The 144,179-nt window shown below is 45.4% G+C and overlaps 1 protein-coding gene across 1 annotated transcript; it reads left to right on the plus strand.

Annotated features, from left to right (window-relative positions):
• The first annotated feature begins 6,641 nt into the window (after positions 1 to 6,641).
• LOC144807260 (carbonic anhydrase 4-like) lies at positions 6,642 to 70,148 on the plus strand. The gene is made up of 7 exons (XM_078673107.1): positions 6,642 to 6,678; positions 7,662 to 7,826; positions 19,558 to 19,706; positions 25,348 to 25,437; positions 25,976 to 26,039; positions 40,821 to 40,984; positions 68,546 to 70,148. Exons 1-7 carry the CDS (start codon positions 6,642 to 6,644, stop codon positions 68,777 to 68,779), a joined length of 903 nt encoding a protein of 300 aa, XP_078529233.1. The 3' UTR covers positions 68,780 to 70,148.
• Positions 70,149 to 144,179: the final 74,031 nt, after the last annotated feature.

Consider the following 144,179-nt stretch of genomic DNA (forward strand, 5'->3'; position numbering starts at 1 on the left):
ACAAGGTTGCAGGATTAAATGTTGTACATCCCGTCACAGTCACATTTTCAGCTTCCAATATCCCTCTTTCATTTCTAGTCAAACGACTACTTGTTAAGTGTTTATCCTTGTCAATGGAATCTCAACAGAATGTAGCACATATACTCTCACTGGATGCCCCATCACAATTGATTCACTCTGCTCCAGACTCACACAAGTAGCAGCCACCACTTTCAAACAACCTGGCAACTCTGTAGCCACTGAGTCCAAGGTAGCAGAAAAATATGCAACTAAACGATGCACCCATTCCATGTGTCTATGTTAAAACTGAAAGTGCACATCCATCTTTCTCACAACAGAATAATGCAAAGTCTTTGCAATAATCTGGCATTCCCAATGCAGGTGCTCGACAAAGACTGTCTCGCAATTTTACAAAAGCCTTCATGCTTTCTTCATCCAATTTGATTGGATCGACTACATCTTTGTGAGACAATCTATGTAATGGCTTGGCTATCAGTGAGAAACCACTGATCCACACATCAGTCATCACGGTTTCTCTCAACTCAACAGGCAAATCCTTCATTGTAAAAAAGGATATAAATCATTCACTTCTGTCCCTTGCCATGCCAACATCACTTTGAACGCAACATCCTCATCTGGCGTTTGAAAAGCAATGCCATGTAGTATAGAAGAGATGGTGCAATTCATCTTACATAACAAGTCTCTACCTAAAAGGTTTACCGGACTTGTGTCACACACCACAAACCGATGCAAATCTCTAAACTCTCCAATGTGTACCTCCATTGGTTTTGTGACTGGAGTTTTAATAAGCTGATTTGAAACTCCTATACCTTGGATAGTATCTCCAGAGAGGGGAAGATTTAGAATGTCTGCTGTTCTCACAGTATAACCGGTAGCACCTGTGTCCACAAGGATTGTAATATCATTACCTTCAACTTTCCCATCCACAAAAGGACCACATTAATCTACCTCTAGAGATGCGCCAAGCACGCATTCTTCCTCCTCCCCTCTGGCACCGTCATTGATATGTATCTGAATCACTCTCAGGACACTGTAGCCAGTACTGTGAAACCATTTGTACATTTTGATTCATACCAATTTGTTCACCCATATGAAATACAGCATTCACACTGTATCTTTGTACTTAAGCATTCAGATTATTAGGCATAGGAGCTTGTGGTATTTGTACCTTTGTACCTGCTGTACCTAAGGTTAAAGTACCTGTTGCTGCTGCAGCTGTTGATTCACAACCACTTCATTCTGCATTTATGGATTGAAATTTTGGACCATTCCATTATTTTCTAATTAGGTCTTACACTCGTTCTTCCAATGTCCCAACTTTCCACACGCATGGCAAGGAAATCTCTTTTTCATATCTTCTTTATTTCCTTTACCTCTACCCTTTCCCTGAATCTGCACTTGAACACCACAATTTGTCATCATGCCCTTAATGTTAGAAATCTGACCATTTTGGAAATTCTGATTCTGTCCTTTTTACTTGGAAACCAGCTTGAGAATAATCAACAAAATTCCCACTTTTCTGTGCTGCCTTCACCTGTTCCCACATAATTTTCTTTTTCAATTTCTTATGTCTTGATTCAATATCATCACTACAAAATTTTGCATACCTCAGAATTTCAACCACTGTCTTATTTTGCCAGCAAATCAGATGCTGTTGAATCATATTGCTAATCTCTGGTTTCAATCCAAACACAAACGTACATACAAATTTTCCATATCTTTGTCAGTTATGTTCTCAAAACTACTATACTGTTTAAACACATGTAAAAGTCTTTCATAATAAGCATGCACTGATTCCTTTGACTCCTGTGTCGTTCCATACACGTTAACCCAATCTGTTTCTTTTGGGGAAATTTTACTCTTCAAGTAAGTCATTTTACACTCAGTCCATAAATCAGCTGGAACCACAATATCAAACAAACCATCCAAATCGTTCAAAAAAACCTTTGAAACTTTTACAAACCTCTACAACTCTTTGTACCATTCGACAGGCTTTTCTCTCAATCTGGGAAATTCTTTTGTAAAAGACAATATATCCTGTCTTGACCAAGGAATGTGGACATATCCACCACCTGGAACTTCTCTCATTGGATATATAATTTCAGCTATCACTGTCTCCGTCTCCCTCAACAGAAGCAAAGGAGGTGCAGTCGCACCTTTATTCACAAGCATTTCTTCTTTATTTTTCGCCCATTTGCCTTTCCCAACATTCCAATTCACGCCATCTCTTCAGGGTATTAATGAACTCTTTTAATTGCAGACGTTTACCTGAAGCATTTAAACTCTCTACATCCTTGCCACTAAAATCCAACCTATATGTCTTTTGTAAAGCCTTTGATTTTTCAATATCAACTCTATATGCCTGTGCAGCTTTTGCAAAATTCTCATGCAAATTCTTCACTTTCACTGTAACATTCTTACACAAAAATAACAACTCTTCTTCCTGATATTTACCCAATCTCTCTGGACTAATTGTACCTAGAATCATTTCTTCCGGATCAGCTTTTAGTCTACTCACATCCACATTTGATTTCATCTTACTAGATGCCATCCCTCTGATCCAATTAGCTAACTCCTCTGGTGATGGTCATACTGATCACTCTGATACAGAAGTTATTTCTTTCACATTCTGCATTAATCTCCTAGGGTCTACTTGCACACTTCTCTTTGCGGCTTCCATTAGTCTTTCTGTCATATCAATTAATGTTTCCATTTCATTTACTCCAGAATTATTACTACTCCTAGCATTATTCATTGGATCTGTCAATGCATGGACTCGTGAAACATGCTGGCCCTCGCTATACAATGGGACTATAGGTCCAAATGTCACTGGAACTGGCAATGCTTCTACATTCAAACTCATCTGATTAATTATCTGTATCAATTCTTCTTTTGCTTTAATAAGTACATCCACCTCTCTCTCTTGTGAAACATTTGCAGCCGATTGTGAAACTAACGGAACTTGTGAAGCTTGTGAAATCTGCGGAACTTCTATTTCAGTTAATTGTGCATTTGGAGTAATCCTTTCCTGATCTTCATGATATGGTGGAGGTCTATTCAATAACATCTCATCCAATAATTCTTCACCAATCTCATTTGGATCAAGTTCTGTACTCTCTACATTATTCTTTTTCTCTTTGCATTTTCCTCCCATCTGATCTTCGGCAACAATCACTGGATATAATCCCTCTGAGATTACATCTCTCTTCCATCTCTTCATGTGGACATCCCATTTCACCACTGAATACCTACTCATTGTATTTCTATATTGTGTTGCATTCCTGTTTCTCTCTCTCCTATGCGCCTCATGTTCCCATTCCTCAAGAGCCTCCTACTGCATGGATCTAGGATTTGGTCTCAACAGATTCATCTGATTCCTCAAATTCTCTAATATTCTCACATTAAAAATACCATTCTGTGAGAAAGCTAAACACCCTTTTCCTTCCGTATATTTCACCCAATTCTCCAACCATGTACACGTATGATATCCACACTCTAGTGTCCTAAAAGAAGCAGGTGAAACAGCAAGTGGTATAGGAACTCCATATCTAATAGGTTTAGGCCTATCTTTTCTAAGCAAAGTCTGCAACATCTTTAATAACTTCATTTTAACCCTCTCTTTGTTATTTTACACTCCGAAACCAAGGAAATACTTCCGTAATTCCACTCACGCTATTTGTGCACACTGTCCAATATCAGCACGACTCGCACAAACCAACCAATAACAGCACAATACTGTCTGATTATGCTCCCGCTATCTGACCAATGTCAGCACATCTCTCAGTGACGTTAGTGTAACTCCTTCAACTGACCTTCCCTTTACAAAATAATACACCAATGAACTACAAAGACTTTTTCAAAATAAAATGATTAGAACCGACACAAAACACTGCTACTTTGTCTGTTCTACTAACAAAGAGATAGTTCGATCACCCGTAGAAATCCTTTTGCATCTAGTGGAATATCGACCAACATCACTTCACTCTCATTCAAGTGAAAGAACTTTTGGTACTTCTTTAGGTGCGCTTTCTAAAATTTCCCAATAATCTATCATTTTACTAATTTCAGACTAGGGCCCTTACGTAATATTAACAGCCTCTTTTGTTGTTCAATATCACAACAACAGACAAAGCATTTTAGTGTGTTACTTTGCCACACTCTTCCTCTGCCCCTGAGGCTAAAGACATCCTGGGATCTTAGGCAACTACGTACCCGTTACTTCCAGACTACATAAAAAAACCGCTAATACCACATATTAGTAACCAAAATACTTCATTCAACCATTAATTTGCCAAAATAATTCATTAAAACCATTAAGCTGCTACCAAAACTGATCCAGCGATCTGGGACTAACAAAATTTCATTTCCAGGGCCCAATTCATTACCCAACAAGCCCCTTCACGCTGGATGGGTGACAATTTCTAAACCTACCAACATCCAATTACCATGCGATCTTTGCATGAGATTTGTGGCAATGTAATCTTTATTTATGTAATCAGGGTTTGGCAAATCAATACTTGGATCTAAAAATACTTTCTTAAGCCAAAGATTAACACCACTAATAGAGACAAAGTCATTTGTGTATTTATTTATTTTGTGTACATTTTTTAACTGATTTTTTTTAACATGTTCGATACAGTTAAACATCGGCAATGGCTTTAATCTTGAGATACATTAAAGGCATACAAAGGTATTATAGGCTAGTCCCATGTACATTTATAGCTGGAGTCTCTGGCATTTGTGTTAACGAGTCAATGGAGTTCCTACATAGTGCATGGGTGATAAAGTGAGGCTGGGGTGTGCTGGGTATTCCTAGCCTGCTGAGACGAAGTGATGGGGCTTAGTCTATTCTCTGTCACCATGAGTATTATGAACTTACTTTGCTAGTGTGTGGCCATGTTCTCGGTCCCTCTCATCATTTGTGTATTTATAATGCTTTATATAGATAATGTGTGAAAATGCTCATCAATGCCAATACAGTACGAATCATAGATCTTCATGGGAAACAAATAAATGAGATATATCAATCATACATCTCAATAACAATGCATGAGAGAGTGGATAGGCGTAGAGACAAAAGGTTCAGAAATAAAATGCATTTGTAAATGATAATGCAAAATTCAGTGTTCTTTCTATACTAACCCAATCAGAAATAGGAAAACTGATCTCAACATGAGAGTGGTAAGACCTCACAAGAAGATTTGAAGAGGCAAAGATTAAGTCACAAATCAGCAGACAGAAACAGCCAGCTCAAGAATAGGAGACAGCAACACGGGACGCTCCTCACGCTAGTTAGAAATTATGCAAACCCTAACCCCTCCCCCGGGAACCTTAATTATACCCTAAAACCCAAAAAGACCAATCCACATTTGTGTCAGAACAGACAATTTCTCCTCATTCTGTTGGTTAAGGAAAGGGGGTGTACTGTCACACAACTCTCGCAATGTCACTTTATTCAGAGACTTCATTTTTTGTTTATTCATCTTATCAACTTCCATCCCAGGAAATACAAATTCGAGCCGCTGTCATAGTGCACATTTACTCCATCCCTGTCATGTAACAACTATTGTGCCTTGATTGTTCATTTACGCCGCTCTCTAAGGAAGTGTTCTTCTTCCGATGATTATTTTGTTTCTCCATGCAAACTTTGGCAGGCACATAGGTCCCCTGAAGGACGAACTGTCTTCCACCTACCCCTTCTCACTCAGAATTAACCCGCATTTATTTCTAAAGTGTATTTCAGGCTTTTTCTGCAGAGCATGAAAACCATACTTATACGGAAAACAAACAGTCATTATTAATCAATTATAATGGTATACCACAACACACCCACCCTGTGTGCTGCATTTACCCATCCGCATTCTAGATTCATATTATTTTCCTGTATGTATGAGTAAAGTGCAGTAAGGCAGCATTAGTCCTTTTATGTTTACATTAGCCATAAGCATTTGCGGCCTCCTCCAACATTTTAATTTGCACTTGCGCAGTAGCATTTTCCCTTATGTTAGCCCTTTTCCCACATAAGTTTGCACGCCACACAATTAGTATTAATCACTAGGGGTTCAATTCGAGCAGGTTTCATTTTGCGTAAACCCTGCTCCATCACTATGTTGGTGGAAAACTAAAGGTTGCAGCAGAGAGCAAAGGCCATCCAAATTTCAATGCACAGACAGTTGTATGACAACATACCATCTTTGAAAATATTGTGGTGGAAAATGTAGTGTCATAATGCTAGCAACATAAGTGTCACCTTTACAAATATATGTATTGTATTGTAATATTTAAATAGTGCTTACTACCCCTATGTGGTGTGATGAAATGCTTGCCGACATTGGTAGCATGCTACAGTGTGTATGTAGGGTGTGTGGTTGGAAAGGGATTGTCTTTTTTTTAATCCTATATGAGAAGTGTGTCCGTGTTGCATGTGATGACCACCAGAGGCTATTATCGTGGTATACGACATAGCCCTTTGCAGTATCATGGATAAAGAAGTATGAGAGACTGGTGCGCAGTTTATGATTTTCAATAAGTTGTCAGCTTTGAACATTTCTGCAGGTCTCTTGGTTGGTTAACAGTACTCTGTAGACCTCTTCACTTATTCCATGCCTGTCCAGTTGGCGATGGGTGCTTTATTTCTGCGGACTGATGCAGTGCTCAGTAATGGACATGGCTCATGGGGATTCTGTCTTAAGTTAGAGTAAGAGAGTCAAACAGTTTAAGAGAATTATTATGCAGCCTGTTTGAACTACAGTCAGAGGCCCAACCTCTAAGTGTTAGTTGCAACCCATGATGCTGGTTCATTATAGGATTTTCTTCTTTGAACAGCTGGTGGCAAGAGACACAAAGGGGCAGGGTATCAAAGGTTTTGCTTCGCCCTTGGACCATGGAAGGGGAAACAGGGCGATGCAAACCCTAGAGTGAGATTTGTCAAGCCACACAAGAACACCTTGCATGGCTTGGAAAACTTGGAGTAGAGTAAAGCAACACAAGTCAGCTGCCTTGTATTACTCTAAACCAGAGAGGCGATCCACTGGTGAAGCATGGGTGTTTCCACGTATCCACCCATGGATTTTGGCACATTCCCAGAAGTACTATGAGCTGTAGACTTAGGAATGCGTCAAAATGCTGCACTTTCCCAGTGGAGTCGTTATGGGGAGAAATATGTTTATTTCTCCTTGTTTTTGTTCTCTTTCAACGTGTGCTGCATCCTGAAGTACATGTAGAAAGGGGAAAAAAACTGAGGATAGTTTTTGTGCAGGAAGGTGTCCCTCTCCCTGTCAAGCAGCACAGCAAGGTGTCTTGTTGCGCTGTGTTGCGTGATAGTTTGATAAATCTGGTCCAAAGTACTCCACTATTACCAAACACTTCAACTAACAAAAAATAGACCTATTTGCTTACATTTTGCCTTGCCTACGGTAATGAAATGACCTCAAAAGCAAATATTATAAATGTTTTTGGTGGAGAAAACATTATGCTCCACTCTTGACAAGAAACCACAATAGCAAATGTGTCATGAGTATCTAAATTATTCAAGTAAGGGTGGCCATGATATTCCAGTTCTTGGGGTCCGAGCGCCCTTAAACTTCCTTGCTTGACAAATTCATAAATATTGTTACGTTTGTGTCTATCTCTTCCCACAGGTCCACTTACCTGGAGCACATTGGGCAGCTGCAATGGGAGCCGTCAATCCCCTGTAAACATTACTGATGAACTTGCTGTCTACAACTCCACCCTCACTCCCTTCACGTTCACTGGATATGAAAATGCAAGCAAACTGCTCTCACTTACCAACCTGGGACACACAGGTGAGAGACCCCGCACTGTTCAATCTGGGGCAGGCAACAGATAGAGGACTCTCTGCTCACCCGGGAACACACATGTGTGAGAGGCCTCAACGTCAAAGCTGGTACACACAGGCTACAGACATGTCCGTGTGCAAGAAGGCCCCAAATGTGAGCGATGCCTCACTGTCTAATCTGGGGCAGACAGGTGAGACAGGTTTCACTGACCAACCTTGGGCACATCAAGTCAAGTCATAAGCTTTTATTCGATTTGAGAAATACAAATCATACAAGCAAAAACATCTAAAAACAATTCATTGCATATATAATAATTCTAAAAATGACTCAAAATATACTCAGAAGTAATAAGAAATGTAAAACATAGCTGAAAAGCTAAAAAGAGGTCATGTATGTACAGACAGGAATAAATATATTTATCACACCAAGTGCTTTCCTGGCAGCTGTACATTTTAAAACAAAAATTCAAATATGGCTGGGGCAAACACGGGAATAACAATTTGATATATGTAAAAAGGACCATACGTTTACATACTGTGGGCATAAAACAGCATAAACAAGGACATTAATGTACAGACAGGAATATATAAAGTTATTGCAGCACTATGCTCTTCCTGGCAGCTGTACAATTTAAAACAAAAATTCAAATATGGCTCGGGCAAACACGGGAATAATAATTTAATATATGTAAAAAGGACCATGCGTTTACATACTGTGGGCATAAAACAGCATAAACAAGGACATTAATGTACAGACAGGTATATGTAAAGTTATAGCAGCACTATGCTCTTCCTGGCAGCTGTACATTTTAAAACAAAAATTCAAATATGGCTCGGGCAAACACGGGAATAATAATTTGATATATGTAAAAAGGACCATACGTATACATACTGTGGGCATAAAACAGCATAAACAAGGACATTAATGTACAGACAGGAATATATAAAGTTATAGCAGCACTATGCTCTTCCTGACAGCTGTACATTTTAAAATAAAAGTAGCAGCAAAGAAACAAATATCCACGTTCTCTAGGGAAGATAATAGTACTAGAGCGCTCTTTGAAGATCGGATATTATATTTTAAAAAGATGGGTTTTAAATACTTTACCCCTAAAAAGTGATAAAATTTACAAAAAAGTAGAAAATGACAGCAGCTCTGTCGTGAAATGTTGTCACACGGGCAGGGAGTTTCGGATCTTATTTTCTGGTTTGGGAATGCCACAAGGTGGTGTACAATACCCAATCTAACTCGAGTTAGCACAAATTGATGGGAGGGACGGGACACGTTCGCAAGGTAGGTTTGAAGCCCCGGGGTTAAATTCAGTTCCTTGTAGAACTTCACGGTGGCTAACTCGCCATGCACCTTATCTCGCTCATTCTTTTTAAAGTTTAAAAATGTTTGTTTAATTTCTTTTTTGGGGATTGCAACTGCCAATTCGGGGTCAAGGAGAACATCAATTTCAAATAAGGTTTTGTACCAGAAATGATTGTATTTCAACCACTGTATGCGTAATGAATAATCCAATCCTATACAATCAAGGATAATCTCTTGAGTGAATCGAGTCTCTGGCTTAGCCCAAATAGAGCGCCACAATAAGAGTGGCCGAACGGCTGCTAAGTCAGAGATAAACTCGATCCCTACCTCATCGTGAATTAGTTGTACAGAGGCAGAAGGAGGGACACATAACAGTCTCTTTAAAAACTTGTTTTCGTCTTTTTGGAGCGAAGGGCCTTCAGTATGACCCCACACGCCCGCCCCATACAATGCAGAAGAAACACAACGGATGTTATATATATTGATCATATCTGGGATACTTCTCGATCCAAGCTTGGATGCAAATCGAAATATACTACTGGTGGACCGCAACATTTTCAGTCTGATGTTGTCGAACTCAGATCTCCATGACCCGTCATTAGTGTAAGTAATTCCAAAATAACAAAAAGATTTAACGTGTGTCATCTTATTGCTATCTAAAAAAAAGTTATGCTTCAGTTTATTTACAGCCTGCCCGCACAACATTACATAGGTCTTGGATTTATTCACACGGAGCCTCCTGTTTTGAATAAACAGCATAAAACTATCAATTAGTCGCTGTAACCCAAGCTGAGTGCGGGATAAGAGAACAGCGTCATCCGCATATAATAAGATTGGGACAGGTTTACCTCCTATCAGGGGAGCATCTGCTGGGATATCGGCCAGGTTACGATCAATACAGTTAATAAAAAGGGAAAATAAAAGAGGGGCCAATACGCATCCCTGGCGAATTCCCCTTGAAACTTTGAGGAACGGTGTACATTCGCCTAGGGTACCATAACGAAGCTTACAGGAAAGTTTCTCGTAAAGCCTGGCCAGAAAATGGACAATTTCCTTGACTCTAACAAAACCTCCCAAAGAATGGCGTGATCAACTAAATCAAACGCGCTGCTCAGGTCAGCAAAACATAAAAAAAGATTGCCCTTTTTAGCTACAGTATATTTATTAAAAATGAGGTCCAAATTTACGCATTGCTCCAGGGTACCCATGCCTTTCCTGAAGCCATATTGCACTTTTGTTAAAATATTCGAGTCTGTAGCCCAGGTTTCTAGCCTTTTGAGCAGAATTCTGCTCATGACCTTTACTGAAGCGTCCAACAAAGAAATAGGACGATAATTGGAAGCCTCAGATTTGCTACCTTTTTTGAATAGGGGAATAATAACTGATTGGCCCCAGGAGGGAGGGATGTTACCTTCTGCCGCACAGTTAAAAGTCCTCACCAGAATAGGAGCCCACAAATTCGGTTCTGCTTTTAATAGATCAATGGGGACCCCATCTGGGCCCGGGGCCATTCCCCCCCTTGCTTTTGGAGAGCCCTTCATGACCCTCCTCCAGGGTTATTCCCAGGGGTAGAGGTATCCAGGATGAAGCCTCACTAGCTGATACAACTAGGGGTGTCCCCTCTGGATTAAAAATACTAGAAAAATGAGTGATCCAGTCATTGCATGCAACGTAGGAAGTTATTTCCGGGATACCATCAGTATTTAAAAAGGGGCTGTTGATTGTTTCCCAATAAAGTTTACAGTTTTTGGTCTCAGCTGCTTCCTTTAGCTTATCCCAAGCTTCACTTTGTAAAACCCTTTTCCTATTAAAAATTGCCATTTTGTAGTTGACCCTTAATTGTTTTATTCCATTACTGTCTCGGGGTTTAATGCATAGTACCTTCTTCAATTCCTTTAGGGCGATTGTGCAGGCTTTATCAAACCATCCCCGCTTTATAGCTCTATTAGATGGGGATGTCTTGGTAAAAATACCTTCTATAATGGTGTTAATATTAATAAATTGTGACAATAGGAAATCAGGGTTAATAACATTTTTTAAACAATAACTAATTTCCGTTTTACAACTAATTATGACCTCCCTCTGTTTGGCCGTAGAGTTTGTTCCAGACCATCTGATCCTCAGACCATTTGGTCTAATAGGTACTATATCAGTGGAACAAGTTTCTCCAGTCGCTAGTGTAGCACCTCGTCCCGGAAGGGTAACGCAGATGCTATTATGGTCACTTAGACTTTCCTCTCTGATACACAGGTTTATGAAATCTCCTGTGCTGGAGAACAGAATATGGTCTATGAATGTCCCGGCATCCCTCCCTGTAAAGGTAGGACAAATAACATTCAAACTGTTTTTGTTACAGCTTAACAAGTGTAGGTCAAATTTATTTAACAGTTTGTTTAAGATTGAACCATAATGGCAATGTGGGAAGTGAAGAAAATCCTCACACTCTCCCGCACTCCCCCGATGATTAACCATCACCATTCCAAGGCCGCAGGGATTCCCTTTTGATAGGTGGCATGGCTGGAGATTAAAATCCCCAGCCCATAGAACGTCTGCCCTTCTGTTGGAGGTGCCCAGAACCCTTAAAATTTCCTTTTCCAGGGGGAATAGAATGTTCCCTTTGGAGGCATCAAAGATGTTATTATAAAAATTTCCCTTACTACATTCAACCCTCACTACCTGGCTATGGGTTCCCACAATCGTGCTACTTCTGACTATACAGTTATGTAGCTTATTGGACAGAAGTAACAAAAGGCCCCCCTTGGCCCTGCCTGAACTAGATTTAGTGGCTTTAAGACAGTGGGATGAGTAACCTTCTATATTTATTTGCTCTTGGCACCAGGTTTCTTGGAGGAGGATTATATCAAATCCTTCCCCTATAAACTTAGACCAGAAGAGAGTGTCTAGTTTCCCTGCAATACCGGCAATATTCCAGGAAATGAGGGTAAGGCCGGTAGACTCGGTGGTACCATAGACAGCTTGCTCCGACTGGGTGGCGCGGGGTGTAGTTAAATTAACCTCCTTGGTACTCTCACCTAAGACAATTCTAGGGACAACAAGGGACACACATGCTTCAATACTGGTACATGAAACACCTTTCCATGGATACCCAACTGCAGGCCTACAGATAGGGGTTTGGATATTACTCGGGTTAGTTTTAAAAGGGAGAAGTTCTGCAAGGCTGCCGTCCTGTACAGAATCCTCCCATGTGACCACTTGTTCACTGCGGGGTACATAATCCAAAGAGGGGGCTGCTATAACACTTTCGTGGACAGGTTGCACGCATGCAACAGACCCTAACTGCCTGATGGCGGACTGGCTTGATGATGGTAGGGCAGAGAGTCAATCAACCATCTCAAGACAGTCGAATCTGTTGTTAGTGTGAATACCTTGCCACCCGTCACCCATGAAATTGCCTTTGTTAGGATACCAGGGACGAGGTACCCATTCCCTACTCCTGCTCTTTTGGGTCAGCCAAGGACCTCCATAGTTCCATAATTGTTCTGGAGGTAAAACCCAATTCGGTGGCGGTATTGGGGGGTGATAGTTATATACGGGGGGGTAGAAGAAGGAGAGTCGATGGGTATCGATTCCCCCTTTCTTCTCCAAATCAGGCCACGAGCAAATATGATTCACGGTGGATGCGTCTTCACAAGTAACAATGATGCAATCCCCCTGAATACTCTTGGGACTCGCCCCCACCCATGGTACTCTACGGACAGATGATATTCTACTGGTGTTAGAGGGCTGTAATGGCCTATTAATACTAAGCCATTGAAGGATTTTATTCAGGAGGGACCAGGATGGTTCATCTGTTCCTGCTGTTAGTTCGGGTACTCCCGTTAGAATTACCGTAAATGGGGAGACCTCAGGTGACAGATGAACTGGGCGTTTGGATCTAGGCCCCTCTTGCCCTCTGAAGAATTTGATTTTTGGGGCACTGGTGGTTTAATTTGGGATGGCTGCAAAGACCCCTTGGCCGCGGTGAGGTTGGCAACTGTAGGTGGAACTATAGGGGGAGGAAAAGAAGGATTTTGCTGATTTGATAAGGATGACTGAGATGTAGATTTGGCTGTTGACTTAGAATTAGCACAATTATTTGAAGCTTGTGGTAGGGGGGTTAATGGCTCTTTTGTTTTTGCCTGTACTATGGGCATAACAGGTGGTCTAACTGGGTTAGCTGGTGTGATCCCAGGATTGTCCACTACCGAGCCCCCCCGGGATTTACGATTCCCGCCCTGGTCTGGTTGGGTAATTTAGCAAGGAGTGTGGCAAGTTGCTTCTCAATTGCCATAATACTCCGTTCCAGGGGTTGAAGATGGTATTTTAATAATTCCCTGAATCTATCGAAGAGTTGTGGAGTATCGTAGTCAATCAGAATGGGGCCACCCTCTTGAACATTGTCCAGTGTGGGACATTGCAGATTAGATAAAGCAGGTGGTACAGAATTATTACTGGAATGAGCTTTATTGAGTGGTGGTACGATAGACCCTTTCTTTTTATTGGTGTTATGGTGGTGTTTGGTGTTGTTCCCCTTTTTATAGACTTCTGGCTGTTTTGGAACAGCACCTTCTCTACCCCCCTTGAGCTGGGTTTCTTGTTCGGGATCTTGTGCAGGTTCTTCAGACAGAATCCGCTCAAGGTCCGGGGTAATCTCAAGACTCCCAGTCGATTCCAATTCCAATGATAAGTTAGTAGCTGATAAATCAACAGCACTTGGGATGGAATGAACTTGGGCTGTTGTACCAGACTGTAATAGAAGTGGGATAGGAGAAGCTGATGGAAATGGGGTTAAGGCCGCTGCTATGGGGCCCATTGACGATCTCCGGGCGATCGCAAGGTCCTGGGACACCCTACGTTCTAACAGAGAAATGTTTTGATTAATAGCCTCAGTAGTTTTTTAGATGAACAGGTCAATGGGACCTGTGAACGAAGCAGCTTTTAGAGCAGTCTTACTTCTGGAACCCCTGGTCATTATTGTAAAGGTTAGAAGTCAGGTTCCCAAGTACTCAAGTGTCTACAGGCAGTACCTTTTTGAGATGATGGCAGCGTCTGATAAGTAGGAGCCAAGGGGGGTGGCCCAGCCCAGCCTGGAACTGTCTGGAACGGGCTGAAACGGGCCCGCCCTTGGCCCGGGCTTAGCCCGGCGCTGCCCCGCGCGCTCCCGCGAGGCGGGGGGTGACGCTTGCTCTTATGCGCCTCCTGGCGCGCTTCCCGTGTGAAGCACTTCCGGGAAGGCTGCTGGGTGATGTAGTTCCACCAGGCGCTCGCCCCCACTCGGCGGCCGCTGTGAAGTGTTGAAAGCGGCGGCGGGGGGTGAGCTGCGCAGCCGGTGGCAGGAGAAGGGCTCCGGTACTGAGTCAACAGGGCTCGCACAGGGTAAGGGTCCTCCGTTCAGTTTACTAAAATTGCATCAGGGTGTCCCACTCGCCCGGGAGTGACGCTTGCTCTTATGCGCCTCCTGGCGCGCTTCCCGTGTGAAGCACTTCCGGGAAGGCTGCTGGGTGATGTAGTTCCACCAGACGCTCGCCCCCACTCGGCGGCCGCTGTGAAGTGTTGAAAGCGGCGGCGGGGGGTGAGCTGCGCAGCCGGTGGCAGGAGAAGGGCTCCGGTACTGAGTCAACAGGGCTCGCACAGGGTAAGGGTCCTCCGTTCAGTTTACTAAAATTGCATCAGTGAGTCCAAACTTTGGGAATGCAGGTGAGAAGGGCCTCAGTGTCCAACCTGAGACAGACATGTAAGCGAGACCTCAAAGTCTAACATAGGACTCACAGATGAGAGAGGTCTAACTGTCCAAGCTAGGACACACAGGTGCATGAAATTGAGTCTCAAAATTGAGAGAAGACATGCAGTTCAACCAGAAACACACAAGTAGAAAGACTTAATGTGTACCAGGGCCCCACCATTGAGAAAGTTCACCCTATTCAACATGGGGCAGATGTGAGAAAGTGCTTGTCGTGCATACAGATAGAAAATCCTCAACAGTACAAACTAGACGAATCACTGACGGAATATTGACGTAAAAAATCGACGTCAAACATATTGGAGGCGAACTATCAATGTCAATAATATCGAAGTCCTATCTACATTATGGTAAGTACAAAAATATTGAGGTAAAAAATATCGTTAAAAATATTGTTTTTTTTAATGTTTAAAAATAATGTAAAATCAAGTAAATAACACATATATTTAAAATAAACATAGTTAAACATATGTTTAAAATTATAAGTATTACATATGTTAAAAAAATGTAAAATATACATATAAAATAAGATATATATACTTAATAAAATTTACAAATAATTATTCTAATAACATATAAATTGTTAAAAAACATTTTATACATTATTAAATACATACATACACATACAACAATATAAGTAAAAATATACAAAATATATATAACAAATGTAAAAAAAAACATTTTTTTAAATAAATTATACACTACATTTACTAAAACAGTAAATATTGGATAGCATAGGGGTAAGAATTACTATTCCCACTCCGGAGAGTGCAAAAGTAGGGAAATTGTTGGATAGCGTAGGGGTAAAAATTACCATTTCAACTCCAGAGAGTGCAACAGTAGGGAAAGTGTTGGATAGCGTAGGGGTAAAAATTACTATTCCCACTCCAGAGAGTGCAACAGTAGAAAAAGTGTTGGATAGCGTAGGGGTAAAAATTACTTTTCCGACTCCAGAGAGTGCAACAGTAGGGAAAGTGTTGGATAGCATTGGGATAAAAATTACTATTCCCACTCCAGAGAGTGCAACAGTAGGGAAAGTGTTGGATAGCGTAGGGGTAAAAATTACTATTCCAACTTCAAAGACTGCAACAGTAGGAAAAGTGTTGGATAGCGTAGGGGTAAACATTACTATTTCCACTCTAGAGAGTTCAACAGCAGAGAAAGTGTTGGATAGCGTAGGGGTAAAAATTACTATTCCAACTCCAGAGAGTGCAACAGTATGGAAAGTGTTGGATAGCATAGAGGTAAAAATTACTATTCCAATTCCAACCTTGTAAAGGTTAGAAGTCAGGTTCCCAAGTACTCAAGTGTCTACAGGCAGTACCTTTTTGAGATGATGGCAGCATCTGATAAGTAGGAGCCAAGGGGGGTGGCCCAGCCCAGCCTGGAACTGTCTGGAACGGGCTGAAACGGGCCCGCCCTTGGCCCGGGCTTAGCCCGGCGCTGCCCCGCGCGCTCCCGCGAGGCGGGGGGTGACGCTTGCTCTTATGCGCCTCCTGGCGCGCTTCCCGTGTGAAGCACTTCCGGGAAGGCTGCTGGGTGATGTAGTTCCACCAGGCGCTCGCCCCCACTCGGCGGCCGCTGTGAAGTGTTGAAAGCGGCGGCGGGGGGTGAGCTGCGCAGCCGGTGGCAGGAGAAGGGCTCCGGTACTGAGTCAACAGGGCTCGCACAGGGTAAGGGTCCTCCGTTCAGTTTACTAAAATTGCATCAGGGTGTCCCACTCGCCCGGGAGTGACGCTTGCTCTTATGCGGCTCCTGGCGCGCTTCCCGTGTGAAGCACTTCCGGGAAGGCTGCTGGGTGATGTAGTTCCACCAGGCGCTCGCCCCCACTCGGCGGCCGCTGTGAAGTGTTGAAAGCGGCGGCGGGGGGTGAGCTGCGCAGCCGGTGGCAGGAGAAGGGCTCCGGTACTGAGTCAACAGGGCTCACACAGGGTAAGGGTCCTCCGTTCAGTTTACTAAAATTGCATCAGTGAGTCCAAACTTTGGGAATGCAGGTGAGAAGGGCCTCAGTGTCCAACCTGAGACAGACATGTAAGCGAGACCTCAAAGTCTAACATAGGACTCACAGATGAGAGAGGTCCAACTGTCCAAGCTAGGACACACAGGTGCATGAAATTGAGTCTCAAAATTGAGAGAAGACATGCAGTTCAACCAGAAACACACTAGTAGAAAGACTTAATGTGTACCAGGGCCCCACCATTGAGAAAGTTCACCCTATTCAACATGGGGCAGATGTGAGAAAGTGCTTGTCGTGCATACAGATAGAAAATCCTCAACAGTACAAACTAGACGAATCACTGACGGAATATTGACGTAAAAAAATCGACGTCAAACATATTGGAGGCGAACTATCAATGTCAATAATATCGAAGTCCTATCTACATTATGGTAAGTACAAAAATATTGAGGTAAAAAATATCGTTAAAAATATTGTTTTTTTTAATGTTTAAAAATAATGTAAAATCAAGTAAATAACACATATATTTAAAATAAACATAGTTAAACATATGTTTAAAATTATAAGTATTACATATGTTAAAAAAATGTAAAATATACATATAAAATAAGATATATATACTTAATAAAATTTACAAATAATTATTCTAATAACATATAAATTGTTAAAAAACATTTTATACATTATTAAATACATACATACACATACAACAATATAAGTAAAAATATACAAAATATATATAACAAATGTAAAAAAAAAAAATTTTTAAAATAAATTATACACTACATTTACTAAAACAGTAAATATTGGATAGCATAGGGGTAAGAATTACTATTCCCACTCCGGAGAGTGCAAAAGTAGGGAAATTGTTGGATAGCGTAGGGGTAAAAATTACCATTTCAACTCCAGAGAGTGCAACAGTAGGGAAAGTGTTGGATAGCGTAGGGGTAAAAATTACTATTCCCACTCCAGAGAGTGCAACAGTAGAGAAAGTGTTGGATAGCGTAGGGGTAAAAATTACTTTTCCGACTCCAGAGAGTGCAACAGTAGGGAAAGTGTTGGATAGCATTGGGATAAAAATTACTATTCCCACTCCAGAGAGTGCAACAGTAGGGAAAGTGTTGGATAGCGTAGGGGTAAAAATTACTATTCCAACTTCAAAGACTGCAACAGTAGGAAAAGTGTTGGATAGCGTAGGGGTAAACATTACTATTTCCACTCTAGAGAGTTCAACAGCAGAGAAAGTGTTGGATAGCGTAGGGGTAAAAATTACTATTCCAACTCCAGAGAGTGCAACAGTATGGAAAGTGTTGGATAGCATAGAGGTAAAAATTACTATTCCAACTCCAGAGAGTGCAACAGTAGGGAAAGTGTTGGATAGCGTAAGGGTAAAAATAACACAAATAATTAATATAATTTGTTACAATACATAATGATTTAATTATTAAATAACAATAAATAATTAATGACAAATAATTACCAATTAATAATTAACAATTAAATTATTGATAAATACCAAAAAATAGTTATTTAAAATTGATTACTAAATAATAAATAAATGAATAATTAATTTTCAATACCAAAAAGCAATAATTATTAAAAAGTATTTAGCAATTATTAATTAATTAACAATGATTTATTGTTACATACCAATAAGTAATAATTAATAAAAAAGTAATTGCCAATTATTAATTCATGAACAATATATTAATTTTCAAAACAAAACACTATTATTTAAAATGTATTACAAATTAATTAACAATAAATTAATTATCAATAACCTACAATAAAATAAATAATTACTTAATTAGAATTAAATTACTTCCCACCCTATTCCCCTATAAACCCACAACACACTTCAATAATGAATTAATACACTTAATATAATTACCAATTAATCAATTAATAAGAATTAATGACCAATTAATAAAAATTAATTACCAATTAATAATTAGTTAACATGCCATTAATTCTCAATACCAATACATATTTACTTAGTTACAATTAAATTACTTTCCACCCTCTTCTCCGATAAACCCATAAACCCGCTACAGAACTAAAACGCAAAATGTACTTAAAAATAATGACTAATTCCTATTTTTTTTAAATTAATTTACTATAATTAAATTACTTCCCATCCTATTCCCCTATAAACCCACAACCCGCTGCGGAACTTAAACACATAATTTACTTAAAACATATTACTAACTTCTAAATATTGTATACATATATTCTAAAACTAGTACAATAATTAACAAAAAATATAAACACAAACATATAAATACATAATATAATACATAACACTAATATATATATCGATATTAGTAACCGATATTTTTGCTATCGATATTACTAACTTCAATATTAACAAAAACTATATTTATTACCTTCAGGTCGATATTCTGGTTGTCGATATTCTTGGTTTCGATATTCTGTCCCTACGATATTTACAACTCGATATTACTGTAGGTCGCAATGAAAAACTCGATATTTAGACTGTGCACCAATCTAGACCACACCAGTAGAAGAGAAATCTCTTTCTGACCCACATTTCCAGGTAAGTTGGAGCTGAATATTCACTCTCGGTAGCCCATCTCTCACTAACCAGTAGACACAGGTCTCCAGATAGTCAGGAACAACCCCATGTGCATGCTGTTAGTTATGGTCTCACTAGAGAATATGTAGTATCTCTCTGTCCCTCAGATCACATTATTTTAATCTTTCAGTGGAAGTGGAGCTGGACCAGGGACTCAGCATCACTGGAGGCGGGCTCCCGGCACAATATTCGGCTGTAGCCTTCCACTTTCACTGGGGGAACGGAAGCTCAACTCCTGGCTCAGAGCACAGAGTGGATGGAAAGCAGTTCCCCATGGAGGTGAGTGGAAGGAACGATGTGGTGACTCATAATGAATAAGTGAAAAAAATCAAATGTAAATCCGTATTTGTAAAGTGTGAACTAGTCACCCTTACGGGTCTCAAGGCGCTGGGGGCCGTCATGGAAATGATGCCCCCCATTAGGATGGTGGGCGGACTTTGCCTGTCCGAAATCCTCATGCAAAACGAACCGCCCACGAACTGAGCGTCAGTCCCACCATGGGCATTATGATGCGCCCGCCACATTGGCGGGCGCATCATGGATTCATAACATTGCGGCGGGCGGTGTTGACACCGGCACCCGCTGCAATGTTATGAATGCATGGTATGCATTTGCATACACAAAGCGGCAGGCACCGCGCGGTGTCTGCCGCATTGTGTATGCAAATGCAGGGGGGTACCACAGGTACCCCCCATGTGCACCCCCACCTCGCCTTCACCATGGGGGCCTGCAGGGGGCCCCCAAAGTAAAGACCGCCTGCCTTTCCGTGGCGGCATTGCCGCCACGGAAAGGCATCTCTCAAGGTCCATCCTAATATGGCTGGCGGAGTCTGATAGACACCGCCACCATATAAACCCTTTTCCGCCCCGGCCGCAAGGTGTCGGGCGGAAAAGCGGCAGACGGTGTTTCCGTCCACCGCATATTACTATGGCGGGGGGAATGGGTGGCAGGCGGACAAGGATGTCGGGCGGATCGCCACCACCCGCATGGCGGTGGCGATCCGCCCGACATCCTAATGGGCCCCTAAGTGAGCTATTGCCCAGAGTCACATGGTGCTGAGCTGAGTTGCCGCTGTAGCCGGGGATCAAACCGTGAACCCTGTGCTCCGAAGTCAGCCGCTCTGGCCGCTGCACCACACTTCACCACCTCTCTAAGTGAAGACATCTATTGCACAGGCCAAGGCATGGAATATAAGGTGCAGGAAATGAAAGATTCAGCAATAAACTAATAAGGGTGCAGTGGACAAGGCACCAGGGGATTGGTGTACAAAGAAACAGGTTGCAAATAGGGGGTCGCAATTTACGCACCAACATTTGTGACCTGTCTCTAAGTTTGTGATGCAATCTGTGTTCTAGTAGGCTGTGTCGCAAATTCTCCAGGGGGATGCAGAATTACTTGTGTATTGATTATTAATTTGGCAGGTTGCAGTCTATGATCCTGAGTTTAATTACTTTCACCTGAGGCCAGAAACCCAAATCAGCATTTATGCTTGATATTCTTCTGAAATCTTAACATCAGCACTATATTTGATTGAGCGCTAACTGGCCTCTCGAACTTATGCATTCATGGTAGCCCACCACTTTAGTGGTTCACAGGCATACATACGTAGTGTGGTATTGCCAGTGCTTGATTTGTAAACGAATTAGGGGCATATTTCAATCCCCTATTGCCACAAGAACCTCACTTTTAGTGACGTTCCTGTGGCGATACAGGCATTGCCTTATTTACAAGACAGAGTTAAGCCACTTAACATAGCTGAACGCGGCCTTGTAAATAAGGTATCCTTTCATGCTATACTAAGCGTGACAGTGGTGAGCAATGAGTGGTGTTATGGGCGATCCAGCACAACACCCGTTGATTTTTGCGCTTCCCCATATTTACACGGGTGGCGTAAATATGGGGCAGCGTCAAAATTAAGACCAGAGAAAACCTAATCTTACCTTAGTGAAATGAGGAGAAATGCTTTATTTCTCCTTGTTTTTGCTGTTTCTATGTTTGCTACGTTGTGCAGGACGCGAAACAGCAAAACACCATGTATTGTTTATGTGCAGAAAAGTGACCCTTCCTGCACATAAACAATAATTTTTTATAAAATGACGAGTTGCAACTTCTATGTGTGCTGCATAAAGCAGCACACATAGAAGTTACAAAACGCCATTTGTGATTGTTTATGTGCAGAAATGGAACACCTTCCTGCAGATAAACAATCCTTACCCTCAGCACAGGCACCCTTGGCACTAGGCAGCTAAATTTAGCGCCAGCGCAGGGAGCAATGCAGGGCTGCACCGTATTCTTGTAAACATGGCGCATTCCTGTGTTTCATAAGTGGCAGAGCGCGGCGTTAAGCCAACAAGCCCAACGCTGCACTCCGTCACTTCTTTTGTAAATATGCAACATAGTGTCTTGGCCCAAAGTTTTGCTTAGAAGCCACTGAAAGTTACCAGTTAAAGTTATCTCAAGTAACTATAACTTGTGCCCCAAAGTAACAATAGCTCATGCCCCTTGCCATGCACTGCTAATTACCTCACATATTACATTACTCATGAGCTGTTCTATGACATTAATGATAACAGCACTGTAACATCTGAAATAACATAATTGATGACTTACTTTAAGGCATGAGTTATAGTGTCTTGAGACAATTATAACTGGTGAATTTCAGTGATTTTGTTTGTTTAAAACAGCATGTTTTAACTGACATTTTCACCTAACTTAAGGGTACCTTTAACCTTTGTTTTTCAGTGAATCCATATATGTATGTGTGTACACAACTTTTAAAGGCGCTCTCATGGTAAATAACGTTTTTCTAAGGATTTTGGTTTGGTTGTCTGTTACTGCGTCATGTCCAACCACATTGTGGGAACTACATAGAGTGCATTATACATCGTGGGTAATTACATCGCCAAGGAGAATTTTTTCATTGCGATTTACTACTCCCTTTACCCCATTAAATTGAATGATTTGAATGAAGGAACTTGTACCGCCTACATCTACTCAAATTGTGTCCCGGTGCAAAAGTGCATACCGAATAAGGTAGTGACACTTAGGGGCCGGCGGTCGCAGATTTCCCGCCATCACCCTGAATATTCCCACCGCCAAATTAGGATGGCAGTGGGAATGGGACAGGTACCGAGGCAGATGGAAAGACCATCTGCCGTGGTCCCGCAAGGCGGTCCCTTTCCGCCACCCTTGCGGGACCCGGTACTATGGGGCTATTGAGGCGGTGCCGTGCAGGCACCGCCGTGGGCATTAGGATGCCTGTCTTTTGTGGCGGAGTTCCCGCCACAAAAGGACAGGCCGAAAATGCCTTCGGAGGCCCGTTGCTGGCCCCCAGGGGGGTGGGGTGCTGCACGTGGGGGCTACCTATGGTACCCCCCTACATTTGCATGTACAAGGTGGCAGCCACGTTGTACATGCAAATTTATTTTTACAGTGAGGCAGGTGCTGCCACCTGCCACAATGTAAACATACAGGATGCACCCGCCTGTGTGGTGGGCGCATCCTAATTTGTTTTGCGGGGCCGCTGCACCTGTGGAGGGCAGTCCCTTTTCCATCAGCGATGCCCGCCATCGTAATTGGCCCCTTAGTTTTCAGGTGTTTCGCAAAACATTCTCATTTGATGTATTTCTGAGGTGTACGGGTAAAAGGTTCCAGATAGACGTCACACACACAGAGATGGATGAGTCACTATGCCTAGATCTTTTTTAAATGTGGGACTGAGATCAATTGAGCTTTCGTTGATTGAAGGTCCCTACTGGGAGAGTAAAGTTAGATGATTCTGTGCAGATAATGTGGTCCAGGTCCGTGCAAGGCACAATGGGTGAGCAATAGAGATTTCATGGTGATTCTTCGATTCACAGGAAGCCAATTAAGTCTTTTTAAGAATGAAGTAGGAGTGCCCCGGGAAAGCTTGAATAAAAGATGTGCTGCTGTGTGCTGTACTACTTGCAGACATTAAATCAGGAAACCCAAGATATAAATATAGATATAGATAAAAATGGACGCTTGAACCGTTGTCCGGTATTCCCGGGGTAAAAAAGATAAACATTTCTTCAGAGCCTTCATTAGCACAAAACACACCTTTACTACTGAAGAGATTTGACCCTTAAAGTAGAAAGGGTCATCAAACACAACTCCCAGGTTTCTTGCTATGCCCGTAGATGCGAGCGGTAGTGCCACCCGTAGGCCAGCAACCAAACCAAACAGAAGAAGGACTGGGACCCTGGGAAATGGATTTACATCTTCTCCGGATTGCATTGTAAATGGTTTACTTTCAGCGGCTGAAAACCGTCCTCATACAAGCAGACAAGGATTCCTTAGTTGAGTCCAACATTCCCTCATAAGAGAAGAGAAGCTGGGTGTCATCAGCATAGGAAATTATCTTGATACCAAAAGATTCCACTATAAAAGCAAGCGAGGAGATGTAAACATTAAACAAAATAGGCCTTAATGCCGACCCCTGGGGTACTCTGCACGTGAGAGTTTTTGCATGGAATGATGATATGGTTTCATCCAGCTCGACTGTTCTCTACCAATCAAAAAGGAGCTCAGCCATTTCAAGGCGATCCCCCCAGTCCGATATCTGCCAGACGTTGAAGCAGTATAACATGGGAGACATTACGGACCACTACCAATAGTTCTAATACAATTTAGGCAGCGTTCCGGCCCTGATCCAGAGTCAACTTATTGGAATCCGTAATATCAAGCAGAGCCATCTCCATGCTATGACGTGCACAGAACCTAGAGTGAAATGGGAGAAAGAGGTTATGAGTTTCGATGAACTCCGAAAGTTGTTGGTTGACAATAGATTCTAAGATTTTTAAATCTGCAGGGAGAAGAGAAATCGATCTGAATTTGTAGAGAACCGTACTATCAGCCGCAGGCTTTTTTAGTAGAGGGATGATGATATTGGCCTTTTTCCACATATCAGGAACAATGCCGGGTTGTAAATAGGAGCTTAATAGACTCAGATAAGTTGCACAGATAATGTCTACAATCTTTGTCAATATGTGAGGGGGCAAGGATCGAAAGGAGAGCCTGATGTACATCTCAAAAAATGGCCCTCTCTGTCCGGGGTCATCCATTGTAGGAGCTTAAATTTGAGGGATGGAGCCATGGACAAAGATCGTAGGTCCACAGGAGCTGCCAAAGTAGAGGATGGTTGATTAAGCTGAATTTGGGTAATCTTTTCATCCAAGAAGTCAGTAAGCCTATGGCAAAGGTTGAAATTAGCGTCAGGAATCGTGAGAAACCTTTAGGGTCCATAAAATTAGAAACAATTCTCCTTAGGGCTGTTATGCGCCATACCTATATTTTGAGTGTAGAAGATACTACGTGCCGCTTTGATGTTATTATGGTATTTGCTTAGAGCCTCTTTATAAATTATTTAGTCAGAGTCGCGGTACTGTCGGCTCCAGATTCTTTCCACCATTGTCACTAGAACTAACTCGATTTCTGTTGTTGTTAATTCTGTCAATTCTCTACTGTAACGTCTTAAATATTATTTATGTAGTTCTTACTCATTGTGTAATAATTATACCTTCCTCAAACTTTAAGTTTTCTAATTTATTCTTATCCTGGTACTATTCTAATTCTAACCCTCAATCTAACCATTGGTTATTGTTACAATGTTTATTGTTTCCTATCCTAATCATAGTACTAACAATAATCTGTTAAAATATATATATTTTTAAACCTAATCCTTAAATAATTTAATGTTAATTAATCTTATTTATTTTTCTAACTCTTTCCCAACCCTGAATGGAGGGCCGACTGTTCTGTGTAGGGAAGGAGCGCTTTGTGCCTTGTTAGATCACTGTGGATAAGGGTAAATCTCCCTTCCACAGGGTTAGCTCAGACACTTTTCAGTTTGAGTATCCAAAACCCTCTGAACCAGGTGCTCTAATGTTCTCTCTTTCAGATGCACATCGTCCATACCAAACAAGGCCTGAATCTGACACAGGCCAAGAAGGATCCAACGGGCATCGCTGTTCTGGGCTTCTTCATCGATGTAAGTGAGCAAAGTGCCTGGGGCCAAAAGCAAACCTTGCTGTTTGGATATTGTTGAGCTAAGGGATATAGTAATTTAACTGGTGATACCTGCTGATAATTCTCCCTGCTGCTGATTGTCCCCTTAGAAATGACTGTGCCTGGTACCAGCTATTCTATTCTGAATTATTAGCAAGAGCTGCTGTAATGTTATTGAATCAATATCTGCTGGTGTTCATGTCCATCATTAGTGATATTTGCATGTGTTTCCCTCAGTTTCTGGAGATATCTGCTGGTGGGTTTCCCTCTGTTTCTGGGGACATCTGCTGGTTATCCTCCACCTATCTACTTGTTAAATCTGCTTGTCCTATGATTGTTCAGGGTGAAATCTTCTAGGGATTCTTTCAGTTTCTGATGACATCTGCACAATTTCTCATTAGCGTTTGTGTCTGATATCAGTAACCAGTGATAGCTGCTGGTTTTTGCTTCCAGTGGTGGGTCAGCGGCTGCTGGAGTACAATCAGCAGCACACTAACCATTCCCTCCCCGCTTTCTCTCAGGTGTCAGCTAATGCCTCAGGATTGCTGAATATTTCTAAGCTTCTGCCGAGCGTCGCTTCTAAAAGTAAGTATGTCTACATCTCATGCTCTGAGTATTGCAAATTCATGTGTTTGGTTGGTCATTCCATGCTTCCTCTCTAGCCATAGCAGGCTCTTAGATGGAAAGGGAAGTTTGTGGCTTGCAAGGTGTTCCAGACGTGTCTCACAATTCTTCCTGCCTCAACTAAAGTGCAGGGAGAAGTTTAACAGTGATTTAAAATACACAGAAGCAGTGGTGGCAGGTGACGTGAAAGTGATGAGCCGTAGCATTATTGTCGTAGTGCACTGCAGCGAGCGAGCGAGCTCGAACAACTTACAGGGGGTTTGAGGGGGTTCTCCCCCCAAGAAAATTTTGAAAAAAGAGTGGACAAACGGTGCATTTCCAAGCAAATTTGAAGAAGCAGGAAGGTTAATAAAGCAGATAGTGCTGGGCCTAATAAACATAGATCGTTCACTGCTCCTCCCCGCCCCATACTTCACACAGCTTTGCTCTTGCACTTTCACCCAGGTCAGGCTTAATAATCAAATACTGCAATTTAGTAAGGGTATAAACAAATAATATTTTCTAGGGATATTGAAATTAGGGTGAAGCAATGACTCCCCAAGCACTTAAATGCCTCACTGCTGTTATTGTTACACAAATCTTGGAAATATAAATAGGGTAGAGGCATTCACCAAGAAGGTGACATTTATGGAGGTCTGTGCTTGTCACTGTGTTAAATATGTGGATGTGTCTCTGTGTATGTAATTGTGCGCATGCGTGTGTCTTTATCACTTGGTTCTCTCTGTATGTTTGCCTTTCTGTGTGTCTGCATGTGTTTCTGTCACTGGCACATCTGCCTGGTTTGCTGCATGTGTGTCTGTGCATTGTTTTTCACTTTACGTGTTCTTCGTTATTTACTTGCGTCTACGCCTTTGTCAGTTTCTCTGTCTTAGTGAGTTGGTGTCTTGGGTAATCACAGGCTGTGTACGTTATGTTGCTTTGCCTAGACTGGAACCTGTCCAGGTGTACAGCATGTTTGGCCTGAAACATTTATTTGCTTTTGTTCGAAGTGGCAAGCGAGAGAACCTCTTGCAGGAATATGTACCTTCATGCCATGCGGACAGCCTGCAACGGTCAGGTTCGACACTCCAGTGCCCGCCACAAATGAGATGCGCAGCACAGTTATCCTTGCGACAAGATGTCTTTTGTTTCTTGCCCTAATTGTGCCAGGTATGCCCAGACGTGGGTCCTGGGCTCACTGTGCCACTGGAATCAAGCTATCCTGGCTGAAGAGGGGTTAGGATGCTAGGATGCAGGGAGGACCTGGCTTGGCAGTTCGGGCTGGACTGTTTCCATGAGGCACAGGATCAAGACTGATTTGCATATGGCCAGGTCTAAACCGGGGTGACATGGTGAGCAAAAGAATGATGGATTTAACCCAGATCTCTTGACTGGGGGTGAATGTTTTGATTTGTTCTGCATTTCCTCCATCAATTGTGTGCCTTTTGCTTTCTCAGGTTAAAGATTAGTCATGGTCAGCCAATAGCACGCGTATCTGCCTGAGAAATGTGTCTGCCGCCTCCTGTTCCCAAGTAGTGGCACTTGAGTCGCAGTCCCTACTTGAATCACTGCACTATCGCCACTTCATCACAAACCGGAGAGTTGAGGCTTTGAATATTGTTGTGACTCCCGGTGTGTCACCAAGCTACTTACCCGGTGATTTCAGCTTTTATCACCGATCCGCTATCTGCAGAGCCAGCGGTGCGCGGTTCACATTGTAATTATGGGAAGCCGATCTGCTCCAAGCCATAAAGCAGGCTGTACCATAGGCCTATAAAGGTGAAATAATGTCTCGTATGGTGTAATAACTGTATTTTGCTGCAGATTGGCACTTCTGACTGGGGTATTAGAGAACGGCAAAAAGCTGCGTTTTCTTTGACATCTCGCCAGCTGTGCTGTGCCTCTCTGCGCCAGGTTAACCTAGCAATTTACACCACCCCAACCATGCTTAACGCGCGTTCTATTGTTAGCTAGCCTTAGAGGGCCCGATTCACAGAACTAACTTAAGACAAAATCCTAAACTTACTACCATTTTGGTATTCACAGATGGCACTTACTCATTTCGGTATTCATAGAAGGCACTTACTCATTTCGGTATTCACAGAACTTGGGAGTCCTAACTTTAGGACTCCTAAATGCCTTCTAGGAATACCGAAAGTCTTAAAGTTAGGATTTTTCTCAGTTTAGGAGTCCTAAAGTTAGGAGTCCTAACTTTACCACTCCTAAACTGAGAAAAATCCTAACTTTAGGACTTTCGGTATTCACAGAAGGCATTTAGGAGTCCTAAAGTTAGGAGTCCTAACTTTACTACTCCTAAACTGAGCAAAATCCTAACTTTAGGACTTTCGGTATTCACAGAAGGCATTTAGGAGTCCTAAAGTTAGGAGTCCTAACTTTACTACTCCTAAATTGAGCAAAATCCTAACTTTAAGACTTTCGGTATTCACAGAAGGCATTTAGGAGTCCTAAAGTTAGGACTCCTAACTTCTGTGAATACCGAAATGAGTAAGTGCCATCTGTGAATACCAAAATGAGTAAGTGCCTTCTGTGAATACCAAAAGAGTAGTAAGTTAAGGATTTAGGGCTAGATGTAGGTAAGTAATATTTACCGACTCTTAAATACCGAATTTTACCGATTCGGTATTTAAGAGTCGGTAAATATGAAGGGGGGAGATGTAGGGAAATCCAGATGTTTTTTTACCGAATCGGTAAAATTCGGTATTTACCGAATCGGTAAATACCGACCGGTAATGCCCATTCATTCCTATGGGCTTTGAAGCCCATAGGAATGAATGGGCATTACCGATTCGGTATTTACCGAATCGGTAAATACTGAATTTCACAAGGGTGCAGGGGGTGTCACTTTGACACCCTCTAGCACCCCCAAAACAGGTTCGGGTACCATGTGGCAGGCATACCTGCCCTAAGGGCAGGTCTGCCTGTCATATGGCACAGGTGTGCATGCACACATGTGCATGCACACCGGAATCGGTATTTCACCATCAAATAGAATTTTATGGTAAAATACCGATTCGGAAAGGCTTGTGGGACTCAGAAGAGTCCCACCTACATCTCAAAATTACCAAATCGGTAAAAATACCGATTCGGTAATTTACAGAATCGGTAAATTTACCGATCGGTAAATTTACCGATTCTGCCCCCTACATCTCAAAATCCATTTACCGGTTGGTAACGGCCGAATTCGCCCGTTACCGACCGGTAAATGCCTACCTACATCTGGCCCTTCGTCTTAAGTTAGTTCTGTGAATCGGGCCGACAGTTAGTGGACCTCCCTGCGAACATACTTTTTCATTTATTCGTTGTTTTTACAAGTTTCAGCAGCAAAAAGCTCCTGGGGAAATTCAGCATCAAACAGTAGAATATCTAAGCCTACTCCCTTACTTCCTGGCGAGCGATTTGCTCTTATTTGTGCATTTTTGCGGGGCAGAGTAACAGCGTGTGTTGTATATCCGAGTGTGGTTGTAGGCTTCCAGTAGGCAGGCTGGTGACAGTAGTCGCTTCGAGAGCTTACATTGGACCATAAATCACAAAACACTCCTTGCGTTGCGCCTTACGTTTACTGGCTCATGGCTGCTGAAATGAGGTTTTGTGGACAGGACCTTATCTTTCCCTCTGTCTCTGGTCGGCGTCCAGTTAATGTAGTCTGGCTGCCTTTAACCTCACTCTAACCCTGTAAGCATGATTGTAGGAGAGGCTTGGGTAATAAGCACATTCAGCAAAAAACACTGCTATAAGATTACTGCAAGCCTTTTCTTTTGGAAGAAGAAAACCCAAGCCAGATGTTTAAGTAAAATACAAGCGATGGAATCATATTCATTGTACAGTGCTTTTATCGTCTGTTTATCAGATGCGGCCGACATGCTCGCGGGAGGGGAGGAGGCGCGGGTGGGGAATAAAAAAAATCTAAAGTTACTTACAGCTCCGCCTCCGCTCCGCTCCTAGCCACCTGGCCGGTGCAATTGTGCAAATGATCCCACCACGTGTTCCTACAGGAAGCAGCCAGCAGGCAGCCTCCCTACCCTACCCAAGCCAATCACAACACTACAATGGCAGCGTTGTGATTGGTGAGACGCAGCGGAGAGCGCTTCAGCCGAGCCATTTTCTCTATGTAGGCTGCATAGAGAAAGAAAGGGGGAGTGCACATGACTGGGTTGGTCAGCCCTAGGGTCGACCATACAGTCAGTACCCACACAGTGGGCAAAGCCACTCCCCCCTGCCCTCGAGCAGGACGGCCCACCCGCCTGCCCGCCCACAGCCAGGCACTTCTATTTTCTTGCAGTGCAAGAAGCGGAAACATAAAATTGTAGTTTTACCATTTTATGTTTCTGCCTTCTCGCACTGCGAAAAAGCAGTGGGGTGATGCCCCACACCCCCATGGAGGAGCGCCACTGCACAGAAGATAGCCAGTAAATCCATTTCCCTTGACATATTTTCAGAAAGAGCTGACTACAACTCCAAACCCAGTTCTATCAATGCTGGTCCTTAGTGGTGTCAACAGAAGGAATGCACAGATTGCCTGTAAAAGAAAAGCCATAAATAGATCCTAATATCAAAAGAATGAGCAGAAAAATGTCAGTCTTTCACGTGTACCATAAAACCTTGCAATGGCCCTGAGTCCTTGGAGAACACGATGATTAGGAGTTTTATTATTAAATGTCATGGATATTATGCAGTTCTTTGAGCATTCTGGTGTATTATATAGTGTGGTTGTGCGACCTGACCATGTAATACACTCACAAAAACTGTCATGGGTCCAGTCCGGCTCATTTGAAAACCTCTTGCCCAACCCTGGGTAGATGTGGATTCGAGCAGCAAGGCTTAAACAAAGGAACTTGTGTAATGCATTGAGAAGCACCAAACAAAAGAATAAGAAAGTCGTACAACAGGAAAGAAATCAGACACCAATTTATAAAAATAGATTATATTTTTATGAATTTTAGAGACCAAGATGAGAAAAATCTTCTGGAGGATTCCAGACATATAGATTTTAAGACAGTATAAATCTCAGGTTTTTAATCCGAAGCGCAAACAAGCATTTGTAACTGTAGAGTTTGTAAACTTTTTTAAAGTTTGGAAGAATTCTGTTTAGCTACCAACCCAGACTTGGCAACCAATTTCAACAGGGAGAAGGTCAGGGAGGCCAACAGGTAATATTTGGACATTTACCTAGTCACTAAAGCAGTCTCAAGTCCAGTTCCATACCTTACCTCAAAAACGCCGTAGACTTTAATTGAGTGGTCCTGATGCTGGGGATACAGGATGCTGAAAGATGCTCTGGCTGCTGCGCGGTCGACGGGGTGGACTCCTTCTGGTTATTCCGTGGTCCACGGGTAAGGTGGGGCAACTTTGGCGGCAGGGCTAGCCTACCGATCTGCAAACAGAGCAAGTCCAGCGTTGTCCTTTGGTGAGACCCAGTGGCTGTCCATCTTGGGCAATCAAACCTCACTCTGGCAACTCGCCTGGGTCCAGCAGAGCAGGGTTGGAACTTATGAGTCTGGGGTGAATATCTTCTTGGCTTCCCATCGCCGGTCAGTGGAGATTCCATGAAGATGGCTACTGACTAACCAAACGGGCTTATTCCAGCTTTTATGGCCTTATTGCTGGGAATTGGAGATCAGTGGACTGGCCCTTGGAGTTACTACTCAGTCTGTAGCTTTGGAGCAACTTTTCCACAAACCAGGCACAGTCCTATCTTTACTAGCCCCAGGAGCAGCAGGTGCTGCCCAGTGGTTGGTGCAACCTCTCCTGAAAGGTCCAGGGGTCAGCAGGGCAGTCCTTCATTTCTCTTTCCAGCCCAGATGTGATCTGAGGTTCAGTGTCCCAGAGATGTCAAATGGGCTACCAGGATCCCTCCTGCCCTGTGACCACTTCTGGCTATGTGTAGCGCTAGCAATCCCCAAGTGCACTATTCTTCCCAATGTCATGATGTATGAACCCATCCTCTGTTGTGAGGAGCTTGGTAGCCAACCCTAGAGGTGTGGCTACCTCTGGCATACACACCGATGGAAAAAACAGTTTGGCTGCTGGTTGTCCTCCTCTGATCCTGCCATCAGCCCATCTACCTGAGAAAAGGGAGGGGCCCTCCTGAGTGCGTTTGCCTTTTTCCTACCAAAGTCAGCTTCCCCTTTGAATCTTGCCATTTGCTCCAACACCCTGTGTGGCTTCCTGCAAGGGGAAGGTAACAGGTCCCTCTTTGGCAGACCTCTATTGTTCCTAAGCATGGAAATAATTGGCACATCTCTCCAGGAGCAAGCACAAGGAGATGATGGACGGAGCACTGAAACTTTTTAGACATTCACCGATCTGGGTTGAATCCTTCATCATTCTTTAGCTCACTTCGCCACCTCAGTTCAGACCCAGCTATGTGCAAATCAGTCTTGACCCTGTGCCTCATGGGAACAGTCCAGCCCGAACTGCCAAGCCAGATCTTCCCTGAACTGGAAACAAGCATTCTGGGACCGAATTTGGGGTAACACCCTTCATCAGCCAGGGTAGCTTTAATCCAGTGGCAAAGTGAGCAAGGGGTCCACGTCTGGGCATACCCTGCCAACTTAGGTCGAACAAAGCAAACACAAGGAGATTATGGACGGAGCGCTGAAACTTTTCAGACACTCACCCCCAGTCACAGATCTGGGTTGAATCCATCATCATTCTTTAGCTCACTTGCACCCCTCAGTTCAGACCCAGCTATATGCAAATCAGTCTTGACCCTGCGCCTCATGGGAACAGTCCAGTCTCTCCAGGAGGGCAGAAGGCTGTCTGGTGGCCAGCAACTGTGAAAGGCCACCAGATAAACTGGACAACAGAATGGCAACTTTCTAAAAGTAACCTTTCCTCACGTGACATTAAATTCAACTTGGTACAAAAGGGGGTGGTGATGGACGGAGCATCTGAACCAATCAAACACTCACACCCAGTCAACAGATCCCTTTTGTACCACATTAAATTCAACTTGGGCATCAAGTTGGGTTTAATTCCACGGTTAATTTGATACGTTGAAGTGCCAATTTCATTAGTCCCATTCAGAAGTTAGCAGGGCTGCAATGCCAACCTTTAACTCTTTACTAGCCAAAGGGACGACTGACCTTTCCACAGTAAAAACCACAATTTGGAAGCGGGCATGTGAAAATACATGTCCCACTTAATAATACACTGCTCCCTGCCTTAAGACACGATAGGCCTTCCTTATGGAAAACGTATATATATTGATAAGAGATGTGAGGGCTTTAGCATTGGTTTAAATTGCAAGGTCGAAATAGCAGTTTTGAACTGCCCTTCCAGGCAAGAGTGACAGGCTGAAATTAATTTTGTAATCTATCACACTCAGGGTGGCACACGCAGTTCTGCAGCACTGGGTGGACACTGCAACTTACATGCCCTGGGCTCCTTTGGTACAATGCACTAGGGACTTATAAGTAACAGTTGTCAGTTTATGTCAAGTGGGGATAGCCAATTTAACATACACTTTGTAAAGGGTTAGAACACTGGCACTAACGTCTGATTGGCAGGTTTCTGCGCACTCTCAACCTGCAGCATCAGTCCAAAACCTTGGGGGTGATAATGCAAAATGAGACATTTTCTTAAAGGTTCCAATGTATAAATATGGCATATGGAAAAGAGTGGCAAATGAATGACAGAAATTAAGGAGCAGTGGCCGTGGACCAGTATGCTTTGTGAGGAGAGCATACCAAGGCGAGTTAATTCAAAAACGCCTGGCAAGGGGAATATTACGCTGGGAGAATGTGGTGTTTACTTGCATGACTATAAGTGGCTAACTCGCAGGGATGACAAGCGAACTAGGAAAATGTGTTTAAGAGGTATTTGAGTTGCAGGGAACATTCTGGGCCCATGGTCCAATCTAACCTTGACCCCGAAGACTTATCTAATTACCGGCCCATTTCCCTTCTCCCGGCCATTAGTAAATTGGCGGAAAAATTTATCAACCAGCAACTGTCATCATTTTTAGAGACCTCCAACTCACTCCATTCCTCTCAAACAGGCTTCCGCCCGGGTCAAGGGACGGAGACGGCGCTACTCAAGGTGGTAGAAGAGTCCAGGAGGATATTGGACACGGGTGGCAACGTGGCCGTTATCCTCCTGGACCTCAGCGTCGCCTTCGATACGGTTAGCCACCGTGTCCTCTTAGCTCGCCTTAAAGAAATGGGAGTCTCGGGAAAGGCTCTTTCCTGGCTCGAATCGTTTCTCTGTGATAGATTTTTTAAAGTATTTGAAGGGGATTGCCACTCCTCATCCCTCCCCCTGCAGTGTGGGGTCCCACAGGGCTCCTCCCTTAGCCCCACACTTTTTAACGTTTACATGTCCCCCCTTGCTAAAATAGTGGCCCCTTATGGAATCGAACTAATCAGCTATGCTGATGATACCCAGCTTGTGGTGACTCTCAACCAGGCTGATTCGTCGCACCCAAGTTTGAGCAACTGCCTCGAAGAGGTATCTAAGTGGATGGGCCTCTCCCAGCTAAAACTGAACAATCAAAAAACTGAACTGATGCTACTGGGCAGAAAGGCCTTGTTCAATTCTCCAACGTTGTGGCCCCCGTCTATGGGCACCAGCCCGACTCCGAAAAAAGTGATCAAAAGCCTGGGTTTCTGGCTTGATGATAACCTTACATTCATAGTACAGGCCAGAAAAACCACGGCTACTTGTTTTGGTCTGCTTAAATCCACCCGCAAAATTCTCCCTCAACTCCCAGAGAGAGCCAAAAAAATCCTGATCCAGGCCCTGATTCTATCGAGGCTGGATTATGGTAATGCGCTCTACCTGGGAGCCCCGGTTTCTGTAATCCAGAAACTTCAGGTGGTGCAGAACTCAGCCGCTAGATTGCTGACAAACACTAATCACCGCTCCTCAGCTAAACCAGCTCTTAGAGCACTTCACTGGTTACCCATAAAAGAACGGGTACATTTCAAAGCCCTGTGCATTGCCCACAAAAATCTTCAGGGCAATGGCCCTCCCATCCTGACTAACCTGATCAAAACATACAAGGCCTCGAGAAACCTTCGTTCCAACGACCAGAACCTGGCACAAGTCAGCAGAATCAACAAAGCCCGCACGGGTGGTCGCCTCTTTTCTCATAATATCGCGAGGTTGTGGAACTCTCTGCCCCCCTCTCTCAGACAGGAGCCCAATCATCTCACTTTCCGGAAGAAAATAAAAACCTGTCTCTTCCCTACCAACTAATCCATCCTTTTCTGATTCTACCTTTTGTAGCTGCAAGCGCTGGGATGCCTCCGGGTAGCCATGCGCTATAAAAATGCCATTTTCATTTCATTTCATTTTCATGGTCTCAACCTGTCCAGTCAGACCACTCAGCTGTAAGCGTTACCCGTTAACATATTCTGATCAACAAGTTTAGATGTGGAGTATTTTTCCCAGTTTAGTGAGACACATATTCCAGTCAAATACCTCATGTGGATAGGAAACCATTGTCAACAAATATCAACATTGTCCTTGAAAAATATAATTTCTCTATTTACGGGTCTTTGCCATCCTGGTTACTTGCTAATGCTAGGTTGTGTCTCTGCCCTCTTGTGACAACTGGCTTCAACTTGCTGCCATCAGCTCACTTCTAAACACTTGCCCTTTGACCAGAGTTGGACTGCAAGCACAGTCTCTGTGTTGCTGGATAATTCCTTATATTTACCCCGCTGGCCCTACTGTCTCAGATCCCAGAACCTGTGGAGTACAATTCCAGTCCCACCAGGCCGGTTGAGTTGGGGTCCTGCTAAATTTTTGCAGACTTTTCCATGTTTTCCAACTGCTCTCCAGTTTCTGCAGCATTGCATGAGGGTGACCCTTCCTTCCTTTGGGGTGGGTTGGTGTGACTGACTTTCAGTAGCGCAAAGCAGGCCAAGGACAGCTGCCGCCCATGCACAACATTGCACCCTCTGTATTTGCCCCATTGTCTTTGATGATTGGCCCTATTATTGGCCACCAATCATGTTGCTGGAGAAGGACAGGCTGTTGACCCTTGGGACTCCTACACTTTCATGATGTTCTGCCCCTTTGCAAGAATTGTCTTGTGTCTGGCCTTGCCCTTAAGTCCTCTGCTATAGGGAAGATGGTGCTGGGTGGCATTTTCTGCCTGCCCCCTCTGTCCTTGAGTCTCCTGCCAGGCTATGGCTTTGGCATCCTTAAAGCATGCGCCTCATGCCGGGCCTTCGCACTAACTTGAGCAGTTAGGCCATTTTGCCAAATCCCTGCATTATCCTTCACATTCTGGTCAAGACGTTTAGATGGGGGGTATTCTGGCCACAGCTCATTGATTCATACATTCACGTCAAATACAGCATGCTGGTGGGAAATTACAATTAAAAAATGCCAACACCGTCCTTGCCAAATATCTTCTCTGCATGTGAATATCTTTGCAAACCTTCTTACTTGCTTTTGCCAGGGCCTGTTTGTGCCCATTTTTAGATTCCTGACTTCAGCTTGCTTCATAGTGACTGCGCCTTGGCCAACATTGTGTGGCAAGCTCTGAGTCTGCATTGCTGGGTTAACTCTTCTGTTTTTCCGCCGGCCTTGTGATCTGCCATCCGGGAGCCTGCATAGGACAATTCCCTCCTCTTTGGGTCGCTTGATCTCGGAGATCTTTTGAAATTTAATTGACTTTTCCACCACACTGCCAAGATGTTATTGCCCCTTCGTGGATCCCCTTTCTGATGGTCCTCATTTATTGGCACCCTTCCAGCTCCAAAGTACCCATAATGTTGCTCATAAAGAACTGCGTGCTCTCCCCTAAGAGGTGCACTCCATCCAGCTCCTTCAAATTAATCATGCCATGCCTTACAAACTTAAAGCCCATACTATTGCACATTTTGTGCATGCCAATATTACATTTTCCCTTGGACTGATCGATGGAACTGTGATATCGCACCCCTCCATTCCACGCAGGGGGGTGATCTTGGACCACGTGACCCTGGCTGATCCAGTTGGCTCTCAGGTAGCTTCTCCACTGCGCAGGCAAGCTGCTCCCGCCTTAAGCCAGGTATTCCTAGACTTGTGCTGGCAGCTAATGTCGTGCATGGTCTTGAAGTCTTGTCGTCCATCTGTGCACCTCTCACATGAGTGCGCCACAAGACACCCCATCATTTTCTTGTCATCACCGCCAACTGTAAAAAGATACAGACTATTGGTTGCTTCTCTCCAGTCCTCGTGCCATGCTGTCTCCTATATATTTATTTTATGCCTTTGCCTACCACCTGCCCACTTTTATTAGTCCTGCCAAGTCACAGCCAGTGGAGGTAAGCATGGTGGGGCGGGGAGCGGGGCGGGGAAGGGGAGAAGTCGACAGACAACGGAATAGGTTTTATTTATTTATTTAAGTTGACCTATTCCATCGTCTGTCGACTTCTGCCCCACCGCGTTTACCTATGCTGGCTGCTGCTGCTCCTGTCTAATTCATTTCCAGTCCAGACACCATTATTCCTGCCTCCATCCTTATTTGCCTGCCACTATTCTTGATGAGTGGGGCAAGCTTCCATACCATCGGAGCCCCAAACAACTCTAGTGAGAATGTTTCAAACGAAGCGTGACATACCAGGTCCAGCCCATTTAACATGGTTGCTAATTGGTCATAGTCAATCTGGAGTCTGGTAACTTTTACTGTTGGTCCGAATACCCTCAAACCCTTCCTAGATGATCTTAGTGTCTTTTTGTGAGGTCACAGCCATACTGAATCCTGCAATGATGCAACAGTGAAGAAAGATGGCTCTGTGCCCATGATATTGTATATCCTCTCATAAATCCCAGTCAATGAACCCCTACACTGCTGAATGTAAGCTGCTATCTTGTGTCAGGTCCACCTGTCCTGTTAACGTCTTAAAGGTTTTTATGCACTTATGGTACCTAAACTCTGCCTTCTGTCACAGTGAGCTGGGGTATAGAGTCATCTGTTGGTGCGCCTTTGATGCCACCTACTTGACTTTCCTCCACTGAAATTGAGAGAGAGCATCTGCGCTAGAATTAGTAGAGCCCTGTATCTGCCATGTTTTCAGTTCCATGTTTGACAATTGCACCTTTACTAAATTGCTCATTAGCTGTACTACCCATGGGCAGTTTGCTGTGCCGCCGTTTGTTTGGTGGCTATGCATAGGGCTACTAGAGCACCAGCTTCATGTCCTTGGGGTTCTGCTTCCAGATGCAGAGTGCTGCTACAACTGGGAATAGATCTAACACGTTTTTGTTTCTCGCTTGCCCTCTTGCCTTCCATGTTGTTGGCCACTCTTGCCCAGATCACAAAGAGCCCAGGATGAACCAAACTCCCTAGCTCCTTCAGCATCTGTGTAGAGTTCCAATCGGTGTGATGTTCGCCAGGGTCATCTCCATATCATGTACCATTAAATTTGCCCAATACTGTCTGCCATGTTTGCAAATCTTGCTGTATTCCTTGCCCTAGTCTTGTATGGTGATACTTCATTTTTAGCCCACTGGTTAGGCCAGCCAGGTGCCTAGTGAATATTCTCCCAGCCTGGATGGGCCTTATCACAAATTTAAGTTCCACAGTAATTCTTGGATTTCATCCAGGGTGGCTTACAGTTTCCTACATAAGTTCTCAGTACACATCACTGGAGCCCTGACTTTCTCCTCAGGTACCATTCATTCTCCATCGACTGAGTAATGTATTGCTAGGAATACCAATTTGGTTGTAGGCCATCTAATCGTGTGTTTTGCTAGGCGGACTCCCTGACTTTCAATCATTAGAATGTGGGCATTTAAAACACAATCGCATTGCTGGGCACCTAGTTTGCCTGCTAGTAAGAAATTCTTCATGTTTGCCAACAATGATCACTAATACAGCTTCCTGGTCATTCTTTGAGACTGAGATCCACAGCACATGCATTCACCAAACTCCTCACTCCACATGTGGGTCACCACTATTTAAAGGGGATGCCATTGCTTTTCGATTGTTGGGCCTCCCAACAAGTTGTGGCAAATCCTAGAATTTATAAGGACTCTCTTCTATTGTAAGCAAGGCTGGACTCTCCACACACATCAGAGGGCTATCAATCTCCAATCTACCTCTACTGTCGATGGGAGCACCTTCACCATGAAAATGGGTTGAAGTTTAAGAGTGCATGGCTGCGACAGTGTTAACTGTCCCATGCCACTGATTTACCATATCCTTTTTTAAATGTCTATCGGTCTCATTAAAATTCAAGACCCTGATACTTTGGATTCCTTATTTAGGTTCCTCGAGGGGAAGATGAATGGCCAGATCGAATCTCCTTTAAGGCACTGACTAAAAACCCTCCGCATGTGACCACAACAGAAGGTAACAAGACGGGGTTGGAAGAAACACTGAGAACGGAGTCCACGCTGCGCTTCTGGAGCCTTGCGGAGAAAGACAGATCCAACTGGAGGAGCTCTCGGTGGACCACTGTGTACTCTTCGCCTTTCCTGGCACTTTCGAGGGTAAAAAGCACCGATCAGTGAATACACCATGGTGACCACGTTTTACAAACTGGACAAGACACTCAGCAGGCTTGTGCTCTCGGTGTTAAGAGTAAGAAGAGTAGCATCTGAAGAGGAAGATATGTAGGTTGAAATGACATTGTTGGCCCAGGTATCCAGCCACCATCATTCACAGAGACGTACTTGAGTCCTGTTATTTAGAAAGGCCAAGAAGGCTCTGGCACACGAGGGTTTTGGAATTCCCAAATGGTATACATTTCAGACAATCTATTTCACTATTGACAGCTCGGTAGGCATCTCCCTATTGGAAGTCAGTGGGCCTTCTCTGGTCTTTCTTTTACCCACGACTCAATCTGGGTAATGGTCCATCCACCGTTTTCCGTCCCGTTACTTACAGCGATGCATCACGTCTGGATCTGAGGAGCTCTGTGCACCTGAATCTGCAAAACAGCAGGGTACATGTTTTCTAATTTGTTGCCTTAGACACTAGAAGGAATGGAGCTTCCACTGCCACATCACCTCTGAGCATGGGAGTTGCACAGACCATTATTCCTGCGTGTGACGCTGAACAGGTTCTCCTGCCACATATTGCTCAGGGCACTTCGACAAGAGACATGGCAGCCCCAAACCACTGCCACATCAAGGGTGTAGCTATCCTGCCCTTGAGATCTACAAAACAGCGACAAAGGCTACCCCTCGAACCTTTACATCACGCGGCAGATTAAGGTCGGGGGGCTCAGTTAGGGCAAGCTTCGGTGAAGCACGCCTTCCATTGGCTGTCTGATGGTGTGCAGGTTATTTTTTTAATACACCCAATATGAGGAGAATGTAGGCATGGCTTTCATTCAAGGCTGAGCTCACTGCCTGATAAGCCCTCAGACGTTACGGAAAACGGAAAACAGGGTAATGCATGGGTTGCTTGCCTGTTATCTGCATTACTGGTAAGTAATATGGTCAATCCATATCTCCTTTCCAAACTAGCTTTGTCCATAGGGATCCTCTTAAGTTTAGCCATATAAATCAAAAGCGGGAAGAAAAAAGTTGTGCAGTTTTTGTGTCAGGGTTGTCATGATATCAAGTGTTGTGCTGTGGCGATCAGTTACTTTCTGCCTTCAGGTAAAGGTGTTTTTGTGTTTCACCTATCTCTTGTCTCCCTACTTGTTCCTTGAGGGGTTCAATGTCTCTCAATCTTAGAGAGAAGAATGCCTGCAATGTGTATCTAATCTTGCCTTAGGATGATCACTTTTCTGCCTCTTGGCTGGTGGTGTAATGCATTTGTGTATCTTGCACTTACCCTCTTTCTCTCCACAGATCAAAGTGTGCTGTTAAATAGTACCCTTTCCATTAATTCATTACTTCAAGGCGTAAACCTCGCCTCCTACTACAGGTACCTGGGATCGCTTACCACTCCCACCTGTGATGAGGCAGTGATCTGGACCGTATTCAAGAACCCCATATTGGTTCCTTCTAGTGTGGTGAGTATGCCAGCAGTGTGCGACCATCTTTGTGATGATTATGCAATAGCTCTGCCACGCGCATGCCAGCATCTGGCGCACCCATCTGGTGTGTATGATGCCACCCTAACTGTGATGGATATGCTAGCCTTGGATGTGCTGTACTCTCTCTGTGCCACCCTCTATGTTGTGGGGACTTTGAGTCTCCAGGCTTGGTGTGGTGTTCTTATTTTTCAGCGACAGTGCCGGTTTGGTGACCGCTGTACTGGCAGCCAACATGCCACTTTGTCCCTGATTTGCTTCTTAATTTGGTTCTTTTACATTACTCAGCTCAAATATACTATCCAGTTTACCAGCTCCCAATACGGTCTTTCTCCAGTGTATGTCAGTTAAATGGTATGTGTATTTGTACAGCGCACTATCACTCGCGAGTGTATCCCGGCACTGAGTAGGTGTGTGCCTAGTAGTGCCTGTGGTAGCTTGGTTAATTGAAAAGCCAGGTCTTCAGCTTCTTGGGGAATTCAAGAAGAAAGGAGGAGGCTAAAATGTGGAGCGAGGGTTAACTATAGAAACAAGCCTGGGGTGACAGCACAGCTGTTTGCGAGACTTTTTTCACTACTCCTCTAAAAATGCGCTCATAAAGTTCTCAGCAGAGCACTATTACTCACTTACAAGTTACCATCTGTTGTATCATTCTGCCTCTTATTGAAATGTATGTTGCAATGATTACATCTTAAAAGTGCAGCCAAAAAGTTTTTGTTACATTCAATCCTTTAGATTTTTTTACCAATGAAAGCATTTTGGGGTGGATTAGTCAGAACTAGAGTGTGGCCATCACCCTAACTTTGCCACTCCATGGTGTGTTGCTCTTTCACGAACCATGATGGCTGGCCAAGGGCTTGGAAGATGAAAAACTAAAGGATCAAGATCACAAGGCTTTCGGCAGCCATCTCTAAATCAGGCTGCCCCAGTGGCAGAGACAAACCCCATCAGGATTCTCAACAAGAGAGAAGGAAAACACACCTGTGATCATTCGGACAATTAAACATGTGTGGTGCTGTCATATTCCAAAACTTTCTATGCAATATTACTGAGTTTTTTGCTCCAAAGTTAATGCTACCTCTATATTCTCACTCTAGCAGAGCACCTAAACATGTTAAAGCATCTAGGGCCCGATGTAGGTAATCCCAGATTACCGATTCTTAAATACCGAATCATACTGATTCGGTATTTAAGAACTGGCAATCGGGATTTAGGTATTTTTACCGATTCAATTACCGAATCGGTATTTACAGATTCGGTATTTACAGATTCGGTAATTGCCATTGATTCCTATGGGCCTTGAGGCCCATTGGAATCAATGGCAATTACCGAATCGGTAAATACCGATTCGGTAAAATTACCGAATTTACAAGGGGAACAGGGTGTCACTTTGACAACCTGTTGCACCCCAGATTCTGGCTTGTGTGCAATGTGACACACATACATGCCCCTAGGGCATGTATGTGTGCCACATGGCACTGGTGTACATGCACAGATGTGCATGTACACAGAAATTCATAATTTACCACCGAATATTATTTGGTGGTAAATTATGAATCTGTAATGGCCTGTGGCACTGTTTAAAGTGCCACCTATATCTTGATTTACCGATTTGGTAACTTTACCGATTCGGTATTTTACCGAATCCGTACAATTCAGGCCACCTACATGTCCAATCCCAAATACCGGTCGGTAACGGCCGAAATCGGCCGTTACCGACCGGTATTTGGCGACCTACATCGGGCCCATTGTCTTTGGTGAGGGTGCACAGGAACCTTCTCTCGGAAAGAAAAAAAACGCATATGCCACTGTCATCTTGCTCTGGGGACACGTTCCTAAAACTTTGTGGTGGTCAACTTGCTCTGGTCCCTTTAAAGACATTTTTAATGGGCGTGTTGTAGTAGGGAGGCAGGATAATATCTGTCATCATTGCTGTATATTCTTGAAAACAGAATATTTGCAAAATTAGAAGCAACCCTCTCTCTCACAAACGTGGTAATATCTAGTTGGTATACTACTGAGGCCACTGCAGTCTGGGAAGGGACAGGGACAGAGCCAAGATGGTGTCCTCGTAGGATGATTATATTTGAGGTTTTTTACTGCTCATGTGCAGTCTCTTGCCTTATTGATGCAGTGCAAATGTCTGGTGTCTGCATCTGTCCATCTTATTTTCTTGTTCAATATGGGGTCCACTTTGGCAGGGGTCGGTTTCAGTACTTAAGAGCTGGTGCAGCCAAATTCCCCAAGACCATTGTGTGCTGAGGACAATAAAGCACTGCCACTGCCAACCCAGTCACACCCCTGCAACCAGAGGGACCTCAGTTCAGTCAGTCAGTCAGTTCAACTTTATTTTGGCTAATATAGCCATAAAAGCAGGAGTACAGAGACAGAAGGGAAAAAAAAAACATTTACAGACTTAAGACATTTACGGACTATTATTAACAGTGCCTACATAAACAATTTATCGCATACATAAATGGCAATTTATAAGAATGAAACTAAGTAACAGTTAATTCAAATCAGGTAAATTCACAATACTACTTTAAAAATCAATAATTTAAGTAAAAAAGGTTATCTCCATGATTAAAAGCCAGACTAAAAACCAAGTTTAAAACCTTTAAAACCACTAAAACCGCACGTCTTGAAGGGATGAATTCAGTGCATTCTACATTTTCTAATACAAGGGGATAAGGGCTGTGGATGCCAGTATTACATTACAGCTTGCATCCAAGCCGTTTCCTGATGAGATACACATTGTACAGAAACCTACTTATGCAAAAGACGACCAATTGTGAGGTATTAGACTTGATGATGCGCTCTGCCTCTTTGTATTATCTGACACCCATGTTTTTACAAAGGGGTCTGACCCAGCGATATCTAGGTGATTTATATGCTGAACAAAAAAACAGTAAATGGACATCATCTTCCTTTGCCTTTAGCGAGCAAAGAGTACTGAGGCCGTTATCATTTTTACCCCCCCCAATTGCATGTTTTAGCATTTGTCTGTAATACCCCGTATCTAAATTGCAAATATAAGGTTTTTGCTAATGGTGGTCTTATTTCATCCATGAATGGTTCAAATGCAGCATTATCTTTTATAATCATGAATTTCTGGGTCAAGGTGCCAATAGATGAACTATGGAATAGCTCATCATTAACATTGGACCAATAAGTTGACTTTAGAAGCTTTTTACACACCGGTGTCATATTCTGGGGTTCGTCCCAAAAGTGGGACAGCCCTAACCTGGTACACCAAAGGGAAACATGTTTTAGCCAGGTGATTTTCTTATATTCATCAATCTGAATGATTTCTATCAGACCACTTTTATAGTTACACAACTCCGGGGTTGTCCATAGTCTTATCCAATACAGCAATGGTCTAAGAGCTGCTTGGTGATCTGTCCGTTTTAGATTTAAGTCCAAGAACATTGGAACTAAGGGGGTTCTAGTTGGTAATTTAAGTAATCTACGCAAAAAAAAATTCTCTTCCTTTTCAAAATTGCGTTTACAATGGTGTCCCCAAACCTGGGCACCATAAAGTGCCGCTGCTTGGGGCTTTGCCTTAAATACTTTGAGTGCCGGACTAATAGCTTTAGAATAACTAGCTCCGTGCACTTTTAGGATGGTCATCGAATTCTGCTTGAAAGATAACTTACTCTTTGCTAGATGTCCCTTCCATGAGAGATTACTATCCAACATAATGCCTAAATAATTAAAACTCCCCACATATTCCAATTTTTGGTTGTTTAGAACCAAATTCTTTCTAAAGGACTTTTGCGGATTTATGGATATATATTTTGTTTTAGATGAGTTTATTTCTAACCCCTTCTTTACACAGTAACCATAAAATGAGTTCACCAGGTTTTGAAGACCCCTCAGGGTCTGTGAGATGAGGATTGTATCATCGGCAAAGAGTAATGCCGTGATCACCTCATCTCCTAGCTTCGGGGAGTCATGATCACAATCCCTTAGGTAAACAGGTATATCATTAACATATAGTGAGGAGAGCGTAGGCGCCAGCACACAGCCTTGACGCACGCCACGACTCACCGCAATGGGCTTTGTGAGTTCACCCCCCTTCCCCCATCTAACTTTGGCATAATTCCCGGTGTGTAATCTAATAAATTCTTTAAGTAGCTCCCCGGGAACCCCCATATCTCTTAAAGTGATCCACAGAAGATTCCGTGTAACGAGATCGAAGGCAGCCCTCAAGTCTATAAATGCCCCGTACAAACTGCCCTTTCTTATATTAATGTACTTCCAGCAGATGCACGTGAACCTAAACACTTGGTCCACAGTACTAGTTTTTGGTCTAAACCCTGCTTGGAATTTAGACAATATCTGCATCCCCTCCATCCATTCTGTGAGTCTATTTAAGATATGCCTGGCAAAAACCTTCTGTAAAAGGTCAATTACACTAATTGGGCGATAGTTGCCCGGATCGTGACGATCCCCTTTTTTGAAAATCGTTACAATTTCTGCCCCTTTCCAACTATCGGGGATTGGTGTTCCAGCCACTATAGAGTTACAAAGGAAATTAATGTATGGCCCCCAGACTTCAACATCATGTTCAAGTAAATCTCCAGGAATCTTGTCCGGTCCTGGGGCTTTACCCACTTTAATAGCTTGCAGTGCCTGAGTAGTTTCCTCCATACTAAACCATAGTGGTCTAATGCTCAATTCTAGATTACTCTCTTTATTATATAGAGTTTAATAAAATGGTCGCACCAAGTTTGTTCATCTAGATAGAGATCCTTGGATGATCTACCCTTTCTGTTGCCTTTGGCTATTAAACTCCAAAAGGTGCCCTGATCTCTCAATTTAGCTGCTGTTAGTAAATCATCCCATAGTGCATCTTCCCATGCTTTTTTTCGCCTGGGTCAGGGTTTTGTTATATGCATGTCTACTTTCTTTTATAGAATGGGAGTTTTTAGATTTAACAGTCTGGATCAGATGGTGCTTTGCTAAGCGGCATTCTTTATTATACCAAGGGTTAGCCAACTGTTGATGGCCATCACTTGGGTTCTTGTTCTCTTTGCAATTTTTGCTCAGAAAGGGGATTAAAGCATCAACCAATTTATAATGTAGGTCTAGAACTCCCTGGCTGCCTAATCGGGGCTCCTTACACGACCCAATAGTGTCGGAAAAGGTATTATAAATATTTAACATTGTCTCATCCTTAGCTAGGATATAAGGCCATCTCAGTGCACGTCTATTGTTAGTTATCTGCATTTCCTCAAGTGTACTATTTCTTGTATCCTCTTTGTCCTGTTTGGCTAAAAACGGTTGAGGATTTAACCATAATTGTAGTGGGAGATGGTCACTCTCTGTCCTATCGTCTATTTTGAAATCAATAATTAGATGCCATAGACTCATGGAGATCAATATAAAGTCTATATGAGACTTACAATTGCCTTTATAAAATGTCGGAGCTGCTGGTCTGTCAGACTGCAAGCGGCCATTGCATGCCCTAAGTTCATGAACTATTGTCAACTGTAAGATTTGGGTTACAGCTACTGTACATTTAACAGACCCAATAGAGTCCAAATTTGGGATATCATTAGCCATATCTTCTTCGAGTAAATTGTCAAAACCCAACACCGGTTCATATTTGCAATTAAAATCCCCTCCTACTACTACTTGGGCATTTGGGCCTAGAGAATCTAAGAGGGAATCTAGATGTTCTATGACATTAGATTCTTTATTTACTGGGTAAGGCCTATTGTAGATGTTTATTAAGTATAGAATTTCTTTTTCCCTTGTCACCATTTTTAACCCCAATAGGTCAGGGGAATGGGTTATCAGTGTGGTAATTTCTAATTCTACATTTATTCTAACCCAGATCACCAGACCCCCTGACGCCCTCCCTCTTACTGAGGGGATTGCGTTACAATAAAAGGTTTTATACCCAAGTCTGTGGGGGATTTCCAAAGCCCAAGTCTCTTGAAGGAGGATAATATCGTAATCCTCAATGTAAGTACACCAGACTAAGTCACGAAGATTCCTGGCTAGCCCTGCTATGTTCCATGATATTAGTCTTACTGGTAGATTATCTTTCGAACCAGATAGAGATACATTCAGCAATTCCTCTTGTGTGGAATTGTCATCCAGTGGAACAGATGCAATATTTACTACTTCCAGTAAGGTGTTTCTGGAAATCAGTCTCTCAGACACTGTCCTGTCAATACACCAAGTACTGGCCTCTCCTAAGGTGCCATTGTTATCGCTATCACAATTAAGAAGCTTTTCCCTTGCTAACACCATTGGAATACAGCCTAATACAGGCTTGTTATCGTGATTTAATGAGGGTGCTACTATCTGTGCGAGCTCTAAGTTAAATGTGTTAGATTTGTCTACATGTGTAGTTAAAGGTAGTCCCAACCCAGGGCTCCTGGTCAATGCAAGTCAATCATTCTGATCCAACACACTCAGTGCCTGATACCTGTTGTGCGTTGGAATCTCAAAGGCTGGACTTTTATTAAAACCAAAATGTCTAGGTGATATGTTATGTTGAGCACCCTTTGCTAAGTGGCTATAAAAATATCCCAAGGGGTGTACACCCACCCTATTCTCACTCTGCTTCAGAGATGCTGCTCTAAGAAGCACAGTCGCAACATGCTGAGGATGCCTAAAATTAATGACCTCAGTTGACACAGACCAGTCTCCCACTGCTAAAACTGAACCACCCAAGCAGAGGAGTCTGTCTCAGACAGCACCCACATCTCATAAAAATAGGTGAGCAGGAGCACCCCACTGTTCCAACCCCACTGCAAACATGCTTCCTGGTGCTCGCCTGACGATTGCAGGTCACAGTTAGACACACACGGAAGGTGTGCTAGTGCTAGAACCAAGGCACAAATGCTATCCTGTGCTAGGAACCGTATACATACTTATGTTATAGTAATTGAAGATGCTTAACAATAGACAGCTAATCATTTTCAAGGTGTGCATACTGAATATCGAAATCCGAATATCGATGGGACTACATTTGGAAGACAAAATATTGAAACAAAATATTGACAGGTAAGTCTAGATTTTCTATACCTAACTCCACAAATATGTATCTAAGCAGTGCATATGTCTTCAAGGAACATAGGCGCGGATTCTGTCCTCAATACTCTTGTATGTTGATATTCTTCATGTCTATATTCAGTAATACAATCCATTTTGAACAGTTCTTTTACTCTTACACAAGTTATTTGCTGGTTGAGAATGATCACCTATAAGTGTCTCCATAGGATAATCTACTTAGTGCTAAAATGCATAATATTAACCTGGATGTTTGTAGGGAGTCTCTAACAGGTCATGTCCCAAATTATGATAGAACAGTAGTGAGAATGCTACACTTAATATGTGTTTGCAGTAGATTTTAGAAGTGGGTGCCCTAGCATTTGGTAGAATGGGGAAACATCACTTACAACGCAACTTTTACCACGCAATGCTTTTACATCGCAACTTTTACAACGCAAACCATTACAACGCATTGCGCTGGGGGGCGCTCTAGGATAGGGAATAGGTTTAATGTACTATCCAACACCTTCCCTACTATCCACGGGGACTGGAGTTGGAATAGTAAATTAAACTATTCACTATCCAGCGCCCCAAAGCACTATGCGTTGTAATGGTATGCGTTGTAAAACTTGCGATGTAAAAGCATGCGTGGTAAAAGCATATGTTGTAATGTCGTACATCCGGTAGAATGTGTGTCAACATAGGACATGATATTTTGCACAATATTACCCAACACTTCACACAAGCTACTATTGGGAGCAATACCCAGACTTCTAATCAAAAAGTAAGCATGCAATGAATTTTGTTTTGAAGACGCCTTCATTTGACATAAGGAGTTAAGGAGGGAGCATCATGCTATGTAGGACGGTAGCTAAAAAACGCTGGTACCTCTGAAGATTGCTTAAGCCTCGGGAGTGGTATATTACTCACTTCCTCAGAGACATCATTTCCTGTGGGAATTTATTTTGACCCACTGCACATAAAATATCAGAATTGACAAGCTTCATCCAGACCCAGTACAGTAGGCTTAGCATTAACTATTGATGTCACTCCTTGTATATTGTCTTGGGGGCTGATTACGACCACCGCACCGGCTGTCCGACTGCCCTATTACGAGTTTGGCATTTGGATGCCAAAGAACCACTGCAACCAACAGGATTCCCAGATCCCCGGTGGTGGTGCAGCTGACTACAGCCCGCAATATACTTAGTGGTGTCACTGCAGCACCGCCAAGCATATTACAAGTTTCCTCACTGCCACAGTTTTCATGGCAGTGAGCCCACCATGAAAAGCGGCGGTGAGGAAACTTGTTATATAGTTGGCAGATCTGCTGAAGCTCCACCAAGCATATTGCGGCCTCAGGACTGCCCCGCAACTGCCAAGGGACGGCAGTTCCCTGGTGGTTACGGTGGACCCAGAGCGACCAGGCTGCCCTAGTCGTAATAGGGTGGTCGCACGACCACCACCGTGAGTCTGGCCATCCGTAGACCGCCAGACTTATAATAAGGCCCATTGTCATGGACTATTGTAGTGGTTTTGCATGCGATAACCACTTTAGGATTCCCTATGGCGCCATGCCTTCGGTAAGAGGCAATGTTGTTATTCCCTGTTCACTAGGCAACATAATTCCAAAGATCTTTTGACATAATTTCCTGTAGTGTCATTATTATGCTGATGAGTAAGTTGAAGTGTAGAGATTCTGATAGACACATTTGACACAGGTGTATAATCATTCCATTATTTTCCTAACCTTTCCGGTGTGGTGCGTTTAGCACTAGAGTGTATTTTTTACTGTGCCCTGTTTGTCTAGGCCCAGAGGCCTAAGGCATTCATGAAGCAACGAGGTCAGACTAATGGATATTGCCTGGTATGCTCTCAATGACTTGAGGAGTAGATAAAGCCACAGTACCAAAATGAGACTAGACACGTGTGAGTGTCTGACTGTACCGGGAGGGGATCACATTTTAAAATTAGAGCTGGTTATTAGTTCGGTTTCTCTGTAGGTTAAACGAACTGTGGCTCGGTATCCCTCCTCTGTGTGTTCCCGGTCGCCGTGTTCCAAGGACGGTACGGTCAGACACTCACACATGTCTAGTCTCATTTTGGTACTGACGAGCCTCATTGGGCTTTATCGTTAGCGGAGCAGTCTTACTTATAGCTCAAAACCCTGAACTAGGGTTCTCTGGATGTGAAAGATATTGAACACCCGTCAACTTACACACAGGATCCTTCTACCAACTACACTCACGTTTCGCATCGACCCGTAGATGCCTGGGTCTATATACCAGCCCTGAAGAGTCGTGTCGACTCCACTTTTGAACACGACGAAACACGTGTTGGCTGAATGTGGATCCAATAAAACGTCTTTTGAAAAAGAATAAGAACATAAAGATCTGCTGTTGTTTGCTACCTTATTGTTATTACTGTGTTGCATGTTTTACACTGTATTGTGGTTGCGAGAGCATTGCTTCTTATAGTTTGTGAAAGTCTCTCTGATTTTCCTGGAACGGTTTAGGGTTATCCCGTTCGCTCTTTACGCACCACGCCATAGACATCATTTCCCTACAGAGTGTAACGTAAACTCTAAGTAGAGCGCCTAACATATCTGAAAATCCTTCAAACCCTACCAGCTGCTTCCTCTGCCGTAAGACTGTGATCCAGGCACTGATCATATCCCATCTTGATTATGCCAATGCCCTATACCTTGGTATCACAGCAGGCCTCTGCCATAAACTCCAGACGGTCCAAAATGCCGCCGCCCGGCTGGTGGAGAGAATCCTGGCTAGACACCATATCACTCCCCATCTCCGCAAATTGCATTGGCAGCCCATAGCTAAAAGATGTGTGTTCAAGGCCATGACACTGGCCTTCCGAGCATCAAAAGGCAGTGGGTCGGCACATCTGAAAAACACCCTGCGACCCTATGCCAACTCCAGGACTTTACGTTCTAATACCCTCCATTTCCTGGAAACTCCCCGATTTAAATGATCTCGGGCAGGTGGGAAAACCTTTGAGGTCTGCACCTCTCAGCGCTGGAACAAGCTTCCACTAGACCTACGCACCTGTCAGACAGAATCAGCTTTCCGTAAATCCTTGAAAACACATCTATTCTCCTCTTAACACTGGACATCTGACCCTATGACCTCTATTTTTCAGAGCTCTCAGCGCCGGGACGCCCCGTTGGGGCCGCTGCATGCTCTACAAAACTCTCAAATAAATAAATAAATTAGGATGGACAGTTGGTGTCAGGATGGCAGACCGGGAAGTGGGTGGAGGGAGAGGAGAGGAGTTGGTTCACTTTGCAACATTAGCGCGTGTTTATATATACACAACGTTGGATTCGAATAGACGCATTTCCAATACGCGTGTGTTTTTAATCGAAAGCCCGAACAGACCCTATCGATTTGCTTGCTGTGCAACAACTACAAGGGATGCATAGAGACAATAGTCTACATATATATGGATGGACAGTTGGTGTCAGGATGGCAGACCGGGAAGTGGGCGTAGGGAGGGGGGAGGAGTTGGTTCATTTTGCAACATTAACAAGGGACACATAGAGAAAAAAGTTTACATATATTAGGATGGACAGTTGGTGTCAGGATGGCATATTAGAAAAATATTAGAAACGTGCGCTTACTCTTTTCTTTCTCTTCCATTTAACCACACTGAGCCACAGCAAAGCGTGGCCGTGTACAGCTAGTGGAAAAATAAATTATGGTACTCTCTCGCCTGATAGCAAGATCAGAGTGCTCCATTGCTAATGGGAGGCCTGTGTTGTTCATGTGACTACAATTGTGTATGAAGCAGACGTACTGTGGTTACCCTCAGATTTTAGAACTGAGAAATAAGCAAAATACCACATGGTACAAAAAATAGGGTCTTATTTATGAAAAGTGTTGCATCGCTGCGTGAAAACAGTGATGCAACACTTTTCAGTTCACCCTTCTCGCTACACCATGGATGCGCCGTATTTACTCTAAAGTGCTCCATGTTGTAAGGAATTACTGATACATAGCTGTAGGCACAGTAACAACACATTGCTGGAGTTTGTCGCAAAAGTGACGCGATTCCAGCAATGGGTCAATACACCTGGGCAAGTGAGGCAGGCGTAACATTTTGATGCAGTGGTGTCCTGGAAGTGCCATTTCTACGAGGCTTTTTGCAGGGAAACGCCCACCCTGAATACATTATACCTGACGCAGGTATAATGTAGCGCAGGGCTTTACAAAGTGACGCATCTGCTTAAATGCGTCACTTTGTATATAGGGTGCAATGTGGTGTATATTTTATGCTGCTGGTGCATCACAAAAAGTGACACAATGGTGGCGCAAAAGGCTCATAAATTAGCCCCATAATCTAATGGATAGGATTGGTGACCATAATGATATGTTTTTCCTGCTGGAAAAAACACTTGGTGCCCTCTGTTCAAGCATACCAGCCTGTGAGAGGACAATACATTTATCAGAGCGGAAGACCATTTCGACCAATTCAATATATTTCCTAGTGGAAAAGGAGCCGAAGGGACATTGCAGTCTGTGTAAAATCCGTTCTTGAAGCAATCAATTAACATTGGATGTAATATTAGGTTAAAATCACCAGTCTATACTTAAACTACATTTAGGAAGGATGAACTTATAGCTAATAAGCCCTTGTGTAATTTTTTGAAAAATATTCCTATTTGGGCTGACGTTGAAACATATACATTAATTAGAATTAACGCTGATATACTTGTTATAACGCACTGAAATACACCTTACAAGCTAAGGTCCATCCACACTCTTTTGCAGCATTCCCAATGTTAGAAGTTACTTTTGCTGAGAACTGTGTTAAAATACCTCCTTAAGCATGATAACAAAATGTGACAAATTCAGGAGTAAAGACAAGAACTGCAATGACCTGCAAGCCCCCCTAAGTGGTGGTGCAATGTAGCATTTGTATAATCCTAGCAACAGACTTTTTCTCTGATTCAGACAGGGCCGGCTTTAGCACTGGTGGCGCCCTGTGCGACAATGTTTGTTGCCGTCCCCCAATGACCACCTCTTCCACAGATTCCCTCACTCGGACCCTTTAACAGCGCCCCTAAAGTCTCCATAACCACTCTCACTCAGATTCATTTCGTTTTATAGCGCCAGTCATACCAGTGTGGCAATCATACGTGTGTAAATCAGTGTATAGGAAATGTTACATAAGACAGAGGACTACAAGATTTAGGAGTCACGCGTCATCCATACTAAATAAGCAGTATAGTTTAATAGTCATTGGTCTGGAAAAGCACAAATTCAGACTTTAAAACGTAACACCATTGTTAAGGGTTCTCTTTAATAATGAGAATTGATTTCTACCCAAATGAACCCTTTTTGCAAGATAAGGAAAGACTGGGTAAAAAAACATTCAGCGCTAACATATACCCTGTAGTTTGCATGGAGCTCTTTGATGACAGTTAATAGTTCACTGTCCCACATTAGAATTTTAACTTATAAACTGCAAGTAACAAAATCAGTAACCCACTGAACTATTTACATTATATGCACTTTGTGGTCTGTAGGGCACATGATCTTTGCAGCAGGCATATTAACCCGCTGCACTACCTAATCATGATTCAAAATTTCCACTAGACAAAACTCTGGTCTCTCTCCAGGAAGAACATTAATCACTAGAGTTATCTTGATATTTTTTTATTGATACCATAAAATTGCTGGAGGCAAGGAACAAAGTAGCAGGTGTTATTAAAATGATAGTATACTTGCAAATATGGCCCCCCACCACAAGTCAACAGCATGTCCGGTGACACCAATCACACTGCCCTTGAGCCGGCCCTGGATTCAGAATGAGTGTGCCATCTTATTGGCCCACTCATGTTAAGTTCCACGTGTATGAGACACTTAGGGGCATATTACCAAGCAATAGCGATAATTATCGCTATTGCTTGGTAATATTGGTTAGAGACAAAAATTTACCGCTGAGCTGCGGCGATTTTTATCGCAGATAAACCTTGGTATTACCAAGGTTTATCGCAAATGCGATAAAAAACTGCCGCAATGCATGAATATCTCTGAAAAGTCAGCGATATTCATGCATTACCAAGCTAATGCTCTTAGCCATGTTATCCACCTACCATTGGATAACATGGCTAAGAACTGCTCAGGGCAGGTGTTAGCTTTTGGAGATATTCACGCTTAGCGCGAATATCTCTAAAAGTTGGTAATAGGAGATAGCGATGTTAGCGATTGTTTCCAGTCGCTAACATCTTGGCACGCCCATTTGCATGTCATTAGTGATAAATATCACTGACATGCAAAGTGGGGCCCACGATGGTCGCTATCTCCTACTAGCTGTCGGTAACTGGTGTTAACGACAGCTAGGTAATAGGGAGATAATTTTATGTCCGCTTTCTTGGCTTTTAAAGCCAAAAAAGCAGAGATACACCCCCTTGATAATATGCCCCTTACCCTTGCACTGACATTCCATGTCAGTGTAAGGGAGGAGGTGTGGTGCAGCGGCCAGAGCAGCTGACTCAGGAAAACAGGGGCTCACGGTTCGATCCCCGGTGCTGGCATCAGGTTATCTCAGCACCATGTGACTCTGGGCAATAGCTCGATTAATCTTCCCGACGGCCCCCAGCACTGGGACACCACGCCTGAGGTAGCTGCACGCTTTTCAAATGCTGGATATATATGTGCATGCAGAGTGTGAGTTGCGTAAAACGTGCATGGTAGCAGAACTCTGTGTGGAGGCAGGTGTAAGATTACTGAGACCACCAGGATCCCTTTTCAATCCCCCCTTGTTTTACTTGGCTCACAATTTGGGTTGTGGTACATCCCCCTAGACATTAAAAGCGTATTACGTGCATTCCAGAGCGGGTGGTTATAACCCTAGATGCTGGTGTGTAATAAGATTGAAACACTGGTGAATTTAGAAATTCTCTGGTGACCTTTTAGCATGAATTGATGATTAGAATTCCCTGTTCACTGCCATTTGGGTTGATAGTTTGTCTTTCCCAAAGTGTTGCTTCAGGTAGACTGATGACAGCCAGGTGCAGAGGTTTCACATGTCATGTGCTCATGCTGTGGGTACTCCTGACGCATCTAGTCTTGTTACTACTTTCTGTGAGTGCTGTCATCTTTTACAAAGATTGCGTATGTGCTGCAGAGAAAACATGAAATATAAAAAGAAACCATCCAAACATCACCTTTCTGGCACGTGTGTTTGAACATGGGTCAAAAACTATCCTACTTGGTTTCAGGTCCACCTTCTTCAAGATCAAGGACAGGAATACTACGCAGAGTACTTTTTGGGACGGAAAAGTCCTCTGCATGGTGAGATATGTGTGACCCTGCTGTGAGTGCCCAACTGTATTGTGGTCTGGATCCCTAAAGAAGATTTTTATTGTCATGGGCAAACACGGATCATGTGTGTGTGCCACGACACAGGCCAGTCTCACAGATTGTGGTCTTGTTGGACAGGGATGGGCACCCAAAGCAGTACCCTCGTAGTGGTGGCAGGCAGCCGCCTTCCCCAGAAGTTAAACAGTGCAAGTGCTGTGGTGGCAGCATCCAGTGTAGTGATCAGTAATAGTAAACAGATTCTTTTTATCCTGTGTCACTAGAGTGCAGCCTATAGGCCCACTCACCTTTTTAAAAGTTCAGCTGCTGTGTGTTTAACTCACTCATGGCCTACATCAAGTTGATGTGGAAGTGCGAGTGTGATGAAAACATGTGCTGGGTGCACGTGTGCTCACAAGGAACACTACACCGAGGGTGAAGTGTGGTACAGTGCACACTTGGTAAATGTATGTGTGCTGGCAGGTTGTGCTTTTAAAATAATACTCTGATGCAGTACAGAGATTCTGTAGTGCTGAAATGTGTGCGCAGACTGAGTGTGTGTGCTGCATGTGGGAATGTTGGTGGTAGCATAATACATGAGGACAGCAGTACTAGGCAGGGAGTGTGCTGTGAATGTACTAGTGCAGAAGTGCCTGCTCTAGTACATAACATGGAGGACCTTGGGTTCCATTTTGGGAAGCCCAGACCTGCCTGGTGAAAACAAGAGGAGTAGAGGAAGCTCCCCCAGACAGAATTGTGTATTGCCACATTCCTGTAAGTTGGGTGGAACAAGCACTAGATGAGGGGAGAGCCAAGCTCCCAATGTCCATTTCAAAGGGATTTGATTTTTATTCAGTGGCAGATCACAAGGAAAGGGGCCTAGGCACATCTTAGGAAGAGGGAGATGGGGCTGAGTAGGACCGAAGGTTCAGGATTTCCCTCTGATGCACATATCACTGTGTTGGCATCCAGGTGTGAACTCTGGTCACTTCCATGAATCTTGTTGTGGGTTAATCAGCTTCAGAGTCCTGCCTCCTGTGACAGACATCCTTCAGGAGGAAAAATAAAGAGGAGAGATGTCTATTTCAAAGCAGCAGAACCCCAACATAAAACCTCATCCTCAGTCCAGAACCTGAATCAAAATGTTGTGTCTGGAAAAGTGGGGGAGTCTGAGACCCCAAACATTGTCATCTGCTGAGCAGCCAGCCAAGCTATGTGAGGATGGGAAGCTCTTCAAACATTCTGCCTGTGACCAGGACTAGGGGCCCTGCCTGCTAGTCTCCCTGCTCGGTGAGGCAACATCACCCAGGGAAGCCAAAATCACCTGTCCTGGAACCTCGAGCGCCTGCCTGCTCACCAAAACCTATATGCCCATGAGGAAGAGGAGAGCATTGGACGGAGCGAGTTCCAGAGGAGAGCCTTAGCATGAGGACTTTCTGTGCATGGTGTGAGGAATCCAGTCCGGCAGCAATTGCACCACAGCCCGTGTGTTGGACTGCATTGGCGACCCCGTATAATAGGATCTCCTGACATGAACTGAGTTAGAGGAGGGCGGTAGGAGAAAGATGTTACCCGCACCGATCAGGCCGTTGTCCATGTGCTGAACTAACTGGGTGACTCTGTATGCCAGAAGGGGCTGCCGCTGATTTCTTACAGATTCTAGCAGGAGAAACTCTCTGCATCAATCAGGCCATTCTGAAATGCCAGAAATTCCCTTGAACCACAGTAAATACAGGTTTATAAACACATTCCTCCAAATATATCTTACACAAAAATACTTAGAGAATTAAAAATCATTTATTGTGAATACATTGATCATAAAAACAAAGATATTGGGCTAACGAGTCTAGTCCCCTAATCTAAAATAAAAATAATAATACAGAGTGATCAATTATGACCTGCACAATTGAAATTAGAGACAGAAACAGTAAAACATAAAAATTGTTAAATACAAGTTGTACATTCGGACTCAATTATGTTTCCATCCATGTTATGCTACTACAGTATCTGTACGTCAACATCGATGTTAGAGTCTTGAATTGTACCCAAAGTGGCGTTGACGCGTTTCGGTGGATTAAAATGGTAATTACCACCTTTTTCAAGACTTTCTTATTTTCTGTCACACCCAGGGTGTCTTTCAGATCTTCCTATAATGAATATGTATACATAATTAGAGTAATCGGTGAGAACTATATATTTGCTCACTGTACAGCCAATATAATACCAACTAGTGCTTATAAGGTACTTCTTGACAGTCAATGATGTTCTTATTGAAGAGGTCAAATGAAAAAACTTTGTTATTGCACTACTTGAGTTTTGTTTAGAGAAATGTTTTCTTCTATTACATACGAAACAACTCATACATACAACCGTTTAATGTATAAGAGAGAACATCATAGGATAAACCACTGGTCGCTACCCCGGTTTGATAGCCTGTCTAGTCCCAAACATGTCCCCTAAAGTTAACTGTTGAAAGACATGTAGATCAACCAGGCCATTGCCTGTGTGACAAATTAACTGGGTGACCCTGTATGCCAGGAGGGGCTGCCATTGCATAGATTAGAGCCTGTAGTGGGAGGAACTTGTTCCTGCACTGATAGAGCCATTGCCCATGTCCTGAAGTGGCTTGGAAACCCTGTATGCCAGGAGGGGATGATGTGACTATCCACTAGATGCCAGCATGACCGGAGTGTGAAGGCCAGAGTGGCGACTGTGTGTGCCAAGAAGGGCCTGCAGAGACACTGAAGCCGAGAGGTCCGTCTCGTCACCCGGGATTGGGAAACTGTTGTAACTGTGATGGGACTGTACCACATCTTCTGGACTGCCCCCACAGATCCCCAGTGGAGCAAGGAGACCACTCCCCACTCTCCGCCGAGGGATAAAAGACTTATCATGTGATCCCTGGAGCCAGAGCACCGCACCCATCTGACCTCCGCAGGTATCGTGGCTCGGGAAGAGAGCCCTCTCCTACCAGGTGCTGTCACTTGGAACCGCTGTTGGCCAGACTCAGTCGATCGAGAAGAGAACTGTGCTCCACCACCGCAGGGTGATTCGCCGCCAAAGCAGGCAAGCCAATAACTGCACATTTGGGGCCCCGGTGGACATACCACCATTGGTGCTGCAAAACCCTAGGTACTAAAAACTGAACTTACTTTCAGAGACCGAGGGAAGAACTCTTGAGTACGGCCTATTAGTTTACATTCCCTCAATGAGGCCATCAGAGAATGGGGGATAACACCAAACCTATTATGCTAGAGAGGGGAGAACAGGAAGTGGCCTGACACCTACGAGAGCCCCTACCTAAAAGGGATTGTGTTATTGCTTTTTGCATGTAGGTTATCTTTGCATGTGTAAAGTTAAAATGAAAATTCTTCTTTTAATACAAAAAAAGTATTGGACTGGACATTCATTTATTGCCGCTCTGTCCGCATGTTGAGTTATTATGAGTCATGTTCACTGATCTGAGCTTCCCCTGAAGGATTTTCGGCTGGTTGAGTATGCTACCTAGTTCAGAGACAGGTGCAGAATGGGGCGATTGACCCAGTTGAATGGGATCCATAGTAGGGTGGGCCCCTGGGACATCAGGGATGAAAGGCCTCAACCACCTCCATTGGGCCCAATAATTCCTGCATGCCCCGTGGCCCCCAGAATGGGGTTCTAACAGTAATCAAAGAACTGCTGTGACAAAGGTCTGATGTCAGATAGCCAATTTCTGAGAGGTCAGGGGACGCTCAAATGAACTACGTGTATTATGCTGGAAGAACTGTGGGACTGACTGTGACTTGGGAGCTTGTCTGACCTTCTGAGACAAGGGCGAGCCATGTCTGCCCCTGCAGCAAATGACTCCAGGAAAAAGAAAAAACCCAGCTGCTTAGCCCGGAAAAGGAGCAGCCCAGAAAAGCAGAATGTTTGCTTGAGGGTAACCAGAGTTGCCTGAGTCTGCTCGTAGGTCTATTGGCCTGCCTGAGTGTTTCTACATTCTTGCAACTTGAGACAAACCAGCTCACTGACCTCTCTCTCCATGTGGACAGATGCTATTGGGACATGAATATTCCCCATATGGTAAACTAGCATGTACCTCTATCAAGTGCCGCAATGGATACGAAACTAGCATCCGTATGTTTTTTGTAACCCTAACATCATGCTAATTGACTGTGTGCTTGGAGGCCTAGGGCTGTCCCAGGTAATGTGATATCCAGAACCTGTTCTATGATGTAAAGGGACTGGAGCTACTGTCCATACATGAGTTGAGACACATAAAGCAACAGTGGCAGCATACCAGTTTTGTGAATCCTTAGTGTACCCAGATCTCTTTCTCTGTGTCAGAGAGACTGCTGTCTACTGACCCCCCTCTTGAGTAAAGTTAAGCTGTCATGTGAATTCCCAGAACCTTATGTGGACATCCTGTGTGCATGTTGAGTGCATGTGTTCAGTGAATGTGTAGCATACTTATGGTAGTAAAACATTGATTGTTGTATCAATCTGAGTCTTTGCCCGTGGGATCCATAATGGAAAAGGAGGATGAAGACGGCTTCCCTAGACAGTGGAATTGTATTGCCTGCATTTCTGTGGCTTAAGGGTGGAAACCCAGTGAAGTGAAGGGGGAGGGAGACATGGCTTTCCTTTTGGAATTCAAAGAGGGCCTAGTGAGCAAAGGGTAATGATAAGTTCTTACTTAGGACTGCTATTTGGTAGATGGTAGAAATGAGGGGATAGGACTGCAGTTTCTGTTGTTCAAGGTGAGACGTTTCTAGGCTGGACCCCCCTTTGGGTGTGTCTCTGATTACTACTTTAGGAAGGCTCATAAGAGCCTGGTAAAGAGATCTCACACTTCATTAATTGAGACCATGTTTTGGATACTCCTGGTTGGAGCCAGCACTCTTGCTACTTGCTATAGGAGCCATCACTTTACAAAAAGTTGTGTCTGTTGAATAGCAAGACAAAGACATCTGAAAGAAAACCAACCCAAACTGGTTAGGAAGACTTAAACAGTGGATCCACTGACCCTCGTTGGAAAATATGTATAAACATGGCATTCAACCCACCCGCCTTTGTTCCAGTTCTAAGTTCTACTTGTCCAAGGAAGGGTATTCTCCCTCCGCAGAGTACTTGTCAGGGTTGTCAGCAGCACCAGGTAATATCTACGCCACTAACCTTTCTGCAGCAGCCAGTAGGAACGATGCCGTGAAGAGTAGCCTCCCTCTTACCCTGAACACTACCCCCACCACAATGCAAGGACAACACTGCGGGAAAAGGAGCACCCAGGGGAAAAGGGAAGGGGACAAAATAATAAAGAATTCCTGTTACTTCACAGGTCTGGTCTAGCTCACCTGCCTTCTTCTGGTAACACTGTATGTAATAGAAAGCAAGAAGACAGTAAGAGACACAGAATGCATACATACGGGTCACCAATATTATCAGAGGTATGTTACACTCACATAAAGTTTCTGCGCCTGAGACGTCATAGTATCAAACAAATAGGAACCCAAATGAACTCCTCTAGTCACCAGATAAATGAAAATCATGGAGGGCAAGATCCGCTGCACTGCTGAGTATTGTAGGCGGTAACACGCTACAACTTCGTACGCTTCCGTGCGCAGTCTTCTACTCTCGGTATTGAGGAAGAAATATCTGCATCACCAGCGAGGGAGATCCACGCCGGCGTCTGACGTCCAGGAAAATGAGCACCCGAGTGCTCGGAGGTTTAGCACAGTCTTGGCGATGAAAGACAGTGTCTCTGTGGCGCTGTACCGGGAATCCTCCAGCGGGTAAGCACCATCCGCTACTCGGCTACAGGGGAAAATTGTCACGCACCGTTCACACAAAGAGGCGGGGCTTATATCGCAACAGGCCTTTGGGAGTCACCTGATTTCTTCTTCCTGTCACAGCGCCCCAAGGCCTTCTGGGAGTTGTAGTCCTATAGGCTAAAATGCGTGAAACTGGGTTTACATTCAAAACAGAGAAGGGTGTTGTGTGTGTTTCACCTATGTTAGCTCCCTTACGTAGCTGGAATCCAGTAACCGCGACAGTACTTGAAGCAATGCTGTGTAACCAAGACTGGTGTTTGCCGGACAACCAATCTCCCAGAGATCAAGGAACATCAGCTGAAGCCTGCACCTTTTAGTGGAGGATCTAAGGGTCTGCCTAAAGTGCCCAGAAGCATGACTTCCTGCTGAGAGAGAGAAGGAGTGTGCTTAGCTTTGCAGGAGGGGAGACTGTCAAGGAGAAGTAGTTCAGCTTGTTCCTGGCATGGGGAGCACCCAGAGAAAGGAGACTACCACAGACAACAAAGCCAAAAGGAACCTGTACTATGAGGTTTTCCCCTGGTCACTCTGAGTGTTTCCCATATAAAAGCCCCTGGACGTTTGCAAGAAAAAGCATCAAACTGTCGATCTGCAATCTACCATGAGCATTAGAGATGGGTACTGTGGCTGCTGACATTGAGTCGAGAAGTTGGTTGCAGCTGAAATGGAAAAGCTGTGATCAGCCAGAAGGCTGATTTGTCTATGGCACAACTTGAGGAATGAATCGGTCTGAAGGCCATAACTACTGACCGTGAGAATCTACCTGCGCCCAGCTAAGGAGACCGCCCCTGCCAAAAACACATGCCGCTAGGCAGGTCTGCCATGCCAACTTCATCTAGTGGTCTCTATTTCAATGCAAAGCCACCACTGTAGTCTCTGCAGCAGTGAAACTGCCAATGCAAGATTGAGTAGGTAAACTGCACTTGCCGCACAAATAGAACTGCAATGCCATCTAGCAGGTAAACACAGGGCTTAGCCTGAAGCCAGAATGGGAGACTGGAACATGCAGACTAGCCTACTGCATGGACTTAAGACTTTTTGGCTAGTAAATGCAAGGAGTAAAAATAGGTTGAACTAAGTTATGCATCTAATAAGTGTTTTTTTGCAGTAAGCTGCACCTGTGTCAAATCACTACCTATGCCCACAGTAGACTTGGCACTGTAGTGAAGATGTCTCCTATAATAGGAGAACTGAATACTGGAAGGGGATGTAGTGCCTTACTGAATATCATAAATGAGATAACAACACCATAATTGTATTCCTATTGAAATGTATAGTATATAGTTGTGTGTGAACTTAAAATGCTTTGGTTTAACCCCTTCCCTGCGGCGTGAATTCGGGCGCGGTGCGGGGATTTAATTAGGGGCCATAACCCCTTGCATGCTCAGGACGGCCCCCGGTAGGCGTCTGCTGAGGACGGCCAGGGCCGTCTGAACTCCGCCCACTAATTAATCCTTCTACACAGGCGGGGAATTGGCACCGCGCTGGGGAATTGGTGGCGTTCGGACAGCCCCCGGCCAACCTGAGCACACAAGGGGTTAACAAAAAGATATCACTGGGCTGGACAATATGTTATTGTGTCTGCCTGTTGGTTCAACATTGAGTTCTGGGCTTTTGTCTCGTACGTCACTCCCATGAGAAACCTTTACCTGCATGCTCTTGCTACCCTGAAAGATACAAAAGGGGATGATGGACGGAGCGTTTGAGCAAATCAAACACTCACTCCCAGTCAACCGATCTGGGTTTAATCCATCACCATTCTTTAGCTCACTCAGCCACCCCAGTTCAGACATGGCCATATGCAAATCAGTCTGACCCTGTGCCTCATGGGAACAGTCCAGCCCGAACTGCCGAGCCATGTCTTCCCTGGACCGGAAACAAGCATCCTGGGACCGGTTTCGGATTCATAATCCTCATCAGCCAGGCTATCTTGAATCCAGTGGCCAAGTGAGCAAGGGACTCACGTCTGAGCATACCCTGCCACACTTAGGGCAAACAAAGCGATACAAAAGGGGATGATGGACGGAGCGTTTGAGCAAATCAAACACTTGCTACCCTGAGAGTCATGAGTGGAAAGTGTTGTACTATGCTCAGTTTGCAGCACCAAAGTGGGATGAAACACAGGGCACTGGTGGTACATGGCCTCAACCATCCCAGTTGGAACCCAGAAGCCCCTGTTGTTCCCCAAGCCCCTTAACGGGGTCTTACAGAAGTCAATCTTTGAGACTGCCTGTTTGGAGCTCACTTCCCAAGATGAAATGTCACTGCACTGGGCCCATGTGGAGAGAAGGAAGTGGGGCTGCATGGGTGAGTCACTAATCTCTGCGTGGAGCACAGCTGCTCATTTCTGCGGCTGTGGCCAGCACATTTGTGTTTAACCTTGACAAGCTCCCAACTTCTCAGGTAAAACCACTGCCTGAACTGAACAATGACTGTGAGCTTCAGTGTCATCTTAAGGATTTTGGGGGCCCTGGGCATGACATATTTTGGGGCCCCTGTATGGAGTAAATTTGAATTGTATTTCCCATTTCTGCTAATTCAAGCCTCCATAATGCCAAACAATTCTAAACTATATATTAAACGTTGATGAGGTCACAAAACAACAGTTGAAATAGGTATACAGCCTTTACAACGAAACTTTTACAACGAACTACCATTACAACGCAACTTTTACAACGCAAACCATTACAACGCATAGCGATGGGGGGCGCTCTAGGATAGGGAATAGGTTTAATGTACTATCCAACACCTTCCCTACTATCCACGGGGACTGGAGTTGGAATAGTAAATTAAACTATTCACTATCCAGCGCCCAAAAGCATTATGCGTTGTAATGGTATGCGTTGTAAAACTTGCGATGTAAAGGTAGGCGTTGTAAAAGTATGCGTTGTAACGTCATACATCCGTTGAAATATGTCTTGCTCAGGACACTGGATAGAGAGACTAATTCACAGATAGAGGTAAGTAGGAAGGGAGAGAGGTTTAGAGAGAGAAATAGAAGAAACAGAGGTCAAAGAGAGGGAAAGTTCACTTTTCCAGGGGGCCTTGGGCAATTGCTCACTTTGTCCATGCCTTAAAACGTCTCTGGTATTCTAAGCCAAGAGCGAGGGTACTTATAAATCGGGCTCTCTCTGAGGCTTTCCCAATTGGAAGGGGTACCAGACAGGGATGTCCCCTCTCCCCTCTCCTGTTTGCCCTTGTGATGGAACCTCTGGCTTGCACCATCCGGGCCAACACTCAGAAGTGGGACTGCACACATACTGCCAAAATCGCGCTATATGCATGTGTTTCTTTTTCCCGCAAACCCAGCTCAGTCTGGACCCAGATGCCTCCGGGCCGCCACACTTTTGAGCAGGTATCGGGCCTCCGCCTCAACCCTGCCAAATCAACCCTGATACCCCTCCATCTCTTGAGAGAGTGCTTTGATTGGCAATTGAATATCCCCATTAGGCGACAGTCATTTAAGTACCTTGGGATATGGGTGGCTGTACTCCCCGACCTAGAATGGGTGCTAAATATCAGTCCACTAGTTAAGAAGGCCAAAGAGGATCTCCAGGGCTGGTAGACACTGCCAATCAACACGCTGGGCAGAGTGGCCCTTTTTAAATTGATGATCCTCCAACGCTTCTTATGCATAATCCAAAATACCCCATTTCACCTTCCACGAACCTGGTACAAAGAGATAGACAGTATGGACATGAAGTTCCTGAGGGGAGCAACAGACCGTGCATGGCCCTGGCCCAATGCTGGATCCCGCCTTTTGATGGGGCATGGGGATGACGGATCTCTATCTCTACTATTTGGCCACCAGGCTGCTTGTCTTACGCGATTGGTTTACTGGTGGCTGGTCCAATCCGGCGTACATGGTTGAGCTGATAGAACTGGGGCTCCCACATATCCAAGCTATGATGTATGGAGGTCTCGTGCCCAGAGCTTTACCCTTGGTGACCTGCGCAGTCCTGCTGGCCTGGTGCGGGGCCCTGTGCCATACCTGATCAGATGCCATACTGACTCAACACACACCCCTTTGGCTGGGAGAATGGCTGAAGGAGGTGCAAGCTCTGGAGGGATTCAGGAGCTGTGACCTTATTGGAATATCACTACTTGGGAACGTGTGGGCGGGGGACCATATGCGATCACTTCAAGACCTACAGCGTCGTTACAACCTCCACCACTCACATTTCTACAAATATTTACAATTACAACACACTCTCACTACACATCTAACATCGGGATCGACCCTTCCAGAATTCAGTCCAATGGAGGCACAAATCATGATGGGCAACTTGGGGAAGGGTGGGATCTCACAAATATACTGTTCCCTAACTAACAGTAGACCAACATCACTTGACTCATTTAGGCGCCGATTGGAAGGGTGGCTGGGTCCCTTGGAGGACGAAGACTGGTGCAACGCCTTAATGGCCCCCAAGACCGTAACCACTTCCGCTACATTTTGAATAATCCAGCTATATTACCTCCACAATGCCTATTTAACTCCTGAACGACTTCATAGAATTGGCCTGCGATCTTCATCGGTCTGTCCGTGGTGCGGTCAGGCACTGGCAGACTTTTATTATGTTGTCTGGTCCTGACCCCCGCCTCGCCCCCTATTCGGAAGCAATAGAATCTACACTCACAAGGTTCCTGGGTTGGGACATGCCACATAACCCCCTGAACCTCATCCTAGGCATGGATGGCTTGGGTGGGTCCATGCCGGATAAGCTCTTCTTAGGCACGGCCTTCATGGTGGCCAAGCGTGACATTGCTGCAGCATGGTGACAGTCCGATCCCCCAAGTATATCCAAATGGCGTAAGGGAGTGGACTGGTGTGCGGTGCAAGAGAAGTCACTCTTTGAGGCCAGAGGCTGCCCAACCAAGCACTCAAGAGTCTGGGGAAAATGGTTGAACCAATTGTGATGTATGTATACCCTTTTTCTAAGCCAGGCTATGACGGTATATGATGACATGCTTGCAGTGGGAGCGGTATGTATGACCACGCATGAGTACGCTCATAATTATTCCACTGTATAAATTCCAATGATTTACCTGTGCTGTGCTGTTCTTTGTTTATTGCAAACACTAATAAAATTGAGTATCAAAAAATAAGACGTATCTGGTGAGCTTCGCATTGGATCAATGTGGGATCCTTGCCTAACAATAACTGGCCACCACTAGCAAACACTTATTTCCTTGCTTACCTCCTAGGTACTGCCATGATGGCCCTGCTGCACTATGAAATGACCTGCAGCTGAGTAAGGTCTTTCTCATAATTGAGAGGTCTCATCCGTTGCTCCCACTGCCCATTTGGAGAGCAGAAACTGTACCTATCACTTGTTCTTTGCACCAAACAGTGGTGCTGGTAAATGTAATCCCCAGCAACTCCAGAAAACAAAACATCTGAATCAAAGTGACAGAAAACCTGGAGGTTTTTGTGAGGCTATTAGGCACTTCATAGTAGGGGTAGGTATAACATGTGAAGTTTCCCTTGCGAAATTCCACGGAGTTACCTAAAAACTCCACACGATTCTGCGGAGTTCCGCGAGTGGTGGGGAGCTTGTTTCCGTGCTGTAAAAATCAGCACAAAATGGCAAAAGTATATGCGCCTGAAGGCGCTGCTTTTTTCTGGTGCTCATGTAGATTTTCTACTCGAACGACATCTTTCTCGATGCAAATGGTAGTGAACTGCTGCATCTGGCCACATTGAAAAAGTCCGTCAGGAGACGTTCTAGCACTCGAAATTCACGCTAGGGGGCGCAAATTCTCACTCGCACATGCCACATTAACGTTGACGAGCCGTGCACAAGGAAAAATTCTGCCACGCTCTTCAAGAGGAGCGCAGATAGCGCAGATTGGGAAAAACTCCGCCGGTAGAGCAGAATATTTAGCCCACTCCTACTTTATAGTACCTCCTACTCGTGACACATGGAGAGTAGAGGAAGGAGGGTGGAGAGTATTTTATCTTAATTTGTTAAATTAACAGAGCATGTGTCTTTCTGCAGGCTACCATAACTCATACAGGTGGGACTGGACAGGGCCACTGGAATTATGCGGCCAGAGAGAGACAAATTATGCAGCAGGGTTGACTAAATCATGCAGCAAGAAAGGGCAAAATATGCGGAATTATGCAGCAAATTTTGTAATAGTATTACTTGATTATTTGGTAACACTGAATTAGTTGCACCTCATGAGTACCAGTTTAGAACCCAAATATAGCAATTAGCAACAGAAAGATGACCAGTCCAGCTTTGCAATTGTAATTATTTAACCATTTGAGCTAGAAACAAAGTCTTTCTGTTTGGTAAAATCTGCAGATTATGTGGCAGCCAATAGATTAGGTGGCAAATGAGCCAAATCTATAAATATGCATAATGCCAGAGGCCCTTGGTATGGGACACAGAAGAGGTCCTATAAGATAAGAAGCATTTGCTATGATTTAATCTATAGTGGATATATGACATTATATACATTCATTGTGTCCCTCCAAGTTGAATGAATTATAACTAGAAGGGTTTATGCCTTTTAGTTAAATTAAGGAATGATGTCCTCCCTCACCTTCATGACACCGTGAATATATTTCACTCTCAATGACTCTCTCCATGCCATTTCCTCCAGTTCCCTTTCTCTTCTTTTATGCTTTACTTTTCTCTTAGTTTTACATCCATCACAGTTTGTCTGTTGCTTTCGTGTTCTCTAGCTCCCTCTCTCATCTGTCTCTCGCTCATTCTCTGCTTTTCTTAAGCGGCTGCCCTGAGCGAGGGTGATAGGGTGGAGGGAAGGGATTAAAAAAATAAACATACCTTCTCTGCCTCGCCGCTGCACGCTTCTCCTCCATCCTCCTCAGATCTGCTGGAAGCAATGGAAGCACCCAGGCTTCCTGACTCTCCCAGCCAATCACAATGCTGCATGAGCAGCTTCGCGATTGGTCTGAGCGGCCTGTTTGGCCACTCAGGCAGTGCATTGGAGGCTGGGCATGTTCTCCACTGGGCTGTGCAACACACATGCTAAGTGCACATCATGGTTTGGCCAGCCCCAGAGGGCCAAACAAGCTGTCATGCAGACTCAGTGGAGTGAAAATTACTCCGCACTCTGCTCTGGCATCACAGAGCCCAGCCCGCCCAGCCCGAGTGATACATAGAAAAATAAAATGATAATAAAGTCCTGTTATTATCATTTTCTTATATGAAGTACTGAAATAGCAGTGAGGCTAGGCTCCTCCACCTTAGCGGAGGAGCCGCCACTGTTCTTAATCATTCTCTGCCTTTCTTAATCATGATCGATCTCTCTTGTATCCCTTTCACTTGCTGTTTCTATCCCTTTTCCCTTATTTGGTTGCTCTCTCTTCATGTTAAATATCTTTCCTTCCAGCACTCTAACCTGATACCTTTTTCTCTGTTGTTTTCCAGGTTGATGCTTTCCCCTCCATTTTGTATGAGAGCAATGACACACAAATTGAGAATGTGTTCAGGACACCACAGGCTTTGGGGAATCGTCAAGTACAGACTTCAGTGGCAAAGGCTGTCGTGCCCACCACAGCAACAAACGTAACTTTGCCAGGACATGGGACCGCTCTCTTCCCTCCCCAAGTCCTGGTTCTCTTATTGGCGTTCTTGACCATTGTCCAGGGGAAAGCTTGGTAGGCTCAAGGAGTTCTGCGTGGCTGGGAAAAACAACATTCAAAAAGCCCCTGAACTGCAGGAGAACAAACTCTTAGCTCAGTTGAAACACCTTTTGTGACCCTGGACATAATGAACAATCCCATCTCTTCAATACTTGTGTGGGCCAATGCTGGTGACCAAGGCCTACAATGAATTGAAAAGTAACTTATCTGTAACAGAGGTTATTCAGTACATTCTCCTTTTCAGAGTCTACAGAAGAATGATTGGTTGGCTGTGATTCTAGGAACTAAGCAGACTCTGATCTGAAATGCAGCAAAACCCCCAGCAGCCTGGGCACCACCAATCGGCTTTGTGATCCCTTCCCCCGAGTCTACTGCTAGGTACCACGGTCTACAACAAACAGGGAAGCTACTTACAGGTCACATTGCCTTTCCGCCACGAGAATCTTTCTTTGATTCACAACCTTTGGTTCAATTCCAGGCTTTTGGGAAGGACCCATGTGCTAGGGAATCAGACCTCCCGAAGCCAGAGACGTTTAAAAGCATAGGCAAAGAGGGCCCCTTGACCGATCGGCTCTGTTCTCCTCCACGTAGTCCTGCATTGATGATCTTGATTGATTCTTAAACATAGATTGTTTTAAATACTATTTCGTTTTAATTTTTTCTTAATATGAGTGATGTGTGGGAGTCAATTGCAGACGTTTTGCAGACAAATGTTGTTTTCAACACCATGCAACATCCATAAAAAAGTTCCTTTTAGATCTAAACATCACCTCACATATGAGAACTGGCGGCCAGAGATTATTTGGAATACTATTAGTAAGCTGCTGCTATGTTACAATTTTGAAAACACATATCACTATCCCTGAATAGTAGATGGAAGCACATTTAGAATTTGGACCAATGTACGTGGGCACTGCCAGTGACCTAGCTAAAAAGGGCATGAAAAGATAAAATTGGATCATAAAGTAAAAACGGGTCTGAATCGGGGCCACCAAAATACCTTTGGTCCACTGCACTGAACCTATCTTTGAATCCCTACCAGGGAAGCTTTACATTGAGCAAGGCTTTGACTCTTGTGTCAGTGAGATGTGCCTAAGAACTCAACCTCATCTCAACTGCCTCTGACAAGTTGGAAAGACAAGGGTAAAAAGAAGAGTCAATCAAGCCCCCAAAACAATGATTGTATCTGCAAGATATTTGGTTGAGAGAAGGGGCTGTTCTTTAAAAGCATATGCCTGGGATTATAGCTATGGGGCACTGTATCACCAGTGCTATCACCCACAGGGATTTCCCAGGGCAAAAATAGGGCTGGCACTACTTTATTGAAATGTAATCAAAATCATTGATTAAACTGTAACATTAAAATCACTTTCATTACTGCCTGTGAATTGTAGCATTTTTTTCCTCAAAAAACATTCCTGTCTAAAGCAACATGCAATTGGAATTTATCACACATTGCTTTTTGCGCACTTGACACCTGAAGAATGGCCCTCTGAATACGAAACTCATATATATTGTCATTGTTTTTGATTTGTCAATATCTTTGGTGCCATTTGACGAATCTTCGCAAAATTATCAAAACTAATGGGTCGGCCCTCTCAGTTGCTCTGTTGAAAGTTTTGGGGTAATTCATGACACGAGGGCCGAGAAAAAAGGTGGGCCCCAAAGCGCATTTTCTCCATGTTAATTTCCGTGGGAAATTTTGGAACCGCCTACAGCCCGAACTGCTGAACGGAATTACACCAAATCTGGCAAAAATGTAGCTCTTGGTTTAGAAAGCGCCCTTTTTTTAAATGGTGTAAATCTGTTCAGTAGTTTTTGAAATATTAAAGAAAAGAGAAATATAGATATCTGGGCGGAGCCTAACCACACATCTCCTCCCCAGCACGAGCTTCATTCTAATAGGGTGTCAACACTCCAAACCAGGGAGTGTTATCAGCCATCTTGTGCCTCGCATCGAGTAAAAATCAAAAAGGTGAGACATATATTGCAAACAAGAAAAGGGGGCAGGGTAAAAACACCCTGACTCCCCAGGCCTGCTAAGGCGGTCCCACAGTGACCCCAGGCTCCAAAAAGATTTTTTTTTAAACAAATTTGGACAGGGTCGCACCGGTGCATGAATCCGTCTGAAAATTTAAAAAACGAAGCGCAGGCACCCGTGTTTCGTTTTTTAAAGCCCCCGGATGGGCCAGGTCCCGGGGGCAATTTGATTATGTAGCGGGGACCGCCACCTCCACGGGGCTTTCTAAGTTATTCGCTGGGGCACGCGCCCCCCGCAACCCCGGGGTTCGCCACCTCCCTGGGGCTTTATTTCAATAAGGACGGAAAGCCTGGTGGGCCCCCCAAGCCCTGGGTACCGCCATCTCCCCGGGGCTGTAACAATGAATTAGTGTGGGGTGGCTTGAGCTCCCCCACACTGCCCCAGGGACCACCACCTACCCGGGGCTTTAGAAACATTGGGAGGGGGGCCACGCTGCCACCCTCCTGGATCCCTTGATGGTCCTGGGGACCACCACCCTCCAGGGCCAGCTCCTGCAATGTCCTGAGGTGCCCACCACCGGGATATTGCTGTTTGCTATGGCAGGGTGGGAGCACGGCTCCCGCCCTGTCATAGCAGAGTCTGCTTCGGTTTTTTGAAGCAAGAGCAGGAAACCTGCTCTCGCTTCCAAAAACTGAAGCAGAATTGCTTTTGCACAAGGGGAGCTGCATATTAGCAGCTCCCCTTGTGCAAACGCAATGCCAGCTCCCGCAGGAGGCGGGGAGCCAGCTGGGACCCTGGGGGCATTGGGGTTTCACCCACAGTCCCCAACAGTGAGGCAAGGCCTCGGGGATGGAGTCCCCGGGGCCAGAAGTGGCCCGAGAGGGGGGCCACACGGGCCCCCACCCCTTTATTTGTTTTTTTTTAAAATGGCCGGGCCGCGGGAGCACAAGAGGACCGCATCGCCCCACTAGCTTTGTGCCAAGAGGCACGTTTGCAGAGTGGTGTAAGAAGGGACATGGCCTCGGACCACCTCTCTGCAATCCAGCTCTGTGGCACTTACTGAAGGTACCTGGTGGGCTAGTTGGCCCCCAGGGACCCTCAGTATTCAAAGGGACTTAATCGTCCAGCTTACAACACACCAGGGGGTGCTTTGCTTACTGGAGGTACTTGGTGGGCTAGTTGGCTCCGAGGGACCCTCAGGAATGGAGAGGACTTAATACCACCAACTTAGAATGCACCAGGAGGCACGTTTGCAGAGGGGTGGGGAAAGGGGGCATGGCCTTTGTCCACCTCTCAGCATTCTCACTGTGTGGGGATTACTGGAGGTAAAAGGTAGGCTAGTTTGCCCCTAAAGGACCCCCAGCAGCAAAGGGGACTTCAATCCCCATCCATGAGTGCACCAGGGAGCGCGTTTGCAGAGTGGTAGGCAAAGGGGGCGTGGCCTGCTATGAGAACTTAGCAATCCTGCTGTGTGGGACTTACTGGAGGTAATAGGATGGATAGTTGGCCCCCAAGGATGTCCTTGGGGGCCAACTACCCCTCTTGTTACCTCCAGTAAGTCCCACACAGTGGGATTGCTAAGACATCTTCAGAGGCCAAGCCCCCCTTTCTCCACCACTCTGCAAATGCACCTCCTGGCAGTCTACGGAATGGCGAATGAAGTCCAATTTACTCCTGAGGGACTTTGGGGGCCAAGAAGCTCTCATAGTACCTCCTTTAAGTCCTATGCAGTGGAATTCCTGAGCGCTGGTCGGAGGCCCAGCACCCTTTCTCCACCACTCTGCAAACGCGACTACTAGTTAAAGAAGTGTTGCAATGTAATAGGTTTAGCATTTGCGAGAATTAGAGCTATTGGCGTTGTAAATGCAAACGTTTTTTACTAATGTTTTTTGGAGTGGAGTGAATGTGATCCAGCGGTTCACCAACAACAGATACTCTACTACCATATACTCGACTGGGCCCATAAACTCACACTGGTAAAGATCGCTGTTCAGTTAAGGGGGTTTCCGTTTTATTTTCGCTATCTGCTTAGGATTAGTTTATTCAATACTCTTATTCATCACTTAACCTTCCCTTCCCTAGATCAACAATTTTTTCGATGGACCATTAGTTGAACTAGTTGATGATGATAATCAACATAAGTCTAACTATTCTTTAATTAAAAAGTGAATAACAACAGACTCAGGAAGTTATTAAATCTTTATCTAAAATAAATGTACGTTAACCATCTCAAAAATACATTGCAGTCACCATCATTCATAGGAGAGAAAATTAAATTAATAAACACCAAGCATATACTTCGGACTCATAAAATAATCGATACTCAGAAAGGGAGAGGACAGAGAGAAAAAGGACATCTACAAATAACAAGAAATTATATTTACCAAGGATGGTGTGAAAGACCAACCCCCTGGCCAACGGGCTGGTAAGGATCCCCTGGGATAGGCCAGGAGACAAAGGCTTCAGGACAGGAATCAGGACAGGATAGATGACCTCTCTAGAATATCGACGTTTGCGCCGCACCCCTCTCTGACACTCTCTTCCTCCTCGAGATTCTTCTGCGATCTTCAAATCTAACTCAATTAAATTAGGATGGAAATGTCTACTTCAGGTTCTGTGATCAGCATCTCACAGCATCAGCATCTCTCCCAGCATTCAGCACCCTCCGATCTCAGCATTCTCTTTTCTCCGTTCTGACAAATTAATTAAAACTATCTTAATTATACCTTTCGTTCTTCATGTTCCACCCACCATCCATTCCTATGCTATAATACTCAGTCTTAGCTCCCTTTCAAATGCACAGTCATGGCCTTCACAGCTTCCCTCAGTGGGCATGCTTGGACTTCGTGTCACCCCATTCAAACCAGTTATGCAAGAGAGGCCCAAAAACGCAATAGTGACAAAGTCAGAAAGATAGATATTAATTTCACAATTAAAGTGGTTGCACTGTATACCACCCACCTCTACTCTGTTCCCCTTTCTTATTAATACTTTTCCTGCATTAGCATTAGTAAAAATAGCGTGTTTTCTGCTCATGCGCCAGAATTTCCCTCCAAGCAATAATGCGTCATACTACGTAGTTGCAGTTGACGCATGCGCACAACAGTTACCCGTTTCAAGCGGTATTCGTCCGTCTTCATTGTTATCCACATTAGTACTCACATAAGCAAGCAAGCGTGTTCATGTGGTGCATATTAGTTATTCACATAACTTTTGTTAATAACTTCATTAGTGAGTTAACGGGTGGATTGCAGCCATGTAAGTCTCTTTTCCACGAAACCTTGCTCCATCACCTTAATGAGGTGCATGCCATTGGAAGAGACAGACGTCATTGGAGGAATGCCTTTGCAGACCAGATGGTCTATGAGTAAATGAAGGAAGCTCTGATTAGACGGTTTGGACTGAGGCCAGGTCAGTACCATCAGAGATTCTGGGACTGCAAGAGCGAGGATGCCTCTCCGTTGAAACTTAGATTAATGGTGTATTACGGGATTGGAATGAGTGTGAAAGCGGGATGGAGGCCAAGGTCTTTCATGCCCTTAACCAGTTAATGGTGACAAAGGGCCATATGTATGAAATGATTTTGTAGTCGCAAATGCTGCGAATCGCATAAAAACAGCGTTTGCGAATACAAAATCGATAAACGCGATGTAAGAGACATTTTCGCATCGCAATATTAAGGAATCGCAAAATTTGCGATTCCTTATTTTGAGATTGCATTTAAGGAATCGCAAATATTGCGATTCCTTAAATGCAATGTAAGAGGCACAGAAAAAGTGCAATTTGGGCTTAAGGAATCGCATATTACCACCAACTTCAAGTTGGTGATAATTTGCGATTTCTCTGAAAAATGCAATTTTTTGCATTTTTCAAAGTGCCATGTGCCGCACATACATGCCCTAAGGGCATGTATGTGTGCCACATGTGGACACATGCACATTTCACGGATGCAACAGGGTGTCCTTTTGACACCCTGGCACCCTTGAAATTGCATTCTCAATTTGCGATTCTCTAATTGAGAATCGCAAATTGAGAATGTCTTCCCATTCTTTCCTATAGGAATGAATGGGGAGGTATTCCTTAATTGCGAATCACAATTTAAAATTCTCAATTAAGGAATATGTAGGATTTGCAAGATTATTTGCAAATCCTACATACATAGCGTTTTGCAATTCTCAAATAGCGATTCCCAAAAAATCGATGGTTGAGAATCGCAAACCAAACTTTTATACATATGACCCCAAGTGACTCAAGGAGGAGTGTTATACCCCACTACCTGTCTTATTTGACAGAGAGGGATCCAGAGAAACATGCAGTGTTGCCTGGGCGATATGTAGTTAGCCAACAGGGTTCAAAGGGATAGAGCAGCATGGTTCTAAGCCAAAGGGGAGATGAACTCTCCACCCACTGGTTCTAAAACGGAGGGTAAGAGCCAGGGTAATTCTCATGGACTCAAAGAGGGCCCAGGAAACATGGGAATAAAAACGAGATGTCTAGGAAGGAGTATCATGAGAAGGGAGGACAGGGAACTGCCCAAGGAAACACTGGGCCTTGACCTCAGGGGGATTGTGTACTTGTTTGTGAATGTCGTATTTTTCCTGTGTAGTAGTAATGGTATGAATAAAATACTTCTCTTTTTTCATAAAAGTATGTATTTGGACAATGATTTATTGCTGCTGCTGCCCACCTTTTGAGCTGTGAAACTGTGTTCACTCCCCTGTAATTACACCTCCCCCGAGGGAGCCTTGAACTGCTTGACCACGATATTCCTGAGAGTCAAGTGCTGAAGGGGTACTTGCTGAGTTGTTCAGAATCCTTAGTAGGACAGGCCTCGGAACATCAGTAGTAAATGGCCTTGTACCCCTACTTGCTTCCTGGCCCTCTGAAAGGGGTTCTAACAGACATCAATGTTAATGATTGCTGTTTTGAGCTCGTTGGTGGTGTCTGCTTGATTTCTACAAGCTGCTCTGTCTGCTGCACCTCCTGAATTTTCCTACGGGAATCAGGGATAGAGCTCTGGCATTAGCTGTGTCATTAGCGTGGCTCAGTGGTGTAGTATAGTAAAGTATGTCTGGGGGCACAAGCATGTTGCTGTAGTGGGTACATACAACAGGGTTCAGCTGGGTAGGGCCTGTTGCAATTAGATGCCTGTGATGGACCCTCATGTAGTGTGTCTTTGGTGCCTGGGTAAGAACTATTGCCCTAATTCAGATCCTGGTAGAGGGCACGTTTCTATGCTAGGGCGATGGAAAAACAGGTACCATCTGCCTCATTTGGAAATGAACCCCAAGCATTGAGGGTAAACAGTCAAAATATCGAATAAAAAATATCGAATGGACATAATATCGAGTTTAAAATATAGAATGGACAAAATATCGAATGGACAGAATATAGACATCAAAAATATCGTTTTTAAGGTAAGTAATGTAATATCGAATGTTAAAAATATAGAAAGTTAAAATATCGAAGTATATAATATAGGTTATTAAAATTATCGAATTTTTAATAATATCACATTTTTTATAGAGTTTGTTATGTTATTATATGTGTGAAAAGTGTGTATTTATGTTATAATTTATTTTAATTAATGAATTTTGTTTTATTAATTTTTGCATAATTTAATACCGTAGCGGGTTGTGGGTTTATAGGGGAATAGGGTGGGAAGTAATTTAATTATAATTAATTAAATATGTAAATGTATTTATTGGTAATCATTTTTAATTTATTGTTAATTAATTTATATTTGGTAATTAATTAAATTTTAACTGGCAATTCATTTTAATTAATTGATTAATTGCTAAATATGTTAATTTTACTAAATTATTTTCTGTAGCGGGTTGTGGGTTTATAGGGGAATTGGGTGGGAAGTAATTTATTTATAATTAATTAAATATGTAAAGTTATTTATTGGTATTTATTTAGAATTAATTGTTAATTAATTTTGTATGGGTAATTAATGAAATTTTTATTGCCAATTAATTAGTTTTAATTGATTAATTGCTAATTATGTTAATTTTAATAATTTATTTTCTGTAGCGGGTTGTGGGTTTATAGGGGAATAGGGTGGGAAATAATGTATTTGTAATTAATTAAATAATTCAATTTATTTAATTGTATTTCATTTGAATTAATTGTTAATTAATTTTAAATTGTTAATTATTTAATTGTTAATTTGTAATTAATTTGTATTAATAGGTAACTAATTGTAATAATTAATTTTGATTTGTAATTTTAATTGATTAATTATTATATTATATTAAATTGGTAATTACTAATTTTTTATAGATATTATTTTATGTTTTTTTAAATATTATATGAAGTATTTACTTTCCCTACTGTTGCACTCTCTGGAGTGGGAATAGTAATTTGTACCCCTACACTATCCAACGCTTTCCCTACTGCTGTACTCTTTGGAGTGGGAATAGTAATTTTAACCCCTACGCTATCCAATGCTTTCCCTACTGTTGCACTCTTTGGAGTGGGAATAGTAATTTTAACCCCTACGCTATCCAACGCTTTCCCTACTGTTGCACTCTTTGGAGTGGGAATAGTAATTTTTACCCCTACGCTATCCAACGCTTTCCCTACTGTTGCACTCACTGGAGTGGGAATAGTAATTTTTACCTCTATGCTATCCAACGCTTTCCCTACTGTTGCACCCACTGGAGTGGGAATAGTAATTTTTACCTCTACGCTATCCAACGGTTTCCCTACTGTTGCACTCACTGGAGTGGGAATAGTAATTTTTACCCCCACGCTATCCAACGCTTTCCCTACTGTTGCACCCACTGGAGTGGGAATAGTAATTTTTACCTCTACGCTATCCAACGCTTTCCCTACTGTTGCACTCACTGGAGTGGGAATAGTAATTTTTACCCACACGCTATCCAACGCTTTCCCTACTGTTGCACCCACTGGAGTGGGAATAGTAATTTTTACCCCTACACTATCCAACGCGTTCCCTACTGTTGCACTCTTTGGAGTGGGAATAGTAATTTTAACCCCTACGCTATCCAACGCTTTCCCTGCTGTTGCACTCTTTGGAGTGGGAATAGTCATTTTTACCCCAACGCTATCCAACGCTTTCCCTACTGTTGCACTCTTTGGAGTTGGAATAGTAATTTTTACCCCTACGCTATCCAACGCTTTCCCTACTGTTGCACCCACTGGAGTGGGAATTGTAATTTTTACCCCTACGCTATCCAACGCTTTCCCTACTGTTGCACTCACTGGAGTGGGAATAGTAATTTTTACCCCTACCCTATCCAACGCTTTCCCTACTGTTGCACTCACTGGATTGGGAATAGTAATTTTTACCCCTACGCTATCCAACGCTTTCCCTACTGTTGCACTCACTGGAGTGGGAATAGTAATTTTTACCCCTACGCTATCCAACGCTTTCCCTACTGTTGCACTTTTTGGAGTGGGAATAGTAATTTTTACCGCTACGCTATCCAACGCTTTCCCTACTGTTGAACTCATTGGAGTGGGAATAGTAATTTTAACACTCTTGCTATGCTACGGTAATAATATTGTCTATTTTTTAGTAATATTATGTTAATATATATATATGTTTTAACAAATAAAATTGTATTTTTTTTTATAACTTAAATTAAATATTTAATAATTTTAAGGTTATTTAAGTATTTTAAGTATATTTTAGTTATTTATTTTAAATATTTTTTAATTTTACATTAAGTTTAATAAATTCGATATTTTTATAAAGTACATATTTTTAAACGATATTTTTGATTCAATATTTTTGTACTTACCTGTTTGTAGATAGGACTTTGATATTTTTGTAGTCAATATTTTGGAGTCGATATTTTAAATGCCTATATTTTTGTAGTCGATATTATGTCAGTGATCCGACTCAGAGATCTTATGCAACCTAGAGATGGCTTGGTACACTGTCGGGGCATTATCTGGTATGTAAACACAGCAATTGGATCCAATCATTTTACATACTCCACCTCGATCTGCAAGTATGATGTCTAATACCATACGGTTCTGCAAAGTCATAAGGCGGTCCGCTTGAAGCTCAGCTGTAACATTACTAAGAGCACCTGCTGTCTCATTAATAGTAGCTTCAACAACGCGGACAAGCTGTTGAATATGCCTACTATTGATCATAGGACCCCAAAAGGGCAGGAAGCCCTTGAAGAAATCTCCTACTTCGTGTGCTGCAGTATCTTCCTGATTGAAGACACCTCTACCATATCTCGTTCTATGATAGTCTGAAACAGTAGTGTATGTAGGGGGAAGCAATAACGCCACATAACATGTTCCTGAAAAATCAGGTGGCAACCATGTGTAGGCTCTGTCATGACAAACAAAATATGTGCCTTTAGCTGGCACAAACGGTGGAGAAGTCCGAGATGAATAGACATAGGTTTGAGCACACACACTCTTACCTAGCTGAGCTTTCGGATTCCGACCAGTACCTTGCAAACAAACATGGCCTCGGTGGGGTACAATCCAAATAGGGGGAGACCTTTTTCGTCTCTCCTTCTCTGTCAAGCTAGTACTATATCCAGTCACGTTCCAACCAACGTAAGCCTGCACCTCATCCTTAGGGATAGCATTATATACATCAATATCTCGGATCATAGCTTCTATTTCCCTTATCAAGGCACTATTGCTGGAGTTATCTTTAAGGGAACGTAAGGGGCGTACCTCATTTGCATAGATAAACATGGTCTGAAAAGCCCACACAGACCCATTAAAAGAAAAAGGCAAAACCAAATATGGCATACCTTTATCTGTCGTATGAGGCATAAGACCACAAACCCAACAATTAGTGGTATTTACTACTAACTGATGCTGATGCAACAACTGTATGAACGAGTTGTTGACAAATTCTGATCTCCTTGTTTGTTCATGTTCAGGCAACGTATAAAACTGGTGCAAAGAAATAATAGTGAAAGAAAGCATAGGTTGGGAGGTGGGTGCAGATGTCTGTTGTGTAACATAGACAATCCAACCCACACAAGCTAATGTGATACTTAAAAACATAAAAAAACACAATATTATAAAACATTTGCTATGAATCAATGTACAAAATCTTGTCTTAAGATCTATTCTCTCGACATCTCTTTCAGTTACAACAGACTCCATCCTCTAACGTGCTGCTCGCGGCAATTTTCCTTCTTCACTCAAGTGTGCGTCCAGGCGTCCTAGACGTCCCTAGAACCGCAGACCTTTCGTCAATACGCGGGCCACCCCTTAAGTCTTATACCGCGACCCTGCAGCTGAACCCGAATGGTGGCTCAAAAAAAAAAAGGAAGAAACAAAAAAAAGTCTCTTGTCTGAAAGAGTGTAATTCACAAAAAAAATCAGATTTTATTTGTCCTTTTTAGACCTTAAGTTGTAGCGTTCTTTACCAGGCAGAGTTTGATCCTGAAAGAGTGTCTCTGGATGCGTAGTATCAAATCTCAAACACGGCGGCACAGCTTCTTGCAAGACATCATTATCCGCACGTTCTGACTGAGTCCATTCCAGATGTGCATCGCTAAAAGGTACAAATCTTGGAACCCTTTCACTCTCGGAATCGGCAACACCTTCCCGGACCCACTTATCGTACGGTAAGGGCAAAGGTATCTTCTTGCAATGGGTACCATGTACCCAGTTTTTCTTGCCGAACACCTTAATAGCAGTCCGAGTTGATAACAGGACTTGGTATGGACCGGTCCATCTTGGTTCCAAGTTCTTTGACCTCTGGAAATTCCTGGTTAGAATCCAGTCGCCAGGTTGAATCGTGTGGCCTGCGTCTACAGAAACTGAAGGCAAAGTGTCATGACCTGTAGGTGAAGAACACGCAATTTAGCAGTCAAATCATGTAAGTAGTTAACCAACAAAGGGTAGTTGATATCACTGTACTTCTTAGGCCTCGGCACACCCCAGACATTCACCGGGCGTCCAAAAACAATCTCGTATGGGCTAAGTCCCACGCGAGAATGTACTGTCGTTCTCGTGGACAAAAGTGTCAATGGTAAGGCATCGGGCCATGTAAGACCAGAGCTCGCATGCACCTTGGCCAACTTCAGCTTCAGAGTGCCATTATAGCACTCGACCAGGCCTGCTGACTGGGGGTGATTTGCAGTGTGAAATTTCTGTTTGATACCCAGACCCGCACATACTTTCTTCATAATCTGACCCACAAATTCACTTCCATTATCACTCCATACCATCCTCTGCAAGCCATATCTGGGAAAGAATTCTTTGAGCAAAACCTTGGCTGTAGATAAGGCAGTATTATCCTTTAGGGGGTAGGCCTCTATCCATCTGGAAAAGGCACAAACAACCACAAGGACATACTTCAAGTTATTGCATCTTTCCATATGAATGTAGTCTATCTGCAGCACCTCGAACGGATACGTTGGAGGAGCAAAATGACCCGCTGGAGTTGGGGTTCCCTTTCCAGGATTATGCATCAAGCAAATCATGCAGTGTTTAACCAAATTCTCAGCACACTTAGGAATTCCACCATTCTGCCATACCGGAGTCAATAACTTACATATCCCTTTTGAACTAATGTGAGCCAGCCCATGAGCCATAGTAACCACCGGAAGCACATATGCATCCGGCAACAACCATCGCCGGTGCTCTGACAACTCAACCCAACAGCCTGTCGAATCCAACATTCCCGTACTCTCTCTCCACATACTCAATTCTTTCTCAGTAGCTTCTGCCTGAATCATCGTCACACTTTCTGTTGTATCTTCACACATTCCTCCTTCCACAACCCATCTGGCAGGACCTGCAACATACATCTGACTCGTCACATCTTTCGCTGTTTCTCTCGCTACTTCATCTGCAAACGCATTCCCTTGACCCACATCATCCGTAACCTTCTTATGCGCACTACACTTTACTATCGCAATTTGGGTCGGCAAAGTAAGTGATTCAAGAAGTTCCCTCACTAATGGTCCATGCTGAATTTTTGTACCATGGGAAGTAAAGAAATCCTCTCTCTTTCCACAAACGACCAAAACTGTGAGCCACGCCAAATGCGTATTGGCTATCAGTAAAAACATTCACTCGATTTCCTTTTGACAACACACACGCTCTAGTCAATGCTATCAACTCCGCTGCCTGCGCTGAATTCTGTGCAATACGTGCTGTTTCAACAATCGTGTGCAAAGTTGTGACAGCATATATTGCAGTCGTCTCTCCATTCGGAAGCTTAAAGCATGAACCATCTACCCATAGGGTACCATCAGGATTCGAAAGAGGAGTATCTTTCAGATCAACTCTACCCTTCGTTTCCTCCTCTGTCCGGAGAAAACAGTCATGCTGTTCCTGAGCATCTGTCTCTACAAAAATTGGCAACAATGTAGCTGGATTCAATGTGTTGCACCGCTTGATGTGCACATGGCTAGCCAAAAGCGTCAACCCATAACCTGACAAACGTGCACTGGTAAGATGTTGAGTCTTTGTTCTATTCAATAGGGTATCCACTGCATGTGGGACCATCACAATCAATGTATTATCCAATACCAAACCAGCAGACTGTCGGACAGAAACAGCCGCTGCCGCTGTAGCTCTTAGACAACTAGGCAACGCCCTAGCTACCGGATCTAAAGTAGCTGAAAAATACGCACATGGGCGCTGCTTGTCTCCAAATTGTTGCGTCAACACTGACAACGCACAACCTTCTCTCTCGTGTACATAAAGTGTAAAAGGTTTACTGCAGTCGGGGGTACCCAAAACCGGAGCAGAGCACAATGCATCACGCAATTCAGAAAAACTCTTCTGACATTCGTCAGACCAAGGAAGAGGGTGTGGTGTGTCCTTAAGAGTAAGTGCCAACAAAGGTTTCGCTAGCAAAGAACATTTCGGAATCCACTGTCTACAATACGAGGTGATACCTAAGAAGGCACGCACCTTTCTCTGTGTGCATGGCACAGTCATTTGGGCAATCGCTTGAATACGCTCTGGGGTCAATCGTCTTCCCTCCTTCGACAAGAGATGACCTAAGTAGGTCACTTCTTGTCGGCAATACTGCAACTTCGAAGGTGACACTATGATGAAGGTCAGACAGGTGTCTCAACAAAGAAAGAGTAACTTCTTTACAAATCTCTTCATCATCAGCAGCAACCAACAGATCATCAACATACTGGATAAGAGTAGCACCAGAAGGCAATGCAAAAGTATCAAGCTGAGTTTTCAAAGCCTGACTATAAATGGAGGGACTCTCACAATAACCTTGAGGAGCGCGTTTAAACCGGAAACTGCGGCCTCCTAAAGAGAAGCCAAAAATATCCCTACTTTCCTCAGCAATCGGAATATTGAAGAAAGCGTTCTTCAGATCAATAACAGAAAACCAAGCAGCAGAGGCAGGGATCATAGTCAATAAAGCAGTAATGTCTGGGACAACAGGAAACTGTGGCACAACAATCTTATTGACCTCTCGAAGGTCGATCACAAGCCGATACACATGTGGCTGAGAAGAGTCAGTACGCTTAAGGACAGGCAGAACAGGACTATTACACACATTACCTCTCGTTTCTTCAACCACACCTTTCTCAACCAAATCATAGATAATCGCTAAAAAAGCTCTTTCGCCATCACTGGAAATTTTGTACTGAGGAATGCGAGGTCACTTAGCTTTCGAATTAAGGGTAACAACGTAGGGTGGAATCTGCAAGAGACCAACATCATTAGGACCCGTAGCCCAAAGTGTATCAGGGAGAGAACGCAGTTCCAGTGGAAGGCGATCCTTAGACAGATACATCGGGGAAATCACTTTCTTACCCACCGTAAGATGTACTCCCAAAGGAGAACAATGTAATGTTGCATGCAATCTTTTCAACAAGTCCAAACCCAACAAATTCTCACCACAGCCAGTCGTTAGAATAAGGGGAGCCTCCAATTCACAAGGACCAATAGAAAGGGGCAAAGGACAAGAAACCGGGTTACGAACTGGGGCGCCAGAAAATCCTACCGAAACATTAGTCAAGCCAGACAAAGGTGCGCCAGGGAGTTTAGAGTGCATGATAGAACTCTTTGCTGCACCAGTATCCAAAAGAAAAGGTTCTGCCACACCTGATGTAATCACTGCAACATAAGGTCCACTCTGGTCTACTGGAACTGACACTACTCCCTCCCTTTGTCCATGGCTGTCCTAACTATCATTAAAACCAGCACTCTCACTTCCAACATAATAATCATCAGTGTAGTACTGAGCGGACTGTACGGTCGGAACATTCTGTTGGTCAAAATAATTTATAGAATTCTGAGGTGAAAAGGAACATTCATTCTGGGGAAACGTACCACGTCCCCTACCCCTAGGTACTTGTTGGAAACCACCACGACCTCTCAGACCAGACATACCATTCGCACGCTGTAGCAAGATCGGGCAACTATTCTTGAAGTGACCTTCCTCTTTACAATAAGCACACTGATTAGGGCCTCACGGGAGTCGCGAAGCAAAAGACTCAGGCTTCTGCAACAGTTTCTGAAACTGTGGGGGTTGCTGAAACTGACGCTGATTAGGGCGAGGCGGGTAAGCCTGCTGCAGAAGAACTTTCGTTTTTAATTCTCTAGTCTTCTTCTCTACTTTATCCTTCTCATCTTTATCTCTATTCTCATAGTATTGTGCAGTAGCCAATATCTAGGCCAAAGAAGAAACAGCCCATGAACTCTCAGAGTCCTTTAACTTATTAGAAAGTTCAGGAAGTAAATTAAAAACAAACTTATCTACAAACAACCTCTGACCACCTTCTGTACTCATGTCCTGACCACTATGATCAATGAATGTTTCCTCAAACCTAGTGAATAAATCAGACACACTCTCATCTTTCTTTTGTTTGCATGCTGCTAACTTGTCCCAATTCACCCGCAAAGGAGGCATCATAGTTTTCATTAAATTAATAATCCTACCAGGTAGTTCTGCAACTAAGGGTTCACGTTTGGCACCTACTACCTGCCGACCATCTGCAGCAGTAATATTAACCCATGTATCTCCTAACTCTGGCGCGTGATCCTCGTGACGGATATTCGCCCACAAGGGTTGAGGAACTACATTACCCATCAACATATCTATGTCAGCTAAATTCATAACACACGCACCAACTGTCTGAGACAACTCCTTGTAATAACCAGCAGGATTTTTACGGGGGTCAGGCAAGGTCTGCTTAAGAGCCAGGACCTCAGCTCTCTTCCAAGGGACATGCACCCACACTCGCTGAAAACGAGCCGGTGTAGCCGCAATACCATGAGCGGCATCAGCCACAACTGCCTCTCTCCATACAGGGGAACCTCTCTCATAGGATACTGCTTCACTTTTCTCCTAACAGAAGGGTCAGGTTCGAACAATGACTGAGGTGGAAGCCTAGACCTAAAAGTGAGTAGTGTCTCTACCGCTTCCTCAACATCGGAACCCACTATCGTTCCTTTAGCAAATTCAGACTGAACATTAAGCAATTCCAGTGGAATTGAACCCAACTCATTATCTTCCCACTCCTGACGAAGGAAGGTACACATGACATCAAAAACATACCTTTGTTTTGGTGCCTCCCACTGTAGGAAGATATCCATAACCACTTGTGGACCGTACTTGGAGGCATTCGAAACCCATCTACGAGCAAGGAGATCTAACACTGCCCGCTCTTCGGGACAAAGGAGCTGACTACGTCTCTGCTTACGTTCAGAAACAGGGGTCGTATTCAGTGACCCAAAGAAAGGAGACAAAAGACTAGTGACAGTCTCAGTCATTCGTTGCCGAGCAGAAGGAGAAGAAGTTGACATGTGGACGGGAGACAAAGTGTTTTTTGTGGCAAGAGAGACGTAGGGACAGAAATAAGAGAAGTCGAAGATAAAGGAGTGTAAGGCAAAGGAGTTTGAGGCAAGGCTGATGGCAAAGCTGGCGGCCCTGGAGGGGGCTGCGCCGCGGGAGGAAGAACCACCTGTGAAGCAACAGGTGGCTGAACAACAACAGGGGGTTGAACGACAACAAGGGGTGCAACAACTGGAGGTAACGGAGGTGCAGTAGCACCCTGCACATAAGGGGGTGGTAATCTCAGTAAATGTGACATCAAAGGATCCTTTTCAGGGTCTTCAGTCAAATTTGAAAGGGGAGGTGGCAAAGCCGGGTAACATTTGTCAATGGCCATGCAATGTTGTCTATCTGACACTTCAATCGCACGATCTTCTTCATCTTCCTTAAACTGCCTAGCAGCTTGTATTACCGACATATTCCTTTCCTTCCTACCTCTCTTAGCTTGCTTAATTTCTCGCTGTTTGGCTTCCTTACGCCAAAGGCGGAAAGTCAAACATCGCCAGCCGGGCTTTCTTCTTAAATGCGCAACTTCTAGGTTATCTAAAACATCTGATTCAAAACTACCATGTTGGGGCCATCGTAAAACACCATCTTTCCTTGTATAACGGACCCATACTTCATTAAAGGAAATGGGACCCACACCATGCTTTGAATAGAGCTCATAAGTTGGAGTTCCAACCGAAGGTATCGGACACGAGTCCTCCAATCGGGAATCCTTATTACAACTACAACAAAACCATTTCCTAATTTTGCCAAAACCAGGCATCTTTAGCTCACTAGTCTTGCTTCAAACTTCAAGGGGTTATCAAAAATGATACACTCGTAAATATACGAACCCCTCGGCTTCGACTATTGCAATGGCCGAATCAAAACCAAGAAACAAAACAAAGTCGTGGGAGCGACCCACTTATACTCAACCAAAATGTCTGTCAGCCACCAGAAGACCGTCTAACGTCTCACCTTACAAATCATCACAAGAGGGTCCAAGACAGGGCGACAGTCAGGGCAGCAGTCCTTCGCAGCCGTCGGAAAGGGGAAGCCTCGCAGAAAAAACCTTCGGTCCACGTCGACATGCAGGGGTCAATAAAGTGGCGGCCGTCCTCCAGAATTTCCTCACGGGGCTCCTCACAATCTTCGGGCTTGGACCAGTACCGCTGAAGTCGCCCCACGTTGGGCGCCAGTTGAAGAACCGGGGTTTACCCCAGCTGCCTCAGGCGCACGCCTAAGATCTTCGAGTTCACCTGTCTTGGTATTCAGAGACACAGAATACTTCTGGATGGCTTCAGAGACCAAGTTTATTAGCTGCAGCTAGTAACAGTGATCCTAGAAATACATCACGGTGTAAATTCTTAGGAGACTGCTCATTTTACTAAGGTGAGACGTCTCCTTTTATATCCAATATTCACATTATAAATGTACACCCACTGCACAAAATTCTAGCCAATAAGATACATTTTCAAACAAAGTATCACATAGGAAAAACTCAATTTACAGTATCCCAACCCAAAAGTTAATTATTAGGATTGTCCCAAATTCAATCTCCACGAGCCGGACAAACCTATAATTGAAAGCATAACCCATGTAATGAAGAAACATAAAAAAGAAACAGTAACAGATGCTGAACAAGATAAGGCATGTGCAAGGAAACTAAAAAGTTAACGATGTCTTGAACATTGATTGGCAATCTCAGACAAAGATCGATCAGGGAAATTGGCTTTGCGAGGTCAGTTTCAGGTGAAGAGGTCAGTTTCTTACAGTTCATTTCAGAGTCATAAAGAAACCTAGTTAATGTATACATAAACTAAGAAGGCCAGGCCACTTTGTTAGTCAGGCTACCTTTACAGGCCTACGTGAGGGCAACATGAAATGGTGGCACAGAACAAAATGGAGTCAGACTCGAGAATTACAGAACCTCAGCATGCTGTCATTTCTTAAAGCGATGTTGTGGTTCCAGTCACTGCTTTTTACAGTTTGGTGCAGGGATCCAACAAAATAACAGACCCTTGCACCAAACTGTTTTCTTTTTTCCAAAAATAAAATCTGAAAAAGGATTTTCTTTTGTAAAAGATAAAAATATAATGCCCCCTCACCAAGGAAGTCCTCTCTCATGGTGAGGGGGGCATTTTGAGTTTTTTGCTGTCCCTTATCCCCACGATTTGCCTAGCGGTGACATACAGTATAAAATGGTTATATGTCCGTCCATCCTAATTGGGCTAAAGAGCATATAGCAATTCTCCTATGGCCCTTACTCCATTGGGCCACTGGAGAAATGTGGCCAAGGCGGTAATGGAGTAGTCATCGTCATGGCTAAACTATGGACCGCCCGCCTTTAAATCGAGCGGACGAACCACTAAGTTGACGGGCAGGGAACACTGTCACTATTGTGACAGGGTTCCTTCTTTGCCAACATATACATTAGGCCCTGTGTCCCAATTTCCTGTGGTGACTGCAACCCAGATGAATACAAAGGTATTATGGAACCATGTTACAAAACTTTACGTCACCAAATATAAGAAGACCATGCCACAACCGTCAGAAGCCAAAAGGAAGGTACCGTTCTCGCTCCCAAAGTAATTCATGCAGCACATCATCATCACAGTCAAAGACTTAGGGTAAATTCATGAAAAAGTCAAATTGGTGATCATTCCCTTTCCACCCCTCTCAGGCTGCAGAGAGGGTGCGATGGTATTAATGTGCTTCCATGCCTTGCTGCCAATCTTCATCGGAGTTTAGCCCAATGCACCCCAAGATCCCGGGTCCATCTGCAACGTCACTGCAAATAGAGACCTTCAGAAAGGCCATGTTGTCCATTTGTAGTACTTTACTGGATCCAAAAGGGCCTCCAATTGAACTTCCACAGGCAAGTCTGCCCTCTGCAGTGGTCTATGCCTTTTGATCCAACATTGGATTTAGCTCTGGTGCAGACTTTGGTTCCAGCATCACCCCCTACGGCAGGTCCATTTGCATCAAAGTCTATGCAGCTGATGCCAGAGGAGTATTTGCAGTGGTGTGTCCATCTTACGTTTTGGGCAGTTTCCTGATGTGGGCACTAAGCCTACCCACACAAGTAAGGTACCATTGTTATTGGAAGACTTTGGGGAATGTGGGCTGGGTGAAATTTTGTATATCCACGCAGATTCTAGAACTTTACATCACAGTAAAGCGAGGAAAAATATTGTTTTTACAAAATGTGAGGTTTTCTAGGGATTCTGGGTAGCAGGACCTGGTGAGAGGCAGACAAATCACCCCATCCTGGATTTCCTTGGGTGTCTAGTTTTTTAAAATGTATTGGTTTGCTAGGTTTCGCTACGTGCCGGCAGTGCTAGGGTTCAAAATCCACAGTTAGGCATTTTGAAAAAAAGGGGCAGTTTTCACTGTAAAAATGTGGTGTGTCCACGTTGCGTTTTGAGCCGTTTCTTGTCGCGGGCACTAGACCTACCCACACAAGTGAAGTACCACTTTATCGGGATACTTACGGGAACACAGAATTGTAGAGCAAATGTTAATACCTATTGACTTTTGATGCATTTCTGCCTTCCAAATGTAAGACAATGTGTAAAAAAGAAATAACTTTGAAAAATGTCCTATAATTCACATGCTAGTATAGGTACCAACAATTTCGGATATGTGCAAATAACTACTGTGTCTAAACTCTATATTTTGTTCCCATTTCAGAAATACATAAGTGTCTTTCATACCCATTTTTCACTTTTTATATTTCCCAAATGAATTGCTATATACCCAGTACACAATAAAAAAGTCATTGCAAGACGCTGCTCAGTTATTGGCTCTGGGTTTATTCGGTTTTTGGTGAACCTACAAGTCCTATATATCCCCACAATCAGAAGGGTCCAGCAAATGTAACGGTATATTTCCAAACTAAGAAGAAGGTACAGGTGAAAACGTTGGCAAAATTATTCATTTTTTCTAACTCATTTTCAATTTTTCCTATATTAACCCCTTCGGTGCAGATGACGGCTCCCGGCTGTCATGAGTCACTGTGGGTGTGTGCTGATGACGGCCGGGAGCCGTCATGACCACGCCCGCGATCGGAATGTCCAGCACCGGCGCGGAATTCCAGCCAGGTGTTAAACCTACAACAAAATTTGACGTGTAAAAAGCCCCTGGGAGCAATCACTTTTAGCTACATTTCAGCTGGGAACTATAAGATCTCAGCTTTGCTACCCCCGTGGCCAGTATGACAAAGAATCTGTTTTTAATCTACCCCAGGATGAGACCTCTGTGGAAACTTTATAACATTTGTCTTTTTTTCTGTAAATATCATGAACTTCAGACTAAGAAGTTTTTAATTGCATTTGGACATTAGCATAGTCCTACAATAAGGGTTACCTCACATTCTCCTGCTCCCTGGATGTCTCACAATAACTCATAAAAAGCTTTCTAGCTCTGGGAGTATCTGTTTATGTTAGCAATTAGAGATTTAAACAGTTCAATCCATCCTGTGGCTCTTGAGGTAGATTGGACATAACTTAGCCAAGGGCTAGCGTTACCCTTCTTGCAGTTCAAGCAGTCTGTAATAACTTCCTGATTAAAAGTGGTATGCTTTTTTAACCAGACAGACACCCAGAGAAATTATGGTGCAACCTTAATAAAGTCTGATACATAAGTAAAACAGGCTCTGTGCTCTAGATTATAAGCAATATCTGGCCCGGCAACATGCTAAAGGCGACAAAGCGAGCAGGACACTGGTGTGGATACTAAAAAGTGACTCCTCACAACCTCCCATTATGGCCATATGTGCCTCAGATGGCAAATTGGTAAATATGCAGGAAAACATTAACGATTCCTTCTATAAGTACTATGCCGCCCCTTATAAACTACCCGACCCTTGCGATCCACAAGAAATTCAGCAATTCCTGGAACACGCAGCCTTGCCACGGATAACGCAGACCCAAATACGCAACGCCCGAACCTCCCATTTCTGAAGCCGAGATTTCTGAGACTATTAAACAGCTAGTGAGAGGCAAAGCTCCAGGGGCAGATGGATGGACGTCGGAGTTATACGTGACCTACACTGAACAGCTGACTCCCTGTTTATGCTCCAGCTATAGGGAGGTGTTTGATCATGGTGAACTTCTACTCAGGAAGGGACCCACTTAAAAAGGGCTCATACCGCCCATTGCCTTATTGATTGGACTACAAAATCTTGGGCAAAATATTGGCCAATAGGTTAATGGAAGCTGTACATATACTGGTCCATACTGACCAGAACAGGTTCATTCCAAGGTGAAACACCGGCCTAAATCTACGACTGCTCTTCAAGTTATTGGAATGGGCACATACAGGAGTAGATTTGCCATGAATAGCTGCTCTTGATATCGAAAAGGCATTCAATACCCTGTAATGGGAATACTTACTGACAGTATTGTTGAGATTTGGTAGGGGTCTTAAGTTTCTATGATGGGTGAAGAAATTGTACACTAAATCGCAGGCTAGTGTAAAGACAGACCGCGCCATCTCACCCCACACCGCTATTCTTTTGTTGAAAAAGGCCTCTTTTTAAAACTAGCTCGTCTTTAGTTTCCACCCATTTCATAAGGACCCTCCCTCTGCAGTTTCGGCTTTCACAAGTCAAAGTTATCGGTGCCATACCGGGACCAGGACTCCTGAATCAGAGTAATGAAGTTTACTGGTAAGTAATAGTTTCATTACCTCCTTGAAGCTCCTCGTCCTAGTTTTTACTAATGAGGCTCTTGAGTCCTGGGCACACATATCGCGTGGATTTACGTGAACTGGGGGATTTATTCTGTCACGCCGACATGAATCACTTTAGCACCCTACTCTTACCCCTATACGCATCCGTGGCCACTCGAAATTGTCAATACCACTTCGACCAGACCACGTCATAGAACCTTCACTGCTCTACTTACCCTTCTTGAAGCTGGGTTGGAATTATCACCAGAATCTCGATCACACTGCTTTTGATTCCAGGATCTCAGCCCTGAAGAAGTCATGGGAGTAATCTCCTAGACGAAACATGCGTTGGCTGGTTGTTTTTGTGCTGATTACTGTCTACGTAAATTAAATGGAAAAGAACACAGAACAACTCTTCTGTAAACTTTTTTGAATACAGAACTTTCATACGGACTTATGTAACATGATTGTTTTCTAACACAGCGCTGTATTTGTGCCCAGGTCTCAAGAGTACAATTTTGGTGTAGGTGTTCCTACACTCAGATAGGGGTTAAAGGGGTCTCCCCTACCTGGTTAGCATCATATTTATCTGAACTTCTTCTTTACACATACTCAAATATAGCAGAGCGCCACTTCTTCCTACCTACTGAAAACCCTCCCCTTTGAGTTTACTAATGAGGCTATATATAACCCTCCAGTGCACTTATAACCTTGCATATGCTCTTTATTTAAATAGTTTACTCCTCTCAGGCCCGATTCACAGAACTAATCTGAGACAAAATCCTAAACTTACTACTTTTGGTATTCACAGAAGGCACTTACTACTTTTGGTATTGTTGGAAATGGGATCCCCGGCTGGCCAGGGCTTTCGCCAAAGTCAGTCAGAGACCACCACACCCAAGTCAGGGCAAGGGAGTTACACGCCAAGATAACCCCTACTCACCCTCTAGGTAACGTGGCGCGAGCAGCAAGGCTAAACTTGGAGGCGATGTAGGCTAAGTATTTGCGCACGCACCCCAGCAACAACAACCAAAGGCCCACCACAAAGGAAACTCCACACAAGGTTATATAAAAATAGCCTTTGTATTACACCAAAACACATTAGATAAAACACACACTTTACAATGTGCCAGAGGCACGGGCAGAATTTACAAGGGATATGTACAAGACAGGGCCACCTGGACCACTGTCAGGAATCAGAAGTAGCACTTTCAGAAATAGCACTTAGTACATAGAATGTAGTACAAAATAGCACACAATATAACAATAGAGCGCACAACCAGTAATTACTGGTAACCAGGATCTCACTAGCACCACCTGTACTAGGGAGAAAACAACCACCTATGTATTACAATACCTGTAGGGGTGTAAGAGGAAAACACATGATGCAATGCATAACATTCATTCAGAGGTGTAAAGAGGAAAACACATGATGCATCACAATACATTCAGAGGTGTAAGGCACATGACGCATAATCAATACATTCAGAGGTGCAGAACAAATACCAACTTCCCCAAACTCACCAGTCACCACCTGTGACTGTCCCGGTGTCCCAATGTCAGGGCCTAAACGTGGCAGTTGCCCACAAAGTGCTGGGCAACTGGAGCAGGGAAAGTTAGCGCAAAGTTGGAGCCTCTCTGGGCTCAAAGAACCACCACTGTGGCACTGGTGAGCCTCTCTTAGGCTCCCTCACCAGCAAGGGGGGCTGCTGAGCCTCTCAGGGCTCCAGCAACAGGAAGGTACAGCCTCGCTGGGCTGGGGGGTCCCTCGCTCTGGGGACCCAAAGCAATAATGCTGGCCAAGAGCCTCGCTGGGCTCTAACGCTACTGGTGCCCCCGGGGCACCTCGTGGCTCCACAAACGCGGAGGTGCTCTCTCTCGTTGGAGCCTCTCTGGCTCGGGTTGGAGTCCCCCTCTTGGGGACTCGGGTCGCTCACCAGTGCCCCCGGAGCCCTCAGGCTCAAAACACAAAGGCGCGAGGTCGCGCTACAGAGAGGGGGCGGGGCGGACACCGGCAATGTGTCCCGACGCTCCCCCCTCCTCTGCAGGCACCTACCGGGTTCGCGCTGGGCTCTCCAGCGGAGGCCGGTCTCTCCCGCTGGTCCCGGGGCTCTCCTCTTCACACGGGAGCCTCGGGGACCCGGCCGGCAGCTTCTCTCTCCCCGGCTCGTCGGAGGAGGCGGGACTTCCGGTCGGCCTTTCCTGGGCCGCGCTGCGATTGGCCGGTCGGCCCTTCACTTCCGGGTCACCGTGGGCAGCGCGGCGGCCCGATTTAGGCAGGCAGGCGGCTTCCCAGATGATCCGAGGAGTGGGCTCCCTCGTAGATCGATAACCACGCAAATATGCGGCGTGGGCAGCCGCTAGAGCAGGCAAAATGCAGGGTGGGCACCTGCCTTACAAAAGCGCTCCCAAGCGCCTCGGGGTCTATATAAAGCGCTCTCAAGCGCTAGGGGGCACAAACCACAGCGCTCCCAGCGCTAGGACGAAACAAAGCGCTTCCAAGCGCTAGGAGGAAAAGCCAAGCGCTCCTAGCGCTATAAATCAGGAAAAGACCCAGCAAAGTCCTTGTAGGCAGGCAAAGGGGCAAAGCTGGGCCCAGAGCCAGCACACTGGGTCTCCAGGCAGGGAGACACCCCAAGTGGCGGTCCTCTGGCCCAGCAGCAACAGCCCCCTCAGGATCCTGGAAGAGAACAACTTCAGTGGGGACACAGCCCCATTTTTATACAGTGCATTCCTTTGTTCAAGGGTGTAGAGTGGGGGCGGAACCAGTCGCAGCTGGTTCTTGAGTACTCTGTTTACCTCAACCACCCTCTCTATTCACTGGCAGGGCTTGGGTCATTAGACACACCACAGGGGGGCGGAGCCAGCATTGTGTGGGGAAAACCCAGCCCATCCAGGACACAGGTATACTCCTCCCACACATCACTCATGCTAATCTCCCACTCACCACCGGGCAGACCCATCCAGACTTCCTGGAGCCTGGCATGCCAGCCAGCTCCAGCCAATCACACGCCAGCACCCTCACAGCACACGTACAGCCATGTCTAGAAATGGCGCTTCGCTACTAGACACATACATGCTGCATACACCATCTCGCAGCATTCACTCTCACGAGTTCACACATACCAGACTCAAGCCTGTACACCCCACGCATCAGGAACTACCAGGGACACATACATTCCCCATGCATTCCTATGGGCGGGCAGGCCTAGCTCAGCACATGCACTCAGAGTGCGCACGCACTTTCCACTGGGACACAGTGAAAGTGCGCAGAATCCAAAAATCACCATCTCCAGGTCACCATTTCAAGCAAAAAGTCTCGGGGGGAACCTGCCCTAAGGGCCAAAGTCCAAGGTGTGCCTTACACCTCTGAATGTATTGTGATGCATCATGTGTTTTCCTCTTTACACCTCTGAATGAATGTTATGCATTGCATCATGTGTTTTCCTCTTACACCCCTACAGGTATTGTAATACATAGGTGGTTGTTTTCTCCCTAGTACAGGTGGTGCTAGTGAGATCCTGGTTACCAGTAATTACTGGTTGTGCGCTCTATTGTTATATTGTGTGCTATTTTGTACTACATTCTATGTACTAAGTGCTATTTCTGAAAGTGCTACTTCTGATTCCTGACAGTGGTCCAGGTGGCCCTGTCTTGTACATATCCCTTGTAAATTCTGCCCGTGCCTCTGGCACATTGTAAAGTGTGTGTTTTATCTAATGTGTTTTGGTGTAATACAAAGGCTATTTTTATATAACCTTGTGTGGAGTTTCCTTTGTGGTGGGCCTTTGGTTGTTGTTGCTGGGGTGCGTGCGCAAATACTTAGCCTACATCGCCTCCAAGTTTAGCCTTGCTGCTCGCGCCACGTTACCTAGAGGGTGAGTAGGGGTTATCTTGGCGTGTAACTCCCTTGCCCTGACTTGGGTGTGGTGGTCTCTGACTGACTTTGGCGAAAGCCCTGGCCAGCCGGGGATCCCATTTCCAACATTGGCGGCAAGCGGCGGGATAAGGATTTGTGTTTGCGTTGTACCTTAGTAGCAGCTGGCTACACCACAAAACTCTGCATTTTAGATGACCACATTTTTGGGGATTGTATTGTTTTGGAAGTTTCATTATTTTCTTCTCCTGAAGAGTGTCATTTGATTGTGTTCAGTACATTTGTCCCCCGCCCTGCTTCCAGAGTTTGGTACCTGTGTCGCTTTTGGTCAGGTTGAGAAGTCAGGGGTGGTAGAAACTGCCTTACCGATCCGAGGGGAGGGTGTGTGTGGATGAATGGTGTGTTTTCCTGGACGCATGAGTATGAGTTCTCTTTGATAAGGAGATTGTTGAAGTTTTGGAATTGTGTCCTCTTACTTCAGATTGTTCAGTCCCCTGTGTTGCACGTGTCTGTGATCATCTTGCCAAGATGGAGTCTGCTTTTAATGTCTGGGGTCTGTTTTTGCATGAACTGAGAGAGTTTTGCGAAGAGAGAGACATTGAAGTGAATGAGTCAGACACCCAGTCCCAACTTAGGGGTAACCTGATCCAAAGGCAGAAGGATGACTGGGAGCGTGAGCACAGTGCGGAGAGGGCCCGGGTCTCACACCATGAGGGTGGTGGGTCAGAGGGGAGCCCTGAAGAGTCTGAGGAGGAGGAAGATGATAGCACAGGGACGCCAGCAGATAGTGAGGACCCCATAGATAGGGAGTCCCTTGCTGGGTCCAGTTTAGGAGGCAGCGCCTCATCCCTTTCCCTGTCCCCAGAGGAGCTGGAAGATAGGAGGAGAGAAAGGGAGCACCAGCTGGCTTTAGAGAAGCTCAGGTTGGAGCATGCCCAGGCTATGGCACAGCTGGGCATTAGAAAGCAACAGCTGGAGGTTAAGAAGCAACAGCTGGAGACCGAGAGGGTCTTAGCGCAGGACAGGATAGAGGAGGCTGAGAGGGCCGCCACCAGAGGCAAAGTAGCTCTGGAGGGTAGACTATCCCCTGCGCGCAGTGTTGAGTGTCTGGATCCCCCAGGGAGGGTTGGGTCCAGTGGTGGCAGCTATTTAAATCACAGTGTAGAAATTCCCAGTTCCCAGAGTATGGTTCCTGTTTCCCCAGAGGAGGAGAATAGGTTGAGGTTTAGGAACCTTAGGAAACCGTCTCACCAGTCTTGGGTAGACTTTGAGGATGACTGTTGTGGAACACTGTGGGCTTGGGTAGAGGTTCACACTGACTCTGATTTTGAAGTCTTGTTTGATCTTATAGTCAAAGAGCAGGTGCTCAGTGGTTGTTCGCCAGAGTTGCGCCAACACCTGTTGCAAGTTGGATTTACTGATACAGAGTTACTGGCAAGGGAAGCCGACCGCTGGGAAAGGGCCAGAGGTTCTCTAGAGTCATTAGGGAGTGAGTCCAAAAGAAGTGGTTCAGGTATCTTCCAGCCCAGCGTGGTGGAAGAGGCTCAGTGTAGCCCAGCTAGGTCCCAGGATAGCGAGGAGGGTGTAGGGGCTCACTGCCTGGCTCAGTGGAGCAGGAGTGAGGGGGAGACCAAGGTCCCCCAGACGCCCGAAGCCCTGCCTCAGGACTTGGATGGTTTCTGTAGGGAACACCAGGTTGGGGACCTAGGCTGTCCTGTTAGTCCACTTGAGGAAGATCTCCTAGTGAGTAGAGGACCTGGAGCGTCTGTAACCAGAGCTCCTATGGTTCTAGAGTCTGGCAGTACCGCTCCGGTAGGGAGGGTACAGGAGTCCAGAGTGAGGAGTGATTGGGGGAGTTCCCCAGTGGAAGGACCAGTGGGTCAGGGACTACCCAGTTGGGCTAGGTTCCCGTGTAGTGACCATGGTAACAACACTTCTGGTCTGGGGGATCGTCACGCACTGTCAGGTGGACAGAGGGCGGGAGATCTGCGCCAGACAGACAGTCACACAACAGATGTGACATTTGTTAGCCTCAGGGGGATGGAGTGTAAGTCCCCAGAAGTCCTGGAGTGCCAGGCAATTGTTCCACCGAAGGTTTTAGACCAGAGGTTGGAAGGCCAGGTTCAGGGTCAGCCGGACCTGAAGGGTAGGACGACTGTAACCAGTGTCCTGACCGGTTCTTCTTCCAGAGGAACTTCTCCAGGTGGGAGAGGGCAGACCTCTGGAAGGGGGTGCAGAGGGTGGGAGAGCCCACCTCTGACCCCGGTGCAACCTGAGTGGATAAGTCCTGGGTTGGAATGGCGTTCTAGGGGTACCCCTCGCAGAGGGAGGAGGAACCCTAGGAGAAGAGGTAGGGGGAGGAGAGCCTTCCCCGAGACTCCTGGTCCGCCTGAGGTTGTAGGCCCTAGGCTGGAGTACCAGTGGCAGTCTAGTCCTGTCTTGCAGACAGGAAGAGTGGAAAATGGCTCCTATGTGCCAGGGGTTACTACCCCCCGCTCTGCGAATTGGCATGGACCAGTGGCACCTGGGTGGCCCAGGGCCTGGTCCTGGCCGCGAACAACTTGGGAGTACCAGTGGGGTAGCCCAGTTGGTCCAGACAGTGTGTTTAGAAGGAATCCCATGGGTTCACCGTGGCGTAGAACAGGAGGGTGTCCCTGCAGTTGTGGGCCCGCGTCCGTGTTCTATCGCCCCAAGCAGGGAAGTCCATCACGGTGGTGATTGGTCTCCCCTGCGTTTTGGCTGGAAGGGGGTTATGTTGGACTTTGGCCCTTAGGGCAGGTTCACCCCGAGACTTTTTGCTTGAAATGGTGACCTGGAGATGGTGATTTTTGGATTCTGCGCACTTTCACTGTGTCCCAGTGGAAAGTGCGTGCGCACTCTGAGTGCATGTGCTGAGCTAGGCCTGCCCGCCCATAGGAATGCATGGGGAATGTATGTGTCCCTGGTAGTTCCTGATGCGTGGGGTGTACAGGCTTGAGTCTGGTATGTGTGAACTCGTGAGAGTGAATGCTGCGAGATGGTGTATGCAGCATGTATATGTCTAGTAGCGAAGCGCCATTTCTAGACATGGCTGTACGTGTGCTGTGAGGGTGCTGGCGTGTGATTGGCTGGAGCTGGCTGGCATGCCAGGCTCCAGGAAGTCTGGATGGGTCTGCCCGGTGGTGAGTGGGAGATTAGCATGAGTGATGTGTGGGAGGAGTATACCTGTGTCCTGGATGGGCTGGGTTTTCCCCACACAATGCTGGCTCCGCCCCCCTGTGGTGTGTCTAATGACCCAAGCCCTGCCAGTGAATAGAGAGGGTGGTTGAGGTAAACAGAGTACTCAAGAACCAGCTGCGACTGGTTCCGCCCCCACTCTACACCCTTGAACAAAGGAATGCACTGTATAAAAATGGGGCTGTGTCCCCACTGAAGTTGTTCTCTTCCAGGATCCTGAGGGGGCTGTTGCTGCTGGGCCAGAGGACCGCCACTTGGGGTGTCTCCCTGCCTGGAGACCCAGTGTGCTGGCTCTGGGCCCAGCTTTGCCCCTTTGCCTGCCTACAAGGACTTTGCTGGGTCTTTTCCTGATTTATAGCGCTAGGAGCGCTTGGCTTTTCCTCCTAGCGCTTGGAAGCGCTTTGTTTCGTCCTAGCGCTGGGAGCGCTGTGGTTTGTGCCCCCTAGCGCTTGAGAGCGCTTTATATAGACCCCGAGGCGCTTGGGAGCGCTTTTGTAAGGCAGGTGCCCACCCTGCATTTTGCCTGCTCTAGCGGCTGCCCACGCCGCATATTTGCGTGGTTATCGATCTACGAGGGAGCCCACTCCTCGGATCATCTGGGAAGCCGCCTGCCTGCCTAAATCGGGCCGCCGCGCTGCCCGCGGTGACCCGGAAGTGAAGGGCCGACCGGCCAATCGCAGCGCGGCCCAGGAAAGGCCGACCGGAAGTCCCGCCTCCTCCGACGAGCCGGGGAGAGAGAAGCTGCCGGCCGGGTCCCCGAGGCTCCCGTGTGAAGAGGAGAGCCCCGGGACCAGCGGGAGAGACCCGCCTCCGCTGGAGAGCCCAGCGCGAACCCGGTAGGTGCCTGCAGAGGAGGGGGGAGCGTCGGGACACATTGCCGGTGTCCGCCCTGCCCCCTCTCTGTAGCGCGACCTCGCGCCTTTGTGTTTTGAGCCTGAGGGCTCCGGGGGCACTGGTGAGCGACCCGAGTCCCCAAGAGGGGGACTCCAACCCGAGCCAGAGAGGCTCCAACGAGAGAGAGCACCTCCGCGTTTGTGGAGCCACGAGGTGCCCCGGGGGCACCAGTAGCGTTAGAGCCCAGCGAGGCTCTTGGCCAGCATTATTGCTTTGGGTCCCCAGAGCGAGGGACCCCCCAGCCCAGCGAGGCTGTACCTTCCTGTTGCTGGAGCCCTGAGAGGCTCAGCAGCCCCCCTTGCTGGTGAGGGAGCCTAAGAGAGGCTCACCAGTGCCACAGTGGTGGTTCTTTGAGCCCAGAGAGGCTCCAACTTTGCGCTAACTTTCCCTGCTCCAGTTGCCCAGCACTTTGTGGGCAACTGCCACGTTTAGGCCCTGACATTGGGACACCGGGACAGTCACAGGTGGTGACTGGTGAGTTTGGGGAAGTTGGTATTTGTTCTGCACCTCTGAATGTATTGATTATGCGTCATGTGCCTTACACCTCTGAATGTATTGTGATGCATCATGTGTTTTCCTCTTTACACCTCTGAATGAATGTTATGCATTGCATCATGTGTTTTCCTCTTACACCCCTACAGGTATTGTAATACATAGGTGGTTGTTTTCTCCCTAGTACAGGTGGTGCTAGTGAGATCCTGGTTACCAGTAATTACTGGTTGTGCGCTCTATTGTTATATTGTGTGCTATTTTGTACTACATTCTATGTACTAAGTGCTATTTCTGAAAGTGCTACTTCTGATTCCTGACAGTGGTCCAGGTGGCCCTGTCTTGTACATATCCCTTGTAAATTCTGCCCGTGCCTCTGGCACATTGTAAAGTGTGTGTTTTATCTAATGTGTTTTGGTGTAATACAAAGGCTATTTTTATATAACCTTGTGTGGAGTTTCCTTTGTGGTGGGCCTTTGGTTGTTGTTGCTGGGGTGCGTGCGCAAATACTTAGCCTACATCGCCTCCAAGTTTAGCCTTGCTGCTCGCGCCACGTTACCTAGAGGGTGAGTAGGGGTTATCTTGGCGTGTAACTCCCTTGCCCTGACTTGGGTGTGGTGGTCTCTGACTGACTTTGGCGAAAGCCCTGGCCAGCCGGGGATCCCATTTCCAACAGGTATTAACAGAATGCACTTACTACTTTTGGTTAAACTTACTACTTTTGGTATTCACAGAAGGCATTTAGTAGTAGAAAAGTTAGTTTACTGCTACTAAATGCCTTCTGTGAATACCAAAAGTAGTACCTTTAACCAAAAGTAATATGTTTAACCAATAGTAGTACGTTTAACCAAAAGTAGTAAGTGCACTCTGCAAATACCAAAAGTAGTAGGATTAGGATTTTGTTTCAGATTAGTTCTGTGAATCGGGCCCCTCATGAATATCCTTGCATTATTGCAGCTTCAAACACTCCTGCAGCACAATTCTTATTTAAATCGAACCAATAGTGTGTCACAAAAGTGTTAGGAGTGGAGCCAGTGGTTGCCCAACATATTTCTTGCAGGGAAACCCCACCTGACTCTGCACAAGAGATAGACACTGCCCTGGTAAAGCAACCTTGCAAACAATCTGGAACGACACAGCCTATTGAAATAAAAGTTTGCTTGATGGCCTGCTTTACCACGATCTTCCTTTAGTTCGTAGCTCCATAAGCTACCAACAAAGCTTTATAAAGCAAAACTCCTTAGTTCTTCTTAAATAAACCAGCAGCGCCCTCTTAATGTCCAGTGATTCAGGAATATCCAAATATCCCTTAATCACTGACAAAATATTCTCTTGAAAGCCTCTTGAGAACAATGAAAATGCTTCTGGATTTGGGTCTAAACTTAGCGTTAGGTGTCAAAACCATATTGTCCAGCAGGAACTTCAGTTGGGGTAAATATTCACCAATGCCCCTATCTCTCCCAATCTCTTAGGCAAGATTATAGCCAACCAAAAAGATACTTTTGCCAATACCCTCAAAATGTCATATGTTTCTAAAAGTTCAAATGGTCTCTCCTGCAAACCCTTATCAATCACTGATAAGTCCCAAGATGGTCCCAGAGTATGAACTACTGGCCTCCACAATCTGAAACCCTTTAAACATTTAAAAGCTGTGGGATTATTTTAGAGCTATCCCCAGTTGTTTCCCTGAAACAATTAGTTGCTGCCCATTGGTCCAACGGTGTTGAGGAATAAAATCCTAACAAAATAAACTCTTATCAAAACCCACAGTAAGTAACTAGGGGCCAGATTTTGCGGTCCCAGACAGGAAATCGGCCTGTTTGTGATCGCAAGAAAAGGGTCCTGGCATGTACAAACGTTATTTTGTGAGTCGGTGACTTGCACAATAGCTTTTGCGACTCTTGCTATTAGTAAGGGGTGTTCCTTCCCAATAGCAAGTCACATTTGAATGTACCAATGCTTTACCACCGCATTTGTGGCCGCAAAACACTCGCAGTTTACCTCCTACTTCAAGTAGGTGGTAAGCCACTCGCAAACTGGAACGCTTGCGAGTGTGTGCAAAAATATTTTTTAAGAACAGGCAGAGGTCCCATGGGCCACTGCCTGCACTTAAAAATGAAACAGAACGTTCCATTTTTCTTTTTTAAATGCATCCCATTTTCCGTTAAGGAAAATGGGCAGCATTTAAAAAAAACTATTTTATTAAAACAGCAGTCACAGACATGGTGGTCCAACAGTCCACCATCGCTGCGAGTTTTGGCCATTCCTAAAGGGGTCGCAAATAGCACCTGCATCATGAATATTAATGAGGGAGGCAATTTGCGACCCCATTAGAAATCGCTGACAGTGTCTGAGACAATGTTGTAAATTGGATTTTGCGGGTTGCAAATTGCCAGTCGCAAAGCGATGAAATTTGCGACTCGCAAAATATAAGGGTCGTACATCTGGCCCTAGCTGTGTTATTTGAGTTCTATCACAAACCTGCTCTAATATGTTGAATAAAGAGATATGAAAAAAATAAATTAATGACAGGACCTTGCTTCTACCCTTTATCTTGACACCACAGCTCAAAATCTTTCCTGTGCCTTGAGTAGACTTTCAACATTGAAGGATTCCTACAGGCCTAAATGTCCACCGCCACCTCACTTGAACATCCCAAACCTTGAAGGACAAGCCACTAAATTTCCATACCATGAGACATAATATTCTCAGCTGACTTTACGTCAGGCCAAATGGAGCTGCTAAAATTATGTGCACCTGCTTGTTCAGAAGCTTTTGTAAAGTCTCTAGAAGGAGAGATATAGGGGGAATTCAAACAACACCTGGCGGCCACAGGATTGACATCCCATCCGCCGACCACACATCCTTACTCTGAACAGAAATGCAACAGGACAGCATTCTCTGGGGATGCAAACAGGTCCAGCAATGGACTCACCAGTTTATCATGAATCAATTAAAAAACATGCTTTTTTTAACTTTATTTTCTGGTTTTATGATACAATACACAGAAAGAGATGTTCTCCTGAAAAAGGAATAGTAATAAAAAAGTTTCAGTTTAATTTTACTTAAAACGGAGAAACAAATAAGTATGACAATATTAAGTAGAGTAGAAGCCATAGAAATGGTCAAGTTGTTATTAGAAAGAACATCAAATGTTAGCCTCAAGCACACGCTTGTATATAATGTTTACAGTCCATATAGATGTATTCAAAAATCACAATCCGTGTTTCCAAGTTGTTTATTAATTGTTCAGCCTGTTGATCACTTTGTTTCTAGCCATAAACTCAACCTGTGTTTTATCGTTATTGGGGATTAACCCAACACTTCCTCAGGGCTAAAAAATATAGAGAAATTGATCTTGGTTGCAATGTTACAACTCTCTACATTACCAACTGCACCCTTAATTTAGTGACATTGGTATCAATGTATATATCGACTTACGTCCCTGTCCGTGACATGTGTGAAACCCATGCCCAATATATTATATATACAGTGGATAAATAGCTAGACTTATACAACATCTGCATCAACACAAATTGTCTCATAGACTTATTGTGTATAAAAGAGGGGTTCTAATAGACACCTCGAAGATTGTGTACCAGCATCTACTTTATCTTCCACAATGTGCCTTTCTAATGCATTTATCCTAGGTTATCACATTTCAGTGCTTAACAATAGCACACATTATCACCACTAGTACAACACTTTTCCGATACTGTCCAGCACAAATTTAAGTGACTACAGCTAAGCGTTTGAATATGGACACTTGATGTCATTAAGGGGTGAGTGCATTATGGTTTTGATTCTGATTTTGCATACATTTGAGAGTTTTATCTGTAGTGTCTGATGGCTACTTTACATAGTCTCGGGGAAAATTGAAGGGTGCATTATATTGATTTTTTTCCGGGAAAGAATTAAAACCGTCAACAATGTATGCATATAGTCTGGACAATAATAAGGTATTTGTTTTTTTAGTTATTGCAACATAAAGTGATTATTCCATGGGTTTTGGTTCCCTTCTTTTAGATACGGATATTCTTTTGAAACAGACAGGTACTTTATATTTTTCATCGAAAGGTGTTGTACTAGTAGTGATAATGTCTGCTATTGTTAAGCACTGAGATACACAATCTTTGAGGTGTCAATTAGAACGCCTATTTTATACACAATGGGCCAGATGTATCAAAGGGTTTTGCCCATTCTGTGTCTATGGGGAAATGTGTTGATACATATAGCCCAATAAGTCCATGAGACAATTTATGTTGATGATGTATCATTGTAGCTATATATCCGCTGTATATATAATATATTGTGCATGGGTTTCCATGCATATGCCATGGACAGGGACATTAGGCGATATATACATTGACCCCAATGTCACTAAATTATGGGTGCAGTTGGTAATGTAGAAAGTTGTAATGTCATAACCAAGCACATTTTCTCTATATGTTTAGTCCTGAGGAAGTCTTGGGTTAATCCCCAATAATGACACAACATGTGTTGGCTTCAGGGCAAGAAACAAATGGATCAACAGGCAGAACAATTAAAAATCATCTTGGAAATACGGATTGTGATTTTTGAATATATCAATATGGACTGTAAACATTATATACAAGCATGTGCTTGAGACTAAGATTTGACATTTACTTTTTTTTGTTTTTTTTGTTTTTTAAAACAGTTTTTATTTGAATTTCAATTTATTACACACAACCCCTTCCTCCCTCCTCCCCCGGAGAACAGGTACACATCATTTTCATTACATAAATGCGTTAGTAAACATAGTCAATTTTAAGAGAGAAAAGACATACAAAAAGAAGAATATCATATTTGCAAAAAGTGGCCAGCGTCTATTATTCCCGCCAATCATTCCTCCTGAATCCAAGCTAGCAGTGGTGCCCAAATCTTCATACCCCTATTACGCGAATCCCTCCGTTTACTTCTATAAATGGCAACCTCCAGGTTGCAGGTCGCAAGCAGCTTAGCTCTCCATTGTAGAAACGATGGTGGTACCGGATCTATCCATGCTGATGCAACGCATAGCCTGAAGACGGCCATAGCCACAAAGATCAGCCCTTGTATTTGTTTTGGCCGAGCGATGCTAGATGTACCTAGCATGACTTCTTCAGTTGTGATGTTCACCCTATAGTGTGCGATGGCCGATAGGAAGTCGGAAATTTCTGCTAATACTTTTGCTAGTATAGGGCATGAGGCGAACATATGAACTATGTCCGCTGCGGGGAGCGCGCATCGTGGACAGATTGTACCTTTCCCTGTCCCCCATTTTGCTATTTTGTAAGGAGTATAGTAAAGTGAGAAAAACGTCTTATAGAATTGTGCCTGGAGTTTTATAGACATTAAACAGGTGAGTGACATTTCGTAAGCATAGAGGGATGTTTAAGGAGAGACATAGAGCCTAGTCTGCCATGCTGCCCCATGTTTGTCCATATCATCTGGTAATAATAAATTCAACTCTGCATATATCTCACCGATTCTTGGAGTTTTTGCTAGTCTCAGTTTATCTATAATTTGGCAAGGTTGAAATTTGATACGACCATCCACTTTCTTTGATATAAAGTCCCTCACCTGGAGAAATTTTAAAAAATTCCTATTCGTCATATTAAAATCTGATTTCAATTCATCAAATGATTTATTTCCATTTACTGAAAAGAAACTCCAGAGCTGTCTAACCCCTGATTCAATCCATCTCTGCATACATACATCCTGGAATATTTCAGGAAGATCCGTATTCTGTGACACAGGGGTGTAGAAGGAATACCGACCTAAACCCACAAATTTCTAACATTTCCCCATACTTTGGCAACACTAGAAATGGTCTTAAATTTCACTTTTTTAAAATAGCCATCATTTACATGTCGCCACAGACAACCAGCGCTCCCATCCCCCAGGATCAGTTCCTGTGGAGTGGGTATGTTGCGACCGTCCGGGTTAGCGATTAGTAGGCTTACACTGTATTTCAACACTGTAGCCCAGTAATATAGTTTAAAATTGGGCAGTGACCATCCACCTCGTTCTCTAGGTAAGGTAATCCATCTAGATGCTCTACGTGGTCTAATATATCCCCACAAAAACCATGAAAACATAGTGTCTATATTTTTAAAAACTAGTGGGGAAAATTCTAGACATATAGCACGGAAAACTTAGGAAAAAATAACATCTTTACGACATTAGTTCTACCCCCAATAGTCAGATGTAAATTATGTAGCCGAAGTAGTTCCTTCTTGGTATGATGTATAAGGGGCTCGATATTATCATCAACGATATTTTCAATTTTAGCGCTAATACTAACCCCTAAATATGTCGCCTTATCAATTATCCTCGGGTCCCTCATCGTGATTTTATTGTTAAGTACTATCTGAGTTTTGCTAGAGTTCAGTTTATATCCAGAGACTCTGCCAAAATCATGGGCTTCTTTTTCTATCCAGTTTATAGCGTTATTAGGGTCTCCTGTAACAATGGCTATGTCTTCCGCATATGCCAAACATTTTGTTTCTATACCCCGTACTTGGATTGGAAGGATTAAGACATTATTTTCAAGTCTATGTATAAATGCGTCAATATAAATAGCAAACAGGAGGGGCGAGCAGGGACACCCCTGTCTTGTACCCCTGGTGATGGCAAAGCTTTCAGAAAGGACTCCATTAATCAAAACACAGGCACTTGGGTTTACATAAAGCCGTTTGATTGCTGTTATATATTTCTCTCCGATCCCACAGTTTAACATGGCTGCCCACAGGAATTTCCAGGAGACCCTATCGAACACCTTCTCCGCGTCCAGCAGTATAAGCGCCATAGGGTCTCCTGTCACTCCCATGTAATCAAAAAGAGAAATAACTCTTTGTATGTGATTGATTGTGGATCGTCCAGGAATGAACCCGTGTGGACGTTCCGAAACTATTTTATGTATAACGGGTGCCAGCCGTGCTGCCAGTACTTTAGAATACATTTTCGAGTCCCCATCAATCAAGGTAATGGGACGATAGGAGCCCATTTCCTTGACATCCTTGTTCTTTTTAGGAAAAACAATTATTTTAGCCAGTGACCAGGACCTTGGTGGGTTCCCTCCCTGAAAAATATACTGAAAGAGTGCTGTCATGATGGTCCTAAGTTGTGGAGCGAATTTAGTGTAAAATTCGGTGGGAATCCCGTCCATACCCGCTGCCTTCCCGTTAGCCAGGGACTTTATCGCTAATAATATTTACTCCTAGGAGATTGGACCATCTAAAAGTTCTTGATCTTCTGTTCCCAGGTGATCGGAAATGGATGGACCAAGATATATTTTGGGGTCACCACTTTCGTTATCATCTTCGTGGTATAGTTTCTTATAGAACCCCTGGAAGGCCGTTCTTATTTCCGCGAGTTCAGATTTTAGGCCCAGATCTGGGTCCCTGATTTCTTTAATTAATGCAAATGAGATCTCTTCTCGAGTTCTAGCAGCTAGTTGATGTCCCACTTTTTCACTTAACTCATATGTTTTTTCCCTATGGATACTGGCTCTAGCAACTGCTCTTCCAACTAATATTTCTGATATGTAGTTTTTCGCGATTGCCACCCTGCGTACCTCGGTATCTGTTGGCCTTCCTTCCTGTACCACTTTAATCAGCTCCTCCTGTGCTCTTCGCAGGTCCTGTTCTAGTAGTGCCATTTTTTGTTTTTCTGTTTTGTTATATTTAAAGGAAAATTTCATAGTTTCGCCCCTGACACAAGCCTTCAGGGCATCCCACACCATGTCGATTGAGGTAGATCCCACGTTATCCTCTAGAAAAGCCGAGATCCAGGTTCTCATTTGTTGACAATATGCATCATTGTTTAATAATGCCCTTTCAAATGTCCATGTGTTTATATTGGGTCTCTCGGGGACATCCATGAGGCTAAGCTCCAGCGGGTTGTGGTCTGAGAGAATTCTAGGTAGTCTGTCCTTTTGGCATGTTGTTCTCAGGGAGTTAGACATAAGCATATGATCTAATCTTACATGCCTTGAGTGTGGGTGTGAATAATAGGTGTAGCCAGGGTCCCCTGGATGTTTCGTTGACCAACCGTCTATTAAACCATGTAGCATACACATGTCTTTTAAAGCTTGGAAAACTTTTCGCTTCCTTCCCTGATATGTAAATCCTGAATCTATAAACCATTCACTAGGCAGATGAAATTTAAGTCTCCACATAAAATCAATGGAAGAGGCCAGTGTGTTAATTCATTAGAGACATTGTTCAATACATCCGGGTCGTCACTAATATTATCATATATAGTACATATTGTTAACTTGCCTTCCCCATTGTTATACTGACACTCTACTATTGCAAATCGTCCTAATGTATCCGCTATAGCCCGTGGAAATTTTAGCCCCACACCTTTTGCTAGAATAGCCACCCCCCTGGTGCGTGTCCCCTGCGTAGTAGCTGCTATGAGTCGATATCCTAATGTTTTAAGTAGGTATTGCTGCGACCCCTCAATGTGTGTCTCCTGAAGACAAACAATGTTTGCTCCAGATACCTTAAGTCCTTCCGCAACTTTCTGTCTCTTCTTTATATCGTTAAGGCCGCGGATGTTCATTGACAATATGCTGATCTTAGCCATCAAAATTTCTCGTATCCGCTTGCTGACTTCTATACCATCTCCAAAAGCAACCTGTTATTCTAAGTCTATCTTTCTTGCTATTCTCTACGTATTTCATGTGTCTCTTGTAGCAATACTGAGCCCTGTTCTCCCCCCTACAACCCTCCTCCCCACCCCCCTCATTTCCCCCCCTTACCACCCATTGAGGCTTCCTGGGTCTGGTGAGATCCAGGTGTGGGCGTCCGTTGATCAGTGCGCCTCAGTACACTCCCCCTCCCTGGCGCTGCGTGAGTATTATATCTGAGTAGGGAGAAAGTCTATGAAAACAAGTGTTTTCTACATAATCATATATTACATCATATTTGATAGATAATTGGTAGTATTCTCCCTCTCTTTTATATATATATATATATATATATATATATATATATATATATATAATTTTTTTTTAAGTCTATAGCCCCATAACGTTCTTTATATGGTACTTATGGTCCGATCCCCATCATGGTATTAGTTTTATCTGTTTATTGATCATTCTCAGGTATTTCTTTTTGCACTCTCTGTGATTTCTTTCAGATAATTTTCAGCTTGTATTTCACTTGTGAAGCTGCGGGTTGTTCCCCTAAAAACTATTTTCAATCGAGCAGGGTTTTGTAAAAATACTTTTGCGCCGATTTGTTCGAAGGGAGTAAATAGCTGCCGCATTCTCTACCTCCTTTCTACGGTCGCATGGGCAAAGTCTGGTCTAACGAAGAATATGGATCCATTATATTCCTTCTTGCTTGTAGGCCGGGCAAGGTCATAGATAATTTCCCGTAGTAGAAAATTCCCAAAATACACCAGCATTGCCCTAGGATATTTAGGTTGATTCTGTGTTCGTTTAGGCTGGGTTAGGGGGAAGCGGTGGGCTTGTTGAACTTCTCTATCTAGTTCCCAGGATTGCAGTTCAGGGAGGGCTGATTTAAGGAGTTTAGTCACATAACCCCTTGGGTCATTGCCCTCGGCGCCTTCCGGGATCCCCAGGAAGCACAGGTTGTTTCTCCTCGCTCTGTTTTCTTGGTCCTCGACCTTTATCAATAAGTCCTTTATAATTCCTTCTTGTGCTTTTTCTTGATTTTGAAGACAGGCGACATCCTTCTCTAGATGGTCAATTCGTGTTTCTACTGATACCATCCTTCCTGATATCAAGACAGGCGACATCCTTCTCTAGATGGTCAGTTCGTGTTTCTACTGATACCATCCTTCCTGATATCTCTAGACAGGTGCTGCCCACTTTATTAATAGCACCTTGTAGCTTTTGGATGGCGATATGGTTCTTTTGGCTGTCCATTTTGACATCTTTGTGGAATTTTCTTATGGAGCTTAGTATATCTTTCAGAGATGGCTCGGCCGCTTTTCCTGTTCCATCTTGTTGAGAACCGTTCCCATTTGAATCCTCCCTGCTCTCCTGATCAGATTCTGTTTCCTTAGATCTTTTAGGAGTTGAGTTTTTTCGTGTATTGATTTGTTCTGAGTTGTTTCCTTGATCGGTGGTTTCTTCGTATGTTGATTTGTTTAGTCTTTTATTCCTTATCCTTCTTTTCTCAAGTTTTTTCCTTGGGGTGATCCCTTGCCCAGGATCGCTCAGTTTCTTTACATCTGAAGAGTCCGATATTTCCGGGGTTGATATAGCTTGGTCTTGGCCTTTGCTAGCATTGCTTGCCTCACTAGAAGTCGAGATGCCAGTTTCGTACATGTCTGCATCTGATTCCTCTGAGTGTGATTCGGTTTCTAACTAGTATTTTTTCCCGGGGGATTTTGGAGTATAGGAGCGCTGGTTTCAGGACGATGTTTTTGACCTAAAACACTTGGATAGTCGATGATTCCTTTTGTGGTTTCGGCTATGGTAGCACTGGATTTCCCCAGCTTTCCGTTTACGGGCTGTATTCCAAAGTCAGGGGTTTGAGCAGTCATTTCCCCTATCACTTGCTCAAATTCTATTTCAGCAACTGGTTCAGCGTGTCTAGTTCCACCTATTCCATTGTCTGCCCCACTCTGTGTCATTGGGTCCTGCACAGCTTCCTGATGGTTTGTACCTTTATTCACCCCCTCTTTGGGTAACGGGCTAAAAATATTGGAAATACTAGGCTGCGATGTAGTTATCTGACCCGTTGATTTCGCATTTGCTTTCAGATTTTTGATGGTTTGTAACTGTTTTGCTTTTTTTGCCATTAGTTCCATCTCTTCGATGTCTTCAACATCCTTCTCTTTCTCATTGCTATTTTCTTTCCTTTTCTCTTGTTCCATACCTTTAGCTTTAGCTGTATTTTTATCGTTATTCTTATCCCTCTTGGATTTTTCGTAGTCTTCCTTTTTCTCACAGTTACTCATGTTTTTATCTTTATCTTTATCTTTATTTTGGGGAGGCAGCAAGGAGTGGCAACCCCCATCACAGAGAAGGTTATAGGGATACATTTATACGACTTGAGAGACTGAAGAAAAAAAAATGTCCCAATTGTAGGTCGGTGCGACACTAAAGCAATATGTAAAACTTAATAGGATCCCAAGAGGGTTGAGATCACAAATCATCCCAACCTATGATGATTTGGATAAAGACCTGCTGTTTGCCTGATAGAAGGAGCTAACATCTAATTCTATGAATCTATAGGGTCTGCTCATTGAAAATGCAGAACGGAAGGTATCTGAATTACAGACAGAATTTGTCAAACTTGAATCTGAGATCAAAAATCTCAGTCTTGTTGAGGCAACTGAGAAAAATTACACAATTTTGAACAAGATCATAGTCAAACATCAGGATGAGCTAAAACAATGCAAAGCTAAACAATTGAAAAGAGATGAAATAGATTACTGAGGCAGTAGTAGAATTTTCACTTTATGACCATCTAATTCCAAGTGACACAAGAGATAAGACACCTGGGTTAGCATCGGTAGGCTCAAGCTCTGCATCACTTAATACCCAGTAACTAGTGAGAGTGAGACAGAGGGAGGGGAAGGTACATCACGACAGAACCCGTCAGAAAATTCTTTTTTAAGAGAAGAAGAAAGAATCAAGAGAGGGAATAGGGAACATGTGGTAAATAAATAATTAATTACCGGTCTATTTTTCAGGATACTCATACAAATAGATAGCTCAATAAATAAGAGTCAAGATTCGAGGTAGCTGGAGTTTTGCAGGTTTTAATACAGGCATAAAGGACAGGAACAGGACAACCTGCATGGGAAAAGGATGACAGGGCCCGGCAGGGGGGCCCGACAGCTGCCGGGCAGGATCTGGAATGAGCGCGCTAACTTTAATAACAGTGCACAAGTATATATAGTTAAAACAATTGCATTGCAGTACATACAGTAGGCGTAGCAGTGGGCGGAGTTTGTAGCAGTCGCGAAAGATAAGGCAGAAAGTAGGGTGTAACAAGAGGCGTGTACATAGACATGTGATGTAAACGTAACAGAATATGTCATAAATGGGGCGGAAACATGGAGGGGGCTACCTAAGGAGCCGGGACCTCTGACCTAGTGGTGCGCGCAAGCTGGCAATGACGTGATACCAGGAGGAACTGGGGGCTATGACTTCTGCGCTAGAAGAGGAGACTAAAGTCTGGAGAGTCAGAGTGACATGTACCTAAAACCTATCTAGTATCTGATGTTTAGAGAACATGTTGATAGAATCCAAAAGTTATCAGGGTAAAGGCTAACAGACTCTAAGACTGGTGCATGCATTATTCTACATGTAGTGCGTGTTGAGGAATATTAAATGACCATTAATACAGTATTTCTCTTACATGGAGACGTAAAGGCTAGACGATGACTGAAACTATTGATGCGATTCAGTAGCTTAGGAATGCAGAGAAAGAGGGCTGGACTGATAACTAGAATCATAACATACTCTTGGCAGACTGGCAGGCAGAGCCAGGCCGAGCCGGGCACTGTGAGGCAGGAAGTAAGTGAAGGGTCAGGGATACAGGTGGGGCTGTATCGCTCCTCAGCGAGGGTTCAGGAGACAGGAGCTGAATCTGAGTCCGGGCCCTTTTGAGGCCTAGAAACGGGGACTTTTACTGAATTAACGTGCACACTGTGAAACGTGGCAACAGAAGATTACATAGGCCTAATACTCGTAGCTTTCACGAGAACTGGAAACTGGCATACTAGAGTTGGACACAACTAGAATTGCGTCTTTAATCGATCATAAGGGAATACATATGCATATTGATCATGCACATATAACATAAGATGGGGAACACGTAGGGACACAGAACATGGCAAAATTTACTTTTCCACATTCCCTCCTTGTCACTACGTTTCCATCAGGAAACATCAATATTCATGATACCATCTATCATTTCATATAGCATCATTTGCTCGTCTCGAATTGGCTTGGAACGGGACTTAGGACTAGGATTTGGAATACAGGATGTAGCACAAATGCCGCAAATCGCAGGGCCACATTGTATACAGAGGCAGCAACTGAAAATGATCATTACTGCTATACCTAGGAATGACAATACTTTCCATCCCCAGGCAGAAATTATACTCCAGAGCCAACCGGACCATGTCCAGGTGCCTGGATTTTGGTGTAACTGATGGGCAATTTTATGAAGTCTGGTTATAGCTGAATAAACAGACGGCGCGTTATTAGGAATGAAAATGCAGCAACTAGATCCGATGACTCTATATGCTCCTCCTCTATCGGCCAGTATGACGTCAAGAACGAGACGATTTTGGAGCACAACAAATCTCATAGCAGATTGCTCTTCGGTTAAGTTACCTAGAGCAGAAGTAGTCTCATTCACTACTGCTTCAAGGGTTCTGGTTAACCTACGGATTAGCTTACTATTCTGGATAGGTCCTATAAAGAAGAAGAAACCTCTATTGAAGTCTGTATACTGTTCTAGAGCAGTTTCAGTTTGATCGACAATCGGGGACTCGATCTCCCTTCTATGTCTAATGTGTACTAGATGGGTGTTTCTATGATAATCAGATGGGGCTAGAAAAACTGGTGGCAGTAGGAAGGCAATGTAACATGTTCCATCCCAATCGAGGGGCAGACGGACATATGCGGTCTGACCACAAACAAAATAAGAATGACGTGAGGCTTTGAAAATAGATTTCCCACTGTCACTATACTTGACAATAGTAGTACAATCACTATGTCCTACATGTGCGGAACCATTCTTTCGGACACATAATTCGCCTTTGACTGGTAGTACTGAAATAGCAGGTAAATCTGGAGTAGTATCAGACTGAACATTCAGGACCATAAAATTCGAAGAATAGTTACCTAAATCATAAACTTCATTTTCTAGATCTAACCCGGTTCTATGGGTGAGACCTTGCTTGTCTGGAAAACATGTACTATTCAGAAGGGACATATCAGTTGAGGATGACGTTAACGTGGACCATGCTCCACACGAACCATTATGTGAAAACGGATAAGGAAAGAGTGGCAGAACTCCCTTCGGTGTCTAAAAAGGGGGGAGTCGACCACACACCCAACAATTAGTGGCATTGCTGGTCTGGTGCGAATAGTGCAACATTCTGATAAACGTGTTATTTCTCATAGCAAGACGATAGGATAGCTCGTGAGGAGGCAGGTCACTAAATGTGTGCTCTACTGTAGCATTAGAAGACTTATTTACATGAGACATTGAAAAACATAAATGCAATGCATAACTTGTGCAGGTAACCATCAATCTCAAAAATAGAAGAAAACATAGAATAACGATACATCTGATAGAGTTTTGACTAACTCTCTCACTATGGGGGTCTATCTCATACATGTCAGAAACCTGTCTAACCGCTTCACCCGAGGGGGACTTAGACAATTAAACTGGCTGACTTATTTTACTAGACCGGAGCTTTAATTTATACTCCTGCTGCGGAGTTCTTTCTAACAGAGGAACTTTTAGTTCTGGGTTTGAATGAATGTCTGATTTAGAGTCTGGTTTCAGGCAGTCTTTAGAAAAGGAAATGTCTGTAGAAATGTCATTAAAAGTCTTGTTTCGGAGTCCGTGAAATTTCTTGACATGAGACAGATGGACCCAACCCTTACGGCCCTCCAACTTCACGGCCGTACGGGTGGTCAGAAGGACAAGTTGAGGTGATTTCCAGCGGGGCTCCAGCGGACTTGAACGATCAAAGTTCCTTATCAAGACTAGGTCGCCTGGAATGACCTCATGCGGTTTCACTTCGGTATTGTCTGGGAATGCGGCGGCAACCTGTGAACGACAAGAGTGGAGGGCAGACATCAAGGAAGCTAGGTAATCTGTCAGCATATTACTGGAAACATCTGTAATACTTCGGGGTCTAGGTGTACCCCACATGTTCGGGGGGCGGCCGAATACGACCTCATAAGGGGACAGACCTGATCTGGAATGTGCGACCATGCGCATATAAAACAGAGCGACTGGCAGAGCTACTAGCCAGTCTACACCTTTCTCTTTACAGACTTTGGCGATGCGGATTTTTAGGGTCTGATTATGTCTCTCTACGAGACCGGCTGCTTCAGGATGGCGTACACAATGGAACTTCCACTGGTACCCTAACAGAAGGGACACATGCTTCATTAACTCTGATGAGAATGGCTGGCCGTTGTCCGAATACACGACCCTAGGGAGTCCATAACGGGGGAAAAATTCACGAACCAGCTGCTTGGCAGTGGTCGCGGCTGTGTAATCTGGGACTGGATATGCTTCTGTCCACCTGGACAAAGCGCATACAACTACAAGGACATACTTAAAACCTCGACATCGCTCCATCTGAATATAATCCATCTGGAGGACCTCAAAAGGGTGGTCAGGAGGTTGGAATCCCCCTTGTTCCACCGGGACACTTTTACCTGGATTGAACTGACAACATATCATACAGGTACGGACTTTCTGCTTGTCTGCAGCTCGTAAATGCTTGTTGAACCAAATATTCTGGATACTGTCTAACATGGCTTTTTCTCCTAGATGTGCAGGACTATGTGCGGTATTAATAATGACTTGAACCATTGAGTCGGGGAGAAACCATGTGGCTTTTCCCTTCGTCAACCATCCTTGATCTGTCTGGACCCCTCCTTGTTCGGACCATTTCTTGATTTCATCGGGAGTAGCATGTGACTGGATATCTATGACATCTTGCGTGGGGTCCTTAACTGTCATACATGTAGACGGATCTGGAGTGTGTGTCAGTGTCGTGTTAACTGGAATGTCTGGAGTCTGGGCTGTAAGTTTGGCTGTTCGATCTGCTAGATCGTTACCTTGGGAAATGATGTCAGTGACTTTCGTATGTGCTTTGCACTTCATAATAGCGATAGCTGACGGTAAATGGATTGCATCTAACAGAGCTTGAATGAGAAGACCATGCTGAATCTTGGTTCCATGAGAAGTCATAAAACCTCTTTCTTGCCAGAGTACTCCAAAGTCGTGTACGACTCCGAATGCATAACGTGAATCTGTGTAAATATTAACTTTCAGGTTCTTGGCACGTATGCAGGCTTGGGTCAGAGCGACTAGCTCTGCGGCTTGAGCGGACAGGGTATCAATACGGTGTGTCTCTATAACTTTAGTTTCAGTAGTCACTGCATACGCGGCTACTAGTTCTCCTGTACTAGTTCTCATACATGAACCATCCACATAAAGTGTCAGGTCGGGATCTGGTAGTGGAATGTCTGTCAAGTCTTGTCTTGGCTTTGTCATGATGTTAACAACTTCCACACAGTCATGTGTGGCAGGATTTGAAGTAACTGACGGTAACAGTGTAGCAGGATTTAGAACGTTGCAGCGTCTGATTTCTATGTGTGGCTGGAACAGTGTCAATTCATAACCTGTTAAACGTGCAATTGTCAAGTGCTGAGTCTGTGTTCGGTTTAAAAGAACTTCCACGGAGTGTGGAACTTGTACTGTCAGGGAGTGTCCTAATACTATGGAATCACTTTGTCTGATAGCTAATGCTGTGGCTGCAACTGACTTGAGGCACGCAGGCAGAGCCTGGGCTACTGGATCTAAGGTGCTCGAAAAATAAGCACAAGGCTTGTATTGTCCTGCTTGATCTTGTGTGAGAACAGATAATGCTGTACCTTCACGTTCAGTGACAAAAAGTGTAAAAGGCTTACTGTAGTTCGGTGTAGCTAGAACAGGTGCTTGGCATAAGGCTTTCTTTAATTCATTAAAAACAAGTGTATGTTCAGATGTCCAAGGGAGGACAGTCGATACGGCTGCCTCCTGTGTCGTTAACTGTATCAGTGGCTTGGCTAGAAATGCATACTGGGGAATCCATTGTCGGCAATAAGAAGTGAGGCCGATAAAAGCTCGTACCTCCTTCTGGGTCTTGGGCTGAGGAAGACTCGCTATTAACTGGATACGGTCAGGTGTCAACTGCCTACCCCTCTTGGACAGTAAGTGGCCTAAATAGATCACTTGCTGGACACAGAATTGAAGCTTCGAAGGGGACACCTTGTGCCCCATCTCGGCTAGGAAATACAGAACTGTAAGTGACGCTCGCTCGCAGTCACGTTCAGAACGGGCTGTGATCAGTAGATCATCGACATACTGGAGCAGGGCAGTGTCAGTTGGCATGTGAATATTGTCTAGTTGTCTCTTGAGTGCTTGACTGTAAATACTAGGACTTTCTGTGAAACCTTGAGGAGCTCGTGTGAATTTATAGCTCCTTCCATTTAAACAGAATCCGAAAAGGAACTGGCTGTCTGGATGAATGGGGACACTGAAAAATGCGTTCTTGAGGTCTATGACTGTGAAAAACGTAGCTTCAGAATCAATGGCTGTCAATAGGGAAGAAATATCGGGAACAACTGGGTACTGGGGAATGATACATTTATTAAGTTCTCGAAGGTCAATCACTAATCGATATACTGGAGGTGCATTTGGATCAGTACGTTTCATGACTGGAATAATAGGAGAATTACATACATTGGAGTCAGTTTCTACAACCACTCCTTGAACAATAAGCTCGTCAATAATTTTGGATACGGCTGCTACAGCCTCAGGTGGCAATCTGTACTGTCTGATTCGTGGTAACACTACACCTGGTTTGAGAGTCACATGATGGGGTGTGATCTGCATAAAACCAACATCAGTTGGACCTTGTGCCCATAGATGCGGCGGGACATTCAGTAATCTTGGATCAAAATCTCGTAATACATAGTGACCCTTAAAGTCACGTAAAAACAAGCGTATTCCTTCTGGTGAGCAACAAATAACTGCACCTAATTCTTTCAATGTCTTAATGCCTAACAAATTTTCTGGACATGACTTCGTAAGTAGTAAATCAGTAGTTCGGGACAATGGACCTACTTCTAGAGTAACTGGTTTGGAAATCTCGTTAACTATTGGCTTTCCTGAAAATCCAAGGGAAACATTTCTAGAGCCTGAGAGCGGAGCCCCTGGAACCTCGTCATGACTGATAGTAGTCCTACTTGCCCCTGTATCAATCAGAAACTTTCTGTCTTTCCCTAATACTTGACTATATACATAGGGACCCTCTTGATCTACAGGTATCTCGATGAGAGGCAAGCCTACCTCCCTCTCTAGGCTGTTTCATGAATACTGCTGGTACTCTGGATACTCGGACTGTGCATACTGGTACATTTGCTGTGTAACATGCTGTGTTGCAGCTATAGGCTGCGGTACTGTAACTGTCTGTGGTGTATTCTGTGGTAACTGAGAAGTCTGTGAAACTTGTTCTTGTCTAGGCGGACGTGGTCTCTCTTTAGTCTTACCGGTAGCTATGTTATGTTTCAGAACTGCACACTTGTTTATAAAATGACCTGGCTGTTTACAATAATTGCAGGTCCCTTTAACAGGAACTGCAGGATGACTGGCTTGATTCGTACCCCTCTTCTGACTGTCTTGAGGAACAGATTGTGCAACTAATACTTTCATTTTCGTGTCTTTCATACGTTTCCTTTCGTGTTCTTGCTCTTCTCTGATTCTGTTCTGGTGGTACTGAAGCATCTGAAGCATTTGGGACGGAGTATTAGCTTGCCAGGTACTCTCGACTTTCAAAACTCGGTTTTTAACTTGTGGACTTGAATTCTCGACTAGTTTAGTAACAAAAAGATGAGGGTATGACTCACTACTCGTCTTGAGACCACTGTTGATGATAAAACATTTCTCAAACCTAGAATAAAAATCACTAGTATCTTCGTCTTGTTTCTGTTTACAGGCTGAGATTGCATCCCAGTCTTCCTTTTTCGTGGCTAGTAATCTTGGTAAAACTTGTATTAACAGTTCAGGTAATTCTTTACATTTATCTCCTAGACCGGTACCTGGTACACGTGTATTTTCTTCAGCTTCTAGAGCTGCCCAATCTATCTTTTTCTCTCCCACCTCCCATTCTTTTTCCTTGAGTTTTTCATATATGCCCGCAGGCAACAGGACCTTTAACATTTTAATTATATCTGGATACGTGTATTCTCCCATACGGAGCATGTCTTTTAATTCACGGTGGAACCCTGCTGGATCTTTGTCGTGACAGGGAATTAACTTTTTCATCTCTAAGAGTTCCATCTTTGTAATCGGGGTGTAAACAAATACTCGTTGCATTTCACCACCCGGTGTCCTAACTGGGTGTACTTCTCGTAACGGATGCTGTCTGTCTATGTAAAATGGTTTACTTTCGGGAGGTGAGACGTGAACAAAATGCGGATTCAGGAACGTTCTATATTTGTGGCGCTGTTCTAGAATGATACTAATTAAATCGGTACCTAGACCTTTCCATCTATACTGGAGTAACTCGTTCAGAACATCATGTAACGGACCTGGATCAGAATGTTGACCCTCATACAGTGTAATGAGGTGCTGGATCATATACATACCCACCAGTCGCTGCTCGGCTGGGGGCAGCTTCAGAAACATTTGTGCCACTATTTCGTCTGGAAAAGTGGTAGAATCAGTAGCCCATCGGACTGCTGATCGGGCTAGTTCTTGTTCATGCATAGTACTAAGTTCACTATAACCGATTCGTGATTTCAGAATGTGATCGGTAGCTTGAAATACTTGCTCTAGAGAACCTTGTTCTGGTGCTGGAAGAGAGATAACTTTCTTGTGTTCTAGACGTGAATGTCGGTCGGAAAGTCTAGTTCTACCTACATACGCTATTCTGGTGGGATTCTCATCGTCTACCTCTTCAGTAGAAGAGTCGTTTTCTTTCTCGCTTACTTGTGCTGCTTTGCGTTTCTCGTGTAACCTTATTATTTCTTTACGGATTTTCTTGTACATACTCTCTATACTACTGAGTGTCCTGTGTCTTCCCTCGGCTATATTATCACTCCACCTTGTCAGGACTTTCATTTCGGTCGGATCTTTAGTCGGATAATCTTGTTCCCTTATTAGACAATTAATTAGAAACTTTAATAGCATGAGCTGAATCTCAGCTTTCCTTAGAGACATGACTTCACCAATACTTTCTGAATCTGTTCCTGTACGAATGAAACGATATATTCTGTCTAGATCTTCTTTCATATTCGGTAGGGTGTCCAAATACTCGGTCACCCGTCTTACGCGCAATGAATATATAACCATACTATCATCGCCTGGGACTGGATCATAACGGCATTCGGTAAGAGCTCGCCTGATATCTGCAACGGACTGATGTTTGGGCGTACGCTGTAACGCACGTTCATGTAACTCGACTGATGTTACCCGTTTGTGTGGCGGCGGGGTTCCAGGAGGACCTCCTCCCGCGGCCCCTAAACTGGAATCGTCGACTGATACTCTTCGTGCTGGCAGAGTGACCAGTGTAGCGGGTACTTGTAATGTAGGCTGGACCGGGGGTACCGTAACGGGTGCTGTAACAGGTGCCCCGGTGGCTGGAGGAGCAAGAATTACATTATTTACAGGAGCTGGCGGAACAGGATTAGCATATTCTGGGACTGTGTCGTCCAAATAGGACGAGAGAAAAATATCAGCTGCGGTCGGTTTGTGACGTAGCTTGGTCGGAAGTAATGGTGGCGGAAAATTACTGGATGCCTCCGGGGTTGCTTTTGGCAAGCCCTCGGCAAGAAGAGGGTACATACCCTTAATAAGGGCATTCCTCTGTCTGTCTGACTGTTCGGTTTTAACTCGTTCACCTATTTCGATTAATTCCCTTTCTTGGGCTCTTTCTGCGGATTCTCTACTTAATTCTGACTTTCTGATTTCTTTTTCGGTTCTTTTATGAGATTCTTTGCGCCATAACTCGATGGCATCTTTCTGGGACTGTCTGGCTTTCTTTTTCCATAATGCTTCTTCTACTCGCATGATGCACTCGGCATCCCATGTGCCTGATACAGGCCATCTATATTTCTCTTCTAATTCCTTAGTATACTCGACCCATAAGTCTAGATATAATATGGCACTAATGCCATGCTTATGATACATAAAATGACCTGGACTGTCCCTAGGCGGGACAGGAACTGCTTCCTCGAGCAGACCTTTTCTAGTTTTTAACTGACGTAATTTTGAAAACAAAGGCATGACTATACTGAGATCTGGACACAATACAATACACATTAAACACAATAATGACTTGAGACTGATCACTCATACCACGACATTGAAAACACATGAAATAACATTAAAATAACAGTTCGGACAGAAACATTACCTGGAATACTTGAAAACAGAAACACATGAATTTCTCGAGAACAGAACTTACTAGAATTACTACATGCACTGCTGAAACAGTACGAAACATACCGGTCTCATAAAGAGACACGTCAGGACCCGCATCCACCTAGGTGGACACTTCGTGTTGGATTTGCGTACCCAAACCCACGGACCAGAGACAAATTAATTGACCCTGTCTAGATACTACCCCAGCAACGGTACTCACCGGGCAGCAAGAACGGAAGGCCTCGGACTGGACTGGACTGCTACGACGACGGACTACGAACTTCGGACTTCAGTTACAGGTGGGCCTCCGGATACCTCGGACCTTGGACTCTCGGCTTGGGCTCTGGTCGGGACTCGCCGCGTTCCTCCACCGCCTCGTCTGGATGCTGGACCGCAACCTCCGTCTCCTCCGTGGGCCTGAGGGATACTTGAAGCAGAAATATCTGCACGTGCACGGTATGGTTCCGTCACGGCTGCAGAGGGTCAGGGGGCTTGCGTGGCTTCTCCGGCGCGTGGGGAAAGGGCAAGTCCCTGTTCGGGCGCCATTATGTGGTAAATAAATAATTAATTACCGGTCTATTTTTCAGGATACTCATACAAATAGATAGCTCAATAAATAAGAGTCAAGATTCGAGGTAGCTGGAGTTTTGCAGGTTTTAATACAGGCATAAAGGACAGGAACAGGACAACCTGCATGGGAAAAGGATGACAGGGCCCGGCAGGGGGGCCCGACAGCTGCCGGGCAGGATCTGGAATGAGCGCGCTAACTTTAATAACAGTGCACAAGTATATATAGTTAAAACAATTGCATTGCAGTACATACAGTAGGCGTAGCAGTGGGCGGAGTTTGTAGCAGTCGCGAAAGATAAGGCAGAAAGTAGGGTGTAACAAGAGGCGTGTACATAGACATGTGATGTAAACGTAACAGAATATGTCATAAATGGGGCGGAAACATGGAGGGGGCTACCTAAGGAGCCGGGACCTCTGACCTAGTGGTGCGCGCAAGCTGGCAATGACGTGATACCAGGAGGAACTGGGGGCTATGACTTCTGCGCTAGAAGAGGAGACTAAAGTCTGGAGAGTCAGAGCGACATGTACCTAAAACCTATCTAGTATCTGATGTTTAGAGAACATGTTGATAGAATCCAAAAGTTATCAGGGTAAAGGCTAACAGACTCTAAGACTGGTGCATGCATTATTCTACATGTAGTGCGTGTTGAGGAATATTAAATGACCATTAATACAGTATTTCTCTTACATGGAGACGTAAAGGCTAGACGATGACTGAAACTATTGATGCGATTCAGTAGCTTAGGAATGCAGAGAAAGAGGGCTGGACTGATAACTAGAATCATAACATACTCTTGGCAGACTGGCAGGCAGAGCCAGGCCGAGCCGGGCACTGTGAGGCAGGAAGTAAGTGAAGGGTCAGGGATACAGGTGGGGCTGTATCGCTCCTCAGCGAGGGTTCAGGAGACAGGAGCTGAATCTGAGTCCGGGCCCTTTTGAGGCCTAGAAACGGGGACTTTTACTGAATTAACGTGCACACTGTGAAACGTGGCAACAGAAGATTACATAGGCCTAATACTCGTAGCTTTCACGAGAACTGGAAACTGGCATACTAGAGTTGGACACAACTAGAATTGCGTCTTTAATCGATCATAAGGGAATACATATGCATATTGATCATGCACATATAACATAAGATGGGGAACACGTAGGGACACAGAACATGGCAAAATTTACTTTTCCACAAACAGACAAGGCATATAGTTACCACAAAAAAACTCAGAGGGGGCTGCCAAGGAAGAAAGAAAGGGCATGTAAACAAGATCGTGGGAATGGAAAAATTAGATGATGTCTCTGTGATCAATCTGGCAAATAAAACTTTGAATTCTGACATGATTTCACTTCTGCAGAAAGGAATGGGCTTTGGCCCAAGGAGTTATAGGGATGTTTACAGCATGAAAGTAGATCTGTTTACATTTATCAGAGGTCTGACGATTACAAATTCTTCATACTTAATCCTCAAGGAAATAAAATCTACAATACATTGCAAACGAATTTTGTGCCCAGTGCTCTATATATACAGGATATGTATGACACTAAAACCCTTTTGTCTATTTCTGATTATGAAGGGGGTTCCACCACTACAAGGAAGATATCAGATTATTTGAATGTACAGATGGATTTGAATGCCACAAGTGGGTTTGGGAATAAGTCCAAGTGGACACCTACTCTGCCAGGAGGGAATAACATAGACATCTTTCACAAATTGATTTTGGGTGATTCAGACAAGTATAGTCAAAGACGGGGACTACATACACCAAATGAGGGGAGATATTGTTAGCTAAGGCGAGCATGAAGCTCTGAGATTACTTTAAACAGATACTGATATCACTATTCATGAAGCTAACAAAGGAGGGAATATTGTGATGATGAACAATATGGACTATGAACATGATATACTAACACAATTGAATGACCCCCTGTGCTATGGAAACGTGACTGGTAATCCAATCTGAAATATGACAACTAAGATCAATAGAAAACTGAAACAGTGGCATGACAGCTGTCTATTAGATGATGACGAATACACATACTAGAGGGTGGACCGCCAAAGATATCCATGCCTTTACACCCTTCCTAAGATACACAAGGATCTCCCATTCCACCGGGAATACCGAAAGTCTCAAGTATAGGTGGTCTGACTGAAAAACTCCAGGAAAATTTGGACATTTTACTGCAACCTTTTGTGTCTAACCGTCCATCCTATATAAAGGACACAAAACATATTTTGAGTTTGTTAACTGACATCACGGGAATCAGATATGACATTAGTAACACTGGACATTATAGCTTTGTATACCAGCATAAATCATGAAATAGGAACTATTACATTGTAACACATACAGGGCACCAGATTAGCATATTTATGGGAACATACAGAAATACTTTTAGATATGACTAAGTGTAGGAAGCTGAGTTTCTGGTGCAGTAACCACCTCCACACTTTTTACCAGACTACTGATGCACTTTGACTAGATGTGCCCTGGGTCCCTACCAATCAGGTTCCCAGGGCCAGTGTTCTTTCCCCAAAATTATACCTTGTACCCCCAATTGGCGCCTCTCTGGCCACATTTCAACCCATTGTAAAAGGTACCATGGGTACCGAAGGCACTGTGGCCAGGGAAGGCCTCTACGGGCTGCAGCACTTATTGTACCACCCTTAGAGGCCCTTTACCTTTACACACACACAAACTGCCATTTCAGGCTGCGTGTTTTGGTGCAGAACAAAGTGAAGAGTCGACATGGTGCACATCCCTGTGTGCCATGCCTACAACCCACCACCCTGGCATAGGTGGATCACCCCTCTAGCTGGGTGCAATATACCAGTGGTGAGGGTACAGGTGCATGAGCCCTGTACCCCTACAGTGTCTAAGCCAATTCTTAGGCATTTTAAGTGCAGTAAATGCCATTAAGAATATTTGGTGCTGGGAGTTTTTCATTACGGACTACACAGCACCATAATGGCCTTACTGAAAACTGGGAAGTTTAGAATCAAACTTCTCAGCACATTAAACCCACACTGATGCCAGTGTGGGGTTTAATTAAAAATGCACTCAGTTTGCATCTTAGAGATGCCCTCTGAAAAATGACTAACCTCTGGCGGGTTGCCTGACTGTAACACACCAGCCTGCCACCACGAGACATGATTCTGGACCCCTGGGGTGGGAGTCTTCGCTCCCTGAGCCCAGAAACAAAGCCTTACCTGGGAGGAGGTGGTCACACCTCCCCCAGGCCAGGAAGAGCCATCTGTGGCAGGGGAACTTCAAAGGCCTTGCAGCCTTTGTAATGCGACCCCAGCCTCTCCTGCTATCAGGAGCAGGCCCCCTTCCTGTCTCCCCTCTGTTTTGGTGGGAAGACAGGTGGGAAAAATTAGCAAGCATAGGAGGAGTGCCCACCTCTGCTGAGGTGAAGCGCACTCTTCAGTGCCCACCATCGTGCATTAGTGATTGGGCTCACCCTACCCTGTGGGGTGAGCACACCAAGGGTGTAGGCACCCTAAGGCCAGTAGCCCATTGGCTACTGACCTTGAGACCACTAAAACGCCCCCTACATACAGTATTGAGGGAAAGCCCTGAACCAAGAAGTCAGACAAGAAACCAGAAGAAGAAAAGAAGAAGAAGAACCAAACAGCCGTGCCGAAGCTAACAAGAGGAGGACACCCACTGACTTGGTCCCAGCCCAATTGGCCTGTACCCACCTCAAACCTGCTCTAGCGAAACCCAAGAGTGTCCTGCAGCCAGCAACCTCGAGAAACCCAGAGGACCTGCTTGTCTTCAATCCCAAAGACTCTGTCCCATGAGCACCAGATTTGTTCAACAACAGACTCCGCAAGGATCCGTGAGTCAGCACCACTCTGCACCCGACGCCCCCGGCTTTTGAGTGGCCCAACACCATGAAGAGGCCTCTCCAGCGATCCTGACCCAAGATCCGGCGATCCTGACCCAAGATCCAGTGATCCCTGACCTGCCTCAAGCCTCCAGCCGATGACTACAGCCTCAAACCGGAAGGTCCCCCCAACCGCAACCAGGAGCCAGTAAGAAGATCCAACCCTAAAAGGTAGCCGTGCACCTGATGCCCCACGGCCTTTGGTGGCCCAACCGACTGTGCCTAAACAACCCCCAGCATCCCAACTTACCTCTCCAAGTGATGGTCGCACCCAGTAGACCTTTGTCCTCGAGCCTGCAGTGTGTTTGTAAACCGGAGACTCCCCATTGAAAGCTACAGGGCGCCCAACGCCAAAACAGCACTCTGCATATGCCGCCCCACTGCCGCTAAGAGTGCACCTTTTGTGCTGTCCTAAACCCCCATTTGCCATGAGATTAAGTCCAGGAGCTTTTCTCCCACAACCCAGTGGCCTGCTCGACAGCTGCCATCAACCGGAGGCCCCCTATCCCCCAGTGGATAACACTGGGCCTCAGCACTCTGCAGCAAGCCGCCCTAGTGCCGCTGAGGCAGTAAGAAGAGTGCATCCCTGACCCTGGGAGACCTCTGAGTCTAACCCCAGAATGTCAACTCCCACAACAAAGTACTTACCTTCTAACCAATAACACTATATTCCTCCATAGGATAACATGGCCTGTTTTTCTATGAAATGCTTTCGTGTGGACTTGGAAAACCCAAGAAATCCTTTTAAAATTGTGCTCATTAACGCATTTACTCACCTGTTTACAGGAAATGTCCCAGAGCAGTATTTAGGTATACTTTACCGTGTAAGAAAAGTAATCTGCAAAGTAACGTACTACTCATTTTACTAAAAAGCCTATAAAAAGTATATGGACTGTATTTCCAAAACACTGCATTTTAAGTAACAATACTGTAGTCAAAACAATGTGCATATACAATTGCAATCCAAACTGTGTTACATCTGCATTACTACTGTGAAGTGTGTATTGCTTACCTGTGCCAGACTTACTTGGTTCTAGAAGAACAAATAACTAAAAGAATATTTTTATACAAAAACAATTGGTCTGAAGTTCAGTCGTTGAGTGCACAAATTCATTTGCTGACTGAGTGTGTACAACAAATGCTTAACACTGTCCTCTGATAAAGCCTTACTGCTCGACCACACTACCACAAATAGAGAGTGAGGTGCTATCTACTTTACCTCTGCCTACCTTTTGTGTTCCACTGCACTATGTGCACACTATACCTCACATTGGTATAGTATATACAGAGCCAGCTTCCTTCACCTTTTCTACATAAAAGTGTGTGGGGGGGCCCTGGTGTATATTATGGTTGCAGATTTCTAGCCAGCATGCGTCCCGGCCTCTCCCCCTCCTCATAACAACGGGCCCTAGCATATTTCCCGAGGTAATGGCCCTGCCTTTCCACAGTCTCTCTAAATTCTGTCAGCAATATGGAGTGTCTATGCGAGTGGGCTGTTGGTCATGTGTATTGTTTAACTACGCTGGTTCTACTTCAATACGGACAGTGTTCTGCACAGATCTAGCAATACTCTGCCATGTTTGGAGCTACATATGCCCCTGGTATATGCTTTAAAGGCCTCCCACAAGGTGCTTTGGGATGTGACAAGCCCTTGTTAAGTTCAAAATATTCAATAATGGCAAAGCGGAGTTCAGTACGAAAAGGTTCGTCCTGAAGTGCCATGCTGGGGAATCGCCATTGGTGCGCAGCACTCCCTGCACTAGGAATGAGCAGTGTCATCTCCACAGGTGAATGATCTGAAAGCCTGCAAGGGATATGTGTAATGGAGCTGACCCAATGTGCGAGTGTGGTCGAAAAGGGGCCAATAATCTATTTGCGTCCAAATATTGTGTGGTGCCGAATTAAATTTATAGGCGGGGTGGCAGGATGTTGCAGGTGCCAGGGGACTATAAGTACATACGTGTCGCATATGTCTCACAGCTTGCGCAATGAGCGGGGTTTTCCAACCGGGGTCTGCCTTGTGATATCCAGCAGAGGGTCTAGAAGCATATTAAAATCTCCACCTATAATAATGTCATCTGCGTCTATGCAGTCTTTAAGAGCCATATGTTTCATCAACCTGATTTGAGATTCGGAAATAGTGATTTTTTAGAAATCGCTATTTGAGAATCGCAAATAGGGATGTATGTACAAATTCGCAATTATTTTGCGAATTCTTAGTATTCGTTAATTGCGATTAGCAAATTGCGAATCGCAATTAAGGAATACTTTCCCATTCATTTCTATGGGCCAGGAGGCCCATAGGAATGAATGGGAAGTTATTCTCAATTTGCAATTCGCAATTTGAGAATCACACATTGAGAATAATTTCAAGGGTGCAGGGGTGTCCAAAGGACACCCTTTTGCACCCCTGAAATAAGCATGGGTGCATATGTGCTTCGAATGGCACTTTGAAAAATGCAAAATAGTGCATTTTTCAAGGAATTCGCAAATTACCACCAACTTGAAGTTGGTGGTAATTTGGGATTCCTTAAGACCAATTTGCATTTTTTTTTGCTTCATTCGTTGCATTTAAGGAATCGCAAAATTTGTGATTCCTTAAATGCAATCGCAAAATAAGGAATCGCAAATTTTGCAAATCCTCATTTTGCATGCAGATTTCTTTGATACATACCATTTTGCACTAATGCGTTCGCAAACGCCAAAATTCTGCGAATTTCGGCGTTTGCAAACGCATTAGTGCTTGATACATATGGCCCTTAGTGCCTGGATTGTTTAAAAAAAGATTCTGTGCTGTCAGTGTTTGGAGCATATCTATTAACCAGCAGTACTCGATATCCCACTAAGTGACATGCCACTAAGATATATCTGCTCCCTTTGTCTGAATGGGTAGCGTAGGGGTGAAAAGGCAGTTGCTTATGAATCAATGTGGAAGCTCCTTATGGAATGGTAATTGTTGCCGGAAAAAAACACGATGTGGCCCCATGAGGCTGCATAGGTGGGTGGGTGACTAGGCGATAAGTGATTCTCCTTTAAAAATGAAATATCCACGATGTACCACTATAGATATTGCAGCACTTGCTTGCCATTCCATGGGTTTTTGAGACTACGAATGTTCCAAGACATAAAGGCGGTGTCCGTAAATGGATGGATGTCAGCATGTAAATACATCTATCAGAAACAAAAAAACAGTGGTGTATCTGGTAAAAAAAAAATCAAACAAACCTAATCATTCCAATAACAACAACCCTCCTTCCCCCTCCCACGCCTAGTGAAAAATTGCCAAGGGAACCCAATTAAGGGCAAAGAATTGCAAAACATTTCCCCCCTGTTGTGTTGTGGTATAAAACCATTGGGGAGTAGTAACATCTCGATGGGCGGCTCAATGTGTGGATATGTTCAGCACAATATTGGGGTCATAGATGGGTCCAAGCAGTCAGCTGAGTTGGAGTATCACCAGTGTGCCTCACAGTAGGAGCAATAATAAAGGGCCAGGGCAGTGCCGTAGACCGCATATTGTGCAGCCAGAAATCAGCTCGATTGAGATTCTCAGCCGGCCGGGAAGAGTTCCATGCTGGCAGGGATCTGTGAGTCAGGTGCAGTGTGTCCAGGCAGTGAGTGCCTCGGGGACCCGCGGTCACTGGTACATTGTTTACAGGATACCATCACGTCTGCTGGGGCATCAAAGTAACAGGTTTTTCCATTAACATCCACCTGAAGTGGGGCAGGATATAGCATTCGGTATAGGAGTCCCAGTTTGCGCAACACAGCTTTGGCTTCGCTGAATCTGCGGCAGGCCTCCTGGACCACCCCGATGAAGTCCGTAAAAAGCGAAATAGTGTCTCCCTGATACTGGAGTGGGCCAAGCTCTCTCGCCCTTTAAAGGGTGACATCGCAGTCTCTGTAATTGAGGAGTCAAGCAACTATTTGTCACAGTGGGGCACCCAACACCAGATGGAGGCCCAGAGACTAGAGTGCACATTCCACAACAACTGTAGGCATAAAGTTCGGCCTCCCCAGTAAGCCAGAGAGTAGTCACTCCATTAATAGGTCCAATCACCCGATGTTCAATGTTTCTGCGACCACCAAAATGCAGATGTTTTTTCGATGCCCGCTAGCCTCCAGGTCTTCATTTGTAATGGCCTTTACTATCAGGCATGCCTCCAGCTTGTCCAGTCTCTTCACAACTGCAGCAGAGGTGTCCTCTAGTATGAATATCTGTTTCTCTGCCCTCACAAGTCGTGTATCTTGTCTGTCAAGGCGTTCGCCCATGTGGGCTAGGCAGCTGCAGATAGTATCAAACCGTGCATCTATCGCTCGAAAACCTGTCTTGAGTTTGGCCATGATGGTATCTAATTCCGTTGGTTGTTCAACTGTAGGGCCCCCGTCGCACCGCCATTCATGCCTCTAGCCTTCTTCTTTTTTTCCAAGAGTTTTATATAGCGCAAACTTAACCCGAATTGGGTATCAGAGCGCTTTACGTAGCACCAGTTATGTTACATGAGGACACACATTCATTTTTGTTAGGCACGGGGAGATTAAGTGATTTACCAAGAATCACAGGATGTTTTAGCGTCATTAACGAGACTCGTACCCAGTTCCCCAGGTCCGAGGTCGAGCACCGCTCTGGCAGTAGCTTTTAATTTCTCAAAAGGGAGCTTATGTTGGTTTGGGTCGCCCAGTACCATTGCATAGTGGGCGCTGTCACGTATAAGTTCGCCCCACTGATGGTGGTAGCCGCTAGTAGGTTCTACGTCAATGTTTATGGGTGGGCCCTCAGAATATCACCAAGTGGGAAGCATGTGCACAGAAAGCAGTCAGTGTGCACGTCCCTGAGTCCCCATGATAGTAGAGTAAGAAGCAGCTAAGTAGGGAATGTACCATGGCAAATACAGCACAGGCAGCGAGGGAGCGGCACAGCAATCATTGTGTCTTCCTGAGGGCGTATGACAGAGCAGGGTGCATGCTGTTGGGAGGTGCGAGAGTGGGTTTTCAGGGCGGTTCAGTCAACGAGGCAGCCAGTATCAGGGGCAGAGTCCCATCAGGGTTATGGGGCGGTCAGAAGGGGCCAGAATGTGACCCTTCACCCCAGTAGCATAGTCCCACGAGGTTTTCCCCCCAATGGCCTACCATGGCATCAGTGCTGTTGGGGTCGCCAATCCTGCGTGGTGCCAGTCTCAGCACGTCTAGGCCTCCGGTACCAGTCACAGTAGTCAAAGCCACAGTTGGTATGCAAGCAAGTCAGGCTGGGATTACCATGGCATCCTGCTGCCTTCGATGCAGCAGGGATAGTCTGTGTCGCGCTCCAGGCACTGGCCGCCCCAAGCCTTAGGATCACCCATGAACCCTATCACCACATGGCTTCCGAGGCGCGTAGCCATTGCCGAGTGCGGATTCCTCCACAAACGCACTGCGGCCACCGGGAGTAGCCGGGTTCGCTAACAGCATCCACCAAGCAGTACACGACAAGCCCCAACGCCTCAGGGCTAGTTTCAGTTGCACAAAGGTCCCACCCGACAAAGGATTAGAGCCCTGTCTGGCAGAGCTCCAGTGCCGTGAGGCCATCTTTGTCCCCGGCGTGTCCATGCCCCGAAAAGGCTGATTCCTTAAATGATAAGACACTGATGTTGTTAGATTGTTGCTTAATCTGCCTGCCCACCCGCACTCCGACCCCAGAATGTTATTAGTATTATTATTATTACAAGGATTTATGAAGTGCAACTGCGACCTCAAAGATATCCTGGTGCTAACCTCTTAGAAGGGGAGAAACCTGAAGGACATTCTGAGTATGTATACAAGGAAAAAACAAGTTTCAAGTGCTTTCCTAAACTGAAGCAGGTCTTGGCAAGCTCTTAGAGAAGAAGGAAGATTGTTCCAGAGTTGTCTGGCCCTGACTGAGAACTCTTGGCCACCTTGTCTACCCTCCTGAAATTTAGGAATACATAAAAGTTTTGAGGTTGAGGACCAAAGATCTCTTGGAGGTATATAACTTTTACATTTCCTTTGCAGAAAAACAGGGCAATTTACTGAGTTGCTCTAAGAACAATACATAATGATTTGAGCACAATCATGTCTTTCACTGGAAGGCAATGGAGCTCTGCCAGAGCTCGAGAAGACGAACAGTGCCCAGGTGCATTCAGAGGGAGCTTAGGGGCCTTCACTTGTACTCAATAGAGTCTTTTGACTAGGAATTCTGGGTCGCCTAACAAAAGAGCATTACAATAGTCAAGTCTGCTCAGGATCATACACGGTACTACAAATACCCTTGCAGATAGTGATAAAACAGCCAGCTTTTCCTAAGAGTGCGGAGTGGGGCAAAAAAGGTCACAGCAGCCTTGTTAACATGGGGCTCCAAGGAAATATTTTTGTCAAAGTAGACCCCTAAATTATGGACCTTGGAAGACACTACCAGGCTGACACTGTTCGAGCAATGACGGAAATTAGAAAGAAGTCTGGCTTATCAGTTGAGCAGCAGAGAATCTCAGTTTTGTTTACATAAAAATTTAAGGAGCTGCTGATCAGCCGATTCCCCAAATCTCTTAGGCAGTTGTGAAACAAGTCCAGTAGCTCTGCCTGAGAGTTCTCCAAAGAGAGGATCAGCTGTTTGTAATCCGCGTAGTTGACAAAGTTGATACACTAAGATCTAATAAGAGCCGCAAGAGAGCGCAGATATATATTGAAAGGAACTGGGCTTAGTGCTGAGACCTGGGGCACTTCATATTCTACTGATTTCAACATGGAGCGAAAAGGGGTGAGCGATGTAGCTTGTGTTCCATCTGTTAGATAAGATTGGATCCAGTCAAGTACTCGCCCACCTACCTGATCTCCCATGATCCGGAAATTAGGATCTTGAGGTTAACAGTGTCAAACAGGCTGACAGATCAAGTAGCACCAGTGCTGCCATTTGACCATGATCCACTACTTATCCAAGCCAGAACTAAAGCCGAATTGGTGCCATGAGCAGGCCTGAAAACAGATTGTACCTCCTCCAAGAGGGCGAGGACTTCCAGACATGCTGATAAGTTCATGCTGACATATCCTTCAAGAATTTTAACTGGGAAAGGCAGCTGAGATATAGGCCTGTAGTAGCTAAGATCAGACAGGTCCGCTGAGGTTTTTTTTAATAGGAGTTGTTAGTGCTCTTTTCAATGCACATGGAACTTGGCCCATTTCCAAAGGTGATTGCAAATATTTAGGCGTGGCGGAAACACACGACCTGCTAACAGTTTCCAGGCTTTTGGCGGTAATGGGTCTAGTAAAGAGCCCGAAGAAATGGACATCGCTGCTGCCCTAAACTTCCTCGGTCGACATTTAGAAGGATTCAAGTTTATTAGTACAGGTTGCAATGATTTTTGTCCAAAGCGGCATCCTCCCGCTGTGAAAAGCACAAGAGGGGATCTGGGAGGATATATATGTAAAATAATGTTCTTGTTCTTATTGTCGAGAAAAATCAATAAAGTGTCACATAAAGTCTGAGAAGGCCTAATGGCCCACTTAGTACATTCTGGGTCAGATAACTCACGGGCAATATCAAATATCTTTTTCTTGCTATTTGAAGCTCCAAGAATGACTTTGGCATAGTGTTCCTCTTTATCCTTTCACATATATTTTCATAGCTGTTTAAGTCAGATTGTAATTCTTGTTTATACTCAGCTAAATAAGACATGTGCCATTTTCTCTCCGACTTTTTACAAGCTAATTTAGCGAGTTTTAAGGTCTAGGTATGCCAAGGCGCAGAAGTTCTTAAGCAGGCTTTGACCCACCCCTTTAAGAGATGCTTCTTTATCTAGAGTCTCTGTAACCCTCGATTGTAAAGCATTGTAGGTGTCTTCGACCTCACACTTTACTATGAAAGATCAGAGGTATTTGTTTCCACAATGTGGGCCAGTTTGGACCATGCTCTACGAGGAACTGGCTTTGTAGACCCCAGCCTGGAATTAAATACTTTGGACACATATAGAAGGCCTCCCTTCTGGTCTGACTAACTCAGAGGAGTAACACCCTCCACGGAGATAAGGACTCCCTATGCAGAACTAAGGTCCAGTGTATGCCCCTCCTGGTGGGTGGGTCCAGTGTATGCCCCTCTTGATGGGTGGGTCCAGTGTATGCCCCTCCTGGTGGGTGGGTCCAGTGTATGCCCCTCCTGATGGGTGGGTCCAGTGTATGCCCCTCCTGGTGGGTGGGTGCAGTGTATGCCCCTCCTGATGGGTGGGTCCAGTGTATGCCCCTCCTGATGGGTGGGTCCAGTGTATGCCCCTCCTGATGGGTGGGTCCAGTGTATGCCCCTACTGGTGGGTGGGTCCAGTGTATGCCCCTCCTGAAGGGTGGGTTCAGTGTATGCCCCTCCTGATGGGTGGGTCTAGTGTATGCCCCTCCTGAAGTGTGAATCCAGTGTATGCCGCTCCTGGTGGGTGGGTCCAGTGTATGCCCCTCCTGAAGGGTGGGTCCAGTGTATGCCCCTCCTGAAGGGTGGGTCTAGTGTATGCCCCTCCTGATGGGTGGGTCCAGTGTATGCCCCTCCTGAAGGGTGGGTCCAGTGTATGCCCCTCCTGAAGGGTGGGTCCAGTGTATGCCCCTCCTGAAGGGTGGGTCTAGTGTATGCCCCTCCTGATGGGTGGGTCTAGTGTATGCCGCTCCTGGTGGGTGGGTCCAGTGTATGCCCCTCCTGATGGGTGGGTCCAGTGTATGCCCCTCCTGAAGGGTGGGTCCAGTGTATGCCCCTCCTGAAGAGTGGGTCCAGTGTATGCCCCTCCTGAAGGGTGGGTCTAGTGTATGCCCCTCCTGAAGGGTGGGTCCAGTGTATGCCCCTCCTGAAGAGTGGGTCCAGTGTATGCCCCTCCTGAAGGGTGAGTCCAGTGTATGCCCCTCCTGAAGAGTGGGTCCAGTGTATGCCCCTCCTGAAGAGTGGGTCCAGTGTATGCCCCTCCTGAAGGGTGGGTCTAGTGTATGCCCCTCCTGATGGGTGGGTCCAGTGTATGCCCCTCCTGAAGGGTGGGTCCAGTGTATGCCCCCCCTGATGGCTGGGTCAAGTGTATGCCCCTCCTGATGGGTGGGCCCAGTGTATGCCCCTCCTGAAGGGTGGGTCCAGTGTATGACCCTCCTGAAGAGTGGGTCCAGTGTATGCCCCTCCTGAAGGGTGGGTCTAGTGTATGCCCCTCCTGAAGGGTGGGTCCAGTGTATGCCCCTCCTGAAGGGTGGGTCCAGTGTATGCCCCTCCTGAAGAGTGGGTCCAGTGTATGCCCCTCCTGAAGGGTGGGTCCAGTGTATGCCCCTCCTGAAGAGTGGGTCCAGTGTATGCCCCTCCTGAAGGGTGGGTCTAGTGTATGCCCCTCCTGAAGGGTGGGTCTAGTGTATGCCCCTCCTGAAGGGTGGGTCTAGTGTATGCCCCTCCTGAAGAGTGGGTCCAGTGTATGCCCCTCCTGAAGGGTGGGTCTAGTGTATGCCCCTCCTGAAGGGTGGGTCCAGTGTATGCCCCTCCTGAAGGATGGGTCCAGTGTATGCCCCTCCTGAAGGGTGGGTCTAGTGTATGCCCCACCTGAAGGGTGGGTCTAGTGTATGCCCCTCCTGAAGGGTGGGTCCAGTGTATGCCCCTCCTGAAGGGTGGGTCCAGTGTATGCCCCTCCTGAAGAGTGGGTCCAGTGTATGCCCCTCCTGAAGAGTGGGTCCAGTGTATGCCCCTCCTGAAGGGTGGGTCCAGTGTATGCCCCTCCTGAAGGGTGGGTCTAGTGTATGCCCCTCCTGAAGGGTGGGTCCAGTGTATGCCCCTCCTGAAGGATGGGTCCAGTGTATGCCCCTCCTGAAGGGTGGGTCTAGTGTATGCCCCACCTGAAGGGTGGGTCTAGTGTATGCCCCTCCTGAAGGGTGGGTCCAGTGTATGCCCCTCCTGAAGGGTGGGTCCAGTGTATGCCCCTCCTGATGGGTGGGTCCAGTGTATGCCCCTCCTGATGGGTGGGTCCAGTGTATGCCCCTCCTGATGGGTGGGTCCAGTGTATGCCCCTACTGGTGGGTGGGTCCAGTGTATGCCCCTCCTGAAGGGTGGGTTCAGTGTATGCCCCTCCTGATGGGTGGGTCTAGTGTATGCCCCTCCTGAAGGGTGAATCCAGTGTATGCCGCTCCTGGTGGGTGGGTCCAGTGTATGCCCCTCCTGAAGGGTGGGTCCAGTGTATGCCCCTCCTGAAGGGTGGGTCTAGTGTATGCCCCTCCTGATGGGTGGGTCCAGTGTATGCCCCTCCTGAAAGGTGGGTCCAGTGTATGCCCCTCCTGAAGGGTGGGTCCAGTGTATGCCCCTCCTGAAGGGTGGGTCTAGTGTATGCCCCTCCTGAAGGGTGGGTCTAGTGTATGCCGCTCCTGGTGGGTGGGTCCAGTGTATGCCCCTCCTGATGGGTGGGTCCAGTGTATGCCCCTCCTGAAGGGTGGGTCCAGTGTATGCCCCTCCTGAAGAGTGGGTCCAGTGTATGCCCCTCCTGAAGAGTGGGTCCAGTGTATGCCCCTCCTGAAGGGTGAGTCCAGTGTATGCCCCTCCTGAAGAGTGGGTCCAGTGTATGCCCCTCCTGAAGGGTGGGTCCAGTGTATGCCCCTCCTGATGGGTGGGTCCAGTGTATGCCCCTCCTGATGGGTGGGTCCAGTGTATGCCCCTCCTGATGGGTGGGTCCAGTGTATGCCCCTACTGGTGGGTGGGTCCAGTGTATGCCCCTCCTGAAGGGTGGGTTCAGTGTATGCCCCTCCTGATGGGTGGGTCTAGTGTATGCCCCTCCTGAAGGGTGAATCCAGTGTATGCCGCTCCTGGTGGGTGGGTCCAGTGTATGCCCCTCCTGAAGGGTGGGTCCAGTGTATGCCCCTCCTGATGGGTGGGTCCAGTGTATGCCCCTCCTGATGGGTGGGTCCAGTGTATGCCCCTCCTGAAAGGTGGGTCCAGTGTATGCCCCTCCTGAAGGGTGGGTCCAGTGTATGCCCCTCCTGAAGGGTGGGTCTAGTGTATGCCCCTCCTGAAGGGTGGGTCTAGTGTATGCCGCTCCTGGTGGGTGGGTCCAGTGTATGCCCCTCCTGATGGGTGGGTCCAGTGTATGCCCCTCCTGAAGGGTGGGTCCAGTGTATGCCCCTCCTGAAGAGTGGGTCCAGTGTATGCCCCTCCTGAAGGGTGGGTCCAGTGTATGCCCCTCCTGAAGGGTGGGTCCAGTGTATGCCCCTCCTGAAGAGTGGGTCCAGTGTATGCCCCTCCTGAAGGGTGAGTCCAGTGTATGCCCCTCCTGAAGAGTGGGTCCAGTGTATGCCCCTCCTGAAGAGTGGGTCCAGTGTATGCCCCTCCTGAAGGGTGGGTCTAGTGTATGCCCCTCCTGATGGGTGGGTCCAGTGTATGCCCCTCCTGAAGGGTGGGTCCAGTGTATGCCCCCCCTGATGGGTGGGTCAAGTGTATGCCCCTCCTGATGGGTGGGCCCAGTGTATGCCCCTCCTGAAGGGTGGGTCCAGTGTATGACCCTCCTGAAGAGTGGGTCCAGTGTATGCCCCTCCTGAAGGGTGGGTCTAGTGTATGCCCCTCCTGAAGGGTGGGTCCAGTGTATGCCCCTCCTGAAGGGTGGGTCCAGTGTATGCCCCTCCTGAAGAGTGGGTCCAGTGTATGCCCCTCCTGAAGGGTGGGTCCAGTGTATGCCCCTCCTGAAGGGTGGGTCTAGTGTATGCCCCTCCTGAAGGGTGGGTCTAGTGTATGCCCCTCCTGAAGGGTGGGTTTAGTGTATGCCCCTCCTGAAGAGTGGGTCCAGTGTATGCCCCTCCTGAAGGGTGGGTCCAGTGTATGCCCCTCCTGAAGGGTGGGTCTAGTGTATGCCCCTCCTGAAGGGTGGGTCCAGTGTATGCCCCTCCTGAAGGGTGGGTCCAGTGTATGCCCCTCCTGAAGGGTGGGTCTAGTGTATGCCCCTCCTGAAGGGTGGGTCCAGTGCATGCCCCTCCTGAAGGGTGGGTCCAGTGTATGTCCCTCCTGGTGGGTGGGTCCAGTGTATGCCCCTCCTGATGGATGGGTCCATTGTATGCCCCTCCTGAAGGGTAGGTCCAGTGTATGCCCCTCCTGAAGGGTGGGTCCAGTGTATGCCCCTCCTGAAGGGTGGGTCCAGTGTATGCCCCTCCTGAAGGGTGGGTCCAGTGTATGCCCCTCCTGAAGGGTGGGTCCAGTGTATGCCCCTCCTGATGGATGGGTCCAGTGTATGCCCCTCCTGATGGGTGGGTCCAGTGTATGCCCCTCCTGATGGGTGGGCCAAGGCACAAGGTGCTGTACTCTCAGCATTTCACAGGAACCCTGTCGGACCTTCGAGTATTGCACTGTCTCATCCGCCCTAATATTAAAATCCCCAAGAATAAAAAAGTTGGGCGTGTAAGAGGACCAAATTTTAGATATAAACAGAGAAGGTTTGCACAAAAGAAACCGCAGAGCCCGGAGGACAGGAGGGCAGTATTCCAGAAAGAGAGCTTCCCTTCCACTCCCTCAAGGAGAAACTTAGGACCTCAGCTCCCTAAAAGTTATCCAGATCCATGGTAATGAAGCCCAGCAGTCCTTTAGGAGTATGGCTACTCCCCCCCCCTCTCTAAAGACGATGTAAGATCTCGCACCTCATAGGGTGGATATGCAAAAATTAGTATTCGAGATACCCCGGAGTGACACCCCTGTGTAAGTGTCTGAGCACGTGTTAGTATGGATGTGTGTGAGCAAGCAAGTTGTGACATCGTGGGAGAGGTGTGGCGCCGCGGCCAGGGCGACTGACGCTGGAATCTGGGGACCACGGTTCGATCTCCGGCGGCAGGTTAGCCCAGCACCATGTGACTCTGGGCAATAGCTTGCTTAATCTTCCCGACGGCCCCCCAGCGCCTAGAGACCCTTACGGGTGATTGTGCGCTTTACAAATGTGGACTTTACTTTACTTTACAATCAGCCTCAGGTCCGCCCCTTCCCAGCAGCACCAGCAGCAGAATCCTGTGAATGGAGCACTTATGACAGGCCAGGCCTTCCAATGTGATGTCACGAGGTCCGCGCTAGCACCAGCTGCAGAATCCTGTGAATGGAACCCATGTAACGTTCCAGGCCCTCCACTGTGATGTCACGAGGTCCGCGCTGGCAGCAGCTGCGGAATCCTGTGATTGGAACCCCTGTGACAGGCCAGCCCTGCACTGTGATGTCACCTGGTCCGCGCTAAGTGCAGAGGGAGGCCTCCGCCGCAGCAAAGACCAGCAGAAGCCACTGATGGGGCAGAATGTCGCGTAGGATGGGATCGTCTTTGAGGTTCATCGCAGGATCATTTTTGTGACTGATTAGCTTTTTGCTTTTATCAGGAAATTGAATTAAATCCGTGTCTCGCCTGCTCCCTTCCCCTTGCAAGACACAATCGCCCATGAACCAGTGATGTATGAGACACTTTGAAAAGTCTCTATTGTGACGTGTCCTTGGTGTAAAAGGCCGGTAACCAGGCAGCTGCAGCATTGCACTCATGAGCACCGGGCAGAGAGGACCGCTGCTGGCGGCTGCAGCTGAGGCCCGCGAGAGGCTGAAGCAGCAGGGGCCTATCAGGCTCCAAACAAGAAGTGGGTGGGGATGGGTCTAAAGGGACACGGTGAGTATATAAACCAAACGAAAACTGAAACTGAAAACCAAACTTGAAACCAAACTGAAACCAAACTTGAAACCAAACTGAAACCAAACTTGAAACAAACTGAAACCAGGCTTGAAACCAAACTTGAAACTGACGTGAAACTGGCTTAACTATCCCTTCCCTTCCGATTAACTTCCGTTCCCTTCGCTTCCATCCCTATTCCCTTCCCTCCCCGATCTTCTCCGCTACACTCCCTCTCACCCTCCCTTCCTCCTCATCTTCCATCCTCACTCCCTTCCCTGCTCTCCCTACCATCCCATTCTCTTCCCCTTCCCTACTTCACCTCACCACTTCCTCACTTCTCTCTCCTCTCCCTTCTTCCCCTCACTGTTCCCATCACCCCCACACGTCGCCTTGTCTCTGTTCCCCTTCCCTCTCTACCCCACCATGCACCCTCCTCCTCCACCCTCCCATCTCCCATCTCCCTCCACTTTCCCCTCTTCCTTCCCCTCCCCTCCCCTTTCCCTCACCCTCTTCCTTCCCCCTCCCTCCCTCCACCTCTCCTCTCCCCTCCCCACCCCTTGCCTTCCATCCCATCCTTTCCCTTCCCCTCTCTTTTCCCCCCTTCCCCTTCCCTCTCCCTTCCCCTTCCCCTCACCCTCTACCTCTCCCTTGCTCTCTCCCCTCTCCCCTCTCCCTTCGCCTCACCCTCAACTTCCCCCCTCACCCTTCCCTCTCTTCCCCTTGCCTCTCTACCCTCACCCTCTACTCTCACCGTCCACTCTCACCCTCCACCATCTCTTCTCCCTCCAACCTCCCCTCTCCCTCAACCTTCCCCTCTTCCTTTCCCGCTCCCTTCCCTCTTCCATCCACCTCACCATTCTCCTCTTCCTTCCCCTCTCCCTTCCCCTCACCCCTTCCACTTTCTATCTCTCTTTCCCTCTCCCTTCCTTTCCTCTCTCATCACCCTCTCCCTCTCCAGTCCCTTCACCCACACCCACAACCTCTCCCTTCCCCTCACCCTCTCCCCTACACTCACCCTCTCCCTCACCCTTTTCCTTCCCTTTCTCTTTTCCTTTCCCTCTCCCAATCCCTCTCTCCTCACCATTCCCCTATTACTCTCCCTTCCTCTCACCCTCTCCCTTCCTCTCTGCCTTTCACTTTCCCTTCTCCTCACCCTTACTCTCTCCCTTTCCATCTCCCTATCCTGCACCCTCTGCCTTTCCCTCACCCTCTCCCTCCCTTTCCTTCTACCTCTCCCTTTTCCTCACTCTCACCCTTTTACCTCTGCCTCCAAATCCACCTCTCCCTCTCTCCTCTTACCATCTCCCTCTCCCCCTCAACGTTTCACTTTCCTTCTCCCTTTCCCCTCGCCCTTCCCCTCTCTTCACCCTTCCCCTCTCCCTTCCTCTCTTCCTCTCCCTTCCCCTCCCCGTCACCTATCCCTTCCACCTTCCCCTCTCCCTCACCCGCTCCCCCACCCTCACCCTCACCCTCATCCCTCCCCTCTCTCATCTCCTCAACCTCTCCCTTCCTCTTTCCCTCTACAGTTCCCTCCCTTTCCCCTAACCCACACCCTCTCCCTCCCCATATCCTCTCCCTCACCCTTTTCTTTTGCTTTCCCTCCCGCCTTTCCCCTCTCCTGTTCTCCTCACCCTTCCCCTCTTCCTCTCCCTTCCCCTCACCCTCTCCCTTCATCTCTTCCTTTTTCTTCCGCTCACCCTTGCTCTCTCCCTTTTCCTCTGCTTTTCCCTCACCCTCTCCCCCTCTTCCTTCCCCTCTCCCCACCCTCATCGGTCCCCTCTACCTCCCCCTTCCCCTCTCTCTACCTCTCCCTCTCCATTTCCCTTTCCCCTTGCCTCTCCCTTTGCCTCTCACTTTCCCTCACTCCCACCCCTCTCCTCCACCTCGCCCTCCCCACCCCCTCTTCTCTTACCCTCTCCCTCTCTCTCACCCTTTCTTTCCCTTTCCCTCTCCCTTTCCGCACTCCCCTGTCCTGTCACTCTCCCTTCCTCTCTCTTCGCCCATCCCCTCTCCCTCTCCCGCACCTCTTCTTCTCCCTTCTCTCCCTTCCCCTCTCCCTCTCTCCCTTCCCCTCTACCTTGTCCTCCCTCTCTTCCCTCTCCGTCTCCCTCATCCTCTTGCTTCCCTCTCCCTTTCCCCAACCCCTGTCCCTCTCCTCCCCCTACCTTCACTTCCCCTCTCCCCCTCCTTTTCCCTCTCCTTTAATTCACCCTTTCGCTTTCCCTCAACTGCACCCTTTCCCCTCTCTACTTCTCTCACCCCCACCCCACTTCCTCCCCCCTTCCCCCTCTGCTTTTCCCTTCCTCTTTGCCCTCTCCCTTTCCCTTTCCCTTCCCTCTCACTCCACCTCTCCCTCCCCATCTTTGTTTTCCATCCCCTCTCCCTTTCCCCTTTCCATCCCCTTCCCCTCTCCCTTCCCCTCTAATATCCCCTCTACCTCTCCCTTGCCCTCACCCTCTCCCTCCTCTCTCGTGTCCCCTCTCGTCACCCTTCTCCTATTGCCCTTCCCTTCCCCTCTCCCTTCCTTTCTCCCTTCCCCGCTCCCTCACCCTTTCCTTCTTCCTCTCCCTCCTTCTCCTGTTCCCTCACCATCTCCCTTTCCCTCACTCTTTCCCTTTTTCTCACACTCACCCTTTCCCTCGCCCTCTCCCTTTCCATCACCATCTTCCCTTTTCCCTCATCCTCTTCCTTTCTCTCCCATGTCCCTTCCCCTATCCTTGCTCCTCTCCCTCCCCTTTTTCTTTCCCTTTTGCTCTCCCTTTCCCTCTCCCTTCCCCTCTCCCTCTCTCCCTTCCCCTCTCTTCAGCCTCCACCTCTCTCTTCCCCTCTCCCTTCTCCTCTCCCTTCCTCTCTCCCTCACACCCTTCCCCTCTACCTAGCCCTTCCCCTCACCCTCTCTGCCTTTTCCCTCATTCTCTCCCTTTCCCTCTCCCTCTCCCTTATTCTCTCACTTTCCCTTACCCTTTCCCCACTCCCTCCACCTCTTCTTTTCCCTCCCTCCTCTCCTTTTCCCTTTCCTCTCCCTCTCTCCCACACTCCCATTACCATCTGCATCTCCTTACTCTCTCCCTTCCGCTCCCTCATCCTTTCCCTCCCCTTCCCATCTCCTGCTCCCATCCCACTCCCTTTCCTATTCTCTCACTTTCCCTTACCCTTTCCCCACTCCCTCCACCTCTTCTTTTCCCTCCCTCCTCTCCTTTTCCCTTTCCTCTCCCTCTCTCCCACACTCCCATTACCATCTGCATCTCCTTACTCTCTCCCTTCCGCTCCCTCATCCTTTCCCTCCCCTTCCCATCTCCTGCTCCCATCCCACTCCCTTTCCCTCACTTTCTCTTTTACTCACCTCACTCCTTCTCTCTCCATTCCCCATTCCTTCCCCTCTCCTTTCCCCTCTCCCTCCACCTGTTCCTCCCCACTCCGCCCCTCCCTCCCATTTCCCTTACCATCTCCCTTCCCCTCTCTCTCTCCCCTCTCTCTCCCTACCTTTCGCTCACCCTCTCACTTTCCCTAACCCTTTTCCCTCTCCCTCCACCTTGCCCGTTACCCTTTCCCTTTCCCTCACCCTCTCACTCCCTCACACTAACCTTTTTTCCTCTCCATGCCTCTCCCTTCCCTTTGCCCTCCCTTTTCCCTTCCCCTCTCCCTCTACCTTTCCCTCTCCCTTCCCTCCACCCTCTCCTTTCCCCTCTTCCTCTCCCTTCCCCTCTCCCTCTCCCTCCCCCTCTCCCTCTCCCTTCCCCTCCCCCTCCCCGTCCCCCTCCCCCTCTCCCTTCCTCTCTTGCTTCCCCCTTCACCATTCCCCTATTCCCTCCCATCTCCCCTTACCATCTTCTTTCCCTCTCCCTTCTGCTCCCTTCCCTTCTTCCTCTCCCTTGCCCTCTCCCTCTCCCCTCCCACTCCCTTTCCCTCACCCTCTCTTTCCCTCACCCTTCCTTTACCCTCACCCTCACCATTCCCCTCTCAATGTCCCTTTCCATCTCCCTTCCCCCTCCATTCCCCACTCTTCACCCTCATCCTTCCCCTCACCCTCACACATTTGTTTCCATTTCCCCCTCCCTTTCCCCTCTCCCTTCCCATCTCATCACCCTTCCCCTCTCCCCTTCCCTCTCCCTCTCCATTCCCTTCTCCCTCTTACTTTTCCTCACCGTTCCCCTCCATCTCTCCCACCCCCTCCCCCTCTTCCTTTCCCTGCCCTTTCCCCCTTGTCGTTCCCCTTTCACATCCCTTCTCCCTTCTCCCTTTCCCTCTCCCTTTCTCCTTTCCTCCCTCCCTCCCTCACCCACTCACTTCCCCTAACCCTCTCCCTTCCCCTCACTCTCTCCCTTTATCCTCACCATCTCCGTCTTCCCCTCCCCTTCCCCTCTCCACCTCCTCCTCCCTTCCTACTTCCCTTCTCTTACACCCTCTCCCGCTTCCTCTCTCTTCCCATCTGGGTTTGGGTTTTGGTGTGCAAATGGTAATTTTAGGCATCAGGGTGGGTTTGGGTTTTGGGGTGCACAGCGTGATTTTAGGGTTCAGGGTGGGTTTGGGCTTTGGGGAGTAGGGGTAATTTTAGGGTTTAGGGTGGGTTTTTGTTTTGGGGTGCGTTTAGGTTTTGGGGTGCTGAGGGTAATTTTAGGGTTCAGAGTGGGTTTAGGGTGCCCATGGTAATTTTAAGGTTCAGGGTGGGTTTTGGTTTTGTGGTGCAAAGTGTGATTTCAGGGTTCAGGGTGAGTATTGGGTATTGGAGCGCAAAGAGTAATTTTAGGGTTCAGGGTGGGTGTTCGATTTAGGCTGCCCAGGGAAATTTTAGGGTTCTGAGTGGGTATGGGTTTTGGGGTGCTAAGAGAAATTTTAGGGTCCAGGGTGGGTTTGGATTTAGGGGTATCTCAGGACATTTTTGGGTTCAGGGTGGGTTTGGATTTTGGGGTGCCAAGGGTAATTTTTGGGTTCAGTGGTTTTGGTTTTGGGGTGCACAGGGTGATTTTAGGGTGCAGGGTGGTTTTGGGGAGTAGGGATAATTTTGGGTGGGTTTTGGGGAGCGTTTGGGTTTTGGGGTGCTACAGGTAATTTTAGGGTTAGGTGGGTTTGGGTTTTGGGAGCCCAAGGTAATTTTCGGGTTCAGGGTGGGTATGAGTTTTGGAGTACAAAGTGTCATTTTTTGGGTTCAGGGTGGGTATGGATTTTGGGTGCCAAGGGTAATTTTAGGGTTCAGGATGGGTATGGGTTTTGGGGGTGCAGTGTAATTTTAGGGTTCAGGGTGGGTGTGGGTTTTGGGGTGCCCATGGAAATCTTAAAGTTCTGGGTGTATTTGAGTTTTGGAGTGCTAAGG

Source organism: Lissotriton helveticus, unplaced genomic scaffold (assembly GCF_964261635.1).
Source record: "Lissotriton helveticus unplaced genomic scaffold, aLisHel1.1 SCAFFOLD_1137, whole genome shotgun sequence".
Lineage (NCBI taxonomy): Eukaryota > Metazoa > Chordata > Amphibia > Caudata > Salamandridae > Lissotriton > Lissotriton helveticus.

What these genes read in the sequence shown, in the direction of transcription:
- LOC144807260 (XM_078673107.1), top strand. Translation starts at nt 6,642, where the DNA reads ATGGGTGCTTTATTTCTGCGGACTGATGCAGTGCTCA. An exon ending in GCGGACTGATGCAGTGCTCA is followed by an intron (nt 6,679 to 7,661) that starts GTAATGGACATG and finishes CTCTTCCCACAG; the next exon opens with GTCCACTTACCTGGAGCACA. An exon ending in TTCTGGGCTTCTTCATCGAT is followed by an intron (nt 25,438 to 25,975) that starts GTAAGTGAGCAA and finishes GCTTTCTCTCAG; the next exon opens with GTGTCAGCTAATGCCTCAGG.